Raw genomic sequence first — 144,179 nt, forward strand, 5'->3', positions numbered from 1 at the left:
ATTCTCGATTTTTCGGTAACACCGAGTTTTGCCATTTTCTCGATTTATCATTTTTCTTTGTACTAATTAATTAATTTTTCTTTGATATTTCTAATGACATTTATACTTCAATAGATGTTTATTTAAGTCTTAAAAATATTTTCCAGGGTTCCCCATAGTCTAGGGCTAGTCAACGGTCCACGCCGCAACTTTCTGGTGCGGTCACCCATCGCTATGGTTCTCAGCTCGTTTTACTTGGTTACATTTCATTGCTATTATTTTTCCTTTATTTTTCTTGTATTTTCTTTTCTTGTATTTCATTATTTTATGTCTCCTTACCCATATCTAAGTGTAGTTCTAGGCATCCTAGTTGTCTGGACAACACTGGTCACAGGAACAGTAGAACGCACTACCGAACATAGGTGTTACAATTCTCCCCCCCTTAAAATAAATTTCGTCTCTAAATTTTACCTGGCATCAGTTTCTAAACAGTTGTGGGTGCTGTCTCCTTATATCCTTTTCACGTTCCCAAGTAGCTTCCTGGCTGAAAAGTTTATCAAATTTGCTTTCCAACGATTCAAACGGATCAAAAATCTGAGTTTCTGTCAAAAAGTTACACAATTCCGAAGCTTAAGTGCCATTTTGACACTTTCTGTCTAAAAAGCATTTAGGCAGCCGAAAGTGGGAAGTTTGGCTATCGAAATGCATTCTTGAATTGTGGTTTTTAACTGTTAAAAGCCATTTTGTCCAGAGAGGATTTTGGCAGCCAAAACTGGGCACTTCGGCAGCCGAAAGTGACTTTTTAAAAGCTTATTTTTCTCTTTCTCTTCTCATTGTCGTCACTTTCTTCCCATTCTTTCTCTCTCTTGACTCTAATTCCCTCTATTGAAGCTCCTTCCAAGCTTGCATAAACCCCAAATTAAACCATAAATCCCCTAAATTCCTTAACTAAAACTTATAAACAAGCCTTGGTAAGAAGATTGATGAAGGAAAAATTCAAGAAGAAGTAGGAAAAGTGAAGAGAGAAAAGCTACCCAAAAGGTTAGTGAAATTCTTTCATTTCTCTCTTTAGATTCATACTTGAACATTTAATTTAAGTTAGAATTGGTGAAAATTGAAACAAAATGAGATGATAAGGAACCATAGAGAATTCGGCTAGCCTGGAATTGATTAGGGTTTGATGGTTTTTGATGCAATTGAATATGTAGGTAAGTTGGATTGAATGTGTGGATGAAGATTATATGCTTTGATTTTATGAATTATGTAAATTGATGAATTAGGGTTCTTGAGCTTTAGAACTTTGAGGGAAATTGGTAATTTAATTTAATTAGACCTAATTGAGGTTTTAAGTGACCAATTGGTATGTTTGGGAGTGCATGGGAATGCATGAAATGGAATTGAAATTGTGCAGATGAAATAGCCAATTCTAGCAGTTGGACCTTGGTCAACTCAAATGGCCATAACTGAAAATTGGTTGCTCCAATAGGTGTGAGGCCAATTGGAGATGAAAACTAAGAGCCAAAACTACAATTTTCATGTAGAAACCCAACCCTAAAACTGAACACAAAGTGGTGAAAAAATTAGGTCAAATCCGGGTAATGTGCACTGCCACTGTACAAAAATGACCAAATGAACAGTGTTTGTTCATTTAGCCATAACATGGTCTAGGCAGGTCCAAATGACCTGAAGTTTGTGGCATTGGAAAGGTATGACATAGCACTACAACTTTCATGAAGAACACCAACCCAAATTTTGCCCCTTACCAAGTCAATTTGCCACCCAAAGTTAGTTGTCCAAAACTGCCAGAACCAAGAAAATGCCCAGAATTCTGGGTTTGAACTAATCCAGTTAGCCTTAGAAAAATGACCATATCTTAGGCTAAAAAACTCCAAATGGAGTGATTTGAAAAGAGAATTAAAGGTAAGATAATAAAGAATAACTTTAATGAGGGACACTTAGTCAAATTTCTACAGTAACCAGACTAATGGAACAGTGCATGACAGGGGATCAAAACTGAAAAATGGCAATTTCTCTTAGGAGAGTTAGAAATTGAAATGGCAACCAAGACCAAAAAATTTGACACTCAAAATGTGGTATGTGGGTGTAATTGGAATTCACATACCTATTAAGCATGAGAAAGTCAACATTTTGACTTGAGTAGTGCCATGAATAGTAACCCCGAAATGCAAATTTCAAAGAACATTAATTTAAGCATTTAGGGCTAGAATTTAGTAGACATGAATTTATTTACTGGATTTATTATAAGTTATAATACTGACACACTGCAAATTGTGTGTTTTAGTTGAAAAGGTTATTGAGAAAGGAAAGGAAACATCGAGTCAAGGCCAAGAGGCTGTCACACCCTACTCCCCTTAAGATGTAACATGCTCCCGTAGTACACTTAATGAATTACCGTACTTTGCCTACCGGTAACCCATTAAATATACTACAAGGGATTTTAAAACAATTTTCTTATTTTTGATAAGTGGTGAGCATTTTCTAATAGGTATTTAAAACATTTAATTAAAATTAAAACTAGTTAATATTTTTGGTCCATTTTATTTTTTCCGCAAATTTTATAAAAATTTTACTAGAGTTCCGTTTGTATTTTGAGAAAACAGTTCTTCAAATTCCTGTAAAAAGTACTTCCAATAATTTTTCTCAACAACTTCTTCAAAAGTCACAATCATCTCAATCAATTTCAACACATTTATCAACTTCCAAAATTCAAATTCACCATTTCCACTATCCAACAATTATCAAAATACCATTAATGAATTTCATTCAATTTAAAATAAAATACTACCAATCATATTTCATTAATGACAAAATAATTTATATATACATCATACTATAAATTTACATCATGAAAATCCAAACTAAATTTATTACAACTTTATACAAACTTTGTACAAGCTGCTCAAGACCGATTTTACATATCCATACAATTACGTGCAATACATATATCAAAATGAATATTTACAGTCAGGGTATAAATTATACCCGATAACTTCAAGCAGGTAGCTCCCCTTTCCTTAGCAGCTCAATCTGCTGCTCCTCTAGTCTCTATATCTGCGACAGCATACAAAGCTATCACTGAGTGGTGAACTCAGTGGTGCACAAACTAATAATTTAAAACTTAATACAAATTATTCTTAACAATTCATAATGAATAAAAATTTAAAATTTCTAAATTCTTCAAAATCCATGACATACAAAAATCATTATTTTCATTCATGCAAATTATTCATTTGAATAACATTTTGATCAATTAATAACTATTTATTTATATTTCTTTTAAATTCTGAAACAATACAAAAATATTTTGAATCACTAACAAATTATTTATTTCAATCACAATTTATCAAATTATGCACAATTTAAAGGGCGTTGCCAACAATTCACACAGTTGATCCCATGACCCAAAATTCAAATAAATGCCGTGTTGTACACCATGACATTTCACATTCTCCCAATAACCGAGACTAAAAGGGAGAAACAAAGACTAGCTAGTATATATAAGTACTCATTCAAATTCTTCCCCAACTGGCAAGCCAGAGAGGAAGTAACTCGCCCCATCTAGTGGAGGAGATATCTCACTAGACAAGCTAATGAGAATTCACAACAAATTTTGCCATGTCAACTGTGGTTTCAAATCATATTCAAAACAATTTCTATTCACAAAGTGTTTACAAACTATCAACATATTTAATCATCATAAATTCATGCTCAAGGTTGGCAACACATCAAACTTAAAATTTACAATCCTCAAAACAATGCAATAAATCCTTAAATGCATAAGAAAATTTATATTCAAATTATACAATTTCATTCAATAAGTTAAAATTCTCAACACAACAAAAATCATAAATCATATAATAAATTTATTTCAAATCAATTTGGAATTGAAAAATAACAAAAGAGTTAGTTGTGCACAAACCTTATACGAGTCGCCTCTTGGCCTTGACTCAATCCCTCGGGTTCCTTCCCGGTGTTCTTTTCCACTGAAACACATAGTTTCACAGTGTTTCAGTACCATAACTTAGCATAAATCTAAAAATAAATTTAATTTCACTTTTACCTAGCTCTAATGTGCTAAACTTGACGTTCTTTAAATTTTGTGTTTTGGGGTTACTATTCACTACACTATTCAAGTTAATTTGTTGACTTTCTAAGGCTCAATAGGTATGGGAATTCCAACTTCACCCACATACCACATTTTGGTCACTAAATTTGTTGGTTTTGGTTGTTTACTCAAATTTTAAGTGTTTTAGGCAATTTTGCAAATTTTCAGTTTGGTGTCTAAAGTTGCACTATTCTATTAGTCATTTTTCTGTTAGAATTTGGAAAAACTTCCGTCATAGAAAATGTTCCCTATTGTCTTAAGTTTATTCTCCTTTTTGAATCACTCCAATTGGAGTTTGTAGCTCAAGTTATAGCCATTTTAACCATGGCTGCCAGATTGGACTTAAACCAGATTTCTGGGCAAATTTTGGTTCTGGCAATTTTAGGCCACCAACTTTGGGTGGCCAAATGACTTGGTTAATGGCATAATTTGGGTTTGTGTTCTTCATGGAAGTTTTAGGTCTACATCTCAACTATCCACTGAAAAAATTTCAGGTCATTTAGACCTGCCTAGCTCAAGTTATGGCCAAATGAACAAATGCTATTCATTTGGTCAGTTTGTACAGGGAAGACTGAGAATTTTCGGATTTGGTCAATTTGTTCACTAGGTTTTGGTCACTTTTTGGGCATGCTTCCTAAATGAAAATTGTGTCATTTAGTGTCTATTTTCATTCCCAATTGGTCTCATACCAATTGGACTTGTAAATTTTCAATTTTGGTCCCTCAAAGGGACCTTGGTCATGCTGCCAGCAACATGACCACACTCAATCCGAATTTGATCTCAACTCCAACACTTCCAACACACTTCATTTTTGGTCTCTAAACCCTAAGTATCCAAACCTTAGTTCACAAACTCTTTGCATTTAGCTAGTTTAAGCCTTTAATTATAATCACTTAACAAATTGAGGTTTATATACCCATTTAAACCAATCAAACCATGCAATAATACCTCCAAACACATGCTGGCCAAAATTTCAGTTTGGTCCTTCAATAATTAATTTCATTTCATTTCTTTAATTTCTAAGTTACTTAGTCTATAAACACAACTAATAAACTAATTTTGCAACTTAAATCACAAACACAAACCTCAATCTTTGATGTCCAATTCTTCAATTCTCTTCTTTTTTCTTTTTCTTTGCTCTTTTAATCTTCTTCTTAGGTTGAGGTAACAAGCTTTGATGAAGTGTTTATGGAAAATCTTTAAGGTTAACTGAAGGAATTTAAGCTTGCGTGCAAGCTTCAATGGAGGACAATTCATGGAGATGAGAGGGAGAGGTGGACGGCAATGAAGATAAGGAAGAAGACCAACTTTTTTCTTTTCCCTTTTTGTCTTTTTAGTTGTCTTAGGAAGACTATAAATCAATTTAGTTAAATTATTAATTATAACATTTATGGCATCATGCATGATGTCATGCATGATGTCATCTCCCTTCACTTTTTCATTTTCTTCTTTTTTCTTTTCTATTATTTCTTTAATTTAATTCCCGACTCTGAATTTTTCTTTTCTCCAATTTTATTTGACAGTTAGGTCAGGAGTCAGCTCTCGGGGTCAATTGACCAAATTACCCCTCACCGGTTCAACCCGGTTTGCAAATAATTTAATATTTCTTCTGGCTCCCTGACCTAATTATTTGACTGACTTAACAATTCTTTTTCGTGATTTTCTCTTTTCCACTATGTTCATAATGGTCCTAAGGACCGCAGCGTCACATTTTATGGTTCGAAATTTGAGTTTAAATTGACTTCGCAGTTATTCCCGAGAAGGTCACCCATCGCTGTGACTCTCGGCTTGTTTAACTTCTTAAGTTCTGTTTTTCTTATTTATACTTAACTAATTGACAATTACTAATTATTTGTGTTTATGGCTTATCTAGTTGTCTTAAGTGTGGTTCTAATCCCCTTAATTATCTGGATCGACACTGATCACCGGAACAGTGAAATATACCAGGCTATGCAAATAGGGGTGTTACAGAGGTGACTCGTACGAGGTTTGTGCACAACATAAAAATTGTCATTAAATTTTCTTTTACAATTTGTGTGAAATGAATTGTGACTTAATTGTATTGAAAATTGTGATTCAAAGGAACAATATGCTTTTGACCTAAATTGTTAGAAAAATAAATTGTATGTGTATAATTGGCAATTTTTAATGTTTAGAAAATTATTTAAATAGTTTGAAACCACAGTGTCATAACCAAATGTCTGAATGCCTCGCTAGCTTGACTAGTGGGAGGAATTAGTTTTGTATTCCCTCTCTGGCTGAAGTGTTGAGGTGTGTGCCAGTAGAGGAAGAAATTTAAATGGGTACTCAAAGATTTGAGCTAGCTAGCCTTGGTATTCCTCATAAGCCTCTGGCTATTGAGATGAACAATATATTAATGGCATGATATGACTATGTGTTTTTATAAAAATTTGTTTTGTGACTTCTGAAGTGAAAAAAAAAATATTTGACTAAAATTTTAATTTATGTTTTGTATCTGTGTACCATATTCAGTACCATTTTTGGATAAGATTGATTTAATTTATGCACTCAGTGGTGCACAACATATTAGAAATACTAATTTATGCATAAATTAGTATTTCTAATATGTTGTGCACCACTGAGTCATTGTACTCAACGATGGCTTTTTTATTGCTATTGCAGGTATAGAGACTAGTAGAGCAGCCGAGTGAGCTGCTGAGGATTACAACACTGCCTTTGAGTTTTTGTCGGGTATTAATTTATACCCTTTTGTGCATATTTATTTTGATGTATATGACTGTATGTATGTTTTGTAATTGGTCTTGAGCAGTTGTACAGTAAATTGTAATAATATTATTTTGGGGGTTTATGTTGTAAATTAAACTTGTGAATGTGAAGTAAATATTTTAAGTGCAATGTGATGAGTTGATTTAATTGTTTTGAAATATTGTGAATTGTGAGAATTTGAGTTGTGTTGGTATATTGGAGGTTGGGGATGGTGATTGAAATTCATTTTGGAAGTGCTTTTTACATGTTAAAATTTTTTATTTTTCTCAATTACAGACGACACTCTGCCGAAATTTCTACAAAATTTGCGGAAAAATAAAAATGGTCTGTAACACCCCTGTGTTCGGTAGTGCATTCTACTGTTCCGGTGACCAGTGTTGTCCGGACGGCTAGGATGCCTAGAACTACACTTAGATATGGGTGAGGAGACATAAAATAATGAAATACAAGAAAAGAAAATACAAGAAAAACAAAGGAAAAATAATAGCAATGAAATGTAACCAAGTTAAACGAGCCGAGAACCATAGCGATGGGTGACCGCACCGGGAAGTTGCGGCATGGACCGTTGACTAGCCCTGGACCGCGGGGAACCTTGGAAAATATTTTTAAGACTTAAATAAACATCTATTGAAGTATAAATATCATTAGAAATATCAAAGAAAAATTAATTAATTAGTACAAAGAAAAACGAGAAATCGAGAAAACGACAAAACTCGGTGTTATCGAAAAATCAAGAATGCAACCCGAATAGGGGTATTGTGGTCATTTGACATCCCGAGTTGCCTTTTGACCTAAATGTCCATTAAAAATAAATGATATTATACTTTGGAAATGTCATGAAAAATTAAAATGGTGGGACATAATCTAAATAGTAAAAGATATGAGAAAAATATGGGAAATGGGAAACTTTGGATTAAACAAATCATAAACTCACCTTAGTGCTCCACTAACATCACCTAAGCGGACTTGTAATCAGCCTTTGGACAGAAAATTCTGTCATCTTTAACCTTGGGACATCCAGCCGAAATCAACATTGAGAGAAAACTCCATAGCTATCCATGGTGAGAGCTTCATGCAAGCATGTTCTAACCACTTTTTCCGCTACGTTCCTTCATTAACTTTGCTCCTCACCTTGCAAGGAAGAGTTTGATAGCAATTTTAAGAAGTTTAGTGAGGTTTGGATCAAGCTTCAAAAGTGGTAAATGAGTGTTTTCAATTCTTGTTTCATTAAAAGTGTAACCAAGCTTGTGGGTAGTTGATTTATGGAAGAATTTTTGATGTTTGATGATTGAATGGTGATACACCATTTTGGCAGCCATGGAAACTCATTATTGTAGCATGTTTTTACTTGTTTATGGTTGTTTAAGATGTTGGTATATGTCACACCCTAACCCTCTGTAAGGCATAACATGATCCCGTAGTATACCTAATGAATTACCAACTTCGTCTACTGATAACCCATTAAATACACTACAAGGGATTTTAAAACTTTTTTTACTTCTTTTTACAGTGGTGAGCACTATTTACAGGTGTTAAAAAAATTTTTGAACTTAAGTGAAAGCGTTAACACATTTGAATTATTATGAATTTCTGTAAAAATTTTGGCGGAGCGCCCTCTGTATTTTAAATAAAACAGTTCTTCAAAACCTGTAAAAAGCACTTCAAATATATTTCTCAATCTCAAATTCCAACATAATTCAACACAATATGTTTTTCAACTCAAATCCACAATAATTTTTCAAAGGCTGAGATAAAAGAAATACAATACAAATTTTACAAGCCAAAATAACTCATAATTTATTTTACAACTTCAATGTACAATTTTAATTTACAACTGCTCAAAACCAAGAACAATATATACATTACAGTACAAAATGCAAAATATGGTATACTCAATATACCCGACGATCTCTCGCTGAATGCACTAGCAGCTTAATCTGCGCCTATCGATCTGCCTACTGCGGCAAAGAATAAAAGCTATCGCTGAGACAATGTCTCAGTGGTGCACAACATTAACCAAATCCAACTTTAAATCACAAATCATAAGTTATATAAATAGTGGATACTTAAACCATAATTAAATTTAAGACAATGAATGTCATAAAGAATTTGAACTCCATTTCACAATTTATCAAAGCTCATAATAACACAATTTAGTCAAATAATTTAAGAACACAGTGTTGCCAATTCATACACAACTTAAGCCATGACACAATTTCCGATCAATGCCGCGTTGTACATCACGACAAAGCAATCTACAACCCCACTAATCGAAATCAATGAGGGAGGTGGCTAGCTAGCTAATGAGTACTCATTCGATCTACAACCTCAACTGGTAAATCAGAGAAGGAGAAAAATAAATGATCTCAACCCCATAAATGGAGGAGGAACAATGTGATACTATCATGCTAAGTATGAACACAAAATCAATTCCAAACATTTTATTCAAATGATTCGTGAGAATCCAATAAATTTTCAAAGTCATAATTTCATTCACAAAATGACAACACAATTCATAATTAACTTCAATTTTCACAAATCACACTAAATCAATTTTTCCACATTTTCAAACCATTTGCAATGCTTTTCAAGCAATAAGTATCCATTCAAACACATTTCCATAATTGAAAACAATAATATACAAATAGTCATAATTTATTTCAATTGAAAAATTCAAAAAAAATAACTGTTGTGCACAAACCTTGGATAACTGTCTCCTGGCCTTGACTCAGTGTTTCCTTCCCTTTCCCTGAGTCTTTGCTAACTGAGAAACACAATTTGAAGTGTTTAAGTACTCATTTAAACAGTCTCTAACGATAATGCTTAATAATTAATTCACTAAATTCTATTATTTGCTTAGTCAACCTAATATGTCGACCCTCGATGCATTCTAGTAAATTAGGTTTTAATGTTACTAATATGTCACATTCAATAGTCTTTTAGGGTTGGTACATATTACCAAATTTATTTCCATGTATTTTGCATTTTATTGCAACTTGTTGGATTCCGGGATACTAGTTTGACCTAGCCGGATGACCTAGTTCCCTCGGTTTTCGAGTTTCGGTCAAAACTACAAACATGTAGATCTATGTCTTATTGCACGCGGGGCAAAATTTCAGGTTATTCTGAGTTATGTAGACCAAGTTATGGTCATTTTACTATTTCTGGTCAAAATGCATCAAAATTGGTCACTTTAGGTCATTTTAGGTCATTTTAGGTTCGGCCAGTTTTTGGACCCGAAGTTGTGCAAGCTTTTTGACTTGCCTATGGTCATTTCTGGGCTTTGGTGTCTTCATAAGACTTGTAGATATAGGTCTTAGCTATTCATGGTCAAAATTTCAGGTCAATTGGACTTGTTTTGAGTGAGTTATGGCCTAAATACTAACTGCTGCCCAAATGGTCAATTTTCAGGCCTTAATTGCACTAATCCGGATTTGGTCATTTTTCAAGTTACCTTACAAGCAGAATTTTGGTAAGCTTCCTTTATGAAAGTTGGCACATTTTGTGCCTAGTTTCACCTCCAATTGGTCTCATACCAATTGGAGCCACACACTTAAGGTTCTAGGCCCAAAACATAAACTGTCCTATTGCATTTTTGTTCATTACTCATCAAAGGTCACTTTTAACACTTACCAAACTACACATTCATGCCAATTCTGGTTTGTACCCTTACCTAAACACATTTCACAACATATTGTTGGTCATTTTGACAGCTTATAATCACACTTAACATGCACCATATAGTGCAGAATTTTTCAAGCTCAATTACAACAATTCAATCACCTAACCATAACAAATAACTTCTCCACTATCTTAACATATAACTTCACCACTAACTTACATACACATTTGGAAAACTTTAGGACCACAATTCATCAAACAACTTCATGAATTTCAGCATTCTTCAAGAAGTTAACAAGCTGCTGAATTGTAAAGCCTCCCATAATTACTTTCAAGCTCAATTTTCCACTTGGTCCAACATCACATATACATGAAGTTAACTTACTAAAATCTTAAATCACATTAGTCAACATTAATTCTCCACAATACATGTAAGAATAGTTCATTTAGTATACAATTCTATGGCTGTCCATTTAGGCAATCACGCATAAAATTTCAAACTCAGCATAAATTTCCAACTCAAGTGCTCAACTTTAACATACACCAATAATTAACCTACTAAAACTTTTATTTACTTTAATCAACATCAATACCCATCAATTTCAAGTGAAAATAATTCAAGCTCTTTAATTACCATGGCTGCCTAAACTAGTACATAATAATAACTCACCAAAACCTCAAAATTTCTTCATCAATTTATTTATCTCAAGCTTCCCATAAACTTTACTTAAGAAAGAAAACAATTTAAACACTTACCTATTGTTGAGGCTTGTTAAATCTTCACCAAAATCTCTTGAATTTAGTATCAATTTCTTCCTTGTCATGTGGGGATCAAAATTAATGAAGTGACTTTGGTGTTTGAGTTGGAAATGGAGGAGGTTTAGGAAGCTTTCACAATTTCGGCTATGGAGGTTTTGAAGGATTTCATTTCGGCATGGAGGAGGTGAAGGTTGAAGATGAAGTGCTTAGTGGACATACACATGTCCCTTAGTGCTTTTATACCTCCACTCACTCTTAGTTTAATTAATTAAATAATCAAGTTTTCATTTTCCCACATTAAGCTTCTCATTTTTGTTATTTACATTAGGTACCACTAATTTAATTTTTTATGACATTTTTCAAGTGTAATATCATATATTTTTAGTGGACATTTAGGTCAAAAGACAACTCGGGGTGTCAAATGACCACAATGCCCCTGTTCGGGTTGCATTCCCAATTTTTCGGTAACACCGGATTTTGTCCGTTTTTCGATTTCTCACTTTTCTTTGTACTAATTAATTAATTTTTCTTTGATATTTCTAATGGCATTTATACTTCAATAGGGGTCTATTTAAGTCCTAAAAATATTTTCCAGGGTTCCTCGCAGTCCAGGGCTAGTCAACGGTCCACGCCGTGACTTCCTGGTGCAGTCACCCATCGCTAGGGTTCTCGGCTCGCTAAACTTGGTTACATTTCTTTGCTATTATTTTTCCTTTGTTTTTCTTGTATTTTCTTTTCTTGTCTTTCATTATTTTATGTCTTCTCACTCATATCGAAGTGTAGTTCTAGGCATCCTAGCTATCCGAACAACACTGGTCACCGGAACAGTAGAACGCACTACCAAACATAAGAGTGTTACAATTCTCCCCCCCTTAAAATAAATTTCGTCTCGAAATTTTACCTGGCATTAGTCTCTGAACAGCTGTGGGTGCTGTCTCCTCATATCCTCTTCACGTTCCCAAGTAGCTTCCTGGCCTGAATGATGGTTCCACAGCACTTTAACCAGGTGTATCTGTTTATTCCTCAGCTGCTTCACCTCATAAGCCAGAATTTCTATGGGTTCTTCCTCATAGGAGAGGTTTGGATTTACCTCAATCTCTTCAACTGATAGTACATGAGATGGGTCTGATCTGTACCTCCTTAACATGGACACATGGAAGACACTGTGTATCCTTACTAACTCCGGAGGTAATGCCAACCGATAAGCTAAAGGACTCACTCTTTCCAGAACCTCATATGGTCTGATGAAACGAGGACTCAGTTTCCCCTTTCTGCCAAATCTCATAATCCTCTTCCAAGGAGAAACTTTGAAGAATACCTTATCACCCACTGCATATTCAATATCTCTTCTCTTCAGATACATAGGACTTCTGACAGTCTGATGCAGCCTTGAGTTTATCTCTGATCAATCTGATCTTTTCCTCTGTCTGCTAAATAATTTCTGGCCCAATCATCTTCCTTTCACCTACTTCATCCCAACATAAGAGAGTTCTACACTTTCTGCCATACAAAGCTTCATATGGAGGCATCCCAATGCTTGATTGGTAGCTGTTGTTATAAGCAAACTCAATCAAAGGCAAGTGTGTATCCCAACTACCTTCAAACTCAATCACACAAGCCCGTAGCATATCCTCTAATATCTAAATAACCCTTTCAGACTGGCCATCTGTTTGTGGGTGGAATGCTGTGCTAAAATTCAATCTAGTTCCTAAGGCTCTCTGAAGACTACCCCAGAATCTAGAAGTGAACCTAGGATCTCTATCAGATACAATCGATACTGGCACTCCATGCAATTTTACAATCTCATATATGTACAATCTGGCCAATCTTTCCAGGCTATAGTCCATCCGAACTGGCAAAAAGTGAGCAGACTTGGTTAGTCTACCAACTTTAACCCATACTGCATCATGACTAGTCTATGTCCTCGGAAGTCCTGTAATAAAATCCATAGTTATTCGTTCCCATTTCCACTCTAGTACTGGCAAAGGATGTAACAAACCAGCTGGAACTTGATGTTCTGCCTTTACTTACTGACAAGTTAGGCATTTGGAAACAAATTCGGCTATATCCCTCTTCATACCCATCCACCAGTAATGCTCTTTCAGCCCTCTGTACATTTTAGTTCCACCAAGGTGCATAGCAAAAGGAGACACATGTGCTTCCTTCATAATGATCTGTCTCAATTTCACATCACTAGGAATGCACATTCTGCCCTGATGTAGCAATAAACCATCATCTTTCACAGAAAATTTAGGTTTCTTGCCCTGCTGGACTTCTTTCAGTAGCTTCTGATATTTATCATCACTCTGAGCAGCCATTCTGATCTGATCAATCAACACTGGCTGTACATGCCATGCAACTACTGTCTGTCCCTCATCATCAATCTCTAAACTGGCATGCTGTGCTTTCAATTCATATACCATGGACAAAGGAGAAACTCTGAGACTTGCCATAGTCTTGCGACTTAAGGCGTCAGCCACCACATTTACTTTCCCTGGCTGATAGCCTATTAAGCAATCATAGTCTTTAATCAGTTCTAACCATCTCCTCTGCCTCAAATTCAATTCCTTCTGGATGCCTAAGTATTTAAGCTCTTGTGATCCGTGTAAATGTAGCACTTCTCCCCATACAAATAGTGTCTCCAGATCTTCAGAGCAAAAACAATAGCTGCTAGCTCCAAATCATGTGTTGAGTAGTTCCTCTCATGCGGTTTCAGCTGGCGTGATGCAGAAGCAATGACATTCCGATCTTGCATCAGTACACAGCCTAACCAATTGTGAGAAGCATCATTATAAACTGTGTATTCTTTACCCGGTGTAGGTAAAGTGAGGACTGGAGCTTCAGTCAAACACCTCTTCAACTCATCAAAACTTTGCTTGCATTTATCTGTCCACTGAAATTTTACATCTTTCCGAAGTAGCTTGGTCAGTGGAGAAGATAACATAGAAAACCCCTTCACAAACCGACGGTAATATCCAGCTAAACCTAGAAAACTGTGAATTTCTGTGATGTTCCTGGGCTGCTTCCAATTAAGGATAGCTTCTACCTTGCTGGAATCTACCTTGTTCCCTTCAGCTAACACAACATGTCCCAGAAAGGAGATTTCTTTCAGCCAAAATTCACACTTCGATAATTTGGCGTATAGTTGTTTCTCCCTTAAAGTCTGCAATACAATCTGCAGATGTCTGTCATTATCCTCTGCATTCCTCGAATATATTAAAATGTCATCAATAAACACCACCACAAATTGGTCAAGATATGGTCTGAAGATAGTGTTCATAAGATCCATAAAAGCAGCTGGAGCATTTGTTAACCCAAATGGCATTATTAGAAACTCATAGTGGCCATACCGAGTTCTGAAAGTAGTTTTTGGAATACTCTGCTCTTGCACCTTCAACTGATAATAACCAGATCGCAAATCAATTTTGGAGAATACAACTGCACCCTTTAACTAATCAAACAGATCATCAATGCGAGGCAATGGATATCTGTTCTTTATTGTCACCTTATTCAACTGCCGATAGTCAATACATAAGCGAAGAGTGCCATCTTTCTTCTTAACAAACAATACTGGCGCTTCCCAAGGTGACACACTAGGGCAGATAAAGCCCTTTTCAAGTAGTTCTTGCAACTGTATCTTCAACTCCTTCAACTCTGCTGGTGCCATTCTGTATGGTGTTATGGAGATTGGATCCACACCAGGCATAACATTAATTTCAAACTGCACTTCTCTTTCTAGAGGTAATCCTGGCAATTCATCAGGAAACACATCTGAAAAGTCATATACTGTAGGGATGTCCCTCAATGCTGAGACTCCCCACTTGGGTGTCTACCACATGTGCCAAGTATGCTTCACACCCCTTTCTAATCATTTTTCTGGCTAGTGCAGCCGAAATGATATTTGATGGCAATAGCTGCCTCTCCCCATGTATTACCACATCACTGTACTGAGGGAGACCAAAAGTGATCTTTTCACCTCTGATCAATCATAGCATGATGCCTGGCTAACCAATCCATGCCCAAGATGATATCATAATCTCTGAAGGGCATTTCAATGAAATCAGACAGAAAAGTGTGTCCTTGGATCACCAAAGGACAATCTCTGTACATTCTATTAACCCTGACCTCCTGTCCTAGCGAACTTGTTGCTAGCACCTCAAAGTCCATTTTTGTACATGGAGCAGCAATGCAATCAATGATGCTAGCACTCACATAAGAATGCATAGAACCTGGATCAAATAACACAAACACATCTTGGTTAAAAGTTAAGAAGGTACCAGCCACAACATCAGATGTCTCGGCCTCTTCTCTCTGTCTCATTGCGTAGACTCTGACTGGAGCACTGTCTTGCTCTGATTGTTTCACTGTGCCTTGGCTGCCTGCTGGGCTACCTCTACCCCTGCCTCTACCTCTGCTAGGTGGTTGTGAACTTCTGGTGACAGAGCTCTGAACTGACCCTTCTGCAGTAGTAGGAGGTGGTCCAACTCTGCGAGTACTGGTGTTGTCCTTGGCAAAGTGTCCTGTGCCTCCACAGTTATAACAGGCTCCAATAGCCTTGTAGCATATCCCACTATGACATCTTCCACAAGTTTCATATTGGCGGGGAGGGTAGGAACCTCTGGTACTCTGCTGACCAGATAGAGGAGGTTTCTGTCCTGAATATCTTCCCCTACCAAACTTCTTGCCACCTCTGCTGTGTCCCCCATGATTCTTCCTCTTTCCAGTAGGACCATTGGAACTCTGTTCTACAGATTTTCCCTTTTTCTCTGTCTTCTCTGATTTCTTTTTCTCAGGAGCTGTTTCAGATTAAATTCTTTCTAACTCTAGGGCTTGAGAAATAAGTTCAGAGAAGTTAGTGTGTTTGAATCCGACTACTTGTAATCTGATACTGGGCTTCAAGCCGATTTCAAACCTCTTGCATCTCTCCCTGCTGGTAGAAAGTAGACTTACTGCATAATGGCATAGGCAGGAAAATTCCCTTTCATATTCAGCCACTGATCTACTCCCCTATTTCAGACTTAGAAATTCTTGCAGTTTCTAGTCTACATAAGCATTAGGGACATATTTTTGTCTGAATTCCCTAAGAAAGTCATTCCATGTTAGCACTGCAGGTTCTACCAGACTGTGGGGAATGGTTTTCCACCAGTCATAAGCATCCCCCTGTAGCAAAGATACTGAGTATTCAAATCTGAGCTCCTCTGTGCAGTGCAGTTTCTTAAATACCCTATCCATCCTCTCTAACCACTGTTCTGCCTCTAGAGGATCTACTTTCCCCTTGAACTCTGTAGCCCCATATTTCATCAATTTGTCATATTGTCTAGCAGAAGACTGTGGTTGTACCACTGGTGTCTGTATTAGGACTTAAGTAGGCACATTACCAGGCATTTGTTGGAACATTACAGCCATCTGCTGAGCAAGCGAGCGAAGCTGCAGATGCTGCGAGTGGTCTTCTTTGAACCACTGACATTGTGTAGGGCTGGGGCATCCCCTTGCACCTCAGCCTCTATCGATTGATCAACTGAACAATCACCCTCTTCCATAGTCAATGCGAGGATTTTAGACCTCCTGAACAAATAACACAAGGAGATTTCCTCCCGTTAGTGCATATTTATAATGTAATGTACTATATGTATCAAACAATGATATTGAGCAGTTGCACTATGAAGAAAGAATATTCAAGTTACAGGTGAAAACATAATTTAAAAACTAGCTCTGATACCACTAAAACATGTCACACCCTACCCCTTTGTAAGGCATAACATGATCCCGTAGTATACCTAATGAATTACCAACTTCGTCTACTGATAACCCATTAAATACAATACAAGGGATTTTAAAACTTTTCTTACTTCTTTTTACAGTGGTGAGCACTATTTACAGGTGTTAAAAATTTTTTTGAACTTAAGTGAAAGAGCTAATACATTTGAATTATTATGAATTTCTGTAAAAATTTTGGCGGAGTGCCCTCTGTATTTTAAATAAAACAGTTCTTCAAAACCTGTAAAAAGCACTTCAAATATATTTCTCAATATCAAACTCCAACATAATTCAACACAATATGTTTTTCAACTCAAATCCACAATAATTTTTCAAAGTTTGAGATAAAAGAAATACAGTACAAATTTTACAAGCCATTCCTATGTGAGTACTAGCATCATTGATTGCATTGTTGTTCCGTGTGTGAAAATGGACTTTGAGGTGCTAGTAACAAGTCTGCTAGGACAAGAGGTCACGGTTAATAAAATGTATAGGGATTGTCCTTTGGTGATCCAAGGACACACTTTTTTGTCTGATCTCATTGAAATGCCCTTTAGAGATTATGATATCATCTTGGGCATGCATTGGTTAGCTAGGCATCACGCCATGATTGACTGTAGACTGAAGACAGTCACTTTTGGTTTCCCTCAGTACAGCGAAGTGGTAATACATGGGGAGAGGCAGCTATTGCCATCAAATATAATTTCGGCTGCACTAGCCAGAAAAATGATCAGAAAGGGGTGTAAAGCCTACTTGGCACATGTGGTAGACACCCAAGTGGGGAGTCCAGCATTGAGGGACATACCTATAGTATATGACTTTCCATATGTGTTTCCTGATGAATTGCCAGGATTACCTCTAGGAAGAGAGGTGCAGTTTGAAATTAATGTTATGCCTGGTGTGGTTCCAATCTCCATAATACCATACAGAATGGCACTAGCAAAGTTGAAGGAGTTGAAGGTACAGTTGCAAGAACTACTTGAAAAGGGCTTCATCCGCCCTAGTGTGTCACCTTGGGGAGCGCCAGTATTGTTTGTTAAGAAGAAAGATGGCACTCTCCGCTTATGTATCGACTACCGATAATTGAATAAGGTGACAATAAAGAACAGATATCCATTGCCTCGTATTGATGATCTATTTGATCAGTTGAAGGGTGCAGCTGTATTCTCCAAAATAGATTTGCGATTTGGTTATTATCAGTTGAAAGTGCAAGAGTTGAGTATTCCAAAAACTGCTTTCAGAACTCAATATGGCCACTATGAGTTTCTGGTAATGCCATTCGAGTTAACTAATGCTCTAGCTGCTTTTATGGATCTGATGAACACTATCTTCAGACGATATCTCGACCAGTTTGTGGTGGTGTTTATTGATGATATTTTAATATATTTGAGGAATGCAGAGGAGCATGACAGACATTTGCTGATTGTACTGCAGACTTTGAGAAAGAAACAGCTATATGCCAAATTGTCAAAATGTGAATTTTGGCTGAAAGAAATCTCTTTCTTGGGACATGTTGTGTCAGCTGAAGGGATCAAGGTAGATTCCAGCAAGGTAGAAGCTATCCTTAATTGGAAGCCACCCAAGAATATCACAAAAATTCGCAGTTTTTCTGGGTTTAGCTGGATATTACCGCCAGTTTGTGAAAGGGTTTTCTATGTTAGCTTCTCCACTGACTAAGCTGCTTCTAAAAGATGTAAAATTTCAGTGGACGAATAAATGTCAGCAGAGTTTTGATGAGTTGAAGAGGTGTTTGACTGAAGCTCCAGTCCTTACTTTACCCAATCCGGGTAAAGAATACACATTTTATAGTAATGCTTCTCACAATGGGTTAGGCTATGTATTGATGCAATATCGAAATGTCATTGCTTATGCATCACGCCAGCTGAAACCGCATGAGAGGAACTATCCGACACATGATTTGGAGCTTACAACTATTGTTTTTGCACTGAAGATCTGGAGACACTATTTGTATGGGGAGAAATGCTACATTTACATAGATCACAAGAGCTTGAAGTACTTAGGCACCCAGAAGGAATTGAATTTAAGGTAGAGGAGATGGTTAGAACTGATTAAAGACTATGATTGCTTAATAGACTATCAGCCAGGGAAAGCAAATGTGGTAGTTGATGCCTTAAGTCGCAAGACTATGGCAAGTCTCAGAGTTTCTCCTTTGTCCATGGTACACAAGTTGAAAGCACAGCATGCCAGTTTGGAGATTGATGATGAAGGACAGATAGTAGTTGCATGGCATGTACAGCCAATGTTGATTGATCATATTAGAATGGCTGCTCAGAATGATGAAAAACATCAGAAGCTACTGAAAGAAGTCCAGCAGGACAAGAAACTTGAATTTTCTATAAGAGATGATGGTTTATTGCTACATCAGGGTAGAATGTGCCTTCCTAGTGATGTGGAATTGAGACGGATCATTATGAAGGAAGCACATGAGTCTCCTTTTGCTATGTAACCTAGTGGAACTAAAATGTACAGAGGTCTGAAAGAGCATTACTGGTGGATGGGTATGAAGAGGGATGTACCTGATTTTGTTTCCAAATGCCTAACTTGTCAGCAAGTAAAGGCAGAACATCAAGTTCTAGCTAGTTTATTACATCCATTGCCAGTACCAGAGCGGAAATGGGAATGAATAACTATGGATTTTGTGATGGGACTTCCAAGGACACAGAATAGTCATGATACAGTATGGGTTATAGTTGACAGATTAACCAAGTCTGCTCACTTTTTGCCAGTCCGGATGGACTATAGCCTGGAAAGATTGGCCAGATTGTACATAAATGAGATTGTAAAACTGCATGGAGTGCCAGTATCGATTGTATCTGATAGAGATCCTAGGTTCACTTTTAGATTCTAGGGTAGTCTTCAGAGAGCCCTAGGAACTAGATTGAACTTCAGCACAGCATTCCACCCACAGACAAATGGCCAGTCTGAGAGGGTAATTTAGATATTGGAGGATATGCTACGGGCTTGTGTGATTGAGTTTGAAGGTAGTTGGGATATACACTTGCCTTTGATTGAGTTTGCTTATAACAACAGCTACCAATCAAGCATTGGGATGCCTCCATATGAAGCTTTGTATGGCAGGAAGTGCAAAACTCGCTTATGTTGGGATGAAGTAGGTGAAAGAAAGATGATTGGGCCAGAAATTGTTCAATAAACAGAGGAAAAGATTAGATTGATCAGACATCGACTCAAGGCTGCATCAGACCGTCAGAAGTCCTATGTTGATCTGAAGAAAAGAGATATTGAATATGCAGTGGGTGATAAGGTATTCCTCAAAGTTTCTCCTTGGAAGAGGATTATGAGATTTGGCAGAAAGGGAAAACTGAGTCCTCCTTTCATCAGACCATATGAGATTCTAGAAAGAGTGGGTCCTTTGGCATATCAGCTAGCATTACCTCCAAAGCTAGAAAGGATACATAGTGTCTTCCATGTGTCCATGTTAAGGAGGTACAGATCTGACCCATCTCATGTACTATCAGTTGAAGAAATTGAGGTAAATCCAGACCTCTCATATGAGGAATAACCTATAGAAATTCTGGCATATGAGGTGAAGTAGCTGAGGAATAAACAGATACACCTGGTTAAAGTGCTGTTGAACCATTATTCAGGCCAGGAAGCTACTTGGGAACGTGAAGACGACATGAGGAGACAGCACCCATAGCTGTTCAGAGACTGATGCCAGGTAAAATTTCGAGACGAAATTTATTTTAAGGGGGGGAGAATTGTAACACCCGTATATTCGGTAGTGCATTCTACTGTTCCGGTGACCAGTGTTGTCCAGCCGGCTAGGATGCCTAGAACTACACTTAGATATGGGTGAGGAGACATAAAATAATGATATACAAGAAAAGAAAATACAAGAAAAACAAAGGAAAAATAATAGCAATGAAATGTAACCAAGTTAAACGAGCCGAGAACCATAGCGATGGGTGACCGCACCGGGAAGTTGCGGCGTGGACCGTTGACTAGCCCTGGACTGTGGGGAACCTTGAAAAATATTTTTAAGACTTAAATAAACATCTATTGAAGTATAAATATCATTAGAAATATCAAAGAAAAATTAATTAATTATTACAAAGAAAAAAGAGAAATCGAGAAAATAACAAAACTCGGTATTACCGAAAAATTGGGAATGCAACTCGAATAGGGGCATTGTGGTCATTTGACATCCCGAGTTGCCTTTTGACCTAAATGTCCATTAAAAATAAATGATATTACACTTTGAAAATGTCATGAAAAATTAAAATGGTGGTACATAATCTAAATAGTAAAAGATATGAGAAAAATGTGGGAAATGGGAAACTTTGGATTAGACAAATCATAAACTCACCTTAGTGCTCCTCTAACATCACCTAAGTGGACTTGTAATTAGCCTTTAGACAGAAAATTCTGTCATCTTCAACCTTGGGACATCCAGCCGAAATCAACATTGAGAGAAAACTCCATAGCCATCCATGGTGAGAGCTCCATGTAAGCATGTTCTAACCACTTTTTCCACTACGTTCCTTCACTAACTTTGCTCCTCACCTTGCAAGGAAGAGTTTGATAGCATTTTTAAGAAGTTTAGTAAGGTTTTGATCAAGCTTCAAAAGTGGTAAGTGAGTGTTTTTAATTCTTGTTTCATTAAAAGTGTAACCAAGGTTGTGGGTAGTTGATTTATAGAAGAATTTTTGATGTTTGATGATTGAATGGTGATACACCATTTTGGCAATAATGGAAACTCACTATTGTAACTTGTTTTTACTTGTTTATGGTTGTTTAAGATGTTGGTATAAGTGTTTATGTATATAGAAATAATTTGGATAATATATACTAAGTGCATGTGAAATAGTGCACTTGGTTTTGGAAGCTTGGAAGCTATTTAAAGGAGATGTGCAAATCGAAAACTTTAAAGTGTAGTTTAAAATGTGTTGTTTCATGGTTTGGTTTATTGAATTATGTTATTATTGATAGCAGCATGTATATGTGTATAATGGTTTGTAATTGAGTATGTAAATGGGGTATGTTCATGTGGTTAAATGGTGTAAATGGACTTTGGAAAATTCTGTGTTATAGTGTGCATATTGAGGATGGTTACAAGCTATCCAAAATGACCAAAATTTGTTGTTAAATGTGTTAATGGTAAGGTACAAACCAGAATTGGCATGAAGGAAGTAAATTATGTAAGATGTAAGATGTAAGATGATCAAAGTCAAGATTAAATATAGGTTTGACGATCAAAGTTAAGATTAAATATAGGTTTGACAATTGGCACAATGTGATTGGGTCAATTAAACCTAGAGCTAATCAAAAGGTGACATGTGGCAAGGGTTTTAAGAGGTGACCTAGCTATATAAGTGTAAGGATGAAAGAACAAAAATTATAAGCTACCATTCATCTCTTTGTGCCACCACCCTTAGCTGCCTCTCCTTCTCTTTTTCTTCATCTCTCATCAATTCAAAGAGATTAGACAACAATCTCTTGAATTAAAAATAATGGAAATCGTTTCTAGTGTCCTGTTTACATCTGTAATCTCTTAAAAGGCATAACTTGATTTTCTAATTCATAAAAAAAGTTTTAGAAGTTGTTCAAGGGCTGCCATAGGTGATCTTGGTGTGGACAAGCTAGAGGGACAACATCTGGTGTCCTAGACGCATCCCAAAGGTGTCAAACACACTATAGTGCATCAAGAGGTTAGTGCACTTGTTCTTGATCTAATCTAGGGTTCTAATGAATTAATCTGTTAATTCTAAAATCTTAAATGGAAAATGTAAATTTAAAAACATATTAAAAGAGTTTTAATATGTTGTTTATCATTGAAATCAAATAGATAAAAATGAATCATGCATGATGCATGTGACCCTAGGTGAAAAATTTTTGAATTCAATGATATAAACTTATGTTTTTCATGCTACCGCTCCTTCACTTAGTGCATGCTATGTGTTGGTACCCACTAAGTATTGATTCTAGATAATAAATGAAAGACTAAAAGGTAAATATTAATATTAGAAAATCAAGATTTTGAACTTAGGATTCTTGGTCTAGAGATATGCTGGAGTTTTATGTGGATCTAATAATTAATCAAAGAACATAATGGGTTTTAATCAATTTGATTGCCACAAAAGTAGGGTTTAGGTTATTTAAAATATACCTTGAGTGCCTTGAGAGAGGACTTAATATAACTTAGGATTAATTTCCTTCAAAGTAATAGTCTCTCATTTATTGAATGAATTAAATTGATTCTATAATTGATTGAAGTGTGAACCCTAGTTCTAGAATGTTTTAATTAATTAATATTCAAGTTTAGTTAATTATTTTAGATTTTATTTTTTTTAATTTAGATTTAATTACTATTTCTATACAATTTGGTCATCTAGATAATTAAAATCACTATAGTTTGGTACTCAATACGGTCCTTGTGAGAATGATACTCTACTCACTACTTTATTACTTGTTAATGATCCATGCACTTACAAGGTTGTAAACCAGCAAACAAATGCACATACATTCATCTCATAACATACAGCGACTCAATCCTATTAAATGTCACACCCTACTCCTCGTAAGATGTAACATGCTCCCGTAGTACACCTAATGAATTACCATACTTTACCTATCGGTAACCCATTAAATATACTACAAGGGATTTTGAAACAATTTTCGTTCATTTTTAAATTGGTGGGTAAAATTTTCTCAGATATTAAAAACCTTTATTCAAAGTCCAAACATAAATCAAATTTTTAGATATTTAAAATCTCCGCAATTTTTACAAAAATTTCAGCAGAGTGTCGTCTGTATTTTGAGAAAACAGTTCTTCAAAATCTGAAAATAAAGATACTCCCAATATTTTTTTCAATCACAACTCCATTATTCAATCTCATTTCACAAATCAACACAAGCAACTCAATACACAGTTTAAATTAAATCAAGCATTGAAACCTCTCATTAAGGTAACAAAATTAATATTTACATTCATGGGATCATAAAAAAAAATTTAGTAGTGCAAAACTTTATAAATATATAAAATCTCAAGATAACCTTATGATAATTTGTATTTCATTACAATCCAAAAATATATTACAAAAGAGTTAGTACAACTGCTCAAAGTAAATTTCATACATACAATTATAGAATTACATCAAAATCTAAAGTACAAGGGTATACCTATGTTATACCCGAAGATAGTCTCACTATGCCTTTTAGTAATCTTGCTTAGCTGCTTTAAATTTTCTTTCACCTGCGACAGCATACAAAGCTATCGCTAAGTGGTGAACTCAGTGGTGCACAAACTAATAATTTAAAACTTAATACAAGTTATGCTTGACAATTCATAACAAATAAAATTTAAAATTTCTACATTCTTCAAAATTCATAACATTCAGAAATCAATATTTTCATTCATGCAAATTATTCATTTGAATAACATTTTGATCAAATAGTATCTATTTATCTACATTTCTTTTAAATCCCAAAACAATACAAAAAATATTTTGAATCACTGACAAATTATTTATTTGAACCACAATTTATCAAACTATGCATAATTTAAAGGACGTTGCCAACAATTCACACAGTTGAACCCATGACCCAAAATTCAAATAGATGCCGTTTGTACAACACGACATTGCACTCTCCCAATAACCGAGGCTAAAAGGGAGGAACAAAGACTAGCTAGTATATATGAGTACTCATTCAAACTCTTCCCTAATTGGCAAGCCAGAGAGGAAAGAACTCGCCCCATCTAGTGGAGGAGATATCTCACTAGACAAGCTAATGAGAATTCACAACATATTTTGCCATGTCAACCATGGTTTCAAATCATATTCAAAACAATTTCTATTTACAAAGTGTTTACAAATCATTAACATATTTAATCATCATAAATTCATGCTCAAGGTTGGCAACACATCAAACTTAAAATTTACAATCCTCAAAACCATGCAATAAATCCTTAAATGCATAAGAAAATTTACATTTAATTTATACAATTTCATTCAACAAATTAAAATCCTCAACACAACAAAATTATTAATCATAAAATAAAATTGTTAAAATCAATTTAGAAGTGAAAAGTAACAAAATAGTTAGTTGTGCACAAACCTTATACGAGTCGCCTCTTGGCCTTTACTCGATGTCTCGGGTTCTTTCCCGGTATTCTTTTTCACTGAAACACATAGTTTCATAGTGTTTCAGTATCACCATTTATCATAACTCCATAAATAAATTCAAATCTACTTATACCTAGCTTTAATATGCTAAACTTGACGTTCTTTAAAATTTGTATTTTGGGGTTACTATTCATGACACTATTCAAGTCAATTTGTTGACTTTCTAATGCTTAATAGGTATGAAAATTCTAATTTCACTCACATACCACATTTTGGTTACCTAATTTGTTGGTTTTGGTTGTTTTCTCAAATTTTAAGTCTTTTTGGCAAAATTGCAAATTTTCAGTTTTGGTGTCCTATGTTGTACTGTTCCATTGGTCATGTTACTGTTAGAATTTGGCTAAGTTTTCTTAATAGAAATTGTTCCTTATTGTCTTAAATTTATTCTCCTTTTTAAATCACTCCAATTAGAGTTTTGTAGCTCAAGTTATAGCCATTTGAATCATGGCTACCGGATTGAACTTAACCCAGATTTCTGGGCAAATTCTGGTTCTGGCAGTTTTAGGTCACCAAATTTGGGTGGCCAAATGACTTGGTTAAGGGCATAATTTGGATTTGTTTTCTCCATAAAAGTTTTAGGTCTATATCTCAACTTTCCACTGGTAAAATTTCAGGTCATTTAGACCTGCCTAGCACAAGTTATGGCCAAATGAACAAACACTGTTCATTTGGTCATTTTTGTATAGGTCAGATTGCCAATTTCGGATTTGGTCAATTTGTTCACTAGGTTTTGGTCACTTTTTGGACATGATTCCTGAATGAAAAATGTTTAATTTTGTGTCTATTCTCATTCCCAATTGGCCTAACACCAATTGGACTTGTAAATTTTCAGTTTTGGTCCCTGAAAGGGACCTTGGCCATGCTGCCTGCATACTGCCCCCATTCAATCCGAATTTCCATTTGGTTCTAACACTTTCAACATACACCAATTGGTCACAAATGACCATTTTTCACCTCAAACAAGGTCAAAAACACCATTTGACCACTTCTCTAATTTTTGTCTTCCAAAACCCTAAGGTCAATAACCCTAACTTTTCCAAGTTTTTCAATTTATGCAATTAAGGTATCTAAACATTCTCTACACACTTAATTAGGCTTATATACATAATTCATTGAACTAAAATACTTCAACCTCTCCTAACAACATGGCTGCTGAATTTTCTACTCATCATGCATGCAAGATTATTTTCATTTTCTTTACAATTTTCATGCATCTCAACTAAATTTCAAGTAGTATTTAAAGATTTAAAACCAATTTATACATACCTTGATTTATGGATTCTCTAATTCCCCAAGTCTCCTTCTTTTCTTCTTCTTTTTTGTCACTAATCACTCCACCAAGGTCTAAAATCAAACTTTAATGTTGGTGGTTAGGGTTTTTATGGTGAGGAAGGGAGGAGAAATCAAGCTTTTAAGGGTTAAAAATGGTGGAATTGTGAGAGAATTAGAGAGAAAGAAAGAGTGACAGCAACTAGAAGAAGAAGACCACTTTTTCTTTTCATTTTTTTTGTCTTATTTATCCTCACTTTTTCATATTTTAAAATTATAATATTAATGAGGTCATGCTTGCATCACCATGATGATGTCATAAGTCTTTTTAATTTAATTTTTTTTCCTTTTGTTTTTCCCATACTTCTTTAATTTAATTCCATATTTCAAAATTTTCATTTCCCAGATTTTATTGGACAGTTAAGTCAGGAGTCAGCTCTAGGGGTGAATTGACCAAATTGCCCCTTGCTAGTTCGATCCGGTTTGCTAGTTATTTGATATTTCTTCCGGATCCCTAACCTAATTATTTAACTTGCTTAAAAAATTCTTTTCTGTGATTTTCTCTTTTCCATTGTGTTCGCAATAGTCCTAAGGACCACAGCGTCATATTTTCCGGTTCGAAATTTGAGTTTAGACTGACCTCGCAGTCACTTCCCTGGAAGGTCACCCATCGTTGTGACTCTCAGCTCATTTAACTTCTTATGTTCTGTTTTTTTTATTTATACTTAACTAATTGACAATTACTAATTATTTGTGTTCAGAGCTTAACTAGGTGTCTTAGGCGTGGTTCTAATTCTCTTAATTATCTGGACTGACACCGATCACCGGAATAGTGAAATATACTAGGCTATGCAAATAGGGGTGTTACATTAAACATGTATTTCCCTAACTGTGTTGGTCAACACACTTCCTATCACCTTTCTTCTATACTCTAACTAGCATCTAGGTCCACTCATCTAACCCAAAGCTCTAATACCAACTTTGTAACAACCCAAACCAAGAGCTATTAATTGCACTAGGGATCAGGTCAGCTTAAGGTTGCTGAAACTCGTAGCAAGCCTGAAACCTGTGGAACATACATACATTCATACATCTCACCATCTTAACATACATCAAACCATTAGACCTTAGTCTTTTCATCCATACATAAAAATTCATAACATAATAATGAAACATTCATAACATAATAATGGTTCATAATTTGAACCTTAACATATAAAAAATCTAAAGTGTAATGGTTTAACATACATAACCTCAAAATGGCTTATGCAATAAATATACACATTATTATACTAAAACAATATGACATATTTCCTTTAATCACCAGTACAGTTGTGACACCCCTTACCCGTCTACAGTATATCCGAGTAAGCTATGTCACACGGTGTACCGGAACACTCTATTTTATCTTAATCATTTTTATTCTTCCTTAATTAATTTTTATCATAGTTTTGAATATAACTTGTGAAATATAATTCATTTAAGTCATTTATTGAAATTATAATTTATTTGAGGTTCCGAAAATTTTATAGAAAATCCGGCAGAGTACCGGCTAAAAATGGAGAAAACAGTTCTTCAGAACCTGTGAAAAACACTTCCAATAATCATATTCAATCATTCTCAAACTCCAATATCAAAATCTCAATATGTTTTTCAACAACATTTCCATTTCTCAATCATTCATTTCTCATGGTACTCATATATAAGCAATAAGTAAATACTCAAATTTTCCATTCATAACCACAATTTTCATTATTTACATGAACATCAAAACACATTACATAAGTTCCATTTACACAAAAGAAAATAAAAGTTAGTTACAAAATACCAAAATGAAACCTAGTGTCCTACCAATGCACTGAAGATGGTGAAGTGACACGGACACTATGCAGAGCTGCAGGAGGTTTCACCCAGTCTGTGGTCTACCGGGCTCTCGGTCAGGATCTCAAGAACCTACGCGTGGCAAAAGCAACGCGCTAAGCAATAATGCTTAGTGGTGCCAATAATAAAATAAAAAGAAATAACAGAAATAAATATGCATTGAATGTATCGATGTCTTACTTGTTTTGTACTTGTTATATTCATTATTTCGTTAAATTTATCCACTTTCATTCTTTTGGTTGCCCAAGTAACCTATACTAGACGATCGGATCGATAAACGGTAACCGCACCGGGTATCTAGTACCTCGGCCGTCACACCATCGGTCACATATGCATCTCGGTCGCAATGTAATGCGACTAATGAGTCAGAATGACAATAAGCACAAGGCCAAATATCAACACAATGTCAGAATGGCTAAAAGCCATGAAATCACAGAATGGCATAATGCCATGTGCAGTACTGCTAACTGAACCCTATTGGCATGCCAAACTATCCAAACCAATCTTGTTAGGTATATTAGGGCATTTCATACTTTTGAATTTCGTAATTTTTGAATTTCAAGCTTTGGTGTTACTATTCACTTCATTAGTCAACAAAAATGTTGCCTTTTGCATAGAAAATGGGCACATTGGTTTTAACACTCCCAACATACCACATTTTGCATTCAAAACTTGTTGGCATTAATCACCAATACCATTTCTAAGCTTAAAACTAATGGAGCAGAATTTTCAGTTTTTATACCCTAACTTTACTATTCCATTAGTTACTGTTGCAGTGGGAATTTGAGAAAATGATAAACATGAAAGTTGTTCCTTATTTTGTCTAGTTGAATTTATTTTTTTGAATCACTCCATTTTGGAGTTTTTTAACTCAAGTTATGGTCCAAAAACCACAACTGGCCAGATTGAAAATTTTTAGGGCTGACCATATCTATAGTGCAGTGAACAGTGACTGCAACTGCCTTGTTGGATAGGTTCTGGCCATAATTTGGGGTAGGTTTCTTCATGAAAGTTGTTGGTCTATATCTTGACTTGTTGCTGTAAAAATTTCAGGTCAATTGGGCCATTCTACAATGAGTTATGGACAAATGAACTATCATTTGGTCATTCTGCAGAATCTGGTTGCAGGACATCCGGATTGGGGCAAGTTTTTGGTCCACTTGCTTTGGTCTTTTGGGCATGGTTTCTTCACCAAAATTGTGCCATTATGTGTCTAGTTTCATGTACAATTGGCCAAACACCAATTGAACCTCTACAATTTAAGTTATGGCAGTCCAAACAGACTCGACTCAGCTCCAAACCTGCAGGTCACTATGGGCAGCCCACCCATACACAAATGCCAAGCCTCAACTCACTTTATTCCCTCCTCACACACATTCAAATGGTCACTAATTGAACATTACAAGGTTAATAAATCATTACATGAGCAAACCCTATTGTTGTTAATTGTCCACATTTTCCATGTTCATACATGCCTAAACTTTGTATTTCACTTACACAATTAGGTTCAATTACTCATTTAATACCAAGGGCAGCCCATGAACCACTTTATTTCAAGCAAACTCATCAACCCTAATCAACCCTAAGCTGCCAAAACTATAGGTAATAAATACACATAATTTTCATTTTGTTTTTCTTACATTTTCTACTTATCTCATGGCATTAAGCATGAATTAAGTAAAAATAGTAAGAGTTTGGACACTAACCTCTTTTGACCACTTTCTTGGCTTGTTAAAAATTCAATCTCTCTTCAATTTTCTGCTACCTAAAGCTTCCTCAAGGTTTAGGGATAATTTTTTGTGAAGGAAGTTTAGGGTTTTGGGGTGGAAAGCTTAGGGAAAATAAAGCTTGAGCATGAGCTTTCATGGAGGTCTCTTTTTTTTTTCTTTCTCTTTCTCTCTTGTTTCAGCCCGTATGAAGAAGGAAGCTGCTGGTTTCTTTTGTTTTTTATCTCATTTTAAGTTCATTTTTATCTCTCTTTATTAGTTTGTCAAATGGTGATTGGGTGGGGGTATGTTAATGACATCATGTGATGTCGTAATTCCTAATTTCTTTCATTTTTTTTTCTTTTCTTTTCTACTCATTTTCAATTTATTTTTTAGCAATATTTATTCATATTTTAGATCATGATAATTATTTACTTAACTGGACAAGTCGGTCAAAAATCGTCTCTGAAGGCGAAATGACCAAAATGCCCTCCGTTTGGCTTAACGAGTCAAAATTGTCTGTACCGATTAAAAAATTTTTCTAAATATTTTCTTAGCATTCTAATGCCATAGGAACCTCAATGACCCTTCTCTGGAGTCCCAAAAATTATTTTATAAATTTTTCCCTGGGTTTAGGGCTCCTAGTTGCGAGAACCGCAACTTCTCACTAGGTTACCCATCGCTAGGGCACCGGCTCATTTAACTTGGTTGTATTTTATTTCTAAAATTTTTCCTAAATTTTTCTTATTAATATTTGAGTTAATTATGGTTCCTCACTTTAGTTTAAATATTTTTCCGAACGTTCTAGCTATCCGGACCAACACTGGTCACCGGAACAGTAGAATGTACGGAGTTGCTACAGGGAGGGTGTTACAACTCTTCCCCTCTAATTCAAATTTCGTCCTCGAAATTTACCTGATGCAAATAGTTGAGGGAACTGTTGCCTCATCGTCTTTTCACTTTCCCAAGTTGCCTCCTCGGTGTTGTGGTGCCTCCAAAGCACTTTCACCAATGGAATCTGCTTATTTTTCAACTCTTTCACTTCCCGAGCCAGAATCCGTATGGGTTCTTCTTCATATGTCAAATCTGGTTGTACTTCAATTTCTTTCCTGGAGATGACATGTGAAGGATCTGAGCGGTATCTTCTTAACATAGACACGTGGAACACATTATGGATCTTGTCCAGCTCTGGTGGTAAAGCTAGCCTGTAGGCTACTGGTCCCACACGTTCAATGACTTCATATGGGCCAATGAGCCTAGGGCTCAACTTATCTTTTCTTCCAAACCTCAGTACCTTCTTCCATGGTGACACCTTGAGGAACACTTTGTCGCCAACTGTGTATTCTATTTCTTTTCTCTTTAGGTCGGCATAAGATTTCTGTCTGTCTGAGGCAACCTTCAGATTGGCTTTGATTAGTTTTACTTTCTCCTCAGTCTGTTTCACCAGGTCTGGCCCTACCAGTTTGTCTTCATCCAATTTAGTCCAACACACTGGAGTTCTACATTTCCTCCCATATAGTGCTTCATACGGGGCCATTTGGATGCTAGCTTGGTAGCTATTGTTGTATGCAAATTCTACCAGTGGGAGGTATCTATTCCAACTTCCCTCAAACTCAATGACACAACTCCTCAGCATATCCTCAAGGACCTGACATATATTTCATGTTATTATTATCATTTTAATTCAATATTTGTATTAATTCAATTGATTCAATTGTTTACCTGGATTACTCTTTCTGATTGCCCATCCGTCTGAGGATGGAAAGCTGTGCTGAAGTGGAGTTTTGTTCCCAAGGACTCATGCAACTTCTTCCAAAATCTCGATGTAAACCTTGGGTCTCGATCAGATATGATGGAAAGTGGAATTCCATGCAATCTAACTATCTCACTGATATACAATTCTGCTAATTTCTCTAGTGAGTAGTCAGTCCTAACTGGCAGGAAGTGTGCTGACTTCGTCAATCTATCTACTATCACCCACACTGCATCATGTTTCTTCTGGGTGAGAGGTAGGCCACTTACAAAATCCATGGTGACCCAATGCCATTTCCATTCAGGTATGTGTATAGGCTATAGCAAACCTGATGGAACTTGATGTTCTGCCTTGACTTGCTGACATGTCAAGCACTTAGTCACATAGTCAGCTATGTCTTTCTTCATACTAAGCCACCAATACTGAAGTTTTAGATCATGATACATCTTTGTACTTCCTGGGTGCATAGCATAAACATTGGCATGTGCCTCTTTCAGAATACTGGCTTTCAATTACTCATTATCTGGTACACATACTCTTCCCTTGTAGTAGAGACACCCATCTGCTTTCACCTCATAGTCAGTTGCTTTTCCCTCTGAGATTTTGCTCATAATAGCCATTAATTTTTCATCTGCCTTTTGCCCATCTAAAATCTGCTGTAGCAGGTTTGGCCTCACTTACAACTCAGCCAAAATAGCTCCATCTCGAACCAAAGATAGACGGGCATTCAGTGATCTCAAAGCTGTGATGGACTTTCTGCTCAAAGCATCAGTAACTACATTTGCCTTCCTAGGATGGTAGTCGATTACACAATCATAGTCCTTCAGGAACTCAATCCATCTTCTATGTCTAAGGTTGAGCTCCTTCTGGGTTGGCAAGTATTTCAGGCTTTTGTGGTCTGTGTAAATGTAGCACTTTTCACCATACAAGTAATGCCTCCATATCTTCAGTGCGAAGATAATTGCTTCAAGCTCTAGATCATGGGTAGGGTAATTCTGTTCATGTGGCCTTAGCTGCTTGGAAGCATAAGCGACCACCTTCCCCTCTTGCATCAATACACACCCTAACCCATTATGAGAGGCATCACTATAGACCACAAAGTCCTTTCCTGACACTGGCTGTGTTAACACTGGTGCCTCTCTCAACATAGCCTTCAACTTCTCAAAACTGGTCTGACACTTGTCATTCCAGTCAAATCTGACATTCTTGTGTAACAACTTGGTCATTGGAGCAGCTATTAAGGAAAATCCCTTCACAAATCTCCTGTAATACCCAGCTAGCCCCAAGAAGCTTCTGACCTCAGTTGTATTTCTAGGAGGCTTCCATTCCATCACTGCTTCTATTTTCTTGGGATCCACTCTAATCCCATCAGCTGACACTATATGTCCAAGGAATGCAATCTCATTCAACCAGAAGTCACACTTTGACAACTTAGCATACAGCTTCTTTTCTCTCAGGGTTTGCAGAACAATCCTCAAATGTTCATCATGCTCTTCCCTGGTCTTGGAATACACCAAAATATCATCAATAAAGACCACTATGAACCGATCTAGGTATGGATGGAAGATACGGTTCATAAGGTCCATGAATGCCACTGGTGCATTTGTTAGGCCAAAGGGCATCACTAGAAACTCATAATGCCCATACCGAGTCCTGAATGCAGTCTTTGGCACATCTACATCCCTCACCCTCAACTGATGATACCCTGATCTGAGATCAATCTTAGAAAATACTCCTGCTCCCTTCAACTGATCAAATAGATCATCAATTCTAGGCAACGGATACTTATTCTTCACTGTCACTTTATTCAACTGCCGGTAATCAATGCATAACCTCAAAGTCCCATCTTTCTTCTTTACAAATAGCACTGGAGCTCCCCATGGTGACACACTAGGGCGTATGAACCCCTTATCCAGCAATTCCTGTAACTGGATTTTCAGTTCCTTCAATTCTGTGGGTGCCATCCTATAAGGAGCAATAGATATTGGTGCTGTACCCGGCAGTGTCTCAATAGCAAATTCAACTTCCCTTTCTAGTGGCAAACCAGGCAATTCTTCAAGGAACACATCTGGGAAGTCGTTTACTGTGGATATGTCACACAGATCTGGCTTAGCCTGCCTAGTATCCACCACATGTGCTAGGTAGGCTTCACAGCCTTTTCTCATCATTCTTCTTGCAGCTGTGGCTGAGATAACATTGGACAGAAAATCTGTCCTTTCACCCACAACAGTGATTTCATTACCCTCAGAAGTTTTCAGAGAAATTCTCTTCAATTTGCAATCAACTATTGCCTGATAACATGACAACCAATCCATTCCCAAAATCACGTCAAACTCGTGGAAGGGCAACTCAATTAGATCTGCCGAGAATTCATACCCCTGAATCCTTAATGGGCAACACTTGTACACTTTGTTCACCACTACACTGTGGCCCAATTGATTAGTGACCAGAATGTCTTGGTCACTCTCACCTACTAGTATCCCCCTTTCTACGGGTAGGTTGATGCAGATGTATGAATGAGTGGATCCTGGATCCACTAATGCATGCACAGATGTATTGTAGAGGGAGAATGTACCCCTGATGACATCCGGGGCATCTTGCTCCTCCTGAGCTCTAATGGCATAGGCTCTGGCAGGTGGTCTGCTCTCAGGCCTCTCTGTTGGCTCAGATGCAGGCCTCTGTGATGGTCCCACTGCCTCAGATTTGCCAGATTTCCTACCCCTTTGTGGTGCAGGAGTAGGTCTATCTGCTTGTGTTGGAGCAGCTGTAGTAGTTCTACGTGGACAGCTCCTCAACTGATGCTCTGTTGACCCACACCTTAAGCAGGCACCAGTCACTCTCCAACACTCTGTCACACCCTACCCCTCTGTAAGGCATAACATGATCCCGTAGTATACCTAATGAATTACCAACTCTGTCTACTGATAACCCATTAAATACACTACAAGGGATTTTCAAAACTTTTCTTACTTCTTTTACAGTGGTGAGCAATATTTACAGGTGTTAAAACCTTTTTGAACTGAAGTGATAGAATTGACACATTTGAATTATTTGGAATTTCTGTAAAAATTTTGGCAGAGTGCCCTCTGTATTTTGGATAAAACAGTTCTTCAGAAAACCTGTAAAAAGCACTTCAATATGTATTTGCAAATCTCAACTCCAACATATTTCTCAACACAACATTTTTCTCAACTCAAATCCGCAGTGATTTTTCAAAGACTGAGATACAAGAAATATAGTACAAAACTATTCAAGTAAATGAAATCTCAAATTTACATTTACAATAATTTACATTTAATTACATACCAAAATATTTTACAAGAGTTTCTATACAACTGCTCAAATAATTTACATACATATTATTACATGCATACATCAAAACCTATGTACATGGGTATACCTATGATATACCCGAGTCGATCCAATATATCTTCAAGGAAATTTACTTACTGCTCTATGCTCTTCTTACCTGCGACAGCATACAAAGCTATCGCTAAGTGGTGAACTCAGTGGTGCACAACTATAATTTAAAAAATAGTACAATATACATTGACGAATTTTACAGTAAATAAATTAGGAATCTGAATACTCATCAAATTTCAAAACTCAAAATATTCGTTGCCAATAATGTAAATCATTTGTATAAATGACTTTGATCACAAAATTCAATTTATCAAATCATGACTAACCATTTAAGTAATTCAACAAAATCAATTATACATAAACCATAATTGAAATCACAATTTCTTACCATTCAAAAGCCATTCTGTATCTCAAAAATCAATCTTTATCTCTCTAATATGCAAGACTAATCCGAAAGGGCCATATTCGATGTGATTCTAACTCCCTATGGTCGGGGAGGTCGAATCAGATTCTAACTCCCTATGGTCGAGGAGGTCGAATCATCGTGCACAGTACCATCATAATAATGAATCTTCCGCAAGGGCCATAACAATAAAATAAACTTAGATCTAACCTCAAATCAGAGGAAAATCTAAGCCTGTGCACGTACCATGGTAATCAAAACACAACTAACTCCATTGTCTTCTCAACAAATGAGAGAGACGGGTAATAACCTAGTCAAGCATCTATAGTGAGATATAAAAAAATATTACAATCCATTTAGTGAGCATAAATCACAATATAATTCGATTCAAAGTCAATTCTAATATCCAATAATTTTTATGCTCATCACAATTCAAATCATAAATTTGCATTTTTCCATGAAAATTACCTTCACAATTCAAAACATGTTCTATCACAATTTTCCAAAACATAATTTGTTCAATCCATAACAATGCTTAATACTTGTGGAAATACCATTTCACAAAGCTGAATTCATACATACTATAACAATTTTCAATAATCATTGAATTAAATCCAATGCTTGTTAAACATAATACATAAGAAAAATATGTCATTTAATCATATGAAATATTTAAAGTAAAATCAATTAAAAACTAGTTGTGCACAAACCTCTGATAATTGTCTCCTGGTCTGGACTCAGTATTTCCTTCCCTTTTCCTGAGTCTTTGGTAACTGAGAAACACAATTTGAAGTGTTTCAGTACTAAATTAAACTGTCTCTAACGATAATGTTCGATAAGTAATTCACTGAAGGCTATTATTTGCTCAATTACCTAATATACCGACCCTCGATGCGTTTAAGGTAATTTAGGTTTTGGTGTCCTTAAAATGTCACATTCGATAGGGTTTTAGAGTTGGTACGTTTTACCAAACTCATTTCCTTGTTTAGTGCATTTTCCTGCAATTTGCTGGATTCTGGGATACTAGTTTGACCTAACCGGACGACCTAGTTCCCTCGGTTTTCGGATTTCGGTCAAAACTACAAACTTGTAGATCTATGTCTTATTGCACGCGGGGAAAAATTTTAGGTCAATCTGAGTTAAGTAGACCAAGTTATGGTCATTATACTATTGCTGGTCAATTAATATCAAATTAGGTCAATTTTAGGTCAATTTGGTCAACTTTGGTTCGGCCAGTTTTTGGACCCGAAATTGTGCAAGCTTTTTGACTTGCTTATGGTCATTTCTGGGCTTTGGTGTCTTCATAAGACTTGTAGGTATGGGTCTTAACTATTCATAGTTAAAATTTCAGGTCAATTGGACCTATTTTGAGTGAGTTATGGCCTAAACACTCACTGCTGCCCAATTGGTCATTTTTCAGGTCCTAATTGCACCTAATCCGAATTGGTCATTTTCTTAGGTCACCTTGCAAGCAGAATTTTGGTATGTTTTCTCAATGAAAGTTGGCACATTTTGTGCCTAGTTCCACCTCCAATTGGTCTCATACCAATTGAGGTTACACATTTAAACTTATTGGCTAAAATGTACACTGCCCTTGGTTATTTTGCTTAACACACATCAATTACACACATTTACCTTGCAATATGTTTACTTCCCTACCAAATCTGTTTTGGTACATTACCAAAACTATATATTACTTTACATTAACATCACTTTGGGCAGATTACAATTATCCTCAATATACCAAATATAACTCTAATTCCCAAAGTTCAAATACCATTACACATACACATAAACATCACTAGTTTTTACATACACTTTACACAACAATTTCATGCACATATCCTTCAATCCTTAATGCCACAATTCTGCCCATATCTTCATGAACACATACACTTATCCAAGAGTTTCAAGGCTGCCAAAATTGTCCTTCAACACCAAAGTGTCCTACAATTCATTAAATCCCATTCCAAGTGCAAAATTCACCATATACATGTGAAGTAATTCACTAGGTTATTAAATCATCATGATCAACATCATTTCTCATCAAATATATGCACAATTATTTCATCAATTACATGACTCCATGGCTGTCCAAAATGAACACAACAATAACTCTTCAAACTCAAAAATTTTCTTCACAAATCCAACACCCATAACATGCACACAAAACTTAACAAAGCTATCTTCAAAAATACTAACTTACCTTATGGTTGAAACTTGCCAAACCTTGATTAAACTTCTTAAAATTGGTATCAAACTCTTCCTTGTGATGTGTAGACAATTTTTCATGAAGCTACTTAAGGGATTGGAGTTGAAATGAGAGAGTGGACCAAGCTTTAAGGAAACGTCAATGGAGGTTTCTCCTCCCCTTCAATTCGGCTAGGTTTAGTACAATGGAGAAGATGAAGTTTCTGCCTTGGATAATGGATGTACACCTGCCCCACTTAGTATATATTAATCCATTAATGGTCCACTAACTCCAAATAATCATATAATAAGCTAATTGTTCATTTATTCCACATTAACCCATGATTTTAGCTATTTACTTTAGGTACCACCAAATTAATTTTTCATTTTATTTTCTAAGTGTAATACTATTTATTTTTAATGGAAATTTAGGTCAAAAGACAATTCGGAATGTCAAATGACCATAATGCCCCTGTTCGGGTTGCATTCCCGATTTTTCGGTAACACCAGGTTTTGTCTGTTTTTCGATTTCTCACTTTTCTTTGTACTGATTATTTAATTTTTCTTTGATCTTTCTAATGATATTTATTCTTCTATAAGGGTCTATTTAAGTCCTAAAAATGTTTCGTGGTTCCCCGCAGTATTAGTCAACGGTCCACACCGTGACTTCCTGCAAATCACCATCGCTAGGTTTCCCGGCTCGCTTAACTTGATCACATTTCTTTGCTATTATTTTTCCTTTGTTTTTCTTGTATTTTCTTTTCTTGTATTTCATTATTTTATGTCTCCTCACTCATATTGGAGTGTAGTTCTAGGCATCCTAGCTGTCCGGATAGCACTGGTCACCGGAACAGCAGAACGCACTACTGAACTTAGGGGTGTTACACACTCCCCCTTATGCCACTTCAAGCAATGTGGACTTGCAGAAGTTGCTAGGGCTGGTCCCCTGAACCCCATCCCTGGAGAGCTGCCCACCGATGGTGTGGACTGACCTCTCCTAGGGGTAAACTGTGGCCTGGGCCCCTGAGACTGACTCTGACCTTGTGGCTGACCTGAACTCTGTGCAGGTGGACCCTTGAACTTCTTCCCAAATGCAGGAGATGAACTAGACTGACCTGGGCTCCTCTTCTGCTGTCTCTCTCTTCTGGTCTGCTCACTTATTCTAACCTTTTCAACCTTTATTGCAACTTCCACTAACTTGGTGAAGTCGGTGATTCTCAAGGCAGTGATCATGATCTTTATGTTGTCATTTAATCCTTCTTCAAATCTCTTACACCTTTCAGCTTCATTAGGGACTATCTCTCTTCCGTAGCGGCTCAATCTGACAAATTCCTTTTCATACTCGGCCACTGTCAGCTGTCTCTACCTCAGATTAATGAACTCCCTTCTTCTCTCTTCCAGGTATACACTACCCACATATTTCTTCTTAAATTTGGAGAGGAAGAAGTCCCAAGTTATTACTTCTGGCTGTACTTCACTGGACACAGTATCCCACCATTCATATGCATCATCTTGCAACAGAGATATGGCAGCTTCTAAGTTTTGCTCTGGAGTGCAGTGGAGTTGTTTTAAAACTCACTGCTCTGCTCAACCAATTTTCTACCGCAATGCATTATCTTCTCTCTTGCCAAAGAAGTCCACTGCTCCAAATTTTCTTAGCCTTTCCAGGTGTGATTTCTGCTGTGAAGGTGGTGGTGCTGGCATTACCCCAGCCATTTGTTTGAGAATTCAGCCATTTGCTGAAACATCGCCTGTGGAGGCTGAGCAGGCTCTGCTTGAGCTGGCGGAGCAGGTTCTCCCCTACCCCCAGTCTCAGCTGCTGCAGGTGGAGCATGACTCTCCACTTCCTCCTCAACTGCCCTCTGAGATGTAGGGTCCATATCCTATTTAAAATAAGAAAGACAAACAGATCTACATTAGTGTCACCTCGACTCTTACAAATGCAATGCATGGTATGGACTCAATCTAGGCCCAGAAACGCCTAAACCGTGCTCTGATACCACTAAATGTGACACCCCTTACCCGTCTACAGTATATCCGAGTAAGCTATGTCACACGGTGTACCAGAACACTCTATTTTATCTTAATCATTTTTATTCTTCCTTAATTAATTTTTATTATAGTTTTGAATATAACTTGTGAAATATAATTCATTTACGTCATTTATTGATATTATAATTTATTTGAGGTTGCGAAATTTTTATAGAAAATTCGGCAGAGTACCGGCTAAAAATGGAGAAAACAGTTCTTCGGAACCTGTGAAAAACACTTCCAATAATCATATTCAATCATTCTCAAACTCCAATATCAAAATCTCAATATGTTTTTCAACAACATTTCCATTTCTCAATCATTCATTTCTCATGGTACTCATATATAAGCAATAAGTAAATACTCAAATTTTCCATTCATAACCACAATTTTCATTATTTACATGAACATCAAAACACATTACATAATTTCCATTTACACAAAAGAAAATAAAAGTTAGTTACAAAATACCAAAATGAAATCTAGTGTCCTACCAATGCACTGAAGATGGTGAGGTGACACGGACACTATGCAGAGCTGCAGGTGGTCTACCGGGCTCTCGGTCAGGATCTCAAGAACCTACGCGTGGAAAAAGCAACGCGCTAAGCAATAATGCTTAGTGGTGCCAATAATATAATAAAAAGAAATAACAGAAATAAATATGCATTGAATGTATTGATGTCTTACTTGTTTTGTACTTGTTATATTTATTATTTCGTTAAATTTATCCACTTTAATTCTTTTGGTTGCCCAAGTAACCTATACTATACGACTAGACTGGATAAACGGGTAAACTGGCACTGGGTATCTAGTACCTCGGGCCATCACACCATCGGTCACATATGCATCTCCCGGTGTGCAACAGAACAGCTAATGAGCTGTAATGACAATAGGCACAAGGCCAAATATCAACACAATGTCAGAATGGCTAAAAGCCATGAAATCACAGAATGGCATAATGCCATGTGCAGTACTGCTAACTGAATCCTATTGGCATGCCAAACTATCCAAACCAATCTTGTTAGGTATACTAGGGCATTTGATACTTTTGAATTTTGTAATTTTTGAATTTCAAGCTTTGGTGTTACTATTCACTTCATTAGTTAACAAAAATGTTGACTTTTGCATAGAAAATAGGTACATTGGTTTAACACTCCCAACATACCATATTTTGCATTCAAAACTTGTTGGCATTAATCACCAATACCATTTCTAAGCTTAAAACTAATGGAGCAGAATTTTCAGTTTTTATACACTAACTTTACTATTCCATTAGTTACTATAGCAGTGGGAATTTGAGAAAATGATAAACATGAAAGTTGTTCCTTATTTTGTCTAGTTGAATTTCTTTTTTCGAATCACTCCATTTGGTGTTTTGTAGCTCAAGTTAAGGTCCAAAAACCACAACTGGCCGGATTGAAAATTTTCAGGGCTGACCATATCTACAGTGCAGTGAATAGTGATTGTAACTGCCTTGTTGGATAGGTTATGGTCATAATTTGGGATAGGTTTCTTCATGAAAGTTGTTGGTCTATATCTTAACTTGTTGCTGTAAAAATTTCAGGTCAATTGGGCCATTCTACAATGAGTTATGGCCAAATGAACAATCACTGTTCATTTGGTCATTCTGCAGAATCTGGTTGCAGGACATCCGGATTGGGGCAAGTTTTTGGTCCACTTGCTTTGGTCTTTTGGGCATGGTTTCTTCACCAAAATTGTGCCATTATGTGTCTATTTTCATTTCCAATTGGCCAAATACAAATTGAACCTCTACAATTTAAGTTATGGCAGTCCAAATAGGCTGGACTCAGCTCCAAACCTGCAGGTCACCATGGGTAGCCCACCCATACACAAATGCCAAGCCTCAACTCACTTTATTCCCTCCTCACACACATTCAAATGGTCACTAATTGACCATTACAAGGTTAATAAATCATTACATGAGCAAACCCTATTGTTGTTAATTGTCCACATTTTCCATGTTCATACATGCCTAAACTTTGTATTTCACTTACACAATTAGGTTCAATTACTCATTTAATACCAAGGGCAGCCCATGAACCACTTTATTTCAAGCAAACTCATCAACCCTAATCAACCCTAAGCTGCCAAAATTATAGGTAATAAATACACATAATTTTGTTTTTCTTACATTTTCTACTTATCTCATGGCATTAAGCATGAATTAAGTAAAAATAGTAAGAGTTTGGACACTAACCTCTTTTGACCACTTTCTTGTCTTGTTAAAAATTCAATCTCTCTTCAATTTTCTGCTACCTAAAGCTTCCTCAAGGTTTAGGGATAATTTTTTGTGAAGGAAGTTTAGGGTTTTGGGGTGGAAAGCTTAGGGAAAATAAAGCTTGAGCATGAGCTTTCATGGAGGTTTCTTTTTTTTTTTCTCTTTCTCTTTTTCTCTTGTTTCAGCCCGTATGAAGAAGGAAGCTGCTGGTTTCTTTCGTTTTTTTATCTCATTTTAAGTTCATTTTTATCTCTCTTTATTAGTTTGTCAAATGGTGATTGGGTGGGGGGTATGTTAATGACATCATGTGATGTCATAATTCCTAATTTCTTTCATTTTTCTTTTCTTTTATTTTCTACTCATTTTCAATTTAATTTTTAGCAATATTTATTCATATTTTAGATCATGATAATTATTTACTTAACTGGACAAGTCGGTCAAAAATCGTCTCTGAAGGCGAAATGACCAAAATGCCCTCCGTTTGGCTTAACAGGTCAAAATTGTCTGTACCGATTGAAAAAATTTTCTAAATATTTTCTTAGCATTCTAATGCCATAGGAACCTCAATGACCCTTCTCTGGAGTCCCAAAAATTATTTTATAAAGTTTTCCCCGGGTCTAGGGCTCCTAGTTGCGAGAACCGCAACTTCTCACTAGGTTACCCATCGCTAGGGCACCGGCTCATTTAACTTGGTTGTATTTTATTTCTAAAATTTTTCCTAAATTTTTTTTATTAATATTTGAGTTAATTATGGTTCCTCATTTTAGTTTAAATATTTTTCCGAACGTTCTAGCTGTCCGGACCAACACTAGTCACCGGAACAGTAGAATGTACGGAGTTGCTACAGGGAGGGTGTTACAACAGTACTATTCACTTATAAATTACATGTCCATCTACCCATACTATAAGTAGTATGCCCTAGAGCATATCATTTAGTATGTATCTTGTACATGTTTTATTAATAAAAAGGGCATTTTCACTTTTTCGTTTATATAATATATTTATGTGTAATAGAAAAGGTCCATTGATATTTTGTTAGAAATTCTATTCTTAAGTTGTTAAGAATATGAGTGACAGTATTTCTAGCACAAAGTATCATAAATTGGTTCACAATTGAGGATACTTCACGATAAAGACATGACTTGTCCAAAAAGATTGTAATCATGTTTGTTCCCAAGTTATTTATATGAGATGTAAATAAGATGGAATGGTGAGTCTCATGCCATATAACAAACATGATAGGCACTTATACATGATAAGTAGGCCAAACCAGTGACACTTATGACAAGCACGTGGAGTTTACTCTTGTCAATGCATTGTCATAAATCATGTAAGTGCATATAATCTTTAGATCTGAGATAGCACAGTTATCTTTTATATAGGTGGTTTGAGTTTGATACTGCTTTCATACTTGTACTGTGTATGGGTATATGGTCCTGAACCTTGAACATATAGGATATGTTATAGACTTAAATGTTCCTGGTCCCTTACCTCCAGAGGCCACTCAAGAGGAACATGAAACTTTAGACAAGTGGAAGGAGCATGATATGAGAGCCATGTGTTACATGCTTGCTTCTATGAGTAATGAGTTACAGAAGCAGCATGAGAACATGCAGAGTGCGAGTGAGATCCTCCTTCACCTACAAGAGTTTTATGGTGAGCATAGCAGGAATGCTAGGTATGAGATATCTAGATAGCTATTCCGCATGAGGATGTCTGAGGAACAGAATGTTGGGGATCATGTCCACAAGATGATTTGGCTGATTGAGCAGCTGGAACATCTTGACTTTAACATGGATTTCCAACTGCAAAAGGATTTGATCCTTCAGTCCCTTCCTGAGTCATTTGGGAATTTTATGACAAATTTCCATAATACTAAGCAGAAATGCACCTTGGCTGGTTTACTCCACATATTGGTTATTGCTCAAAAGAATATGCCGGGCAATAAAGGAAAAGAGGTAGCTTTGATTGCATCTTCTTCTGCTGGAAAGTCCAACAAGAAGAAGGGTAGTAAGAAAATGAAACCTCAAATTCCTGGTCCTTCCAAGAAGATAGCTAAACAGAAAGGGAAGACTAAAGTTGATGGAGGCAAAGGAAAGTGTTTCCACTGCTAGGAGGATGGTCACTGAAAAAGGAACTACCCAGAGTATCTTGCTTCTGTAAAGGACAAGAAGGATACACCTTAAGAAGGTATATCTATATCTTGTTATTTAGATTCTGATGATACTCATAGTTCATCTACAGCTTGGGTTTTAGATACTGGTGCCAGTTCTCACATTTCTTATGATATGCAGGAACTAGCAAAAAGTAGCAGCTTGCATTCTCGAGATGTTAGACTCCGGATTGATGATGGCTCAACTGTTGAAGCTTTAGCCATAGGACCTAAATCTTTTTATATGTCTGGATATTTTTTGTGTTTGAATAATATTTTATATGTACCTGATGCTTTTAAGAACATCATTTTGATATCTAGTTTGACTAGAGATGGTTATGAATTTTAATTCACAGAAGATGTTTACAATATTTATTTTAGAAATAAATATGTTGGCTCGGGTTATATGCATAATGGTCTTTATTATTTGGATAATAATGATAAACACAAATTGAATGCAAGTAATTTAAATGAATGCAATGCCATGATGAAAATCAACTCAAGTTTAAAATATATTTGGCACTTAAGGTTAGGTCATGTTGCAGAAGATAGGATTGCAAAACTGGAGAAAATGAGAATTCTATCCTCATTGGGTTTTGAACCTACTCTAACTTGTGAATCCTGCCTTCAAGGCAAAATGATCAAATCACCCTTTGTTGGACAAGGGCTAAGAGCTGAAAATATTTTGGAGCTAATACATAGTGATGTACGTGGCACATTTAGAGAAATGGCTAGAGGCGGTTTTCATTATTTTATTACCTTTACTGATGATGAATCAAGGTTTGGGTTTTTGTATTTAATGAAATAAAAACATGAATCCTTTAAAAAGTTCAAAGAATTTAAATCTAAAGTAGAAAATCAAACAGGAAAAAGTATTAAAGCTCTTCGATCAGATCGTGGAGGTGAATACTTGAGTACTGAATTTAATGAATACTTGAAAGAGCATGGCATTATTTCCTAGCTGACTCCTCCAGGAACACCACAGCTAAATGGTGTATCTGAAAGGAAAAATCGCACCCTATTAGATATGGTACGTAGTATGATGAGCTATACTGATATGCCAATCTCCTTTTGGGGATTTGCATTAGAATCAGCTTTGCATATTCTGAATAAGATTCCATCAAAATTAGTATATTCCACACCTTATGAGATATGGCATGGAAGAAAACCAAGTCTTAAGCATGTTAAGATTTGGGGTTATCTAGCTTATATCAAAAAGCTGAACACTGATAAATTGGAAACCAGATCTGAAAAGGGTCAATTTGTTGGATATCCAAAAGAGAGTTTTGGATAATATTTTATTTGCCTACATCACAAAAGGTTGTGGTAAGTAGAGATGCCACATTTCTTGAACAACAGTTTGCTCAAGAAGGAGGCAAAGGAAGGCAAATAGAGTTAGAAATGAAGAATTCTGACCAACCAACAGATCAGATAGATATAGATCCATCTAGTCAACCTACACCTATTGATGAAACATTTACAGTTATTCCTCATAGATCAACCAAGTTATCTCACCCACCAGTGAGATATGGTTTTCTTCATGAAGAAGAACAAGAGTTGTCCACTAATGAAGAAGTAGATCATGGAGATGATCCACTTACCTATGAAGAAGCTATATTAGATATTGACTCTTCAAAATGGATTGATGGTATGAAATCCGATATTAATTTCATGTATAAGAATCAAGTTTAGGATCTTGTTGACTCACCTGAACGTATTGTACCTATAGGGAACAAATGGGCTTTCAAGAAGAAAATTGGTTCTGATGGAAAGGTAGAGACCTATAAAGCAAGGCTAGTAGCGAAAGGGTTTCGCCAAAGGCAAGGAATCAACTATGAGCAGACTTTCTCGCCTGTTGCTATGCTTAAATCAATTAGGATTCTATTAGCAATAGCTGCATTCTATGAATATGAGATTTGGCAAATGGATGTCAAAACAGCTTTTCTCAATGGATACATTAAAGAAAACATTTTCATGGAATAACCTAGGGGTTTTGAATCCCAAGATGGTTCCAAAGTATACAAGCTAAAGCTATCCATTTATGGGTTGAAACAAGCTTCAAGGAGTTGGAACATTCGTTTTGATGAAGCCATTAAGTCATTTGGTTTTATAAAAATAAGGATGAAGCATGTGTATATAAGAAGGTTAGTGATAGTGCTATCACTTTCCTTGTCTTATATGTGGGTGATATTCTATTGATAGGTAATGACACAGGTATGTTGACAACTGTAAAGGTATGGTTGTCAAATACATTCTCCATGAAAGACTTAGGGGAGGCAACCTATATTCTTGGAATTCGCATTTATAAAGATAGAGTGAAAAGGAAAATTAGTTTATCCCAAAGTCTATACTTGGAAAAGGTATTAAAGAGGTTTAACATGCTTGATTCCAAGAGAGGATTGTTACTAGTGAGACATAATATCCACCTTTCTAAAGAGATGTCTCCAAAGACACCTGAAGAAAGAGATAAAATGGCTAGGATTCCATATGCTTCGACTATTGGAAGTTTGATGTATGCAATATTGTGTACTAGACTGGATATTACATATGCTGTTAGTTTAACTAGCAGGTATCAATCTAATCCAGGTTTGGAACACTGGATAGCTGTCAAGAATATCCTTAAGTACTTGAGAAGAACTAAGGATTTATTCTTGATATATAGAGGTGGTGACTTGCAATTGGATGGTTATACTGATTCTGATTTCCAATCAGATATCGATGAGAGAAAGTCTACCTCTGGATATATGTTCATTTGTAATGGAGGTGCAGTCAGTTGGAAGAGTTCCAAACAGAGTACGACTGTTGATTTCACTACAGAGGCTGAGTATATTGCTGCATCAAATGCTGTAAAGGAAGCTGTTTGGATAAAGAAGTTTGTGACAGAACTTGCAGTAGTTCCTTCCATTGAGTCAGCAGTTCCACTCTACTGTGACAATAATGGAGCAGCCATACAGGCTAAGGAACCTCTGTCTCACCAGAAGTCCAAACACATAGAAAGGCGCTACCGCATTATCAGAGAAATAGTTGGCCGAGGCGATTTAGCTATGCAGAAAATAGCATCAGCTGAAAATCCAGCTGATCCATTCACTAAGCCTATGTCACAAACTCAGCTAGACCGACATCTTGAGAAGATGGGTCTAAGATATTGTAATGAATGGTTCTAGTGCTAGTGGGAGATTGTTAGTAGTATGCCCTAGAGCATATTATTTAGTATGTATCTTGTACATGTTTTATTAATAAAAGGGTAATTTCACTTTTTGGTTTACATAATATATTTATGTGTAATAGAAAAGGTCCATTGATATTTTGTTAGAAATTATATTCTTAAGTTGTTAAGAATATTAGTGACAATATTTCTAGCACAAAGTATCATAAATTGGTTCACAATCGAGGATACTTCACAATAAGGACATGACTTATCTAGAAAGATTGCAATCATGTTTATTCCTAAGTTATTTATATGAGATGTAAATAAGATGGAATAGTGAGTCTCATGCCATATAACAAACATGATAGGCACTTATACATGATAAGTAGGCCGAACCAGTGACACTTATGACAAGCACGTGGAGTTTACTCTTGTCAATGCATTGTCATAAATCATATCAGTGCATATAATCTTTAGACCTGAGATAGCACAGTTATCTTGTATATAGGTGGTTTGAGTTTGATACTACTTTCATACTTGTACTGTGTACGGTATATGGGCATGTGTTGGCTCCTACTAGTTATATATGGAGGTAGGTGTTGATCAAGATGGAATCTGTTACCCTAAGTAAATAGGGGTAAAATCCTATGTTCATTTAATTATTCTTGATGTTACAAGTTCCTGGCCAGGACAGATAGATTTAATCAGAAAAGAGTTTTTGATGAGAAAATCTTTTTAATCAAGAACTATAATTAAAAGAGAACATGATATTCATAGCAAATGGGGTTTGACATAAACCATGACTCTAGCTCAAATTGGGATTTTGTAATAGAGAGATTCTAGTGCATGGTAACATATGATTAAAGGTTCATTTAAGATATTTCTTATTACTAATTGGGTAGCCATTGCTATGCTAGGTATTAACCATGGTCTATGAGGCGCATCAAATGATTTAGAAAAATCATTTATGGTAAGAAAGAGTTCTAATGATATTAAGAGTTAATATCATATCTCATTGCCAATTAGTGATGAGCCTAGTGAGTCACACACATACACAAGTAATCACCAAGTTAAATGTGATTTAATTAATTAGTTAAAGAGTTTAATTTATTAATTAAACAGGTTTGGTTTGCAATTAGAATGTAAAGTCCCTAGTATGGCTTGAAACCAAATCTAGGTTATTGGATGTATAGTATAAGTTAAATTTATATTTAAAGTGTTTAAATATGAATTTAATTATGAGAAATTAATTAATAGAGTTTAATTAATTAATTTATATTTGATATAAATTGATTAGTAGAAGAGAAATAATTATTTTGGGTTGAGAACTCAAAATTAAGACACAAGAGTAATTTGGTCATTTCACAGGGTGATATGTGGCACCATGAGATGGTGACACATGGCACTACACATAAGCTTGCCATTTGTCTTCCAATCATGTAAGATGATCAAAGTCAAGATTAAACCTACCTTTAACACTTGGCTTAATGTGAAGAAAAACAAGAAATAGAGAAAATGACAAAACTCGGTGTTACCGAAAAATTGGGAATGCAACCCGAATAAGGGCATTGTGGTCATTTGACATCCCGAATTTCCTTTTGACCTAAATGTCCATTAAAAATAAATGATATTACACTTGGAAAATGTCATGAAAAATTAAAATAGTGGTACATAATCTAAATAGCAAAAGATAGGAGGAAATTGTGGAAAATTGGAAAGTTAACATTAAAATATATTTTTATTCAATTAGTGCTCCACTAACACCACTTAAGTGGACCATTATGCATAATTGTGGCAGAATATGCCTTCATCTTCCTCACTTTGCAAAACCAGCCGAAACATCTTGAGAGGAAACTCCATGGCCGGCCACCCATGCAAGCTCCAATCCTCACTTTCAAGCCATAAATTCTTGTAAGTCCCTTCCTTAAAAGTGATCCTCACACCATGGGCAGTAGATAGGTAGCAAGAAAGTTAAGTTTTGGTGAGGTTTTGAAGAACTTCAAAAGTGGTAAGTGAGTGTTTTCAATTCTTATTTCATTAAAAGTGTAACCAAGATTGTGGGTAATTGATTTATGGAAGAATTTTTGAAGTTTGATGTTTTAATAGAGATGTACATTTTGGCAGCCATGGAAATTCTATATATATAGCTTGTTTTTACTTGTTTATGGTTGTCTAAGATGTTGTTATTGATGGCAGCATGGATATGTGTATAATGGTTTGAATTGGGACACGTAAATGAGGTATGTCATGTGGTTAATTGTTATAACTGGATTTGGAAAAATTCTGAGTTATAATGTGTTTGTTGAGAGTGGTTATAAGCTGCCAAAATGACAAAAAATGTGAAGTGAAGTGTGTTAATGTTATGGTACAAACTAGAATTGGCATGGAAGAATTAATTTGGTAAGTGTTGGATGTGTAATTGGTAAGGATAAACAATGTGTAATAGGACAGTGTACATTTTAGCTTAGAACCTTAAGTGTGTGACTCCAATTGGTATGAGACCAATTGGAGGTGAAACTAGGCACAAAATGTGCCAACTTTTATGAAGGAAGCTCACCAAAATTCTGCCTAGAAGGTGACTTGAAAAATGACCAAATCCGGATTAGTGACTTGAAAGCTTGAAAATTGACTATTTGGGCAACAATTAGTATTTTGACCATAACTCACTCAAAATAGGTCCAAATGACCTGAAATTTTTACCATGAATAGTTTAGACATATATCTACAATTATTATGAAGACACTAAAGCCCTAAAATGGCCAGAACCAAGCCAAATAGCTTGCAAACATTAAGGTACCAAAACTGGCCGAACCAAAAGTGACCTAAAAATGACCTAAAGTTACCATTTGGTACATTCTGTCTAGCATTGGTAAATTGACCATATCTTGCTCTACACAACTCAGAATGACCTGAAATTTTTCCCCGCGTGCAATAAGACATAGACTTACAAGTTTGTGTTTGGACCAAAACCCGAAAACCGAGAGAACTAGGTCGTCTGGCTAGGTCAAAATAGTACACCAAAATCCGGTAAATTGTAATGAAATGCAATACAGTTGAAAATGAATTTGGTAACATATACTGACACTAAAGGGCTCTAAAATGTGAGATATTGGTAACATTAAACCTAATTCACCTAGAATGCATCGAGGGTCAACATCTTAGGTTGACTAAGGAAATAATAGAATTCAATAAATTAATTATTAAGCCTTATTATTAGAGATGACTTAAATTAGTACTGAAACACTTCAAATTGTGTGTTTTAGTTAGTAAAGACTCAGGGAAGGGGAAGGAAACATTGAGTCAGAGCCAAGAGGCATTTATCAGAGGTTTGTGCACAACTAGTTTTAACTGATTTTGTTTTGAATATTTCATATGATTAAATGACATATTTTTCTTATGTATTATGTTTAACAAGCATTGGATTTAATTCAATGATTATTGAAATTGTTAAAGTGTGTATGAATTTAGCTTTGTAAAATGGTATTTCCACAAGTATTAAGCATTGTTGTGAATTGAATAAATTATATTTTGGAAAATTGTGATGGAACATGTTTTGAATTGTGATGGGCAATTTGCATGGAAAAATGCAAATTTATGATTTGAATTGTGATGAGCATAAAAATTATTGGATATTGGAATTGACTTTGAATCGAATTGTATTATGATTTATGCTCACTAAAAGGATTGTGATATTATTTTATATCTCACTATAGATGCTTGACTAGGTTATTACCCGTCTCTCTTATTTATTGAGAAGACAATGGAGTTGGTTGTGTTTTGATTACCATAGTACGTGCACAGGCTTAGATTCTCCTCTTATTAGAGGTTAGATCTAAGTTTTATGTTATGGCCCTTTTGGAAGATTCATTATTGTGATGTGTACTGTGCACGATGATTCGACCTCCCCGACCATAGGGAGTTAGAATCCGATTCGACCTCCCCGACCATAGGGAGTTAGAATCACCCCGAAGATGGCCCTTTCGGATTAGTCTTGCATAGTTAGTGAGATAAAGAATGGTTTTCGAGATAAAGAATGGTTTTCGAGATAAAGAATGGTTTTTGAGATAAATAATGGTTTTTGAATAGTAAAGAATTGTGATTTCAATTATGATTTATGTATAATTAATTTTATTGGAATAAATCTGTACTTCTAATAAATTGTTGGAATTACCTTAAATGGTTAGTTATGATTTGATAAATTGAATTTTGTGATCAAAGCCATTTTATGCAAATGATTTATATTATTGGTAATGAATATTTTGAGTTTTGGAACTTGATGACTATCCAGATTTCCAAATTATTTGCTGTAATTTTTGTTCAGGTATATTATACTATGTTTTAAATTATAGTTGTGCACCACTGAGTTCACTACTCAGCGATAGCTTTGTATGCTATCGCAGGTGAAAAGAGCATAGAGCAATTGAGTAAGCTTCTTTGAAGACACATTCAGATAAGCTCCAGGTATATCATAGGTATACCCATGTACATAGGTTTTGATGTATGCATGTGATAATATGTATGTAAAATATTTGAGCAGTTGTATAAAAACTCTTGTAAAATATTTTGGTATGTAATTAAATGTAAATTATTATAAATGTAAATTTGAGATTTTATTTACCTGAATAGTTTTGTAATATTAATTTTGAGTCTTGTAATCAATGAAATGTTTCTTTTATGATGAGATTGGTTTGAAAATGAATTGATTTGATTATTAGGATTTGAATTGTGAGTTGAAATGAAGTTATTGGAGTTGTATTTGAGAAAACATATTGAGAGTGTGTTTCTTTGCAGGTTTTGAAGAACTGTTTTCTCAAAATACAGCCGGCACTCTGCCGATATTTTGAAAAACTTTTATAACATCAGATTTTGATCGATGATTTAAATTTCACGAAAATTGATTTAAAATCCCTTGTAGTATATTTAATGGGTTACCGGTAGGCGAAGTACGGTAATTCATTAGGTGTACTACGGGATCATGTTACATCTTATGGAGGAGTAGGGTGTTACATATTTAGTGGTATCAGAGCAATGGTTTTAAAGTAAATTTCGAACTGTGAATTTGAAATCTTTTTGCCGGTAATTACAACTGCTCAAATGTTTGATACATATAGTACATTTACATCATAAATATGAATTAATGGAGAGAAATCTCCTTGTGTTGGTTGTACAGGAATAGAAAATCCTGTGCAAAGATATGGAAGAGAAAAATAAGACACTAGAACAGTCTGTGACAGCAGAAGTACAAGTTGAGGCCTCAGCTCCACAAAGTGTCGAAGGCCCGACTGTACCAATTTTACTGGTACAAATTACTGCACAAATGGCCACTTTCTTTCAACAAATGGCTGATACTCTGTCAGCTCAAGCTCAAGCACAAACCCAACCCCCACAAGGGCAGTGTGAAATAGAGAAGAGGGAGAAACCTATGGGTCAGAGCTCGAACAGTAATTTGGGAAAGAGAAAAGAATTTGAGGAACTCTGAGCTAAAGGATATGACAGAGGCGGATCATCAACGCAGAGAACACCAATATCTAGTCGTCGAACAACCAGAAGTTCCTATTCTGCCCGTTTCTGCCATGTTTGTGGTAAGCTACATGGAGGTATTTGTCGTAAGGCCTCTGGAGCCTACTACAATTGTGGAAAGCTTGGACACTTTGCTAGAGATTGTACTAGAACACCTCGATCTACTCTTCGGAGTTCACAGACAGTCAGTCAGAGTCGAGATAGAAATAGAGTTGGTACTCCTCACCACCATAACACAGTGAATCAACCCGAATATAGCAACGCACCAGTCAGAGCGTCCACTATGCGCCAAGGAGAAAGAACATAAACTTCGGATGTAGCTGCTGGTAAGTTCTTAATTTTTGAAAGAAACAATTAGTTATTATTTTATCCCAGCACTACTTAGCTGTGTGCTAGTGTTAGAACTATATGTTCTGTTGCTATTCCTTTACTGGGAATGAATTTTGATTGATTAGTGACTAGTCCTTTAGGATAAAAACTATAATAACAAGTACGATTGACATTAATTTTGAAAGAATTGTTAGCTAAAAGTATTTTCCAACACACCATAAATTATAAAGCTAATTGGTGAGCCTACTTAATGTAAGGCAAGAGGACCTAAAAGTAAGTTGCGGTAATGGAATTGCTCTAGATGAGGGCAAAGATGTTACTGTTAGTAACTGTCAAGGGATATTGTAATCAGAATCAGTTTAGTATATTAGTGGATTCGAGAAAGATAAGATATTAGAAAACCTAGTCCATGAGGTTATAACGTAGTGACTATGTAATGTTCTCAATCTTTGTGTTGTAAGCTGCAGATTATAGTACCGACACGAGATTATTGTGTAGAGCTACGTGCTTCCTCGTGGTACAATAAAATAAGAATATTTGCAAGTAATCTATAAATTGATACAGTTACGCCCGAATAGAGTGCTATTATTGGAAATAAATATGAAAATTTTAATCAGAAATTTAAAACTTCAGAACTAGCTTGTCGAAAGACTACACTTGTAAGGTAGCTAGAGTCAGTAACTCGGTTACAATAATGTGAACTACCTATAACACAGTAATTGCTATAAGTTTAGAGATATCAGTACGACTTATCATCCTCAGATGGATGGACAGTCGAAATAAGCAATTCAGGTAAACTTTGAAACTCATTGAGTTTCTGTAAATAATGAAATGAAATGATAATAATAACCTGTAAAATGTAATAAGCCCTCGAGAATATATTGAGAACTTGTGTCCTTGAATCCGAGGGTAGATGGGACAGATACCTCCCACTAACAGAATTTGTATACAATAATAAGTGTAAAGCTAGCATACAAACGACACCCTATGAAACATTGTAAGGGAACAGATAATTATGGATTTTGTGATGAGACTTCCAAGGACACAGAATAGTCATGATGTAGTATGGGTCATAGTTGATAGACTAACCAAGATTGGCCAGATTGTGCATAAATGAGATTGTAAAACTGCATGGAGTGCCAGCATCGATTGTATCAGACAGAGATCCTAGGTTCACTTCTAGATTCTGGGGTAGTCTTCAGAGAGCCCTAGGAGCTAGATTGAACTTCCGCACAGCATTCCACCCACAGACAGATGGCCAGTCTGATAAGGTAATTTAGATATTGGAGGATATGTTACGGGCTTGTGTGATTGAGTTTGAAGGTAGTTGGGATACACACTTGCCTTTGATTGAGTTTGCTTATAACAACAGCTACCAATCAAGCATTGGGATGCCTCCATATGAAGCTTTGTATGGTAGGAAGTGCAGAATTCCCCCATGTTGGGATGAAGTAGGTGAAAGGAAGATGATTGGGCAGGAAATTGTTCAGCAGAAGAGGAAAAGATCAGATTGGTCAGAGATAGACTCAAGGCTGGCTGCATCAGACCATCAGAAGTCCTATGTTGATATGAAGAGAAGAGATATTGAATATGCAATGGGTGATAAGGTATTCCTTAAAGTTTCTCCTTAGAAGAGGATTATGAGATTTGGCAGAAAGGGGTAACTGAGTCCTCATTTCATCGGACCATATGTGTGACACCCCTTACCCGACTACAGTGTAGCCGAGCAAGTTATGCCACTCAGTGTGCCGAACACTCTATTTTATCTTAATTCATTTTTTATTCTTCCTTTTGAATATAACTTATGAAATATAATTCATTTATTGAAATTGTAATTTATTTGAGGTTCCGAAAATTTTATGGAAAATCCGGCAGAGTACCGGCTAAAAATGGAGAAAACAGTTCTTCGGAACCTGTGAAAAACACTTCCAATATTCACATTCAATCATTTCCAAACTCCAATATCAAAATCTCATCAATATTTTTGAATTTCAGTTCTCAACATTTGTCAACCATTCATTTCTCAATCATTCATCCATCTCATATGATACCATGCATATATGATAGATAAACATTCACTTTTCCATTTACAACCACACTTTTCATTATTTACATGAATATCAAAATATATTACATAAGTTCAAATACATATGAGAAAATAAAATCAATTACAAAATACCAAAATGACATCTAGCGTCCTACCAATGCAATCGACAGGTGAGGTGACATGCACACTATGCAGAGTCGCAGGATGGACTTACTCAACTGTGGTATAATCGCCCTCGATCAAGATCTTCGCAGACCTACGCGTTGCAAAGCGACGCGCTAAGCATAAAGCTTAGTGGTGCAAATAATAAAATAGAAAGAAATAATATGCAAATAAAAATCATAATTTCCTTGCTATTATGCTCATGAGAAATGAATAATTACTCACTTAGTGTTTAGTCGAGGGCTAATTATGTTTTATGATATTAACTTCTTCATGAATTTTAAATTTCTTTGTATTCTATCGTAATCATTCCTGATATTTAGTTTTCGTATTTTCTTTAACAATCAGTTCAATTATAGTTATACTTTTCCATGCCCAAGTAACCTATACAAATTGACCGGATCGATAAACGGTAAACTAGCACCGGGTACCGTGTACCTCGGCCGTCACACCATCGGTCACAATGTGTCTCCGGTGTAAACAGAATGGCTAATAAGCCATATAAGCAATAAGGCATAAAGCCAAGTAAAACATCATAATCAGTATAGCCATAGGCTATCACATCAGAATGGCAATGAAGCCATATATCATACGCAGATCGCTATCGTAACCCTATTGGCATGCCAACCTATCCAAACCAATCACATTAGGCCTACTAGGGCATTTGAAACTTTTGAATTCTTCAATTTTTTTGAATTTCAAGTTTTTATGTCACTATTCACTTCAATAGTCAACAAAAAGTTGACTTTTGCATAGAACATAGGTGCATTGGTTTTAACACTCCCAATGTACCCCATTTTGCATTTAAAACTTGTTAGTTTTGGTCACTTTCTCAAAGCTTAGGTCATTTTGGCAAAATTGCCAATTTTTGGTTTTGATGTCACTATTCACCTCATTGGTCAACAAAAATGTTGACTTTTGGGTAGAAAATATGTACATTGACTTTGGCACTCCCAATATACCACATTTGGCATTCAAAACTTGTTGGCATTAAGTGTTAATACCATTTCTAAGTTTAAACCAACACAATCAGAATTTTCAGTTTTGCTGAGTCAACTTCACTGTTCTATTGGACACTGTTACTGTTGGAATTTGAAGAAATGTAAAACATAAAAGTTGTTCCTTATTTTGTCTAGTTGAATTTCCTTTTTTAAATCACTCCATTTGGAGTTTTGTAGCTCCAGATATGGCCCAAAAACCCAAGCTGTCCGGATATGCATTCTGCAGAAAATTACCATATCTATCAGACATGAACAAAGGATGGAACCACTTGTTTGGATGGGTTCTGGCCATAATTTGGGGTAGGTTCCTTCATGAAAGTTGTTTGTATATGTCTTAACTTGTTGCTGTAAAAATTTCAGGTCAATTGACCAAATCTACAGTGAGTTATGGCCAAATGAACAGTTTCATTTAGTCAATTCTGCAGAGGCAGTTTCAGGGTTTCGGATTGGGGCCAAGTTTTGGTCCTCTTGCTTTGGTCTTTTGGGCATGGTTTCTTCAGCAAAAATGTGCCATTATAAGCCTAGTTTCATGTCCAATTGGCCAAACATCAATTGGACTAACACAGCCCAAGTTATGGCAGTGCAAAGGGACTGAATTTTCATTCCCTATGTCAGCCCTAGGCAGATTTCACTTTCACTTTACCCTACCATTTTTCAGTTCTAATTATGGTCAACATATCCAAAATGGTCACTTATTGACCATTAGAGTGTTCTTTAATAGGTTGGTCAGCCAAGTCACTTTTTCATGCCTCAAAACCCTAGTGTCCAAGGCAATTTACCCATAAACCTCCTTTAGCACCCTAGTTAAACATCTAGGTAATTATATAACTTAAATACAATCTCCAACTCATGCTAAGTCCATTAAAAACATTCAAAACACTCCCTTATTGGTTCTTCTTAGGGCTGCCGAAATTGAAGTGTTCATACCCATAGGTTTTTTGTTCATTTAAACTACAAATCTTACTAAGTTCAAGTCCAAAATCATGGAATTAAAGAGTTTAATGGGTATAAGTGCACTAACCTTGTTTGGGCAGAATTTCCAAAGCCCTAAACCTCACTTTTCTTCCTTTCCTTGGCTGCCAAAAGCTTCTCCAAGTGATATGGTCAAGGTTTAATGAAAGGGGTTAGGGTTTAGTGGTGGAAACTCATGGGAAATGGAGGTAATGAAAGAAAATTTTCATGGAGGGAGGAAGAAGAGAGGATCACATTTTTAAGGAAGAAGAAGAAGAAGAAACAGCTGGTTTTTTAATTGTTTAGGTCTTCTTTTATCTCTTTATTAGTTAGTCAAATAATGGCTAAATTTTGATTGGTCATAGTTTTTCTTAATGACATCATAATTCCCATTTACTTACTTTTCTTCTTACTTTTGTTTTCTTATTTTCATTTCTCATTTTTAATAAATTTTTCATCAACATTAATTCATATTTTATGTCATATTAATTATTTACTCAACTGGACAAGTCGGCCAAAAATCACCTCGGAAGGCGAAATGACCAAAATGCCCTCCGTTTGGCTCAACGGGTCAAAATTGGCTGTACCGATTGAAAAATTTTTCTAAGTATTTTCTTGGCATTCTAATGCCATGGGAACCTCAATAACCCTTCTCTGGAGTCCCAAAAATTATTTTATAATTTTTCCCCCGGGTTTAGGGCTCCTCGTTGCGAGAACCGCAACTTCCCTCCGGTTACCCATCGCTTGGGTACCGGCTCATTTCACTTGGTTGTATTTTATTTCTAAAATTTTTTCTAAGTGTTTCTTATTAATATTTGAGTTAATTATGGTTCCTGACTTTAGTTTAAATATTTTTCTGGACGTTCTAGCTGTCCGGACCGACACCGGTCACCGGAACAGTAGAATGTACGGAGTTGCTACGGGGAGGGTGTTACAATATGAGGTTCTGGAAAGAGTGGGTCCTTTGGCATATCGGTTAACATTACCTCCAGAGCTAAAAAGGATACACAGTTTCTTCCATGTGTCCATGTTAAGGAGGTACAGATCTGACCCATCTCATGTACTATTATCAGTTGAAGATATTGAGGTAAATCCAGAGATTTCATATGACAAAGAACCTATAGAAATTCTGGCATATGAGGTGAAGCAGCTGAGGAACAAACAGATTCACCTGGTTAAAGTGCTGTGGAACCATCATTCAGGCCAGAAAGCTACTTGGGAACGTGAAGAGGACATGAGGAGACAACACCCACAGCTGTTCAGAAACTGATGCCAGGTAAAATTTCGAGACGAAATTTATTTTAAAGGGGGGAGAATTGTAATACCCCTATGTTCGGTAGTGCGCTCTACTGTTCCGATGACAGTGTCTGTCCGTGTAACACCCCTAAGTTCAGTAGTGCGTTCTACTGTTCCGGTGACCAGTGTTATCCAAACAGCTAGAATGCCTAGAACTACACTTCAATATGAGTGAGGAGACATAAAATAATGAAATACAAGAAAAACAAAGAAAAAATAATTGTAAAGAAATGCAATCAAGTTAAGTGAGCCGAGAACCCTAGCGATTGGTTACCACACCGGGAAGTCACGGCGTGGACCGTTGACTAGCCCTGGACAGCGGGGAACCCTGGAAAATATTTTTAGGACATAAAGAGACACCTATTGAAATACAAATACCATTAGAAATATTAAATAAAAATTAAATAATTAGTACAAAGAAAAGTGAGAAATTGAAAAACGAACAAAACCCGGTGTTACCGAAAAATCGGGAATGCAACCCGAACAGGGGCATTGTGGTCATTTGACACCCCGAGTTGTCTTTTGACCTAAATGTCCATTAAAAATAAATAATATTACACTTGGAAAATATAATGAAAAATTAAATTAGTGGTACCTAATATAAATAGCAAAAATGGAGAGTTAAATGTGGGAAAATGAAATTTATGAATAAACTAATATTAAAGGCCCTTAGTGCTCCACTCACCCACCAAAGTGGACCACTTATTCATCAATTTGGACCAGCAGATTGTCATCTTCCTCACTTCTCAAAATTTCAGCCGTGAACCTCCATTGAAGATACTCTATGGCCAAAGCTTAACCAAGCCATGCAACCATGATTTAGCCACATTTTTCACTAGCTTCCTTCACAAAAACTGTTCTACACCACTTAGGCAGTAGATAGGCAGCAAGAAGACCAAGTTTTGGAGAGATTTTGAAGAGTTTCCAAAGTGGTAAGTTTGTGTTTTTGGTTAGTGCTTCATTAAAGTTAGTAAGAATGTTATGGGTACTTTAATTATGGAGAGATTTTTGAGGTTTGATGTTTAAAGGGGGATGTGTACTTTTGGTAGCCATGGAAACACTTTGAAGGCAGTTTATTTTTGCTTGTAAATGGTGAATTAAATGATTGATTAAATGTATATTGTGTAGGAAATTGTTTGGGTGATGTATACTTGGTATATGTAAATGTGAATTGAAATTTGAAGCTTGGAAATTAATGGAATGTAAAGGTACCATTGCGGCAGTTTATTAACTCTTGAGGAATGTTGGAATTCATGCTTGGTTTATGGAATAATAGTGTTGAATTGTGATGGTTGTTATGGCAGTTTGGATAAGTGTGTGATAGTGTGAAGTTGGACATGTAATTGAGCATGAATAGGTGATTAAATTGTTGTAAATGAGTTTGACAAATTCTGCACTTAATGGTGTATGTTGAATGCGATTGTAAGCTGCCAAAATGATCAATAAAATGTTGTAAAATATGTTTAGGTTATGGTACAAACCAGATTGGGTAAGAATGTGTGAATTGGTAAATGCTAAAAGTGAGCTTTGATGAGTAATAAAGAAAGTGCAATAGGGCAGTATGCATTTTGGCCTAGAACCTTAAATGTGTGGCTCTAATTGGTATGAGACCAATTGGAGGTGAAACTAGGCACAAAATTTTCCAACTTTCATGAAGGAAGCTTGCCAAAATTCTACTTGTAAGGTAACTTGAAAAGTGACCAAATCCGGATTAGTGCAATTAAGGCCTAAAAACTGACCATTTGGGCAGCAGTTAGTCTTTTGGCCATAACTCACTGAAAACAGATCCAATTGACCTGAAATTTTGACCATGAATAGTCAAAACCCATATCTACAAGTCTTATGAAGACACCAAAGCCCAGAAATGACCATAAGTAAGTCAAACAGCTTGCACACGTTCGGGTCCAAAAACTGGCCGAACCAAAATTGACCTAAAATGACCTAAAGTGACCAATTTTAATGCACTTTGACCAGCAATAGTAAAATGACCATAACTTGGTCTACATAACTCAGAATGACCTGAAATTTTGCCCCGCATGCAATAAGACATAGATCTACAAGTTTGTAGTTTTAACCGAAACCCGAAATGTCACACCTTACCCCTCCGTAAGGCATAACATGATCCCGTAGAATACTTAATGAACTACCGAACTTCACCTACTGATAACTCATTAAGTACCCTACAAGGGATTTTAAAACAATTTTCTTACATTTTGGAAGTGGTGAGCATTTTGATGAGAATTAAAAATCATTTATTCAAACTTTAATACTAGTAAAAAGTTTATCCATTTTAAATTTTACCGCAAATGTTATTAAAATTTTGACAGAGTTCTGTTTGTTTTTGGAGAAAACCGTTCTTCAAATACCTGAGAAAAACACTCCCAAAAATGTTTCACAACTCTCAACCTCCAATAATTCACAATTCAACTCAAATTAATTCATTCCAAAACAGTTCCACAATCCAAATCAAATTTGTCAACTCAAAATATTTAATAATTCCATTCACGAAACATAAAGCAGGAAATTCATATGTACAAATATTAAATTTACGGAAGAAAATCCAAAATAATATTATTACAATTTATTTACAACTGCTCAACTACATTGATACATACAACATTTCCATATTTACATCAAAATTATCTACAAGGGTATAAAATAATACCCGTACAAACGCTCTATGTGATCTTCAACCCAAGAGTACCACTCACGCTTTTGCCTTGCTCTTATCTCATGATAAAGAAAATAAGCCATCGCTGAGTATAAAAATACTCAGTGGTGCACAATAAAAATTTAAAATTCCATAAATGAATCATTCATTGCCAAATATACTTTAAATATTTCTCAATCACATTTCACAAGTATCCAAGTTCATAATAACACCATTTTGTCAAATAATCTATTAAACACAGTTTAGTCAAACAATTTCATAAACACAGTGTTGCCAAAGTCATACACAACTTAAGCCATTACACAAAATTTCCGATCAATGCCGCGTTGTACACCACGACAAAGCAATCTCAACCCCATTAATCGAAACCAATGAGGGAGGTGGCTAGCTAGCTAATGAGTACTCATCCGATCTACAACCTCGACTGGCAAGCCAGAGAGGGAGGAAAATAAATGATCTCAACCCCATAAATGGAGGAGGAATAATAAGTAACTGTCATGCTAAGTGTGAATCAAAAATCTATTTCAAACATTTCATTCAAACATTGCATACAAAAAAAAAAATCAAATCAATTTCCAAAGTTACAATTTGATCACAAGGTGGCAATACAAAAGTTCATAAATTCATAATGCATACTAAATCAAATTTTCAAGGATAAAATGCTTAAATAGGGTTTATTGTGCACAAACCTCAAGCGAGTCGTCCCTTAGCCTCGACTCGGTTCCTCGGGTTCCTTCCCGATATTCTTTTCAACTGAAACACACAATTTTACAATGTTTCAGTGCTAGAACTTAACATAAATCCAAAATAAATTTAGCTTGACAATTACCTAGCTCTAACGTGCTAAATTCGACGTTCTTTAAATTTTGTGTTTCGGGTTACTATTCACTGCACTATTCAAGTCAAATAGTTGACTTTCTAAGGCTTAATAGGTATGGGAACTCCAACTTCACCCACATACCACATTTTGGTCATTAAACTTGTTGGTTTTGGTCATTTTCTCAAAGCTTAGGTCATTTTGGCAAAATTGCCAATTTTCAGTTTTGGTGCTCCGAAGTTGCACTGTTCCATTGGTCAATCTACTGTTGGAATTTGGCAAAACTTCCTTCATAGAAAATGTTCCTTATTGTCTTAAGTGTATTCTCATTTTTTGATCACCCCAATCGGAGTTTTGTAGCTCAAGTTATAGCCAAAATATAATTACTGTTCACGTGCACTGTTTATGCTGCAATTTTGGTTCTGGCAGATTTTTGGTCCAAATTCATTCAATAATTTGATCAAGTTAAGTCCATAATTTGGTCCAATTTCCTTCATACGAAATGTTCTACTATGTCTTAGGTTTCCATTGGTTCAAAAATCGCCTAATTCGGAGTTTTCTAGAGAGTTATAGCCATTGGAACTTTACTGCTCAATGGCAATTCTGCAGAGTTGCAGGTTCAATAATTCAACTTTGCTCAATAATTTGACTAGGTTAATGGCATAATTTGGGGTGGTGTTCTTCATGAAAGTTGTAGATCTATATCTTATTTAATTTCTGGTAAAATTTCAGGTCATTTTGACCTTCCTAGATCGAGTTATGACCAAATGAACAATTACTGTTCATTTGGTCAGTTTGGTGCAGTGGCAGCCTGCTCTCATTTCACTTTGGTCAATTGTTTCACTAAGTTTTGGTCAGTTTTTGGCCATGGTTCCTCAATGAAAATTGTGCAATTTTATGTCTATTTGCATCTCCAATTAGTGGCATATCAATTGGACTTGTAAAATTTCCGTTTTGGTCCTTCAAGTTGGTTTGGTCATGCTGCAATTGACCTACGAATTTGTCTTCCATTCTAACAATTCCCATACATTTCCTTTGGTCATTATTGACCATTTTTCAGTCCACAATTGGTCAAAGATATCATTTATGCATTTCTCCAAAATTTGGTTCACAAACCCTAACATTCAAACCCTAATCTCACTAATTCATTGTATTTAACTACATTAATGGTTTTAATGCTAATCATTCAACTAATCAAGGTTTCTACACTCATTCAAACTCATTAAATTCATGCAATTCATACTCCCTTCAACCAGACCAAAATTTCAGCAATGGTCCTTCCCCCATATTTGTTTCATTTAATCATGTTCTAAGCTCTCTTTCACAACTAATTATGCATTTCACGAAGTAAAATGGTAAGTTAGCACACTAACCTTTCTTAAATCCTTCAAACCCTATCTTTAACTCTTCTTTCTTCTTGTAATTCTTCTTCTCAAGTTGTAATAACAAGCTTTAATGAAGTTTTTAGGGGAGTTATGTTGATTGGGTGAAGCAAATTAAGCTTAAAAGTAAGCTTAAAGAAAAATCTTTCATGGAGGGTTTTTGGGAAGGAAGTGGGGCGGCAATTGGGAAGGAAGAAGAAAGGATTTTTGTTTTTTTTTTTCTTTTCTTTTCTTTATTTATTTAGGCTTATGGAAGACCACAAAAAGTCCAATTAAATATGTGACACCCCTTACCCGACTACAGTGTAGCCGAGCACTCTATTTTATCTTAATTCATTTTTTTATTCTTCCTTTTGAATATAACTTGTGAAATATAATTCATTTTAAGCCATTTATCGAAATTACTATTTATTTGAGGTTCCGAAAATTTTAAAGAAAATCCGGCGGAGTGCCGGCTAAAAATGGAGAAAACAGTTCTTCGGAACCTGTGAAAAACACTTCCTATATTCATTTTCCATCATCTCAACTCCATTTATCAAATTCTCAACAATGTTCAATCTCAGTTCTCATTCATCCATCTCATATGATACCATGCATAAATCATAGATAAACATTCACTTTTCCATTTACAACCACACTTTTCATTATTTACATGAATATCAAAATACATTACATAAGTTTCAAATACATATGAGAAAATAAAATCAATTACAAAATACCAAAATGACATCTAGCGTCCTACCAATGCATCACGATAAGTGAGGTGACATGCACACTATGCGTAATCGTGAACCGCCTTAACGAACTGTGGTCTCATCGCGCCTGTCCATATTCAGTACCTACGCGTTGCAAAAGCGACGCGCTAAGCATAAAGCTTAGTGGTGCAAATAATAAAATAGAAAGAAATAATATGCAAATAAAAATCATAATTTCTTAGCCATTGTGTTCATAAGAACTGAATAATTACCAACTTAATGTTTAGTCCAGGGCTAATTACGTTTTATGATATTAACTTCTTCATGCATTTTGTTAATTATTTTCTTCATGATCTTGAATTTCTTTGTATTCTATCATAATCATTCATGATATTTAATTTTCGTATTTTCTTTAACAATCAGTTCAATTACAGTTATACTTTTCCATGCCCAAGTAACCTATACCGACGATCGATCGATAACGGGTCGTTGGCACCGACACCGCGTGCCTCGGTCATCATACCATGGGACGCAGAACGCCAACCACGTGATAAATGCAGTATGGCTAAAAAGCCATGATATCACATAATCGGCATAAAAGCCATGAATACGGGCATAAAAGCCATGGATACGGGCATAAAGCCATGAATACAGGCATAAAAGCCTTTCCTTTCGCAGTACTGCTAAAATAATACCCTATTGGCATGCCAAACTATCCAAACCAATCACATTAGGCCTACTAGGGCATTTTGCATTTTTAAGTTTCACAATTTTTGAATTTCAAGTTTTCATGTCACTATTCATTTCATTAGTCAACTAAAATGTTGACTTTTGCATAAACAATAGGTACATTGGTTTTAATACTCCCAACATACCACATTTTGTATTCAAAACTTGTTAGTTTTGGTCACTTTCTCAAAGCTTAGGTCATTTTGGCAAAATTGTCAATTTTTTGGTTTTGGTGTCACTATTCACCTTATTGGTCAACAAAAATGTTGACTTTTAGAATAAAAATGTGTACTTTGACTTTGGCACTCCCAACATACCACATTTGGTGTTTAAAACTTGTTGGCATTAAGTGTTAATACCATTTCCAAGCATTAAACCAAAGGAGCAGATTTTTCAGTTTTGGTGAGTCAACTTCACTGTTCCATTGGACACTGTTACTGTTGGAATTTGAAGAAATGTAAAACATGAAAGTTGTTCCTTATTTTGTCTAGTTGAATTTCCTTTTTTGAATCACTCCATTTGGAGTTTTGTAGCTCCAGATATGGCTCAAAAACCCAAGCTGTCCGGATATGCATTCTGCAGAAATTTACCATATCTACAGTGCATGAACAGTAACTTGAGTCACTTGGTTGAATGGGTTCTGGCCTTAATTTGGGGTAGGTTCCTTCATGAAAGTTGTTTGTCTATGTCTTAACTTGTTGCTGTAAAAATTTCAGGTCAATTGACCAAATCTACAGTGAGTTATGACCAAATGAACAGTTACTGTTCATTTGGTCATTCTGCAGAGGCAGTTTCAGGGTATCCGGATTGGGGCCAAGTTTTGGTCCTCTTGCTTTGGTCTTTTGGGCATGGTTTCTTCAGCAAAAATGTGCCATTATAAGCCTAGTTTCATGTCCAATTGGCCAAACACCAATTGGACTAGCACAGCCCAAGTTATGGCAGTGCAAAGGGACTGAATTTTCAGTCACCATTCTGCACCCTCTAGGCAGTACACACCTTCCCTTTGCCATGCTTTATTCCAGTCCCAATTAAGGTCAAATTCCTTCAAATGGTCACTAATTGACCATTAGGATGTACTTTAACAATTTCATAAGCCAAGCTAATTTTTACTCCCCAAAACCCTAGTTTTCATATTCATTTCATGCAACCTATACTTTATCAACCCATCCATCACATATATACATATCTCATACCATCTCTAGGCAAGTTTAATATCAATTAAACTCATCATACCCTTATACATCAAAGCTGCCAAAATTCATGCACACTCCCACAGATATGTTTTGTTCAATTTTTTCATCAATTTCTCATTCAATTTAACTTCCTAACAAAATTTAAGAAAGGAAGATAAGTATATGCACTAACCTTTTTGAAACCAACCTTGAGCTTGTTATTCTTCAAGATTTCTCCTAGAACCATAATAATCATAATCAATTATAACTTCACTTTCCTAAATTAAATATCCAATAAAAATTCAATAGCATTTCCCCTTAAATTGGACTAAACTCCCATCATAAATCTTAAATCCACAACCCATTAATACCTAATCTGGCAGCTTGTGCATTTAAATTTATATATAATGATCTAACCGTTAGATAAATCCCAAATTTATACCATATATTCAAGACATCCCTATACAATATCAGTAAAACTTTCAGCATCAAATCATCTCTATATCATGAGATATCAAAACATTCATTCAACCCTTCACAATCTGAATTTTTGCAGAAATCAGTCTTACTCAGACAGCTCATGCAAAACAATTTATATCTCATAAACCACAAGTCTAAAATTCACCAAATTTTAACACAGCAGCCTCAACATCCCAAATATCATTTGTACCAAATTTCATAATTTTATAAGCATCCTAACTATTTATTTTTCTCAAATATCAGTAGCCAAAATTCAGAATTCAACCTACAGACAGCTTGTGTTCAACAATATGTTTCTCCAAATCCAACCGTTGAACAATCACAAAATTTTTACCATAACTTCCACACATACATAGCTTAAACATATCCAAAAATCAGCCTTAGATGTTGAGCCAAACTCACCTGGACGGAAAAGAAATATGCTGCCCTGCTGAACCCCTATTTCTGCTACTTCTCCTTCTCCTTCTTCCTTTCTTTCTTTCTTTCTTTTCCTTTTCTCTCTCTTTCTCTCTTATTCCAGCCCGTATGAAGAAGGAAACTGCTGGTTCTTTTGTTTTTTTATCTCATTTTAAGTTCATTTTATCTCTTTTTATTAGTTTTGTCAAGTGGTGATTGGGTGGGAGTAAGTGAGTGACATCATGTGATGTCATTATTTGCTTAATTTTTTATTTTTCTTTTCTTTTCTTTTCTACCACATTTCAATTTATTTTTTAGCAATATTTATTCATATTTAAGATCATAATAATTATTTACTTAACTGGACAAGTCGGCCAAAAATCACCTCTGAAGGCGAAATGACCAAAATGCCCTCCGTTTGGCTTAACGGGTCAAAATTGTCTGTACTGATTGAAAAATTTTTCTAAATATTTTCTTGGCATTCTAATGCCATAGGAACCTCAATGACCCTTCTCTGGAGTCCCAAAAATTATTTTATAATTTTTCCCCCTGGTCTAGGGCTCCTTGTTGCCAGAACCGCAACTTACCTCTGGTTACCCATCGCTTGGGCACCGGCTCTTTTGACTTAACTGTATTTTATTTCTAAAATTTTTACTAAATTTTTCTTATCAATATTTGAGTTAATTATGGTCCCTCACTTTAGTTTAAATATTTTTCCGGACGTTCTAGCTGTCCGGACCGACACCGGTCACCGGAACAGTAGACTGTGCGGAGTTGCTACGGGGAGGGTGTTACAAAATAATTCAACTAATTAATTTATTTTTGGCATCATGCATGGATCATGCATGATGTCATCACTTTTGACTTTTTCATTTTCCTCTCTCTTTTTATTTTTTTTATTTTTTTCTATTAGTTCTTTAATTTAATTCTCGATTCTGAAATTCCCTTTTCTCTGATTTTATTTAACAGTTAGGTCAGGAGTCAGCTCTCGGGGTCAATTGACCAAATTGCCCCTCGCCGGTTCATCCCGGTTTGCAAATAATTCCATATTTCTTCTGGCTCCCTGACCTAATTATTTGACTGGCTTAACAATTTTTTTTTCGTGATTTTCTTTTTTCCACTATGTTTATAAGGGTCCTAAGGACCGCAGCGACACTTTTTACGGTTCGGAATTTGAGTTTAAAATGACTTCGCAGTCGTTCCCTAGGAGGTCACCCATCGCTGTGACTCTCGGCTCGTTTAACTTCTTATGTTCTGTTTTTCTTATTTATACTTAACTAATTGAAAATCACTAATTATTAGTGTTTATGGTTTTTCTAGTTGTCTTAAGTATGGTTCTAATCCCCTTAATTGTCCGGACCGACACCGGTCACCGGAACAGTGAAATATACCAGGCTATACAAATAGGGGTGTTACAATTCTCCCCCCCTTAAAATAAATTTCGTCTCGAAATTTTACCTGGTATCAATCTTTGAACAGCTGTGGGTGCTCTCTCCTCATGTCCTCCTCTCGTTCCCAAGTAGCTTCTTGGCCCGAATGATAGTTCCACAGCACTTTTACCAATGGTATCTGCTTGTTTCTTAACTGCTTCACCTCATAAGCCAGAATCTTTATGGGTTCTTCTTCATATGTGAGGTTTGGATTCACTTCAATTTCTTCTACTGGTAGTACATGAGATGGGTCTGATCGATACCTCCTCAACATCGACACATGGAAGACGTTATGTATCTTCTCCAACTCTGGAGGTAGTGCCAACCGATATGCCAAAGGACCCACTCTTTCCAATACCTCATATGGCCCGATAAAACGAGGACTTAGTTTCCCCTTCCTGCCGAATCTCATAATTCTTTTCCAAGGAGAAACCTTGAGGAAAACTTTCTCACCCACTGCATACTCAATATCCCTTCTTTTCAAATCAACATAGGACTTCTGACGGTCTGATGCAGTTTTAAGTCGATCTCTGATCACCCTGATTTTCTCTTCAGTCTGTTGAACAATTTCGGGTCCAATCATTTTTCTTTCACCTACGTCATCCCAACACAATGGGGTTCTACATTTCCTGCCATACAAAGCTTCATATGGAGGCATCCCAATGCTTGATTGGTAGCTGTTGTTGTAAGCAAACTCAATCAAAGGCAAGTGTGTATCCCAACTACCCTCAAACTCAATCACACAAGCCCGTAGCATGTCCTCCAAGATCTGAATTACCCTCTCGGGTCGCCATCATGCGTGGGTGGAATGTAGTACTGAAGTTCAATCTAGTTCCTAGGGCTCTCTGAAGACTACCCCAGAATCTAGAAGTGAACCTAGGATCTCTGTCTGATACAATGGATACTGGCACTCCATGAAGTCTCACAATCTCATCGATGTATAACTTGGCCAATCTTTCTAAACTGTAGTCCATCCAAACTGGCAGAAAATGAGCAGACTTAGTTAGTCTGTCGATAATGACCCATACTGCATCATGACTCTTCTGTGTCCTCGGAAGTCCCATTACAAAATCCATCGTTATCCTTTCCCATTTCCATTCTAGCACTGACAGTGGATGTAACAACCCAGTTGGTACTTGATGCTTTGCCTTTACTTGCTGACAAGTTAGGCATTTGGATACAAACTCTGCCACATCTCTTTTTAAACCCATCCACCAGTAATGCTCCTTTAACCCTCTATACATTTTTGTACCACGAGGGTGCATAGCAAAAGGAGACTCATGTGCTTCCTTCAAAATGATCTGCCTCAAATTAACATCATTAGGAACACACATTCTGCCTTGGTGTAGCAGTAAACCATCATCTCTGATTGAGAACTCTGGTTTCTTGCCCTACTGAACTTCTTCCAACAGCTACTGATACTTTTCATCATTCTGAGCAGCCATTCTGATCTGATCAATTAACACTGGCTGTACATGCCATGCAATTGCTGTCTGCCCCTCATCATTAATCTCTAAACTGGCATGTAATGATCTCAACTCATGTATCAAAGACAAAGGAGTAACCTGTAGACTTGCCATAGTCTTGCGACTTAAGGCGTCAGCCACAACATTAGCTTTCCCTGGCTGATAGTCTATCAAACAATCATAATCTTTTATTAACTCTAACCATCTCCTCTGTCTCAAATTCAACTCTTTTTGGGTGCCCAAGTACTTCAAACTCTTATGATCTGTGTAGATGTAGCACTTCTCCCCATACAAATAATGTCTCCAAATCTTAAGAGCAAACAAGATAGCTGCAAGCTCCAAATCATGTGTCGGATAATTCCTCTCATGTGGTTTTAGCTGGCGTGATGCATAGGCAATGACATTTTGATCTTGCATCAACACACAACCTAACCCGTTGTGAGAAGCATCGCTGTAAACTGTATATTCTTTACCCGGTGTAGGTAAAGTCAGGACTGGAGCCTCTGTCAAACATCTTTTCAATTCATCAAAACTTTGCTGGCATTTGTCCATCCACTGAAATTTCACATCCTTTCTAAGCAGCTTGGTCAATGGATATGCCAACATGGAGAATCCCTTCACAAATCTACAGTAGTATCCAGCTAACCCCAGAAAACTGCGAATCTCTGTGACATTTCTGGGTGGCTTCCAATTAAGGACAACTTCAATCTTGCTAGGATCTACCTTAATACCCTCTGTTGATACTATGTGCCCCAAAAAGGATATCTCCTTCAGCCAAAATTCACATTTCGACAATTTGGCATATAGCTGTTTCTCCCTCAAAGTCTGCAGTACAATCCGCAGATGTCTATCATGCTCTTCTGCATTCCTCAAATAGACCAATATATCATCAATAAATACCACAACAAACTGGTCGAGGTATGGTCTGAAGATAGTGTTCATCAAATCCATAAAAGCAGCCGGAGCATTAGTTAACCCGAATGGCATGACCAAGAACTCATAATGGCCATAGCGGGTTCTAAAGGTAGTTTTAGCAATACTCTGCTCTTGAACTTTCAGCTGATAATAACTTGATCTCAGGTCAATTTTGGAGAACACAGCTGCACCCCTCAACTGATCAAACAAATCATCAATACGGGGCAATGGGTATCTGTTCTTTATTGTCACCTTATTCAACTGCCGATAGTCAATGCATAACCGGAGAGTGCCATCTTTCTTCTTTACAAACAATACTGGCGCTCCCCAAGGTGACACACTAGGGCGGACAAAGCCCTTATCAAGCAGCTCTTGCAACTGCACTTTCAATTCTTTTAGTTTTGCTGGTGCCATTCTGTATGGTGTTATGGAGATTGGGTCTACACCAGGCATAACATCAATTTCAAACTGCACTTCTCTTTCTGGAGGTAATCCTGGCAATTCATCAGGAAACACATCCGGAAAGTCACATCTGATAGGAATGTCCTCGCTTTGGACTCCCCACTTGGGTGTCTATCACATGTGCCAAGTACACCTCACACCCTTTTCTAATCATTTTCCTGGCCAGTGCAGCTGAAATGATGTTTGAAGGTAATAACTGTCTCTCCCCATGTATTACTACATCACCATACTGAGGAAGACCAAAAGTGACTCTTGATCTCTGATCAATCATGGCGTGATGCCTGGCTAACCAATCCATGCCCAAGATAATGTCATAATCTCTGAAGGGCATTTCAATTAAATCAGATAGAAAAGTATGTCCTTGGATCACCAAAGGACAGTCTCTATATAGCCTATTTACCCTGACCTCCTGGCCTAATGGACTAGTTACTAGCACATTATAGTCCATTGGTACACACTGAATAGCAGTAGCACACATCACACTAGCACTAACATACGAATGTGTGGAGCCAGGATCAAATAACACATGCACATCTTGGTCAAGGATGGAGAAATTACTAGCTACAACGTCTGATGTTTCAGCTTCTTCCCTCTAACGCATGGTATACACTCTAACTGGTGCGCCACTGGATGCTGGCTGGTTAACAGTGCTCTGACTTCCAGGGGTGTTACCAGGACCCCTACCTCTGCCTCTACCTCTAGCAGCTAATTGTGACCCTCTAGGTGCAGAAACTTGGGTTGATCCTTCAGATGTGGCAAAAGATCCAGACCAGCGTAGACTAGTGCAATCCTTAGCGAAATGTCCGCTTCCTCCACAGTTAAAACATGCACCAGTAGCCTTGAAACAAACCCCACCATGAGTTCTACCACAAGTCTCACACTGTCGTACTGATAGAGCTCCTCGGGGTGTCTGCTGGGTCTGCTGACCAAACCGGGGTGGTCTTTGGCCAGAAAATCTGCCTCTGCCAGATCTACGGGAGCTAGATCCCCCAAACTATTTTCTCTTTCCAGAACCACTCTCAGACGCTTGCCCCGCAGTCTTTTCAGTTTTCTCTTGAGGACCCTTCTTCACTGCCCCTTCTGATTCTATCCTTTCTAGTTCCAGGGCCTGTGAGATCAATTCAGCGAAATTCTGATGTCTGAAACCCACGACTTGCATCCTCAGACTTGGCCTTAGCCAGGACTCAAACCTCTTGCATCTGTCTCTGGGGGTGGAGACTAAGCTTCCAGCATAGTGGCTTTGTAACAGCCCTAAGTTCGGTAGTGCGTTCTGCTGCTCCAGTGACCAGTGTTGTCCGGACAGCTAGGATGCCTAGAACCACACTTCAATGAGAGTGAGGAGACATAAAATAATGAAATAAAAGAAAAGAAAGTACAAGAAAAACAAAGGAACAATGATTGCAAAGAAATGTGATCAAGTTAAACGAGCCGGGAAACCTAGCGATGGGTGACCGCACCGGGAAGTCACGGCGTGGACCGTTGGTACACTGCGGGGAACCACGGAAAACATTTTAGGACTTAAATAGACCCTTGTTGAAGAATAAATATCATTAGAAAGATCAAAGAAAAATTAAATAATTAGTACAAAGAAAAGTGAGAAATCGAAAAACAGACAAAATACGGTTATTCTGAAAAATCGAACGTAACTAACAGGGCATTATGGTCATTTGACACCGAATTGTCTTTTGACCTAAATGTCCATTAAAAATAAATAGTATTACACTTAGAAAATAAAATAAAAAATTAATTTGGTGGTACCTAAAGAAAATAGCTAAAATCATGGGTTAATTGTGGAATAAGTGAAAGTTTAACTTATAAAATGATTTAATTTTAAGTGGACCACTAAGGGGATTAATTAAATACTTAGTGGGACAAGTGTACACTTAAAATGCAGCTGAACTTCATCTTCCTCATTTTAGATTTCAACATTGCCGTGAGTGAAGGGAGAGGAAACTCCATGGACGTTTTGCATGAGCTCACTTAACCTCCCCATTTTCAACTCCAATCTCTTAGGTTCCTTCATGAAAAATGGTCTACACACCACAAGGAAGATATTGATACCAATTTTGGGAAGTTTAAGCAAGGTTTAACAAGCTCCAAGCATAAGGTAAGTTCATAATTTTGAGAATTTCTTTGTTAAAGTTTATGTGCATGTTATGGGTATTGGTTTGGTGAAGGAAAATTTTGAGTTTGAAGGGTTATTGTTGTTGTCATTTTGGACAGCCATGGTCACGTTTTTGATGAGGAAATTGTGCATATAATTGTTGAGAAATAATGTTGATCATGGTAAATTAATAACCTAGTGAATTATTTCATGTTTATATGGTGATTTATGCACTTGGATGGGAATTGGTAACTTGGACAGCACTTTGATGTTGAAGGACAAATTTGGGCAGCCTTGGGGACACTTGAATAAATGTGTATATTCATGGGAGTGTTGGCAGAATTGTGGCATTAAGGAATGAAGGATATGTGTATGAAATTATTGTGTAAAGTGTATGTGAGAATTAGTGGTGTTTAGGTGTGTATGTAATGGTATTGAGATATTGTAAATGTGAATTATATTTGGTGTGTTGAGGGTAATGGTAATCTGCCCAAAATAATGCTAAGGTAATGTAGAAAATGTGTTGGTAATGTGCCAAAACAGTTTGGTAGGGTATGGAAGTGAACCTTGCAAAGGTAAGTGTGTGTTTGAAGTTTGGGTGTGAAATGCATATTGAGGGCAGTGTATATTTTGGCCTATAACCTTGAATGTGTAACCTCAATTGGTATGAGACCAATTTGGGGTGAAACTAGGCACAAAATGTGTCAACTTTCATTGAGAAACCATGCCAAAATTCTGCTTGCAAGGTGACCTAAAAATTTGACCAATTCGGATTAGGTGCAATTAGGACCTGAAAAATGACCAATTGGGCAGCAGTGAGTGTTTAGGCCATAACTCACTCAAACCAGGTCCAATTGACCTGAAATTTTGACCAAGAATAGTTAAGACCCATACCTACAAGTCTTATGAAGACACCAAAACCCAGAAATGACCATAAGCAAGTCAAACAGCTTGCACAAGTTCGGGTCCAAAAACTGGCCGAACCAGAGTTGACCAAATTGACCTAAAATTGACCTAAAATGGTACCATTTGACCAGCAATAGTATAATGACCATAACTTGGTCTACTTAACTCGGATTGACCTTAAATTTTGCACCGCGGTCCATAAGACCTAGATCTACAAGTTTGTAGTTTTGACCGAGACCCGAAAACCGAGGGAACTAGATCGTCCGGTTAGGTCAAACCAGTGTTCCGAAATCCAGCAATTTGCATTAAAATGCACTAAACAAGGAAACGAGTTTGGCAAAACGTACCAAACCTAAAACTCTATCGAATGTGACATATTAATGACACTAAAACCTAATTTACCTAAAACGCAACGAGGGTCGGTATATTAGGTGATTAAGTGAATAATTGAGTTCAGTGCATTATTTACCAAACACCATCGATAGAGACAATTTAATTTGGTACTGAAACACTTCGAATTGTGTTTCTCGATTAACAAGGACTCAAAGAAAAGGGAAAGAAATACTGAGTCAGGACCAGGAGACAAATATCAGAGGTTTGTGCACAACTAGTTTTCAACTGATTTTACTCTGAATAAGATTTCATATGATTAATTATATGTTATTGATTTAAATTGTGTTTGTGCACAACAACTGTTTCTTTTGAATTATTTTCAATGGAAATAAATATTGACTATTTGCATATCATTGTTTTAAATTGTGGAAATGTGTTTGGTGGACACTTATTGATTGAAAAACATTGTGAATGGTTTGAAACTGTGAAAAATTGTTTGAATGGTATTTGATGGATACTTATTGATTGAAAAGCACTGTAAATGGTTTTTGTGGAAATTGAAGTGAATTACGAATTGTGTTGCCATTTTGTGAATGAAATTATAACTTTGGAAATTTATTGGATTCTTACGGATCATTTGAATAAAATGTTTGGAATTGTTTTGACTCACAATTGGCATGACACTGATAATATGTTCCTCCTCCATTAATGGGGTGAGTGTGATTATTCCTCCCTCTTCGACTTATCAGTCTGGGGTGAGTATGATTATGTTCCTCCCTCTTTGACTTCCCAGTCTGAGGTGAGTATGGATGAGTACTCATTAGATAGCTAGCTTCCTCCCTCATTGATTTCGATTATTGGGGTGAGTATGTCTTGTCGTGGTGTACAACACGGCATATATGGAAAAATGTGTGTCATGACCTAAATTGTGTTATTGAATGGCAACATTGTATTGTTCAATTATTTGATCGAATTGTGTTATTGATTTGCAAAACGATATTATTCAATTATTTGATCGAATTGTGTTATTGATTTGCAAAACGATATTATTCAGTTATTTGATCAATTGTGTTATTGATTTGCAAAAAGGTATTATTCAGTTATTTGAACAAATTGTGCATGAATTGGCAATACGGGATTCTTAAACTATTTGACTAAATTGTGTTATTATGAATTTTGATTATTTGTGAATTGGAGTTTAAATTCCTTATGACATTCATTGTCTTGAATTTAACTATGGTTTTAAGTATCCACTATTGATATGATTTATGAACTGTGATTTAAAAATTGTATTTGGTTAATGTTGTGCACCACTGAGACATTGTCTCAGCGATAGCTTTTTATTGCTGTCGCAGGTAGAGAGATAGACAGGGCAGCAGACTAGGCTGCTAGTATCGCCAGCGAGAGATTGTTGGGTATAGTGAGTATACCACATGTGGCATTTTATACTGTAATGTATATTCACTGTATGTATATTTTGTTCTTGGTTTTGAGCAGTTGTAAATTTAAGTTGTACAGTAAAGTTGTAAAATAATTATGAGTTATTTGGCTTGTAAAAATTGTGTTATATCTTTGTATCTTAGTCTTTGAAAATCACTGTGGATTTGACTTGAGAAATGTGTTGTGTTGATAAAAATGTTGGAGTTGAGATTTGAAAATATATTGAAGTGCTTTCTGAGTTTTACAAGAACTGTTTTGTCCAAAATACAAATGGCACCTTGCCAAAAATTTTACAGATATTTCAAATAAATCAAATGAGTTAGTTGTTTCACTTCAGTTCACCAAAGTCTTTCACACCTGTAAATAGTGCTCACCACTGTAAAAGAAGTAAGAAAAGTTTTTAAAATCCCTTGTAGTGTATTTAATGGGTTATCAGTAGACGGAGTTGGTAATTCATTAGGTATACTACGGGATCATGTTATGCCTTACAGAGTGGTAGGGTGTGACATGTTTTAGTGGTATCAGAGCAAAGTTTTTAAATTCTGTTTTCACTTGTTACTTGAATATTCTTTCTTCACAGTACAACTGCTCAATATCATTGTTTGATACATACAGTACATTACATTATAAATATGCACTAACGGGAGGAAATCTCCTTGTATCATTGTACAGGAGGTCTAAAATCCTCGAATTGATTATGGAAGAGGGTGATCGTTCAGTCGATCAATCGATAGAGGCTGAGGTGCAAGGGGAATAAATTTTTATGCATTAGTGATTAGTCCTTAAGATAAGGATTGTGATAAGAAGTGAAATTAGTTTTGAAAGAGTTTATTGGCGAAAAGTATTTGCTGACACACCATAAAATTATAAGCTAATTGGCGAGCCTACTTAATGTAAGGCAAGAGGACATAAAAGTAAGATGCAGTAATGGAATTGCTCTAGATGAGGGCAAGGAGGTTACTGTTAGAAATTGCTAATGGATATTGTAATCAAAATAAGATTCGAATATCAGTGAATTCGAAATGGATAAAAGATAGGAAAGTTTGATCTATTGGGATGTATCGTAGTAACTATGCAATGTTCTTGATGTTTATCTTTGTAAGATTCTGATTACTAACTTGAGATTATTGTGTAGAGCTATGTACTACCCGATAGTACACCTAGATAAGAATAGTTGCCAACGGCATCTGTTTTGGTATAGTTATGCCATGACAGAATTTAATTGTTAGAAATAAGTTTGAAAATCCTACGTAGGGATCTAAAACTCAAAAGTTAAAATATCGAAGGGTTATAGTTCAGTACAAAAGGAAGTAAGTTATAGAATATTGACAGATAAAAAGAGTTATGGAAGTAGAGACTTGAACAGTTGATTCATATGTAACAAAGAAATATTCCGAATGTGAGGAAGACTATGGACTAGAATGGTCAGAGGACCAATGCCTGATGAATGATTCTAATATGACCTCAAGGGTCATTCAAGAAGGAACGTGAGCTGAAATATTAGACAACATAATAGTAAGAGGAGATTGGTGTTATCCAAACAAAGTAAACATTGTATTAGATTGTTAAAAGTCTTACGATCATATAGAAAGGAGAAAATAAACGTATGACTATTGTAAGATGATTACTGGGTAAAATTTCGTGGACGAAATTTATTTAAGGGGGGGAGAATTGTAACACCCCTAAGTTCGGTAGTGCGTTCTGTGCTCCGGTGACCGGTGTTGTCTGACAACTAGGATGCCTAGAACCACACTTCAATGAGAGTGAGGAGACATAAAATAATGAAATAAAAGAAAAGAAAGTACAAGAAAAACAAAGGAACAATGATTGCAAAGAAATGTGATCAAGTTAAACGAGCCGGGAAACCTAGCGATGGGTGACCGCACCGGGAAGTCACGGCGTGGACCGTTGACTGGCCCTGGACTGCGGGGAACCCTGGAAAACATTTTTAGGACTTAAATAGACCCTTGTTGAAGAATAAATATCATTAGAAAGATCAAAGAAAAATTAAATAATTAGTACAAAGAAAAGTGAGAAATCGAAAAACAGACAAAATACGGTGTTACCGAAAAATCGGGAACGTAACCCGAACAGGGGCATTATGGTCATTTGACACCCCGAATTGTCTTTTGACCTAAATGTCCATTAAAAATAAATAGTATTACACTTAGAAAATAAAATAAAAAATTAATTTGGTGGTACCTAAAGAAAATAGCTAAAATCATGGGTTAATTGTGGAATAAGTGAAAGTTTAACTTATAAAATGATTTAATTTTAAGTGGACCACTAAGGGGATTAATTAAATACTTAGTGGGACAAGTGTACACTTAAAATGCAGCTGAACTTCATCTTCCTCATTTTAGATTTCAACATTGCCGTGAGTGAAGGGAGAGGAAACTCCATGGACGTTTTGCATGAGCTCACTTAACCTCCCCATTTTCAACTCCAATCTCTTAGGTTCCTTCATGAAAAATGGTCTACACACCACAAGGAAGATATTGATACCAATTTTGGGAAGTTTAAGCAAGGTTTAACAAGCTCCAAGCATAAGGTAAGTTCATAATTTTGAGAATTTCTTTGTTAAAGTTTATGTGCATGTTATGGGTATTGGTTTGGTGAAGGAAAATTTTGAGTTTGAAGGGTTATTGTTGTTGTCATTTTGGACAGCCATGGTCACGTTTTTGATGAGGAAATTGTGCATATAATTGTTGAGAAATAATGTTGATCATGGTAAATTAATAACCTAGTGAATTATTTCATGTTTATATGGTGATTTATGCACTTGGATGGGAATTGGTAACTTGGACAGCACTTTGATGTTGAAGGACAAATTTGGGCAGCCTTGGGGACACTTGAATAAATGTGTATATTCATGGGAGTGTTGGCAGAATTGTGGCATTAAGGAATGAAGGATATGTGTATGAAATTATTGTGTAAAGTGTATGTGAGAATTAGTGGTGTTTAGGTGTGTATGTAATGGTATTGAGATATTGTAAATGTGAATTATATTTGGTGTGTTGAGGGTAATGGTAATCTGCCCAAAATAATGCTAAGGTAATGTAGAAAATGTGTTGGTAATGTGCCAAAACAGTTTGGTAGGGTATGGAAGTGAACCTTGCAAAGGTAAGTGTGTGTTTGAAGTTTGGGTGTGAAATGCATATTGAGGGCAGTGTATATTTTGGCCTATAACCTTGAATGTGTAACCTCAATTGGTATGAGACCAATTTGGGGTGAAACTAGGCACAAAATGTGTCAACTTTCATTGAGAAACCATGCCAAAATTCTGCTTGCAAGGTGACCTAAAAATTTGACCAATTCGGATTAGGTGCAATTAGGACCTGAAAAATGACCAATTGGGCAGCAGTGAGTGTTTAGGCCATAACTCACTCAAACCAGGTCCAATTGACCTGAAATTTTGACCAAGAATAGTTAAGACCCATACCTACAAGTCTTATGAAGACACCAAAACCCAGAAATGACCATAAGCAAGTCAAACAGCTTGCACAAGTTCGGGTCCAAAAACTGGCCGAACCAGAGTTGACCAAATTGACCTAAAATTGACCTAAAATGGTACCATTTGACCAGCAATAGTATAATGACCATAACTTGGTCTACTTAACTCGGATTGACCTGAAATTTTGCACCGCGGTCCATAAGACCTAGATCTACAAGTTTGTAGTTTCGACCGAGACCCGAAAACCGAGGGAACTAGATCGTCCGGTTAGGTCAAACCAGTGTTCCGAAATCCAGCAATTTGCATTAAAATGCACTAAACAAGGAAACGAGTTTGGCAAAACGTACCAAACCTAAAACTCTATCGAATGTGACATATTAATGACACTAAAACCTAATTTACCTAAAACGCAACGAGGGTCGGTATATTAGGTGATTAAGTGAATAATTGAGTTCAGTGCATTATTTACCAAACACCATCGATAGAGACAATTTAATTTGGTACTGAAACACTTCGAATTGTGTTTCTCAGTTAACAAGGACTCAGCAAAAGGGAAAGAAATCTTGAGTCGGGACCGGAGACAAATATCAGAGGTTTGTGCACAACTAGTTTTCAACTGATTTTACTCTGAATAAGATTTCATATGATTAATTATATGTTATTGATTTAAATTGTGTTTGTGCACAACAACTGTTTCTTTTGAATTATTTTCAATGGAAATAAATATTGACTATTTGCATATCATTGTTTTAAATTGTGGAAATGTGTTTGGTGGACACTTATTGATTGAAAAACATTGTGAATGGTTTGAAACTGTGAAAAATTGTTTGAATGGTATTTGATGGATACTTATTGATTGAAAAGCAACGTAAATGGTTTTGTGGAAATTGAAGTGAATTACATTGTGTTGCCATTTTGTGAATGAAATTATAACTTTGGAAATTTATTGGATTCTTACGGATCATTTGAATAAAATGTTTGGAATTGTTTTGACTCACAATTGGCATGACACTGATAATATGTTCCTCCTCCATTAATGGGGTGAGTGTGATTATTCCTCCCTCTTCGACTTATCAGTCTGGGGTGAGTATGATTATGTTCCTCCCTCTTTGACTTCCCAGTCTGAGGTGAGTATGGATGAGTACTCATTAGATAGCTAGCTTCCTCCCTCATTGATTTCGATTATTGGGGTGAGTATGTCTTGTCGTGGTGTACAACACGGCATATATGGAAAAATGTGTGTCATGACCTAAATTGTGTTATTGAATGGCAACATTGTATTGTTCAATTATTTGATCGAATTGTGTTATTGATTTGCAAAAGCGATATTATTCAATTATTTGATCGAATTGTGTTATTGATTTGCAAAACGATATTATTCGATTATTTGATCAATTGTGTTATTGATTTGCAAAAGGTATTATTCATTATTTGAACAAATTGTGCATGAATTGGCAATACGGGATTCTTAAACTATTTGACTAAATTGTGTTATTATGAATTTTGATTATTTGTGAATTGGAGTTTAAATTCCTTATGACATTCATTGTCTTGAATTTAACTATGGTTTTAAGTATCCACTATTGATATGATTTATGAACTGTGATTTAAAAATTGTATTTGGTTAATGTTGTGCACCATCGAGACATTGTCTCAATGATAGCTTTATTCTTTATCGCAGTAGAGAGATAGGCAGGCGTGAGACTAGGTCGCTAGTATCGCCAGTGAGAGATTGTTGGGTATAGTGAGTATACCACATGTGGCATTTTATACTGTAATGTATATTCACTGTATGTATATTTTGTTCTTGGTTTTGAGCAGTTGTAAATTTAAGTTGTACAGTAAAGTTGTAAAATAATTATGAGTTATTTGGCTTGTAAAAATTGTGTTATATCTTTGTATCTTAGTCTTTGAAAATCACTGTGGATTTGACTTGAGAAATGTGTTGTGTTGATAAAAATGTTGGAGTTGAGATTTGAAAATATATTGAAGTGCTTTTTCTGAGTTTTACAAGAACTGTTTTGTCCAAAATACAAATGGCACCTTGCCAAAAATTTTACAGATATTTCAAATAAATCAAATGAGTTAGTTGTTTCACTTCAGTTCACCAAAGTCTTTCACACCTGTAAATAGTGCTCACCACTGTAAAAGAAGTAAGAAAAGTTTTTAAAATCCCTTGTAGTGTATTTAATGGGTTATCAGTAGACGGAGTTGGTAATTCATTAGGTATACTACGGGATCATGTTATGCCTTACAGAGGGGTAGGGTGTGACAGGCTTAGCCTTGAGAAGTCTCTCTCATACTCTGCTATGGTTCGGTCCCCTTGCTTCAAACTCAGGAATTCTTGCAATTTCTTGTCCACATATGCATCAGGAACCCATTTCTGTCTGAATTCCCTCAAGAAGTCTGACCAAGTTAACACAGGTGGCTCCACCAGGCTGTGGGGGATGGTCTTCCACTATTCATAGGCATCCCCTTGTAATAAGGAAATAGAATATTCGAACTTCATCTCTTCCATGCACTACAGCTTTCTGTAAACCCGTTCCATTCTTTCTAACCACTGTTCTGCCTCCAGTGGATCCACAGTGCCTTTAAACTCGGTGGCCCCAAATTTCATCAGTTTTTCATATTGCCTAGTTGAGGGCTGTGGTTGTGCTGCAGGTACTGGTGTTTGAGCTTGGGGTGGCACATTACCCGCCATTTGCTGAAGGAACGCAGCCATCTATTGTACAAATTGAGCAGGAAACTACGGTGCTGGAGCAGGAGCTGGAGTGGCTGACCCACTTATGTTCTGAAGTGCTGGGGCTTCCCCTTGAACCTCAGCCTCAACAGATTGTTCTTCGGAATGATCTCCTCCTTCCATTCCGTTTTCTCAAATTTTCTACTTCCTGAGATTAAACACAAGGAGGTTGACCTCCGTTAGTGCATATTCATGATGTAAATATGTCATATGTATCAATTAAAGACACTTGAGCAGTTGTACTTATCAATAAAATGTTCATACACATAGTCAAAATTTATTGACAAACCATGCTCTGATACCACTAAAACATGTCACACCTTACCCCTCCGTAAGGCATAACATGATCCCGTAGAATACTTAATGAACTACCGAACTTCACCTACCGATAACTCATTAAGTACCCTACAAGGGATTTTAAAACGATTTTCTTACATTTTGGAAGTGGTGAGCATTTTGATGAGAATTAAAAATCATTTATTCAAACTTTAATACTAGTAAAAATTTTGTCCATTTTAAATTTTACCACAAATTTTATTAAAATTTTGACAGAGTTCTGTTTGTTTTTGGAGAAAACCATTCTTCAAATACCTGAGAAAAACACTCCCAAAAATATTTCACAACTCTCAACCTCCAATAATTCACAATTCAACTCAAATTAATTCATTCCAAAATAGTTCCACAATCCAAATCAAATTTGTTAACTCAGAATATTTAATAATTCCATTCACGAAACATAAAGCAGGAAATTCATATGTACAAATATTAAATTTACGGAAGAAAATCCAAAATAATATTATTACAATTTATTTACAACTGCTCAACTACATTGATACATACAACATTTCCATATTTACATCAAAATTATCTACAAGGGTATAAAATAATACCCGTACAAACGCTTGATGTGATCTTCAATCCAGTAGCAGCTCACTCTGCTGCTTTTTCCTTGCTCTTATCTGCGACAGCAAAATAAGCCATCGCTGAGTATAAAAATACTCAGTGGTGCACAATAAAAATTTAAAATGCCATAAATGAATCATTCATTGCCAAACATACTTTAAATATTTCTCAATCACATTTCACAAGTATCCAAGTTCATAATAACACCATTTTGTCAAATAATCTATTAAACACAGTTTAGTCAAACAATTTCATAAACACAGTGTTGCCAAAGTCATACACAACTTAAGCCATTACACAAAATTTCCAATCAATGCCGCGTTGTACACCACGACAAAGCAATCTCAACCCCATTAATCGAAACCAATGAGGGAGGTGGCTAGCTAGCTACTGAGTACTCATCCGATCTACAACCTCGACTGGCAAGCCAGAGAGGGAGGAAAATAAACGATCTCAACCCCATAAATGGAGCAGGAATAATAAGTAATTGTCATGCTAAGTGTGAATCAAAAATCCATTTCAAACATTTCATTCAAACATTGCATACAAAAAAAAAAATCAAATCAATTTCCAAAGTTACAATTTGATCACAAGGTGGTAACACAAAAGTTCATAAATTCATAATGTGTACTAAATCAATTTTTCAAGGATAAAATGCTTAAATAGGGTTTATTGTGCACAAACCTCAAGCGAGTCGTCCCTTAGCCTCGACTCGGTTCCTCGGGTTCCTTCTCGATATTCTTTTCAACTGAAACATACAATTTTACAATGTTTCAGTACTAGAACTTATCATAAATCCAAAATAAATTTAGCTTCACAATTACCAGCTCTAACGTGCTAAATTCGACGTTCTTTAAATTTTGTGTTTCGGGTTACTATTCACTGCACTATTCAAGTCAAATAGTTGACTTTCTAAGGCTTAATAGGTATGGGAACTCCAACTTCACCCACATACCACATTTTGGTCATTAAACTTGTTTGTTTTGGTCATTTTCTCAAAGCTTAGGTCATTTTGGCAAAATTGCCAATTTTCGGTTTTGGTGCTCCGAAGTTGCACTGTTCCATTGGTCAATCTACTGTTGGAATTTGGCAAAACTTCCTTCATAGAAAATGTTCCTTATTGTCTTAAGTGTATTCTCATTTTTTGATCACCCCAATCGGAGTTTTTTAGCTCAAGTTATAGCCAAAATACAATTACTGTTCACGTGCACTGTTCATGCTGCAATTTTGGTTCTGGCAGATTTTTGGTCCAACTTCATTCAATAATTTGATCAAGTTAAGTCCATAATTTGGTCTAATTTCCTTCATACGAAATGTTCTACTATGTCTTAGGTTTCCATCGGTTCAAAAATCGCCTAAATTGGAGTTTTCTAGAGAGAGTTATAGCCATTGGAACTTTACTGCTCAATGGCAATTCTGCAGAGTTGCAGGTTCAATAATTCAACTTTGCTCAATAATTTGACTAGGTTAATGGCATAATTTGGGGTGGTGTTCTTCATGAAAGTTTTAGATCTATATCTTATTTAATTTCTGGTAAAATTTCAGGTCATTTTGACCTTCCTAGATCGAGTTATGACCAAATGAACAATTACTATTCATTTGGTCAGTTTGGTGCAGTGGCAGCCTGCTCTCATTTCACTTTGGTCAATTGTTTCACTAAGTTTTGGTCAGTTTTTGGCCATGGTTCCTTAATGAAAATTGTGCTATTTTATGTCTATTTTCATCTCCAATTAGTGGCATATCAATTGGACTTGTAAAATTTCCATTTTTGTCCTTCAAAGTTGGTTTGGTCATGCTGCAATTGACCTACGAATTTGTCTTCCATTCTAAAAATTCCCATACATTTCCTTTGGTCATTATTGACCATTTTTCAGTCCACAATTGGTCAAAGATATCATTTATGCATTTTTCCAAAATTTGGTTTACAAACCCTAACATTCAAACCCTAATCTCACTAATTCATTGTATTTAACTACAATAATGGTTTTAATGCCAATCATTCAACTAATCAAGGTTTCTACACTCATTCAAACTCATTAAATTCATGCAATTCATACTCCCTTCAACCAGACCAAAATTTCAGCAATGGTCCTTCCCCCATATTTGTTTCATTTAATCAAGTTCTAAGCTCTCTTTCACAACTAATTATGCATTTCAAGAAGTAAAATGGTAAGTTAGCACACTAACCTTTCTTAAATCCTTCAAACCCTATCTTTAACTCTTCTTTCTTCTTGTAATTCTTCTTCTCAAGTTGTAATAACAAGCTTTAATGAAGTTTTTAGGGAAGTTATGTTGATTGGGTGAAGCAAATTAAGCTTAAAAGTAAGCTTAAAGAAAAAGCTTCATGGAGGGTTTTTGGGAAGGAAGTGGGGCGGCAATTGGGAAGGAAGAAGAAAGGATTTTTGTTTTTTTTTTCTTTTCTTTTCTTTATTTATTTAGGCTTATGGAAGACCACAAAAAGTCCAATTAAATAATTCAACTAATTAATTTATTTTTGGCATCATGCATGGATCATGCATGATGTCATCACTTTTGACTTTTTCATTTTCCTCTCTTTTTTTTATTTTTTTCTATTAGTTCTTTAATTTAATTCTCGATTCCAAAATTCCCTTTTCTCTGATTTTATTTGACAGTTAGGTCAGGAGTCAGCTCTCGGGGTCAATTGACCAAATTGCCCCTCGCCGGTTCATCCCGGTTTGCAAATAATTCCATACTTCTTCCGGCTCCCTGACCTAATTATTTGACTGGCTTAACAGTTCTTTTTCGTGATTTTCTTTTTTCCACTATGTTTATAAGGGTTCTAAGGACCGCAGCGTCACTTTTTACGGTTCGGAATTTGAGTTTAAAACGACTTCGCAGTCGTTCCCGAGGAGGTCACCCATCGCTGTGACTCTTGGCTCGTTTAACTTCTTATGTTCTGTTTTTCTTATTTATACTTAACTAATTGGAAATCACTAATTATTAGTGTTTATGGTTTCTCTAGTTGTCTTAAGTATGCTTCTAATCCCCTTAATTGTCCGGACCGATACCGGTCACCAGAACAGTGAAATATACCAGGCTATACAAATATGGGTGTTACACGAAAATCGAGGGAACTAGGTCGTCCGGCTAGGTCAAACTAGTATCCCGGAATCCAGCAAGTCACAATAGAATGCAGTATACATGGAAAATGAACTTGGTAACATGTACCAACCCTAAAAGACTGCCGAAGGTGACATATTAGTAACGTTAAAACCTAATTTACCCAGAACGCAATGAGGGTCGACGTATTAGGTTGACTAAGCAAATAATAGCATTCAGTGAATTATTTATCAAACATTATCATTAGAGACAGTTTAATTAAGTATTGAAATACTTCAAATTGTGTTTCTCAGTTAGCAAAGACTCAGGGAAAGTAAAGGAAACACTGAGTCAAGGCCAACAGACAGTTATCAGAGGTTTGTGCACAATAACTATTTCTTTTGAATTATTTTCAATTGAAATAAATTATGGCTATTTGTATATTATTGTTTTAAATTGTGAAACTGTGAAAAATTGTTTGAATGATATTTGATGGATACTTATTGATTGAAAAGCATTGTAAATGGTTTGAGACTGTGGAAAAATTGATTTAGTGTGATTTGTGAAAATTTGAAGTTAATTATGAAATGTGTTGCCACATTGTGAATGAAATTATGACTTTGGGAATATTATTTTGAAATTATTGTGTTGCCTACTTTGTAAATGGAAATTTTGAGATAAATTGTGTTTAGATATATCAGAGCAAAGTAGGGACAGCGATACGTAACGCCTACGATTCTTGGGAACTCTCACGCGTGAACCCAGGAGCTTGCAGGGATGGCGATACGTAACGCCTACAAGTTCTCTGATAGGTACCACCCAAGGGCTTGCAGGGAAGGCGATACGTAACGCCTGCAGGTGCTTTGGTAAGTACCCTTAAATGCTAGCATTGATCGAAAAATTGTGTCATGGCTTAAGTTGTGAATGAATTGGCAACACTGTGTTCTTAAATTATTCGACTAAATTGTGTTATTATGAGCTTTGATAATTTGTGAAATGGAGTTTAAATTCTTATTGACATTCACTGTCTTTTGAATTTAACTACGTTTTGATTGCTGAGATTTATTGTGATAGTGTGTTAAATTCCTTATGACATTCATTGTCTTGAATTTAACTATGGTTTTACATATCCATCATTTATATGATTTATGAATTGTGATTTAAAGTTGTATTTGGTTAATGTTGTGCACCACTGAGACATTGTCTCAGCGATAGCTTTTCACTGCTGTCACAGGTAGACAAACGGACAGGGCAACAGACTAGGCTACTAGTACATTCAGCGAGAGATCATCGGGTATATTGAGTATACCACATTTTGCATATTGTACTGTAATGTATGTTCACTGTATGTATATATTGTTCTTGGTTTTGAGCAGTTGTAAATTAAAATTGTACATTGAAGTTGTAAAGTAAATTATGAGTATTTTGACTTGTAAAAATTGTATTATCTTTCTTTTATCTCAGTTTTTGAAAAATTATTGTGGATTTGAGTTGAAAAACATATTGTGTTGAATTATGTTGAAGTGCAGATTGAGAAAAATATTAAAGTGCTTTTTACAGGTTTTCTGAAGAACTGTTTTGTTCAAAATACAGATGGTACTCCGCCAAAATTTTTACAGAAATTATTAATTCTTAAAATGTGTTAGTTGTTTTACTTCAGTTCAAAATTTTTTTTAACACCTGTAAATAGTGCTCACCATTATAAAAAGAAGTAAGAAAAGTTTTAAAATCCCTTGTAGTGTGTTTAATGGGTTATCAGTAGACGAAGTTGGTAATTCATTAGGTATACTACGAGATCATGTTATGCCTTACAGGGGGGTAGGGTGTGACAGTCCGGACAACTAGGATGCCTAGAACTACACTTAGATATGGGTGAGGAGACATAAAATAATGAAATACAAGAAAAGAAAATACAAGAAAAACAAAGAAAAAATAATAGTAAAGAAATGTAACCAAGTTAAACGAGCCGAGAACCATAGCAATGGGTGTCCGCACTGGGAAGTTGCGGCGTGGACCGTTGATTACCCCTGGACCACAGGAAACCCTGGAAAATATTTTTAAGACTTAAATGAACATCTATTGAAGCATAAATGTCATTAGAAATATCAAAGAAAAATTAAATAATTAATACAAAGAAAAACGACAAATCGAGAAAACGACAAAACTTGGTGTTACCGAAAAATCAGGAATGCAATCGGAATAGGGGCATTGTAGTCATTTGACATCCCGAGTTGCCTTTTGACCTAAATGTCCATTAAAAATAAATGATATTACACTTGGAAAATGTCATGAAAAATTAAAATAGTGATACATAATCTAAATAGCAAAAGATAGGAGGAAATTGTGGAAAATTGGAAAGTTAACATTAAAATATATTTTTATTCAATTAGTGCTCCACTAACACCACTTAAGTGGACCATTAAGCATAATTGTGGTAGAATATGCCTTCATCTTCCTCACTTTGCAAAACCAACAGAAACATCTTAAGAGGAAACTCCATGGCCGGCCACCCATGCAAGCTCCAATCCTCACTTTCAAGCCATAAATTCTTGTAAGTCCCTCCCTTAAAAGTGATCCTCACACCATGGGCAGTAGATAGGCAGAAAGAAAGTTAAGTTTTGGTGAGGTTTTAAAGAACTTCAAAAGTGGTAAGTGAGTGTTTTCAATTCTTGTTTCATTAAAAGTGTAACCAAGGTTGTGGGTAATTAATTTATAGAAGAATTTTTGAAGTTTGATCTTTTAATAGAGATGTACATTTGGGCAGCCATGGAAATTCTGTATATGTAGCTTATTTTTACTTGCTTATGGTTGTTTAAGATGTTGTTATTGATGGCAGTATGGATATGTGTATAATGGTTTGAATTGGGACATGTAAATGAGGTATGTCATATGGTTAATTGTTGTAATTGGACTTGGAAAAATTCTGAGTTATAATGTGTTTGTTGAGAGTGGTTACAAGCTACCAAAATGACAAAAAATGTGAAGTGAAGTGTGTTAATGTTATGGTACAAACTAGAATTGACATGAAAGAACTAATTTGGTAAGTGTTGGATGTGTAATTAGTAAGGATAAACAATGTGTAATAGGGCAGTGTACATTTTAGCTTAGAACCTTAAGTGTGTGACTCCAATTGGTATAAGACCAATTGGAGGTGAAACTAGGCACAAAATGTGCCAACTTTCATGAAGGAAGCTCACCAAAATTCTACCTAGAAGGTGACTTGAAAAATGACCAAATCTGGATTAGTGACTTGAAAGCCTGAAAATTGACCATTTGGGCAGCAGTTAGTGTTTTGACCATAACTCAATCAAAACAAGTCTAAATGACCTAAAATTTTTACCATGAATAGTTTAGACATATATCTACAATTCTTATGAAGACACCAAAGCCTAGAAATGGTCAGAACCAAGCCAAATAGCTTGCAAAAGTTTAGGTACCAAAACTGGCCTGTGACACCCCTTACCCGACTACAGTGTAGCCGAGCAAGTTATGCCACTCAGTGTGTTGAGCACTCTATTTTATCTTAATTAATTTATATCATGCTTTTGAATATAATTTGTGAAATATAATTTATTTAAGCCATTTATCGAAATTATAATTTATTTGAGGTTCTGAGAATTTTATAGAAAATCCTAGTGATCTGGCTAAAAATAGAGAAAACAGTTCTTCGGAACCTGTGAAAAACACTTCCTATGATCATATTCAATCATCTCATCACTCTCAAACTTCAATATCAAAATCTCAACATTTTTTCAGTTCACATTCATTTCTCAATCATTCATTTCATGTGATAATCATATATATATCACAGATAAACATTCACTTTTTCATTTACAAACACAATTCTCATTATTTACATGAGCATCAAATTACATTTCATAAGTTCATTTACACATGAGAAAATAAGATCAATTACAAAATACCAAAATGACACCTAGTGTCCTACCAATGCATTGTAGCCTGTGAGGTGACACGGACACTATGCAGAACTGTAGGATGGACTTACCCAATCTGTGGTCTACTGGCTCTCGATCAGTATCTTCAGTACCTACGCGTTGCAAAAGCGACACGCTAAGCATAAAGCTTAGTGGTGCAAATAATAAAATAGAAAGAAATAATATGCAAATAAAAATCATAATTTCTTAGCCATTGTGTTCATAAGAACTGAATAATTACCAACTTAATGTTTAGTCGAGGGCTAATTACGTTTTATGATATTAACTTCTTCATGCATTTTGTTTATTTATTTTCTTCATGATCTTGAGTTTCTTTATATTCTATCGTAATCATTTCTAATATTTAATTTTCGTATTTTCTTTAACAATCAGTTCAATTACAGTTATACTTTTCCATGCCCAAGTAACCTATACAAATTGACCGGACTGGATAAACGGGTAAACTAGCACTGGGTACCAGGTACCTCGGGCCGTCACACCATCGGTCACAATGTGTCTCCCGGTGTGCAAACAGAATGGCTAATAAGCCATATAAGCAATAAGGCATAAAGCCAAGTAAAACATCATAATCAGTATAGCCATAGGCTATCACATCACAGAATGGCAATGAAGCCATACATCATATGCAGTACTGCTATCAGAACCCTATTGGCATGCCAACCTATCCAAACCAATCACATTAGGCCTACTAGGGCACTTGATACTTTTTAATTCTTCAATTTTTGAATTTCAAGTTTTTATGTCACTATTCACTTCAATAGTCAACAAAAAGTTGACTTTTGCATAGATCATAGGTGCATTGGTTTTAACACTCCCAATGTACCACATTTTGCATTTAAAACTTGTTGGTTTTGGTCACTTTCTCAGAGCTTAGGTCATTTTGGCAAAATTGCCAATTTTCGGTTTTGGTGCTCCAAAGTTGCACTGTTCTATTGGTCGATCTACTGTTGAAATTTGACAAAACTTCCTTCATAGAAAATGTTCCTTATTTTGTCTAGTTGAATTTCTTTTTTTGAATCACTCCATTTGGAGTTTTGTAGCTCAAGTTATGGCCAAAATAAGTTTCTCGCTCACGTGCATCGCTCATGCTTTGCACTTTTGGGTTTTGGCAGATTTTGGTCCAATTTTGGTCAGTAATTTGACCAAGTTAAGTTCATAATTTGGTCTAACTTAATTCATATGAAATGTTCTACTATGCCTTAGGTTTCCATCGGTTCAAGAATCGCCTAAATCCGAGTTTTCTAGAGAGAGTTATAGCCATCCAAACATTACTGCTCAAATAAAAATCTACAAAGTTGCAGGTTTGAACAGTGACTGTGACTGCCATTTGGGTTAGGTTATGGTCATAATTTGGGGTAGGTTTCTTCATGAAAGTTGTTTTTCTATGTCTTAGCTTGTTTCTGTAAAAATTTCAGGTCAATTGACCAAACCTACAGTGAGTTATGGCCAAATGAACAGTTACTATTCATTTGGTCATTCTGCAGGGGCTGTTTGCAGGGTATCCGGATTGGGGCCAAGTTTTGGTCCTCTTGCTTTGGTCTTTTGGACATGGTTTCTTCAGAAAAAATGTGCCATTATAAGCCTAGTTTCATGTCCAATTGGCCAAACACCAATTGGACCAACACAGCCAAGGATATGGCAGTCCAAGTGGACTGAAATCTCAGCCATCATGCTGCTGTCTTTAGGCAGCCTACCATTCCACTTTGCCATGCCATTTTTCAGTCCAATTTATGGTCAACATACCTCAAATGCTCACTAATTGACCATTAGAATGTTCTTTAACCAATTCACAAGCCAAGTCAAATTTTCATTCCTAAACCCTAGCTAAATTTCAAAGTTTTCACAATTTCCCTAATTTACTCTTTCATTCTATATATATATATATATATATATATATATGTATACACTTTAAACATAATCTCCAATTCACTCTAAGTCCATTAATACAATCAAACTCATTCCTTCCTAGGGCTGCTGAAAATTCATGTACACATACACATGGGTTTGGTTCATTTATTTCACAATTTCTTACCTATTACACATCTCTAACATGGAATTAATGAGTTTTAAATACATATGTGCACTAACCTTTAAGTGGCAGAATTTCTCCAAGCTTAACTTCACTTTCCTTGTACTCTCTTGGCTGCCAAACACTTCCTCTAGGTCCAAGGATTTATTTTAGTGTTGGGGTCTTGAGGAAATATAGTGAGGAAGCATGAGAAATGAAGCTTTTGTTTGAAAATCAATGGAGGGAGAAGAGGGAGAGATTCACGTCTTGAGGAAGAAGAAGACGAAGAGCAGCTGGTTTTTAATTCCTTTGGCCTTCATTTTGTCTCTTTTATTAGTTAGTCACTTGGTTGTTTGAATGCAATTGGTTATAGTTCTTAATGACATCATCAAGATGTCATAAATGAGCCTTTCTTTGATTTTTCTTTTCTTTTCATCACTACTCTATTTCAATTTAATTTTTAGTAATATTTATTCATATTTTAGATCATAATAATTATTTACTCAACTGGACAAGTCGGCCAAAAATCACCTCTGAAGGCGAAATGACCAAAATGCCCTCCGTTTGGCTTAACGGGTCAAAATTGTCTGTACCGATTGAAAAATTTTTCTAAATATTTTCTTGGCATTCTAATGCCATAGGAACCTCAATGACCCTTCTCTGGAGTCCCAAAAGTTATTTTATGAATTTTTCCCCGGGTCTAAGGCTCCTCGTTGCGAGAACCGCAACTTCCCTCTGGTTACCCATCGCTTGGGCACCGGCTCGTTTAACTTGGTTGTATTTTATTTCTAAAATTTTTCCTAAATTTTTCTTATTAATATTTGAGTTAATTATAGTTCCTCACTTTAGTTTAAATATTTTTCCGAACGTTCTAGCTGTCCGGACCGACACCGGTCACCGGAACAGTAGAATGTACGGAGTTGCTACCGGGAGGGTGTTACATGGCCGAACCAAAAGTGACCTAAAAATGACCTAAAGTTACCATTTTGGTACATTATGTCCAGCATTGATAAATTGACCATATCTTGCTCTACACAACTCAGAATGACCTGAAATTTTTCCCCGCGTGCAATAAGACATAGACTTACAAGTTTGTAGTTTGGACCAAAACCCAAAAACCGAGGGAACTAAGTCGTCCGACTAGGTTAAAATATTACACCAAAATCCGGTAAATTGCATTAAAATGCAATACACTTGAAAATAAATTTGGTAACATATACCAACACTAAAGGGCTCTAAAATGTGACATATTGGTAACATTAAACCTAATTCACCAAGAATGCATCGAGGGTCAACATATTAGGTTGACTTTGACTAAGGAAATAATAGAATTCAATAAATTAATTATTAAGCCTTATTGTTAGAGACGGTTTAAATGAGTACTGAAACACTTCAAATTGTGTGTTTCAGTTAGCAATGACTCGGGGAAGGGGAAGGAAACACTGAGTCAAAGCCAAGAGGCATTTATCAGAGGTTTGTGCACAACTAGTTTTAACTGATTTTGTTTTGAATATTTCATATGATTAAATGATATATTTTTTTATGTATTATGTTTAACAAGCATTAGATTTAATTCAATGATTATTGAAATTATTAAAGTGCGTATGAATTTAGCTTTGCGAAATGGTATTTCCACAAGTATTAAGCATTGTTGTGAATTGAATAAATTATATTTTGGAAAATTGTGATGGAACATGTTTTGAATTATGATGGGCAATTTGCATGGAAAAATGCAAATTTATGATTTGAATTGTGATGAGCATAAAAATTATTGGATATTGGAATTAACTTTGAATCGAATTGTATTGTGGTTTATGCTCACTAAAAGGATTGTGATATTGTTTTGTATCTCACTATAGATGCTTGACTAGGTTATTACCCGTCTATCTCATTTGTTGAGAAGACAATGGAGTTAGTTGTGTTTTGATTACCATGGTACGTGCATAGGCTTAGATTCTCCTCTTATTAGAGGTTAGATCTAAGTTTTATGTTATGGCCCTTTCAGAAGATTCATTATTGTGATGTGTACTGTACACGATGATTCGACCTCCTCGACCATAGGGAGTTAGAATCCGATTCGACCTCCCCGACCATAGGGAGTTAGAGTCACCCCAAGGATGGCCTTTTCGGATTAGTCTTGCATAGTTAGTGAGATAAAGAATGGTTTTTGAGATAAAGAATGGTTTTCGAGACAAAGAATGGTTTTTCGAGATAAATAATGGTTTTTGAATAGTAAAGAATTGTGATTTCAATTATGATTTATGTATAATTGATTTTATTGGAATAAATTTGTATTTCCAATAAATTGTTGGAATTACCTTAAATGGTTAGTTATGATTTGATAAATTGAATTTCGTGATCAAAGTCATTTTATACAAATGATTTATATTATCGGCAATGAATTTTTTGAGTTTTGGAACTTGATGAGTATCCAGATTTCTAAATTAATTGCTGTAATTTTTGTTAAGGTATATTGTACTATGTTTTAAATTATAGTTGTGCACCACTGAGTTCACCACTCAGCAATAGCTTTGTATGCTGTCGCAGGTGAAAAGAGCATAGAGCAATTGAGTAAGCTTCTTTGAAGACACATTCAGATCAGCTCCAGGTATATCATAGGTATACCCATGTACATAGGTTTTGATGTATGCATGTAATAATATGTATATAAATTATTTGAGCAGTTGTATAAAAACTCTTGTAAAATATTTTGATATGTAATTAAATGTAAATTATTGTAAATGTAAATTTGAGGTTTTATTTACCTGAATAGTTTTGTAATATTAATTTTGAGTCTTGTAATCAATGAAGTGTTTCTTTTATGATGAGATTGGTTTGAAAATGAATTGATTTGATTATTAGGATTTGAATTGTGAGTTGAAATGAAGTTGTTGGAGTTGTATTTGAGAAAACATATTAGGGAGTATATTTCTTTGCAGGTATTAAAGAACTATTCTCTCAAAATACAGCCGACACTCTGTCGATATTTTGAAAAACTTTTATAACACCAGATTTTGATCGATGATTTAAATTTTATGAAAATTGATTTAAAATCCCTTGTGGTATATTTAATGGGTTACCGGTAGGCGAAGTACGATAATTCATTAGGTGTACTACGGGATCATGTTACATCTTATGGAGGAGTAGGGTGTTACATGTAGCCTATCAATCTTCTTACTCAAATGGAAGCTTTCCTCGTATCCTTGCTCTTTTGAGTCCATCAAGCTCGATCCTATAAAATAGGACCCTAGAGTGTTATACAAGGCTCTATAAGTCTATACATAGCATAAACATCCTATTCTAGGCCTTTAGGAACTATGAAATTAGGTTTTGGAACCTTGGAATCAAAGGGGAAAACTAGTGGGTAGAACCAATTTCGCAGCCAAACTTTGGACTTCGACTGCCAAACCTTGGAACACCAAGTACCCAATTTTGGATAGTAGCCACTGCAGTTACCAAAGTCTGGGACTTCAATGGTCAAACCTAAAAAATTTCTAAATTTTGGCAGTCGAACCTGGGAATTTCCAAAATTCGCAAGTCGAAAACCTATAGATCCCTCCTTCCATCAACTCCTAAACTCATTTCAAAGTTCTAAAAGACAATCCCATCACATATACATATCTCTAGGGCCTAGAACAACTAGAAAACATGCTTAAAACCCACATACATTAATAAAAACTCAAATCCTAGGTTTTCCCCAAACTAACATAGCATCAACTTCCAAAAACTTAGCTTAAAACAAATTGTTATGAAATTAAAGCTTTAGAAACCTAATTCCTTATTAACTTTCTTAGATTTAACTATTAGATAAAAAAGAAAGGACGTTTACCTCTTTTCATGGAGCTTGGAGGCAGGAGAACCATAACTTTAAAACCTTAATCAACTCTTCCACACTTCTAAATAGAAGAATCCACCTCTAAATCTTTGAAAACTCAAAGGAATCTATTCAAAGAGCTCCTTGCATTCCCTAATAGTTGAGAAAGAGAGGAAAGAAGAAAACCCTAGGTGTTTTTGAATTAAAAATGAGCTGTGGTCCCTTTTATACCTTTGATAGTCGAGGGACTGTTAGCTGTCAAAGTTCACACTTCTAGCTACCTGAGTCAATTCTACCCAATTAGGCATCTAGACCAAAAAGGGACTTTAGCTATTGAAAATTTGTCTTTCAGCTGCCAAAGTTCCTTCCACCCAAAACACTTCTTTAAAACTTTTAAAGAACAAAACCCTTAAAATATTCTTTCATTCTTAAATACATTTTAAACATTTTAAACACACATACATAAACATATTCTTACCTCTTACCACTACTCTCTTGTCAGTGGAGTCTCATTTTTCACCAAAATATTCCGTCAAGGATATATATTTCGACATTGGAAAATGGCAAGTGTTACAAAAGACTATTCTATTACTGATGAAGTCAAATTATATAGATATTTAGGGTTAATATTCACTACATTTTGTTAGTGTTTAGTTCTTTTTATGTTTATTTTTATGTGTTTTTAGTAATAATTTAGAAAACTTATTAATCCAAGGACAAGTTTGGAAGAGATCCAGAGGTCCAAAAGTGAAGAATGGAAGGCTAAAAGAATTATATGAGCTATGTAACTTACCTGGTGTAACCTCCTAGACCCTGTGTAACCTTTGGAAAAAAGAAAACTAAAAAATTCAAGCTACAGAAAATTACATAGGGTCACCCAATGTAACATTACACAGCACGTGTACTGTCTCTAGACAATAATTTTAACCCGACTTTTCTTCCTCCTAACTCGATCTGGATGGACTTCTAATGCTTTTAAGACTCTAAAACAAGGGCTTTTACACTAGATATAAATATAATAAGTCAAGAATTGAGGAGGAGAGAACCAATTTATATTCAAAAGTGCACATTAACTTCAAGAAAGGTAAGGGAGAAACAAAATCTGTAAGATTGCTAGAAGGGATTGAAGCTTCAAAAGTCCAAGGTTGCAATTCTCTATCTGGGTATTTTCATTCTATTTCTTCTCATGTCTTTTCTTTATTTTATAAACTTGATTATAAAACTCACCATGTGTGAGTAGTTCTTTCATTCTAGAGTTAAGGATGTAGCACTCTCAATTTAATTATGGATCTAGTTTGAATTTATTTAATATATTGCGTATTTTGTTCTTTGATTCAATCTCTTATATTCTTAATACATGCTATGTGTTAATACCCAATTAGTATTGATTCTAGATATTAATTGAAAGATTGAAAGGTGATGATTAATATTAGAAAATCAAGATTTTGAACTTAAGATTCTTGATCTAGAGATAGGCTAGAATTCTATGTGGATCTAATAATTAATCAATGAACATAATAGATTTTAATTAATTTAATCACCATGAAAGTAAGGTTCAGTTTAATAAAAATACACCTTGAGAAAGGACTTAAGATAACTTAGGATTAATTGCCTTTAAAGTAATAATCTCCCATTTATTGAATGAATTAGATTGATTCTAAAATTAATTGAAGTGTGAACCCCTAGCTCTAGAATATTTTTATTAAATAATGTCGCACCTTATCCCTTGTAGGGCTTGACATGTTCCCGTAGTATACCTAATGAATTATCGAACTACACCTATTGATAATCCATTAAATATACCACGTGGGATTTTAAACAAAACATAGCATTTTATTTTATTTTCATTTTGTAGAAAACTGCATGGTGGTGGTGGTAAAACTTAAAATCCATATTTATAACCTGTTGAAATTATAAAGTAAACCAAGTAAAAGATTTTGCTCTAACCCATTCCACAAGCATAATAAATTCAATTACATATCAAGAAGACATTCATTAGAGGAAATAAACTTATTATTTGAAAAGGTACATTTTGCATAAGTCTCAAAATGAAGTTTAAATATGTACAACTCAAAATGCTAGACCAATGTAATGCTTTTTAATACAAACTACTCAATGTCCGTACATCTATACAAATAGGTACAAAATACATCAAAAGGAATTACAAGGGTATACCTAACGTAAATACCCACAATCAATACAAAAGCTGCTCCAAGTCTCTCACTCAGCAGCCTTCTCCTTTCCCTTACCCGCGACAGCATAAATAAGCTATCATTGAGTATATCACTTAGTGGTGCACAACTAATAACTTTAAAACTTAAGGTAAAACACAACTTGTCAAAATACAAGAAATCATATATTTGCATAATCATGATAGCATCACAAAACTTTCTGAGTCCATAAAATCATTTATTGAAATCACATTTTGAATAAAAAATCATACTTCACAAATCACAATTCACAAACATAAGTGTTGCCAACATCAATACAGTTTAGATCATGACACAAAATTTCACGATCACTATCGTATTGTACACCACGACAAAGCAATCTCAACCTCACTAACCGTTATTAATGAGGGAAGGGCTAGCTAGCTAATGAGTACTCATCTAGTCTCACCCCACTAACCGTTATTAATGGGGGACATAATCATAATCAAATATCAAACCCCAAGTAGCCGTTACTACTAGGGAGATCCAAAAGGGACTGTCATGCTAACTGTGGTTTCAAAACAATTTTCAAAAGTTTCCTACTCAACAATCATATTTGCAAACTAATAAACACATTCAATTTATCATAAAATCCATATAAAGGTGGCAACACCCAAATTTCTCAAATGTAAGAGAAAAACAATATTTCATTCAATGTAAAATCGTTCAAAGCAAACTCATTCAAATAACCTCATTCCAAACAATTTACAAGTTTAAAAACAAAGAAAATAGTTAGTTGTGTACAAACCTTCAATAATTCTCCTTTCTCATTACTTACTTCTCCTTGTCCGTTCCAATCTCTTTTTCTACTAAAAATATACAAATAGAATACCTTAATACTCATCTCAATTGCTACCAAGTACTCATTACATGAATGTTTAATGCATCCCAAGTTAGCTTTGTAAATTTTAAAGACTTTTGGATTTTGGACAGCTTGGTGCCCTAATCTTTAAACCCAATTTTTACCTAGTTCCAATCATAATTTGGTGAGGTATTCTTCATTGAAATTATCCCTCTAGGTCTCATCTTTATTTCTTTTTTTGAATCACCTCATTTGGAGTTGTGTAACCCAAGCTATAGTGAAATTAATTTTACTGTTCATGTAAATAGATTCTAGCAGATTTAGTGACTTAATTTTGCCCAGTAATTTAATTGAGTTAAGTCCATAATTTGGCCTTAAGTTCTTCATATGAAATGTTCTACTATGTTTAAAATTTCCATCGGTTTAAGAATCACCTAATTTAGATTTTTCTAGAGTGAGTTATAATAATTCAAAATTTACTGTTTACGTGCCTAATTTCTACAGCTTCCAGGTTCTGGCAGATTTGTTGACCCAATTTTGCTCAGCAATTTGGTTGGGTTAAGTTCATCATTTGGCTTTAAGTTCTTCATATGAAATGTTCTACTATGTTTTAAGTTTCCATCAGTTTGAGAATCACCTAAATTGGAGTTTTTTAGAGAGAGTTATGACTATGCAAATTTTACTGTTCATATGGTCAATTTGCAGATTTCTAGATTTTAGCAGATTTGGTGATTCAACTTTGCTTAACAATTTGATTGGTTAAGTTCATAATTTGACCTTCATTTCTTCATATGAAATGTTCTACTATGTTTTAGGTTTCCATCAGTTCAAGAATCACCCAAATTAGAGTTTTCTAGAGAGAGTTATGACTATGCAAAATTTACTGTTCACGTGGTTCAATTCTGCAGATTCAAAATTTCACTTCCAATTTCAAGGTTCATTTAGGGCAGTTTATGGTCATTTTCTAGGTAGGGTATCTTGATGAAAATTCTAGCCCTATGTCTTAAGTTTCATTTCTAATTAATTTCACACCAATTGGAGTTGTATAGCTCAACTTATGAGCTATCAAACACACTATACTCAGTGTGTACAATTCTGCCCTAGGTTCAATTGTTAATAACTTCAATTACTCTCACTAACCAACATCAATTCATATTTAACTCATCCCAAATGACTATAATTTAACATTAATACATCCATAGCACTTCATAACATAAAACCCCCTAATTTTTCAAATCTTTAGTTTGCAATTTCCCCACTTCCTACCATTTCATCACTTCCATTCATTATATATATGTCAATTCAAACTAAAGGAACCTCAAATGACCATAATTAGGTTTTACAATCCTCAATTGCATAACACAACACAAAAGCCCTAATTTCTCATGAACTCTAATTTTCAATTTTTTTCATTTTATGCAATTCCCATGTAATTCTACTACCCTAAACATGTATACACTTCAATTAAACTTGAATTTACCATTAATTTAACTAAAACACATCAAAATCCTAATTTTCTCCAAGTTAGTCAAAAATCACACCTCTTTATACATGCATGTTTTCTTTCAATTTCTCATGAAATTTCATCATAATCTAACTTAATTCAAGGTTTGTATAACTAATTGAGCATTAAAGAACTTACCTCTTGATGATTTCTTTCCAACTTCCAATTTCTCCCAATTTCTTATTCTTCTTGCTTTTAATCTTTTAATCAATGTTTGCTTTGGTGCTTACTACAATTTAGATGGGAAAACTCATGGAAGAAAAATGAGGAATTGAATTTGGAGAGGGGTGTTAATGGAAGAAGAAGGAAGAAGAAGAAAGAAAGAAAGAGAGAGGGAGAGGAGGAGTACGGGGCAGCGCAAATGGGGGGAGAGAGAAGGGAGTCTTTCCTTTTTATATTTACCCCAATTTTAATTTATTTAATAAAATTTAATTGAGTTGTCCAAAGCCCATTGGTCCTAAAATTTTAATTGGGTCAAAATGGAATTAAAATTCTAAATTTTTATTTCTTTTATTTTCTTTCCACTTTATATTTGAATTCTTTTCCTAAAAAAACAATTATTTCATAATTCAATTCATTAATTTCATTTAATTTAATTGAAATTTTGATCAAAAGTCAACTCTTGAAGTCAATTGACCAAAATGCCCTTCATTGGGTTTTAATCCCTCTTTTTCATAATCTCCGATGAGTCCTTAGGTTTTTGGTTCACATGAATTTTTATTGTATCTATCTCAATTAATTTTTCTTTTATTTTTGGTCCTCAAGGTGTTTTTGAATAGTATTAGTCACAGACAAAAAATGATATTTTTCAGAGCTCAGAGGTTCGGGGTATTACAAATAATATTTAGGTTTTGTTATTTTTTTATATTTTATTTCTTTTAATTTAGATTGAATCACTATTTTTATATAATTCGATCGTCTAGATTATTAAAATCACTATAATTTGGTACTCAACACAGTCCTTGTGGGAGCAGTACTTGTGGGAATGATACTCATTACTTTATTACTTATTAATGATATGTGCACTTGTGGAGTTGTAAACTAAAAAACAATTACAAGGCCTTTAGCCTATTAACCTCATGCAAAAGGCCTTGAATCTCTGAAGTGGTGTCACATCCTACTCCTCTGTAAGGCATAACATGATCCCGTAGTATACCTAATGAATTACCAACTTCGTCTACTGATAACCCATTAAATACACTACAAGGGATTTTAAACATTTTCTTACTTCCTTTTAGAGTGGTGAGCACTATTCACAAGTGTTAAAAAAAAAATTTTTTTAACTGAAGCAAAACCAGAGAACACATTTGAAGAATTAATAATTTCTGTAAAAATTTTGGCAGAGTGCCATCTGTATTTTGAATAAAGCAGTTCTTCAAAAACCTGTAAAAAAGTACTTCCTATATTTTGTTCAATCCCCAAACTCCAATATTCAATCAACACAATATGTTTCTCAACAATTGTCAACTTAAATCCACAATAATTTTCCAGTGTTTTCAAAAGCTGAGATAAAAGAAATAAGTCACAATATTTTTACAAGCCAAAATAATTTACAAATTTAGTTTACAACTTCAATGTACAATTTTAATTTACAACTGCTCAAAACTAAGAACACTATATACATACAGTGAACATACATTACAATACAAAATGCAAAATATGGTATACTCAATATACCCGATGATCTCTCAGTGTAGTACTAGCAGCCTAGTCTGCTGCCCTGTCAGTCTGTCTACCTGCGACAGTAATGAAAAGCTATCGCGGAGCCAATGTCTCAGTGGTGCACAACATTAACACAATGTAACTTTAAATCACAAATCATAAGTCATATAAATAGTGGATACTTAAAACTATAGTTAAATTCAAAAGACAGTGAATGTCATAAAGAATTTAAACTCCATTTCACAATATCACAATAATTATCAATAAATCACACACACAGAGCTTAATCATGTTGCCAAAGTTCAATTCATCCCAAAAGCCGATGGCTAGTGAGGAATAACATAGCTAGCTAGCAAAAATATGAGTACTCATTCCATCGTCCTCAATAGGCACACACCTCAACACTTCAGCCAGAGAGGGAATTCAAAGTCAATTCATCCCACTAAACAAGCTAGTGAGGAATTCAATCAATATACATGATAGTTGTGGTTTCAAGCCATTTACAATGCTTTTCAATCAATAAGTATCCATCAAATTTTCATTCAAACAAATTTTCACAATTCAAAACAATAACATACAAAATTCTCATAATTTATTTCAATTGAAAAGTCAAAAGAAATAACTGTTGTGCACAAACCTCTGATAACTATCTCTTGGCCCTGACTCAGAATTTTCTTCCCTTTCCCTGAGTCTTTGCTAACTGAAACATATAATTTAAAGTGTTTCAGTACTCATTTAAACTGTCTCTAAGAATAAAGCTTAATAATTAACTTATTGAATTCTATTATTTCCTTAGTCAACCTAAGATGTTGACCCTCGATGCACTCTAGGTGAATTAAGTTTTAATGTTACCAATGTGTCATATTTAATAGCCTTTTAGTGTTGGTATATGTTACCAAATTCATTTCCAAGTATATTACATTTTATTGCAATTTGCTAGATTTCGGTATACTAATTTGACCTAGCCGGATGACCTAGTTCCCTCAGTTTTTGGGTTTTGGTCCAAACTACAAACTTGTAGGTCTATGTCTTATTGCACGAGGGGCAAAATTTCAGGTCATTCTGAGTTGTGTAGACCAAGTTATGGTCAATTTACCAATGCTGGACAGAATGTACCAAAATGGTAACTTTAGGTCATTTTTAGGTCACTTTTGGTTCGGCCAGTTTTTGGACCTGAAATTATTCAAGCCATTTGGCTTGGTTTTGGCCATTTCTGGGCTTGGGTGTCCTCATAAGAATTGTAGATATATGTCTCAACTATTCATGGTAAAAATTTCAGGTTAATTGGACCTATTTTGAGTAAGTTATGGTCAAAATACTTACTACTGCCCAAATGGTCAATTTTCAGGTTTTCAAAGCACTAATCCAGATTTGGTCATTTTTCAAGTCACCTTGTAAGCAGAATTTTGGTAAGCTTCCTTCATGAAATTTGGCACATTTTGTGCCTAGTTTCACCTCCAATTGGTCTCATACCAATTGGAGCTACACACTTAAGGTTCTAAGCCAAAACATACACTGCCCTATTATAATTTGTTCATCCTTTACGAATTACACATCCTATGCTTACCAAGTTCACTTTTTCATGCCAATTATGGTTTGTACCATAACATTAACACATTTAGAAACACATTTTTGGTCATTTTGGCAGCTTGTAACCACTCTCAACAAACACACTATAATACAGAATTTTCCAAAGTCCCATTTACAACAATTCAACCACATGAACATACCTCATTTCCATGTCCAATTTCAAACAATTATTTATATACACATGCTGCCATCAATGACAACATAATTCAACAATATTTCATGAACTCAAACACTTTAATTATCTTCATGAGGCTACCACAAATTTACACATACCCATCAATTGCCATTTTCACTTTTTAAGCTTCCAAATCATATCTTGCACATGGAATTCAAGTACAATACAATCAAACATTTAAATCATCATTCAAACCACTATTTACATGCAAGAATAAGCTGTTCTTATTGAGGTTCCATGGCTGCCAAAATGTACATTTCCACTAATTCATCAAACTTCAAAAATCCTTCCATAAATCAACTACCCACAACACCCATTCAAAGTTTAATGAAACAAGAATTAAAAATACATACTTACCACTTTTGAAATTCTTCAAAACCTCATCAAAACTTAACTTTCTTGCTCCTAATAGCTTCTCCAAGTTGAGTATGCAAGGTTTAATGAAGGAAACTAGTGTGAAAAGTGGTTAGAATTGAGGTTATGAAGCTTCGGCCATGGTCTTTCAATGGAGGCTCACTTTGGCTTGGTGTTGGGAGGTTGAAGATGAAGAAATAATTCTGTCCACAAGGCTTATATAGGTCCCATAATTCATGGTTAGTGGAGCACTAACCTTAGATTAGGATTAAATAAATTCCCAAGTTTCACAATTTGTAATTTATGCCCCAAACTTCCACTATTTTTGTTGGTAGTAGTATGCCCTAGAGCATATCATTTAGTATGTATCTTGTACATGCTTTTATTAATAAAAGGCATTTCCACTTTTTCATTTACATAAGATATTTATGTGTAATAGAAAAGGTCCATTGATATTTTGTTAGAAATTCTATTCTTAAGTTGTTAAGAATACGAGTGACAATATTTCTAGTACAAAGTATCATAAATAGGTTCATAATCGAGGATACTTCATAATAAGGACATGACTTATCCAGAAAGATTGTATTCATGTTTGTTCCCAAGTTATATATGAGATATAAATAAGATGGAATGGTGAGTCTCATGCCATATAACAAACATGATAGGCACTTATAAATGATAGGTAGGCCGAACCAGTGACACTTATGACAAGCACATGGAGTTTACTCTTGTCAATGTTTTGTCATAAATCATATCAGTGCATATAATCTTTAGACCTGAAATAGCACAGTTATCTTGTATATAGGTAGTTTGAGTTTGATAATGCTTTCATACTTGTACTGTGTATGGGTATATGGGCATGTGTTGGCTCCTGCTAGTTATATATGGAGGTAGGTATTGATCAAGATGGAATCTATTCCTCTAAGTAAATAGAGATAAAATCCTATGTTCATTTAATTGTTATTAATGTTTCAAGTTCCTGGCCAAGACAAATAGATTTAATCAGAAAAGAGATTCTTATGAGAAAATCTTTTCCTAATCAAGAACTAGAGTTAAAAGAGAACATAATAATCATAGCAAATGGAGTTTGACATAAACCATGACTCCAGCTTGAGTTGGGATTTTGTAACAGAGAGATTCTAGTGCATGGTAACATATGATCATAAGTTTAGTTAAGGTAAACCTTATTACAAATTGGGTGGCTACGGCATGCAATGCTAGGTGTTAATCATGGTCTATGAGGTTCATAAAATGATTTAGAGAAATCATTTATGGTAAGAAAGAGTTCTGATGATATTAAGAGTTGATATCATATCTCTTTGCCAATTAGTGATGAGCCTAGTAAGTCACACACATACACAAGTTATCACCTAATCACATATGTTTTAATTAATTAATTAAAGAGTTTAATTGATTAATTAAATAGGTTTGGTTTGCAATTAGGTTACAAAGTCCCTAGCATGACTTGAAACCAAATCTAGATTATTAGATGTAAAGTATAAGTTAAATTTATATTTAAAGTGTTTAAATATAAATTTAATTAATGAGAAATTAATTAATAGAGATTAATTAATTAATTTATATTTGATATAAATTGATTAGAAAAAGAGAAATAATTATTTTGGATTAAAAACTCAAAATTAAGACACAGGGGCATTTTGGTCATTTCACAGAGTGACATGTGGCACCATGAGATGGTGACACATGGCATAACACATAAGCTTGCCAAATGTCTTTTAATCATGTAAGATGATTAAATTAAGATTAAATATAGGTTTGACACTTGGCACAATTAAACCTAGAACCAATCAAAGGGTGACATGTGGCAAGGGTTTAAGTGGTGACCTTGTTAGTAGTATGCCCTAGAGCATATCATTTAGTATGTATCTTGTACATATTTTATTAATAAAAGGCATTTCTACTTTTCCATTTACATAATATATTTATGCGTAATAGAAAAGGTCCATTGATATTTTGTTCGAAATATTATTCTTAAGTTGTTAAGAATATGAGTGATAATATTTCTAGCACGAAGTATCATAACTAGGTTCACAATCGAGGATACTTCATAATAAGGACATGACTTATCTAGAAAGATTGTATTCATGTTTGTTCCCTAGTTATTTATATGAGATATAAATAAGATGGAATGGTGAGTCTCATGCCATATAACAAACATGATAGGCACTTATAAATGATAAGTAGGCCGAACCAGTGACACTTATGACAAGCACATGGAGTTTACTCTTGTCAATATTTTGTCATAAATCATATCAGTGCATATAATCTTTAGACCTGAGATAGCACAGTTATCTTGTATATAGGTAGTTTGAGTTTGATACTACTTTCATACTTGTACTGTGTATGGGTATATGGGCATGTGTTGGCTCCTACTAGTTATATATGGAGGTAGGTGTTGATCAAGATGGAATCTGTTCCTCTAAGTAAATAGAGATAAAATCCTATGTTCATTTAATTGTTCTTGATGTTTCAAGTTCTGGCAGACAGATAGATTTATTCGTAAAAGAGTTTACGATGAGAAAATCTTTTAATCAAGAACTGGAATTAAAAGAAAACATAATATTCATAGCAAATGGAGTTTGACATAAACCATGACTCCAGCTTGAGTTGGGATTTTGTAACAGAGAGATTCTAGTGCATGGTAACATATGATTATAGGTTCATTTAAGGTAAACCTTATTACTAATTGGGTGGCCATGGCATGCTATGCTAGGTGTTAACCATGGTCTATGAGGTTCATAAAATGATTTAGAGAAATCATTTATGGTAAGAAAGAGTTCTGATGATATTAAGAGTTGATATCATGTCTCATTGCCAATTAGTGATGAGCCTAGTAAGTCACACACATACACAAGTTATCATCTATTTAAATATGATTTAATTAATTAATTAAAGAGTTTAATTGATTAATTAAATATGTTTGGTTTGCAATTAGTTTGCAAAGTCCCTAGCATGACTTGAAACCAAATCTAGATTGTTGGATGTATAATATAAGTTAAATTTATATTTAAAGTCTTTAAATATGAATTTAATTAACGAGAAATTAATTAATAGAGATTAATTAATTAATTTATATTTGATATAAATTAATTAGAAGAAGAAAAAATAATTATTTTGGGTTGAGAACTCAAAATTAAGAAACAGGGGCATTTTGGTCATTTTGCAGTGTGACACGTGGCACCATGAGATGGTGGCACATGGCATAACACATAAGCTTGCCAAATGTTTTTTTTTTTTAATCATGTAAGATGATTAAAATCAAGATTAAATATAGGTTTGACACTTGGCACAATGTGATTGGGTCATTTAAACCTAGAGCTAATCAAAGGGTGACATGTGGCAAGGGTTTAATGTGTTAACCTAGTTATTTAAGTGTTGTTATGAGAAAATAAAATACAACCAGCAGCCACACTCCTTTGTCACGCCATTTTGCAGCCCTCCCTCTATTCTTCATCTCTCATCAATTCAAAGAGATTAGCCATCAATCTCTTGAATTAAGAACACTAGAAATTATTTCTAGTGTCCTGTTTACATCTCTAATCTCTTAAAAGGCAGAACTTGAATTTCTAATTAATAGAAAGGGTTTTAGAAGCTGTTCAAGGGCTGCCATAGGTGTTCTTGGTGTGGACAAGCTAGAGGGACAACATCTGGTGTCCTGAAGATGAATCTCAAAGGCGCAGACACGCTGCAGTGCATCAAGAGGTTAGTGTAATCGTTCTTGATTTAATCTAGGGTTCTAAAATTAATCTGATTAATTTTAAAATCTTAAATGGCAAATACAAATCCAAAAACATATTAAAAGAGTTTTAATATGTTGTTTATCATTGAAATCAAATAGATAAAAATAAATCTTGCATGATGCATGTGACCCTAGGTGAAAATTTTTTAATTCAATGGTATAAACTTGTATTTTTCACACTTCCGTTCCTTCAGACCTAGCTATATAAGTGTTATTATGAAAAAAAAAAAAAACAAGCTGCTGCTCCCAAAGGTGCCGCCACTCCTTGGCTGCCTCTTCTTTCATTTCTTCTTCATCTCTCATTCATTCCAAGAGATTAAAAACAACCTCTTGAATTAAAAATTCTAGAAATTGTTTCTAGTGTCCTGTTTACATCTTTAATCTCTTAAAAGGTAGAACTTGATTTTCTAAATAATAGAAAAATCTTTAGAAGCTATTCAATGGCTGCCATAGGTGTTCTTGGTGTGGACAAGCTAGAGGGACAACATCTGGTGTCCTAAAGATGAATCTCAAAGGTGCAAATACACTGCAGTGCATCAAGAGGCTAGTGTGTTTATTTTTAATTTAATCTAGGGTTCTAAAATTAATCTGATTAATTTTAAAATCTTAAATGGCAAATACAGATCCCAAAAACATATTAAAAGAGTTTTAATATGTTGTTTATCATTGAAATCAAATAGATAAAAATAAATCTTACATGATGCATGTGACCCTAGGTGAAAATTTTTGAATTCAATGGTATAAACTTGTGTTTTTCACGCTTTTGTTCCTTCATTTATAATGTGTCACATTTTAATTTTTCATGAAATTTCCCAAGTGTAATATCATTTATTTTTAATGGGCATTTAGGTCAAAAGACAACTCGGGGTGTAATACCCCTATTTGTATAGCCTGGTACATTTTACTATTCCGGTGACCGGAGTCGGTCTGGATAATTAAGGGGATTAGAACCACACTTAAGACAACTAGATAAGCTATAAACACAAATAATTAGTAATTGCCAATTAGTTAAGTATAAATAAGAAAAACAGAACATAAGAAGTTAAACGAGCCGAGAGTTACAGCGATGAGTGACCTTCTCGGGAAGGGTTGCGAAGTCAATTTAAACTCAAATTTCGAACTGTAAAATGTGACGCTGCGGTCCTTAGGACCATTACAAACACAGTGGAAAAGAGAATCACGGAAAAAGGTTGTTAAGCCAGTCAAATAATTAGGTAAGGGATCCGGAAGAAATATTGAATTATTTACAAACCAGGTTGAACCGGCGAGGGGCAATTTGGTCATTTGACCCCGAGAGCTGACTCCTGACCTAACTGTCAAATAAAATCGGAGAAAAGAAAATTTCAGAATTGGAAATTAAATTAAAAAGTAATGGAAAAATAAATGAAAAAAAAAAAGAAAAAGAAAAGTTAAAAAGGTAATGACATCATGTGGTGACATAAGCATGATGCAATAAATTTTTATTTTTAAAAATTAAAATTTTGGGATAATTTCTAACAATTAAAAAGACAAAGAGAAAAAAAAAATTTAGTCTTCTTCTTCTTCTTCAATGCCGTCCACCCTCTCTCTCTCTCTCTAAACTCCATAGTTCCACCATTGATGAGTTATTCAAGCTTGAATAACTTGAATCTCTCCCATAAATTTTAGTCTTGAACCCTAGAAAACTTCTAAATTACCCTAGAAAGGAAGAATTGAGGAAAGAAAAAGTGAAAAATTGGAGGAAAAAGGGAAGATCAAAGACTTCACTTAAGGTTAGTATTCTAACTTTAAATTATCTATTTAAATGCATGTTTAGTTACTCAAATGAACTTAGAAACTAAAGAAATGAAATAAAAACAATTATGAGGGATCAAGCCTTAATTTCGATCAACTAGGGTTTTGATATATGTATGCATGAATTTGGTGGATTTAAAGGTGTATGAGAGCTTGATTGTGTTGAATGATTATGATTAAATGCCTTGAATTAGTTAAGTGCAATGAATTGGTGAACTAAGGTTTTGGACACTTAGGGTTTAGGAGACAAAATTTGGAGAAAAGGTGAAAATATGTGTTTGACCTAGTTTGAAGTGAGAAATGGTCATTTGTGACCAAACATGTGTTGGAAGTGTTTGAATTGAGGTTCAATTCGGATTCAATGTGGTCATGCTGCAGGCAGAAGGACCAAGGTCCCTTTGAGGGACCAAAACTAAAAATTTACAAGTCCAATTGGTATGAGACCAATTGGGAATGAAAATAGACACAAAATGACACAATTTCCATTTAGGAAGCATGCCCAAAAGGTGACCAAAACCTAGTGAACAAATTGACCAAATCCGGAAATTCTCAGTCTGCCCTGTACAAACTGACCAAATGAATAATGTTTGTTCATTTGGCCATAACTTGAGCTAGGAAGGTCTAAATGACCTGAAATTTTACCAGTAGACAGATGAGATATAGACCTAAAACTTTCATGAAGAACAAAAACCCAAATTATTCCATTAACCAAGTCATTTGGCCACCCAAAGTTGGTGACCTAAAACTGCTAGAACCAAAATTTGCCCAGAAATCTGGGTTAAGTCCAATCCGGCAGCCATGGTTCAAATGGCTATAACTTGAGCTACAAAACTATAATTGGAGTGATTCAAAAAGGAGAATAAACTTAAGATAATAGGGAACATTTTCTATGAAGGAAGTTTTTCCAAATTCTAACAGAAAAATGACTAATGAAACAGTGCAACTTAATACACCACAATTGAAAATTTGTAAATTTGCCTAAAAGACTTAGAATTTGAGTAAACAACCAAAACCAACAAATTTAGTGATCAAAATGTGGTATGTGGGTGAAGTTGGAATTCCCATACCTATTAAGCCTTCGAAAGTCAATAATTTGACTTAAATAGTATAGTAAATAGTAATCCCGAAACACAAAATTTAAAGAACGTCAAGTTTGGCATATTAAAGCTAGGTATAAGTGAATTTAAATTTATTTTTGGATTTATGCTAAGTTATGATACTGAAACACTGTGAAACTATGTGTTTCAGTAGAAAAGAACATCGGGAAAGAACCTGAGGAATCGAGTCAAGGCCAAGAGGCAACTCACTTAAGGTTTGTGCACAACGTATAATTTTTGTAAATTATCTTCTGCATATTGTTTTGAAGAATTTGAAATATTAAATTATGACATTATTATGATGCTTTTGATTTAAATTGTTGAAAGTTATTTGTGTATATTTGAAATGGCAATGTTTAGTAAATTGTTAAGATAAGTTTTGAAACCACAGTGTCATGACCATATATTTGAACACCTCACTAGCATGACTAGTGGGGGTAATTAGTTTCGAATTTTGATTCCTTCTCTGGCTGAAGTGTTGAGGTGTGTGCCAGTGGAAGAAGAAATTGAATGAATATCCATATATTTGAGCTAGCTAGCCTTGTGATGTGACTTCTCCTTAGCCTCTGGCTATTGAGATTATATTTGTTTCGAATGGCATGACATAACTGTGGGTTTTATGAAATGTATTTTGACACTTCGAAATGAACTTGTTTGGATTAAAATCTCATAATTCATGTTTCGTATTTAATTCTCATATTCAATCCAATTTTTTGAATAAATGTAATTTAAATTCTGCATAAAGTTTATTTCAGTATGTTGTGTACCACTGAGTCCTAGTACTCAGCGATGGCTGTTATTGCTGTCGCAGATTTAGAGACTAGAGGAGCAGCAGACTGAGCTGCTGAGGATTTGAGGAGCTACCTGCTTGAAGTTATATCGGGTATATTTTATACCCTGATTGTAGAAATTTATTTTGATGTATGTAATGTACGTAATTGTATGGATATGTAAAATTGGTCTTGAGCAGCTTGTACAAAGTTTGTATAAAGTTGTAATAAATTTTAGTTTGGATTTTCCTAATGTAAATTTTTAGTATGATGTATATAGATTGTCTATCTTTAATGAAATATGAGTGAATGAAATTGATTGATAGTATTTTTATGATTATTGGAATTTTTGGAAATTGAGAAATGAGGATTGTTGAATTTTGAAATTTGAGAAATTGGTTGAGATTGATTGTGAAATTGAAGAAGTGGTTGAAATAAATAATTGGAAGTGCTTTTTACAAGTATTTGAAGAACTGTTTTTTCAAAATATAGACGGCACTCTGTCGAAATTTTTATAAAATTTGCGACAAAATAAAATGGGCCAAAAATTTTAACTAGTTTTCAACTTTAATTAAATATTTTAATATCTATTTAGAAATGCTCACCACTTATAAAAAGTAAGAAAATTGTTTTAAAATCTCTTGTAGGGTACTTAATGAGTTATTAGTAGGTGAAGTGTGGTAGTTCATTAGGTATTCTACGGGATCATGTTATGCCTTATAGAGGGGTAAGGTGTGACATGTTTTAATGGTATCAGAGCAAATTTTTGAAGTATGTTTTAACTTGAGAATTTGTGTCTTTCCTTGTTAAGTACAACTGCTCAATGTCCACATTTGTTACATGCAGTGCATTACATCATAAATATGAACTAACGGAGGGAAATCTCCATGTGTTACTTATTCAGGAGATACCTTAACTTTAGACTGAAATGGAAGAAGGGGATCGCTCAGTCGAGTAATCTGTTGAAGCTGAGGCACAAGGGGAAGCCCCAGCCCTACAAAATGTCAGTGGGTCAGTAGCACTAGCCCCACAAATGCCACAGTTTCCTGCACAGTTTGCACAGTAGATGGCTGCGATGTTTCAACAAATGGCTGGGGGTATACCTGCTCAAGCTCCACCCCAAACACCTGTAGCACAACCATTGCCTCCAGCCAGAGAGTATGATAAGTTATTGAAGTATGGGGCTACAGAATTTAAGGGTACAGTGGACCCTTTAGAGGCAGAGCAATGGCTTAAAAGGATGGATAGAGTATTTAAGAAGCTACACTGCCAAGATGAATTGAAGTTTGAATATTCTGTGTCACTACTGCAAGGGGATGCGTATGATTGGTGGAAGACCATCCCCCACAGCTTAGCTGAACCACCAGTACTGACCTGGGATGACTTCATCAGAGAATTCAAACAAAAATACGTCCCAGACGCATATGTTGATCAGAAATTGCAAGAATTTTTGAGTTTGAAACAAGGGAACCGATCAGTGGCAGAGTATAAGAGGGAGTTCTCCCGCTTAAGTCATTATGCTGGGAGTCTCCTTTCTACCAGCAAGGTAAGATGCAAGAGATTTGAGACTGGTTTGAAGCCCAGTTTGAGAATGCAAGTAATGGGATTCAGACACAGTAATTTTTCAGAACTCATATCTCAAGCACTCGAATTAGAAAGGATTGAATCAGAAGTGACCTCAACAAAAGAAAAATCAGAAAAAGTTGAAAAATCAGAGAAATAAAAGGGGGAAAAATTAGTTGAACAAAGTTCTGGTGGTACCTCTGGAAAGAAAAAGAAATTTGGTGGACCTAGTAGAGGTCGCGGTGGAAGATTTGGAAGGGGCCGATTCTCTGGACAGAGACCCCCTAGGTCTAGTCAGCAGTCTAGCAGGGGTTCATATCCTGCCCGCCCCTGTGAGACTTGTGGCAAGATTCATGGGGGAGAATGCTATTGGGCCACTGGAGCCTGCTTTAACTGTGGAGGCAAGGGCCATTTAGCTAAAGACTGCACTAGTGCTCCTAAATATGGTCCAGCTCCTACTACTACCGAAAGATCTATTTAGAGTCCTCCTCCCAGAGGTTCACAATCAGTTGGCAGAGGAAGAGGCAGAGATAGAGGCACTGCTTCTGGTAGTCAGGGTACGGTTGATCAGTCAGCTCAAGGAAGTGCTTCAGCCAGAGTTTACACGATGAGACAGCGAGAAGAGGCTGAGACTTCTGATGTTGTAGCTGGTACATTTTCTATCTCTGATCAATAAGTATTTGTGTTATTTGATCCGGGTTCAACCCACTCATATGTTAGTGCTAGCATAGTCAGTTCACTTGCTGTTCCATGTGTCCAAATGGGTTTTGAAGTGCTAGTAACTAGTCCGTTAGGACAAGAGGTCCGGGTCAATAGAATTTATAGGGACTGTCCTTTGGTGATCCAAGGACATGTTTTCCTATCAGATTTGATTGAAATGCCCTACAGAGATTATGATATTATCTTGGGCATGGATTGGTTAGCCAGGCATCACGCCATGATTGACTGTAGACTGAAGATAGTCACTTTTGGTCTCCCTCTGTACGGTGATGTGGTAATACATGGGGAGAGGCATTTACAGCCATCAAACATCGTTTCGACTGTACTAGCTAGAAAAATGATCAGAAAGGGGTGTGAAGCATACTTGGCACATGTGATAGACACCCAAGTGGGGAGTCCAGCACTAAGGGACATCCCTACTGTATGTGACTTTTCGAATGTGTTTCCTGATGAACTGCCAGGATTACCTCCAAAAAGAGAGGTGCAATTTGAAATTGATGTTATGCCTGGTGTGGACCCCATCTCCATAACACTGTATAGAATGGCACCTGCAAAATTGAAAGAGTTGAAAGTGCAGTTGCAAGAATTACTTGACAAGGGCTTTATCTACCCTAGTGTGTCACCTTGGGGAGCACCAGTGTTGTTTGTAAAGAAGAAGGATGGCACTCTCCGGTTATGCATTGACTATTGGCAGTTGAATAAGGTGACAATAAAGAACAGATATCCATTGCCCCGTATTGATGACTTGTTTGATCAGTTGAGGGGTGCAACTGTGTTCTCCAAAATTGACATGAGATCAGGTTATTATCAGCTGAAAGTATAAGAGCAGAGTATTCCTAAAATTGCCTTTAGAACCCGCTATGGCCATTATGAGTTCTTGGTTATGCCATTCGGGTTAACTAATGCTCCGGCTGCTTTTATGGATCTGATGAACACTATCTTCAGACCATACCTCGACCAGTTTGTTGTGGTATTCATAGATGATATATTGGTCTATTCGAGGAATGCAGAAGAGCATGATAGACATCTGCGAATTGTACTACAGACTTTGAGGGAGAAACAGTTATATGCCAAATTGTCAAAGTGTGAATTTTGGCTAAAGGAAATATCTTTCTTGGGGCATGTAGTATCAGTAGAGGGTATCAAGGTAGATCCAAGTAAGATAGAAGCTGTCCTTAATTGGAGGCCACCCAGAAATATCACGGAGATTCGCAGCTTTTTGGGTTTAGTTGGATACTACCGTCGATTTGTGAAGGGATTCTTCATGTTGGCATCTCCACTGACCAAGCTGCTTAGGAAAGATGTAAAATTTCAGTGGACAGATAAATGCCAACAGAGTTTTAATGAATTAAAGAGATATTTGACTGAAGCTCTAGTCCTGACTTTACCTACTTCGGGTAAAGAATACACAGTTTATAGTGATGCTTCTGACAATGGGTTAGGCTGTGTATTGATGCAAGATCGAAATGTCATTGCCTATGCATCACGCTAGCTAAAACCGCATGAGAGGAATTATCCGACACATGACTTGGAGCTTGCAGCTATTGTGTTTGCTCTTAAGATCCGGAGACACTATTTGTATGGGGAAAAGTGTTACATCTACATAGATCATAAGAGTTCGAAGTATTTGGGTACCTAGAAAGAGCTAAATTTGAGACAGAGGGGATGGTTAAAGTTAATAAAAGACTATGATTGTCTGATAGACTATCAGCCAGGGAAAGCTAACGTTGTGGCTGATGCCTTAAGTCGCAAGAATATGGCAAGTCTACGGTTACTCCTTTGTCTATGGTACATGAGTTAAGATCATTACATGCCAGCTTAGAGATTAATGATGATGGGCAGACAGCAGTTGCATAGCATGTACAGCCAGTGTTGATTGATCGATCGTAATGGTGCTCGGTAATGACCGAAGTATCAGAAATTATTAAAGGAAGTCCGGCAGGGCAAGAAACCAGAATTCTCAATCAGAGATGATGGTCTACTGCTACATCAGGACAGAATGTGTGTTCTTAATGATGTCGATTTGAGGCAAATTATTTTGAAGGAAGCACATGAGTCTCCTTTTGCCATGCACCCTGGTGGCACAAAAATGTATAGAGGGCTAAAGGAGCATTACTGGTGGATAGGTATGAAAAGAGATGTGGCAGAGTTTGTTTCTAAATTCCTAACTTGTCAGCAAGTAAAGGCAGAGCATCAAGTACCCGCTGGGTTGTTACATCCACCACCAGTACCGGAATGGAAATGGGAGAGAATAACGATGGATTTTGTGATGGGACTTTCGAGGACACAGAAGAGTCATGATGCAGTTTGGGTCATTGTTGACAGAATGACTAAGTCTGCTCATTTTCTGCTAGTTTGGATGGACTACAGTTTAGAAAGATTGGCCAGGTTGTACATTGATGAAATTGTGAGACTGCATGGAGTGCCAGTATCCATTGTATCAGACAGAGATCCTAGGTTCACTTCTAGATTTTAGGGTAGTCTTCAGAAAGCCCTAGAAACTAGATTGAACTTCAGTACGACATTCCACCCACAGATAGATGGCCAGTCCGAGACGGTAATTCAGATCTTAGAGGACATGCTACGGGCTTGTGTGATTGAATTTAAGGGCAGTTGGGATACACACTTGCCTTTGATTGAGTTTGCTTATAACAACAGCTACCAATCAAGCATTGGGATGCCTCCATATGAAGCTTTGTATGGCAGAAAATATAGAACTCCCCTATGTTGGGATGAGGTAGGTGAAAGGAAGTTGATTAGACCCGAAATTATTCAGCAAACTGAGGAGAAGATCAGATTGATCAGAGATCGACTTAAGACTGCATCAGACCGTCAGAAGTCCTACATTGATATGAAGAGAAGGGATATTGAGTATGCAGTGGGTGAGAAAGTATTCCTTAAGGTTTCCCCTTGGAAGAGAATTATGAGATTCGGCAGGAAGGGGAAACTGAGTCCTCGTTTCATTGGGCCTTATGAGGTTCTAGAAAGAGTGGGTCCTTTGGCATATCGATTGGCACTACCTCCAAAGTTGGAGAAGATACATAATGTCTTCCATGTGTCTATGTTGAGGAGGTATCGATCAGACCCATCTCATGTACTACCAGTAGAGGAAATTGAAGTGAATCCAGACCTCATATATGAAGAAGAACCCATAGAGATTCTGGCTTATGAGGTGAAGCAGCTACGGAACAAGCAGATACCATTGGTAAAAGTGCTGTGGAACCATCATTCGGGCTAAGAAGCTACCTGGGAACGAGAGGAGGAAATGAGGAGACAGCACCCACAGCTGTTCAGAAATTGATACCAGGTAAAAATTTCGAGACGAAATTTATTTTAAGGCGGGGAGAATTGTAACACCCCTATTTGTATAGCTTGGTACATTTCGCTATTCCGGTGATCAGAGTCGGTCTGGACAATTAAGGGGATTAGAACCACACTTAAGACAACTAGATAAGCTGTCGACACCATATTTTGGCCGATCCCCAAAATCAACAAGACTTTGACTCCAGCACTAGGTCTCCCTGGGCCAGCCAATGACATTTCCGACTTCCCTTCATTTTTCTTTACCAGATGACCATATTTCCGAACTCTCCTTAAAAGGAATTGAATCAATGCTAAGTCCTAACATTCGTTAAAGCCCTGCCGATCTCTCAAATCATTTACCGATCTCTCAAACCCGCTGTCGAATTTCCGGACCCGTCGGGTATATCCCTGATCTCTGTTGATAAATGAAGTGAACTAGCATTAGATCTTTTCTTACCAGTTTTAGTGCCGATCTCCTTTTCGGAAGATTAAGAGCTAAGGTTTTGGCTCGGTTTAACGAGGGTTCCGATCTTAAGTTTTCAAGTTAAATTTTCAATTTTAATCAAGTCCCGTTCAGCATTTCTTCCCCACCGATCTAATGCTTATTGTGCTTTCCGATCTCTTATACTTAAATTAATAATTGCATTTTTGTCTTGCTGTGCTCATACAATCAAATACTCAGACAAACAATGGTTTAAAATTTTCCGATCACAACCCTTCATTGAACAAAGAAGCATTCCATTTCATTTCATAATTTGTACAAGTTATTCGGCTGGGGGATCACCCCCAGCCTGATTTACATTCTGCTCACTCTCTCTCTCACCCTCGGCTTCCTCCCCACTGTCCTCATCGTCGCCCTCAGGAGCCAGGTCGGCCATCCAGGAGAAGTCCTCTTCAGGGTAGCGCTTCTGGAGTTCGGCCAAGAGGTCCTTGTGAGCATTCACATAGGCTCCGGCTATCCCTGTCACCATCTCTTCATCCTTCTCTTTAAGCTCCTCATCCTTCGCCTTAAGCTCCTCGTCTTTTTCCTTAAGCTCCTCGATGAGTTGGGCGACCTGAGCAGCTTCGTTGGCGTGAAGCGCCTGGACTTCCCCAAGAGCACGGTCCCTCTCAGCCAAAATATGATTCTGTTCGGCCAGCCTGTCTTCATGGAACTTTGCCCGTCCCTCGACTTGAGATATATAATCCCGAGCGGATGAGAGTTGGGATCGGAGGGAAGCCAATTCCTGATTTTTCTTCCCGATCTCCTTACCCAGACGCTGGACCTTTTCCCAAACCATGGTCTGATTCACCAGGCACTCCACATTCAGACTCATGGAGTGAGTCAAGATGTCATCAAGGCTGCTCGAGGATAGCCTGTCCCGATCCACCCGAAGAAAGATGGAAGACCCCAAGACTTGGGCAAAACCGGGGTTCTCCCGTACAGTCCGGTTATTCTTCAAAGACTCCATTAACTTCTGGGCGCCACGAGAGGAGGTCCTCCCAGAAGATTGAGAAGGCCCCCTTTCCGTGCTTGGGACAACTGAAAGAGTCGGAGGCTACTCTTCCGTTCTAGGAGGAGATTGGACAGCTTCTGAGGTCGGCGGACCAGAAGGTTGAGGCGGGTCTCTTTGTATCTCCCCAGGCTCATGACCGGGTGTTTGAAGTCGTTCCGAACGCTTCATCTCCTTTATCTTCCGGGAGATCTCTCTTTCCTTCTTCCGCTTCCTAGAACCCTCACCACCCGCCATACCTGCACAAAGAAAAGGTTAGTGAGATCGCTAAGGTCGTGAGAACCGAGATATAGAAAATACCAATGCCGAGGTCAGAGAGCGGAAGTTCGCGGTCTTGGCCAGTGAGCAATTGAATAGTCCAATGGTGCAGCTCGGCAGTCACCGCATCCAAACAAGAATACTTTTGAGTGGCGGCCTGACTCTTCAGATCCATCACTATTAAACTTTCCTCCTGACTCAGGGTAATGTGCCTCGGAAGCAAGGGCCCCTGGTACCACCAGCTACGAGGGAAGTCCTCAAAGCAGCTCGGATCTTTGCTCCTCAGAATGAAGAAACGGTTCTTCCAATTCTTAAGGGATGAGGGCAAATCGGAAAAGAGCCCGCAATTAGGCTTCGCCTGAAAGAACCAGTGTTCGTCATCCTTTCGGCGAGTTAGTCTGTGCAGCTCGGCGAACACCTTAGCCGTAGGACTGATTCCCTTAGCACGGCATAGACCTCGGAAGGCTACCAAGATCCGCCACGAGTTGGGGTGAATTTGAACAATGCATGCTCGGTGAAGTTTTAAGACCTCCTTGTAGAAATCGTCTAGAGGGAACCTCAGACCGGCCTTTAATCGTTCCTCGTACACCATAACCATGTCATTCTCTTCAAAGGAGTGATCGACACGAAGATCGCCGTGGCACTTGATTAGCTCGTTTAATCGGGCCGAATATTATATTCTTGGTGAACGATTGCGCATCGGTTCTCGAAGAACCGACGGTAGCTCGTCTATAGGGAGAGTCTCTCTCCCTGAAGAAGGTGCGAGCCTCGATGGTATGACCGCCCCGAGTTGGAGCGGAGGCCACAGGAGGTTCTTGTTGAACGCTTGGCCGAGCCTCTTCTTCATCAGACGATGACCACGAGAACTGAATCGAAGGAGGGCTCGCCGCTCTCTGACCTTCGGCACCGTTCATTTTCAAAAGAAACAAAGAATTTAAATTAAAAAGAGGATCAAAGCCCTTACCGGAGTCTGATCGGCGTCGGAAGAACTTGAGAAAACGAGAGAACTTCGAAGTTGTTAGCACGGGATTGAAAATGGAATGAGAGAACAAGCGCTAACCCTCCCACCCCTATTTATACTAGTTCGAGCATTTAATGCTCGCGAGGTTCTAAGCGGCGCATCGATTGGTGGAACTCGGCGGTACATTACGATACTTCTCTCAAATATCCGAATGTTCAGGGATGGGTTAATTGGAGATCGGCATAATAAGTTAAATATTTTGAATAAAGGATCAGTTAAGTATCATTCAGGTAAAGAACCAGATCGGATAACCACATTAGAGATCGGAAAAATAGTCAATAAGATGATAACCGATAAAATAAAGTCTTTATTTTCAAAAGATCGGATTACATCATTTGGGCGATCTCTAGGGATCGGATTACACTAACATTGGATCACATCATTTCTGTGATCTCTAGAGATCGGATTGCATTGAAAATAAAATACATCATTTGGGCGATCTCTAGGGATCGGACTACAATAAAGGTCTAACTACATCATTTGGGCGATCTCTAGAGATCTGATTACATTTTAGGATTATAACATTTGGGCGATCTCTAGAGACCGGTGGAACATCCTATCTAAAAGGCCTATGTCAAAGCCTAGTCTTGTGGCTGAATCAAAAGATGTGTTTGACCAGGAGACCGGCTGTTGGCATCGGATAGATGTGCAGCTCAGATGGGGTGACTATGACTCCCATGAAGATGAGAGACATCGTCACCGATGTTACCACCCGAAACCGACCCGCTGTCGGAACACCCAATGTGGAGGAAAACCGCTGTCGGAACATTCAATGTGATGAGAAACCGAATGAACTCAGTTGAGCGACTCGAGATCGCTACAACCAAGGTCCGCAATACAGATCGGTCAAATCCAGTCCTCTCACCATCGTCAGTTAAGGTCATTCGATCACCGGGATCGTGAATTTTCAGTCGGTGAGTAAAGAAGTTCATCGGAAAAAGATCAAAGCCACGATTATAGCCGAACTTCCTGGGCGGCTAGAAACAGGAAAGTAAGAAAGGAAGAGAGGAAAATCAGATGAAAGAAATGTCTCATCGACGGGAGTATATATAGGGGAAAATGAGCATTTATTGTCGAAGCGTAAAACGGCTTAACGCCGAATCGAGGACAATTAATACTTTGACCAGACCGGACCTGAAGAAGGGAAAAGATCGGAATAATAGATCGGAAGGTGGGAGACCAGCATGAAAGGTCGGAAAGAACATGTGAAAGAGATCAGAAAGAGGAGGGATCGGTAGGCAAAAAGAATAAGACAAATTCCAATAACCGTCGTCAGAATCAGAGCCGAGGTAGTTAAGGCGTTGCAGACGAGATCTCCACCGCACGCCTAAGAATCGCCCGCAATGCTGACAGGTGCCAGGGTATGTCATGACAGTCCTGTACATCCCAATCTCCACCGTTGATCCCACTTGTAAGGACAAACCCGGAACCCTTAGATCAAGAGAGAAGACGACAATACCAGCGTCTTTCGCTCTTAGCCCTCAGATCGTTCCAGACAAGGAAATTTGGACCGTCAGATGGAAAGAAGAAAAGGACAAATATTATGAAGAGTGATGTCAACCATTCATTTTGATTCTCTTTAATTCCTGAACCTCCGATCATGTCCTTCGAGATCTCGACCCTCCATCTCCCTCAAATAAATCCTGACCCTTCACGAAGAGCACCCGATTCCTATAAATACCTGCATAAAAACTGTTCAAGGGACGGACGGGCAAGAAAAATAGACAAGAGGCTGTTATTATAGCAGAGGAACTCTGAAATTTCATTTAGTTTACTACTCTGCTACTTAGAAGTGTCAATCAAAAAGACTTTTGAAACAAGTTTTCTGAAGTGTTTTTCTTGAAAAGATTCTGAATACTGGAACTCTACATTTCGAGTTTGTTCATTATCTGGTCACACTCTCACTTTCTGCCTTTTATCATTTCTGTCCAAGCTCAACTTCATTCTATTCGGTTCTTTTTTTATCTTGATCTGATCGTATTTTAGCTAATCACCCTCCAGTTCACGAGGAACACCACCCCTCAGGCCAATCAATCCTTGCCTTATCACTATTTGGCACCCCATAGTTATTTTAGTAGCTTTGGCTCCTTACAGGTAAGAGCTCATACTACTGTTTTATTAAGTGCTTACATTTACTTTCTGCATTTTCCTTGTTCTTCTCACATCTGTGACTTCCTACTTTTGTACAAACGATCCCCAAAGAATGTTACTGTAAGAGCTCATATCACTGTTTTATCGAGTGTCTACATTTACTTTCCGCATTTTCCTGTGTTCTTCTTACATCTGCAACTTTCTTCAAGACTATCTTTGCACAAACAATGACACTCTCAAATCATCTATTTAGTGTTCAGTTCATTTTTATTAATCTTCATTTTTTTGAAAGCAAGTTTTCTAACTCCTAGTAGTATATAAGTGGTTGGGTAAACGTTGGTAACTGCAACTTAGGGGTCTCTTTTAAAAGAGAGAACATGAATAACACGTCAGGAAGATAGCCAAACTATTAGGCTGACGTAAACAGCAATTCGGCAAGATGTCATAAAGCGAAATAGAACCAAAGTAAACATAACAGAATAGATCGGATGTTAATAGATATTGGTAAAATGACTACATGAAAAGGTCAGTGAATCAAGTCTAGTGTTCCTCGTTCAGCCACAGGGTATCCAGAAACCTTATCCCCAGCATTTTTTTGAATGCCAGAATTCTTAGTTTTAGGTTCTTAGGACCCGTAGCTGTGGTTAAATTTTTAAAGGTCGGAAAAGTCTTTGTCCGAGTCCCGTCAAAATAGAAGAGGTCGGAAGAGTCCTTATCCTATCCTTGCCTAAAAGTTTTAAATCAACAGTTAAAGGAGATCAGAGGAGAGTTCTTATCTGGTCTCCAACCCGAAATCCCAATAAAAGAAGATCGGAGGAGAGTTCTTATCCGGTCTCCAATCCAAAAATCTCAATACTCTTAAAGGAGATCGGAGGAGGGTTCTTATCCGGTCTCCCTTCAAAATTTTAATAAACATTAAATAGGGATCGGAGGAGAGTTCTTATCCGATCTCCCCTCAAAATTTTAATAAATAACTTAAAAGAGATCGGAGGAGGGTTCTTATCAGATCTCCCCTCAAAATTTTAATAAATAACTTAAAAGAGATCGGAGGAGGGTTCTTATCCGGTCTCCCCTCAAAATTTTAATAAATAACTTAAAAGAGATCGGAGGAGAGTTCTTATCCGATTCTCACACCCGTTCACTGAGGTTGTCTCATTTACTTATGTATCTGGGTGATCCAAATTTAGTGAAAAATCAAATATTCCTTCTACCAAAAGGATTAACATTGCCGCCTAAGCCCTCCTAACTAATTTATAAAGGACGCAGAATTAAATCTACTTACCCTTATTAAGGGACGAGGTGGGGTGCCTAACACCTTCCCCACCCGTTTACGGACCCCGAACTTAGAATCTCTGTTTTGAAGTGGTTTCATTTTTAATTTAACTTCTCAAATGGTTTTCTTTAGTTTCCCTCAAAACTAAGGTGGCGACTCCTCACTTTTTCCCACTTCGGTGAGTGATCGTCCAGGCGACCGCAAAATCTATTGCGACAGCTTGGCGACTCCGCTGGGGATTATACCCGGTCTAGTGGTCCAAAAGTAGATTTAATCTTGTCTGATCAAATTATAGTTAGATAGGCTCACTCGACGATGTCTTATATGTTAATTATTATTACTGCTAACTATTTTGTTTTGCCTGTTCTATCTCTTACAGTGCTCTTCATTTCCAAAAAGGAAAAAAAGGAAAAAAATGGAAAAATAAAATCCCCCTAAATTGGGAAGAGGTAAAGGTGTCCCTTCACACACCGAACACTCACACAATGTCCTCACACACTATGGTCCTAACCCGGGCTTTCTTACCCTTTTAGGAAAAGTAGGAGGGAGTCATGTAGCGGTACCCGTGGGTTTTACCCCGTTAGTATCCGTGAAGGCTTCTGCTCAAATTGAAACTCACTCTATCCACTATGATACTCGTGGAATTTTCCCGATAACATCATGGGGGTAGAATGGGGCTCTACTGTTTACAGTAGGGGCAATTTGGGAACCTGTGGCTTTTAGAAAATTAGTTCCTGAGCTAAACTATCACAATAGTTGAAGGCCGTAGTAAACTACCTCATAAGATAGAACTATCCAGGTAGGTAGCACTCACCCGGTGTTAGGAGTCTCCCTACTATAGGACAAAAGGGGCATACTTTCTCTTACCCTATTCTGCTTTAATTTCCTTTTGTTCATTTCTTTTGAGGGTAATCTTGAATCCTACTAGAACACCTATACATTTTCCTACTTTGATAAATGTGTACGTGTCACTCTGTCAACAGTATGATTCAAAATTACCCTAATTTGTCTTACTAACGAATTTTCTCACAGGCATTACCAAGCCAAGAGTCTGTAAAAGGATAGGCATCATTTTTATCATGGCATCCTCGAGTCAGTCGGCAGAAAAGGTTCAGAATGCTAAGTTTCGGTCCAAATCAGCTCATAGTCCGGTACCCTCGCAAAATGATGCTTCCGAGGCACCTGCTAGCTCGCTACCTTCGCTAGATCTGAATAAAATAGAGGTCAGAATGAACAGCCTAGAGGGTCTGTCTAACGGATGGAGGTCGCTTCCCGATCAGGCCAAGGTGCGTTTTGAAGAGAAGTACGGGAAGATTGCAACCTTAATGCAAGTCAAGGTCCAAATCCCGGCATTAAAAGCCATGTTGTCGGTTTGGAATCCTAAGTACGGGGTATTCTCTTTCAATGACAATGATACGGTCCCCACTATGGAAGAATATCAGGCATTGCTGGGGATCCCATACTCATTGCAGAACCGGATCTACTTACACCTCGAGCATAGGCAAACCTGGAAATGGTTGGCACATATGTTGGGTTCTCCCCCAGAAGAAGTAAAGTCCAAAGAAACTGCCAAGGGAAAAACACATGGTTGGTATTGGACATACCTCCAGAAATGTTTAGATCAATGCCTCCATGAGAAACAGTGGGACCGGGTTTCAGTAGCTCTCGCTTTGGGAATCTACGGTCTGATTCTGTTCCCGGGACCATTAGGAATCATAACTTGCAACGCGGTGGAAGTGTTCTGGACGGTGGAAAGGCAGCAGATTAATCCAATACCTGCAATCCTTGTGGAGACTTTATTAACCCTTACCTACTGCAGACAACAGGGCAGAGGATCCCTTAAGTGTTGTTCTCAACTGTTATACCTCTGGATTATCAGTCACATGTGTCCTGTGGAGACAAAAGGATTGACTTGGTACCTTGACCAGCCTCCCATTGAGAAGATGATCCGGTTAGTGATCAGCCCGAAGAATGAAAAAACAATGGTGGGAACGGATTTTGAGTTTCAATAGCCATGCTTACTGTTGGAGGAAGCTGTGGACGTCAAGCCAACCCGTTTTGATCGGTACAGGGGGTATTCAGTCGGTTTCCCTGATCGGAGTAACCGGATACACAAGTTACACTCCGGCATTGGTAATGAGGCAGTTCGGCTCAACACAGTCTGTGATCAACATTGAAGAATACCACCAAGGTTGCTTCTACCACGAGCTCAAAGGAGAAGAAGGGTTGAAAAAGGCTCGCAAATCTTGGGAAAACGTCACTCTGATGGAGAAATCACCTAAGGGCCCAAGCACCTCGAGCGATTATCTTAAATGGAGAGCTGACAGGGATCGAGAACATTCAACTGTGAAATTCGAAGACAGTAACCCGCTCCGAGATGTCCTATTAGAAGAAACGAATGGCCATCTGGATGACTCACTACGAGAGGCTAATACTGAGAACTCACAACTGCAGGAACAAATAAAACAGCTGAAGGACCAACAGCAGAAACTTAAAAGGAGAGTAAAAAGACTTAAGGAAGAGGTAAGGGCCGAAAGGAGGGGGTTCGAGGAGCAAGAGGTACAGTGGGAAAGGGAGAGAGACTCTCTCCAAGCTGAGGTAAAAGAAGCGAAAGTACAGAATAGCAAGTTTCAGGAAAAGATGAAATACCAAGAGGTACTCGCCGAAGAATATAAGCAAGAAAGTAAGAAGAAGAAGCTCGAATTGAAAGAACAAGCACTACTCATCAACGATATCTTGAAAGAGTGTGCTAAAGAAAGGAAAGCTCTCTATCAAGGACTGAAAGAGAATGTTGACCAGCTGGAGAGAACAATAGCACGGGGAAAACAAGAATTATTACCGGAATCCGAGTACGCTCTGAAAGCATTCGACCCCGCCAAGCAAGAAGAAAGGTTATATGAGTATCTCAGAAAATGTCATCTTATTATAAAGAACCTTCCAGAGCCTAGGCCAATGTAAAAGATACGATGTACAAATTACTCAGTTAATGAAGTGATTTTTGGACCATTGTTTAGCAAAATTTGTGAATGAATAGTATGACTCCCATAGGAACTTCCTCGCTAGGGTTATGTGAAAAATTGAAATGCGCTATATGGACAGGTATCATAAATGCGCATTCAATCCCGTCATTCACGGTCAGACTATCGAACGATGCCATGATAAAGCTGAGGCGATTATCCTTTTTACAGATTTCAACCTGGCTCTCAAATGCCACTGTATCCTTCGTCCAGACCAGGACTTTTAGTTTCTTTTCAAAATTTGAAGTTTATTTAAAATTTTCTTTTTTTTACCCCTTACAGGAAATCAATATTGCTTCTAACAACGCAAGTCTGACCAAGCACACGGTTCAACCCCAGCGAGTGTACTTAACAAGATCTCGAACAAGAAGACTAATGGAAGACCAGGAACAAGTACAGAACCTACAGGGGCAAGTGTCTGAACTAAAAGACCAGGTTTCAGAACTTATGAAGATGATGAGGGAGATGTCCCAAAATAAGCCCACTTCAGACCCTAACCTACCATTACCTCCCCTACCTCCTACAACGGTTGATTCTCACTACGCTTCAACCTCCTTCACTTTCCGGCCATCAATACCGGATCCGACAACATCACAATCCGGTGACCATAAATAATGACCTACCTTTTTCCTATTACCCGGCTATCTCAAATGCCGAGCCACACCCTTCAATCCCGATCCCTCCAGTTTACTCCACCCCTCAGCTCCCAGTTGGAGGAGCGCATCATACGGTGGAAGGAGAACATAGGGCGAAAGAAAATGAGAAACTGTCTGCTCTAGAGGAAAGATTGAGAGCAATTGAAGGGCTGAATATGTATGGCTCTGTGGATGTGGCATCACTAAGACTGGTGCCAGATGTGGTGGTGCCACCCAAATTCAAGGTTCCGGATTTTGACAAGTACACCGGGAACTCAGATCCCCGTATTCACCTGGTAACCTATATTGCCAAAATGTCTGCCCTAACAGAAGATGACAGGCTTCTCATTCACTTCTTTCACGAGAGCCTCTCCGGAGCAGCCCTGAGGTGGTGCATTCAGTTGGACAAGAGCAAATTGCGCTCTTGGAAGGATTTGGCTGACGCTTTCCTAAAACAATACAAGTTCAACTGCGACGTGGCCCCTACAAGGAGAGATCTCCAAAACTTAGTACAGAGGGACAGGGAAAGCTTTAAAGAATATGCTCAGAGATGGAGAGAGAAAGTAGCGGAGATATACCCTCCAGTTATTTACAATGAGCTTTGCTCTCTCTTCATTGAGACCTTGAAAGCTCCTTATTTCTATTTGATGATCGGGAACACTTCCAACAACTTTGTTAACATTATACAGACTGGGGAGAGAATTGAGGCAAATTTGAGACTAGGGGAGGTGCACAATGTGATCAACCATGCCCCCCACAAAACACCTACCGTTCTCGATTTCCTTCCCAAAACCTAATGGTAGCCAATTTTCCACCACAAGTAGGTCCCATAACCAATTGCTTACACTTCACGTCTGCCGACTCAAACAAACTAGTTCATCTAAATCACCCACTCCCCAATCCCGACCCACCACTGCCTATACCCTTAAGCGAGATTTATTGCTACCTTTTAAGCATAAACCAGATAGCCCCCATACCACTTGACCTTTTACAATCCCCATATCCAATGAGGTGTGATCCAAATGCTCATTGTGACTACTATAGGGGGGGCAATTGGTCACTCAACACACAATTGTGGAGCTTTCAAAGGTAAAGTACAGTCCCTTATCAGAAATGGGTGGTTGGAGATGGAAAGTGAAAGTGCAATTCCTAATGTTGCCTAACCACGAAACTGGTAAAAGAGAATGTGCACATGAAAGAATGCATAGGGGATGCGTTGGAACCAGAAATGCTGATTGTGCAAATAAAAGGAAATCAAGAGCTTGATACTTGGGGGGCAAAGGATATCCTTATACTTTTCTCTGAGTAATGAATATTTGGTTACCAACACTTGACTACTTTGTCCATGGTGTCAAGTGAATTGTGAATGGACCTTCTCTCATGATTAAGTATTAGTAAGTTAATAGCGCATTTTTCCAAATTTTCATATCCGATTACTTCTTTTGTTTAGCCTTTTCTTTGCTTAATAAAACCACTTAATTCTCCTCTTGTAACCGCCCCATTTCCATTTTCTTCAAGAATAATAATCAACCAATACATAATGATTCAATCAACTATGATATTCATGAAGTTAACTTTGAAGGACCAATAATTGCCCTGAATAATAGTGATTCTGATGAAGGGGAACTATGCCACGCAAGCTAACGAACACATGATGGCTAAGAAAATCTTACGATAGAGATACTATTAGATTACTTTGGAAGGAGAAACTATATTGAATATGTTTGAAAATGTCATAAGTCTTTGTACATACGCTTAGTGGATAAACGTCCCATGATCGATTGCAATGCGGGGGATCGATGTCATTGGAAGCCTCCGGGGTGATTCATCTTAATTCATCACCTTATCGGCCCCAAATGAACAAAGCCATGGAAACTGTAAACAAGAATCTCAAATGAATGATCGAAAAGATGACTGATTAGGGCAACTCCATATATGCAAGCAGTTTTGCCAATCAAGATGGAAATTCCTTCACTGTGAATCTTAATGAAGAACAGAGCTAGATGAAATCGAATAGGTCAAAACAAGATTCGAAATCTACCATGGACGATATACCAAAGAAGAAAGGCCAGGGCGCTTGAATAAGAATGAACAATCTCAGGAGCTCCAACCAAGAAATCTTATATCGAAGGAAAATACTACAAAATGTGGGACTTGAACTTTTAAAAAAAAAAAAAAAAGAAAAAAAAAAAAATGTAGGAGTGAAAACCCGAAAGGGCGCTCCTAGCAAAATGTGTGAAAGAGGGTGAAAACCTGAGAGGGCGCCTTCTGCAAAATTATTTAAGGTTGAAAACCCTAATGGGCATCCTTAAAAAGTGAGTTATCAAAAAAAAAAAAAAAAAAAAAAAAAAGTAGGGGTGAAAACCCGAAAGGGCGCTTCTAGTCAAAAGGGCGAAAGGAAAGAGGGTGAAAACCCGAGAAGGCGCCTTCTGCAAAATGAGTGAAGGATGAAAAATCGAGAGGGCATCCTGAAAAAGTGGGTTATCGGGATTGAAAATCTCAAAGGATGCGCCTAGCAACATGAAACCTTATTGAGAACGTAAAATGGAGTCAAAAGGTAGCAAGTGACCATGGCACAAGGATTCTTCTCAGACTATTAGTATTTGGGGCAGTAAAGGGTCTAGAAAAGTTAATGAAGGAATTCGTGAGATTTCTCTTTCTTCCAAATTCATATTCTTATTCTTTGCTATTAAAAACCATATTTTTCTCATATTCCATTAGCCCATTTACCTTGGAACATGCGCTGTTAACTTGTTAATGCTTTATTGTGAATTAAGAATTTAAACACAGGTAACTTTATATACATTGCATTGAGAATTATAGGGAATGACTAAGCAGTGAACACAACCTATTGATATGGGAAGTTGGGACTATAAAAAAAAAATAATAAAAAAAAAAAAAAAAAACTAGAGGTGAAAACCCGAAAGGGCGCTTCTGGTTAAATGGACGGAAAGAAAGTGAAAACCCACGAGGGCGCTTTCCATAGAATAAGAAGAAAATCGGGTACAGAAGAGGGGCATTGGAAGAAATGGGGTTATAGGTCAAGTCTTGCAACCTCTTTTCCGTTAATCATCGGCCTTCGGTATCTTGTTAAGTACACTTCGTCAGGGAAAGAACTTCATGCGTCAGGGTTAGACTTGCCTTCTAAGTTGATTTTAATTTCATGCAATTTAAATTTTCTGTCATCAACCTCTGGTTCCTTGATCTAGGTTGATTTTAATTTCTTGCAATTCACATTTCCACCATCAACCTCTGGTTCCTTGATCTAAGTTGATTTTAATTTCCTGCAATTTACATTTTCTGTCATCAACCTCTGGTTCCTTGATCTAAGTTGATTTTAAATTTCATGCAATTTAAATTTCCTGCTATCAACCTCTGGTTCCTTGATCTAAGTTGATTTTAATTTCTTGCAATTCACATTTCCACCATCAACCTCTGGTTCCTTGATCTAAGTTGATTTTAATTTCCTGCAATTTACATTTTCTGTCATCAACCTCTGGTTCCTTGATCTAAGTTGATTTTAATTTCATGCAATTTAAATTTTCTGTCATCAACCTCTGGTTCCTTGATCTAAGTTGATTTTAATTTCTTGCAATTCACATTTCCACCATCAACCTCTGGTTCCTTGATCTAAGTTGATTTTAATTTCCTGCAATTTACATTTCTGCTATCAACCTCTGGTTCCTTGATCTAAGTTGATTTTAATTTCTTGCAATTCACATTTCCACCATCAACCTCTGGTTCCTTGATCTAAGTTGATTTTAATTTCCTGCAATTTACATTTCTGCTATCAACCTCTGGTTCCTTGATCTAAGTTGATTTTAATTTCACGCAATTTAAGTTTCCTGCTATCAACCTCTGGTTCCTTGATCTAAGTTGATTTTAATTTCATGCAATCTACATTATCTGGTTTTAATTTCATGCAATTTACATTTCTTGCTATCAACCTCTGGTTCCTTGATCTAAGTTGATTTTAAATTTCATGCAATTTAAGTTTCCTGCTATCAACCTCTGGTTCCTTGATCTAAGTTGATTTTAATTTTCTGGTACTTCAACTTCTGTTAACAATTTCTAGGTCATTAGTTCCCTAATTTCAACACTTAATCGTCCAAAATATGAGTATGAATCTTTACATAATTCCTACACGGAAATTTCTTTCCTTTAATAGAAATTATGTAAAGAGGGGCAGCTGTCGACACCATATTTTGGCCGATCCCCAAAATCAACAAGACTTTGAAACCGATCTCCAGCACTAGGTCTCCCTGGGCCAGCCAATGACATTTCCGACTTCCCTTCATTTTTCTTTACCAGATGACCATATTTCCGAACTCTCCTTAAAAGGAATTGAATCAATGCTAAGTCCTAACATTCGTTAAAGCCCTGCCGATCTCTCAAAATGACCATATTTCCGAACTCTCCTTAAAAGGAATTGAATCAATGCTAAGTCCTAACATTCGTTAAAGCCCTGTCGATCTCTCAAATCATTTACCGATCTCTCAAACCCGCTGTCGAATTTCCGGACCCGTCGGGTATATCCCTAATCTCTGTTGATAAATGAAGTGAACTAGCATTAGATCTTTTCTTACCAGTTTTAGTGCCGATCTCCTTTTCGGAAGATTAAGAGCTAAGGTTTTGGCTCGGTTTAACGAGGGTTCCGATCTTAAGTTTTCAAGTTAAATTTTCAATTTTAATCAAGTCCCGTTCAGCATTTCTTCCCCACCGATCTAATGCTTATTGTGCTTTCCGATCTCTTATACTTAGATTAATAATTGCATTTTTGTCTTGCTGTGCTCATACAATCAAATACTCAGACAAACAATGGTTTAAAATTTTCCGATCACAACCCTTCATTGAACAAAGAAGCATTCCATTTCATTTCATAATTTGTACAAGTTATTCGGCTAGGGGATCACCCCCAGCCTGATTTACATTCTGCTCACTCTCTCTCTCACCCTCGGCTTCCTCCCCACTGTCCTCATCATCGCCCTCAGGAGCCAGGTCGGCCATCCAGGAGAAGTCCTCTTCAGGGTAGCGCTTCTGGAGTTCGGCCAAGAGGTCCTTGTGAGCATTCACATAGGCTCCGGCTATCCCTGTCACCATCTCTTCATCCTTCTCTTTAAGCTCCTCATCCTTCGCCTTAAGCTCCTCGTCTTTTTCCTTAAGCTCCTCGATGAGTTGGGCGACCTGAGCAGCTTCGTTGGCGTGAAGCGCCTGGACTTCCCCAAGAGCACGGTCCCTCTCAGCCAAAATATGATTCTGTTCGGCCAGCCTGTCTTCATGGAACTTTGCCCGTCCCTCGACTTGAGATATATAATCCCGAGCGGATGAGAGTTGGGATCGGAGGGAAGCCAATTCCTGATATTTCTTCCCGATCTCCTTACCCAGACGCTGGACCTTTTCCCAAACCATGGTCTGATTCACCAGGCACTCCACATTCACACTCATGGAGTGAGTCAAGATGTCATCAAGGCTGCTCGAGGATAGCCTGTCCCGATCCTCCCGAAGAAAGATGGAAGACCCCAAGACTTGGGCAAAACCGGGGTTCTCCCGTACAGTCCGGTTATTCTTCAAAGACTCCATTAACTTCTGGGCGCCACGAGAGGAGGTCCTCCCAGAAGATTGAGAAGGCCCCCTTTCCGTGCTTGGGACAACTGAAAGAGTCGGAGGCTGCTCTTCCGTTCTAGGAGGAGATCGGACAGCTTCTGAGGTCGGCGGACCCGAAGGTTGAGGCGGGTCTCTTTGTATCTCCCCAGGCTCATGACCGGGTGTTTGAAGTCGTTCCGAACGCTTCATCTCCTTTATCTTCCGGGAGATCTCTCTTTCCTTCTTCCGCTTCCTAGAACCCTCACCACCCGCCATACCTGCACAAAGAAAAGGTTAGTGAGATCGCTAAGGTCGTGAGAACCGAGATATAGAAAATACCAATGCCGAGGTCAGAGAGCGGAAGTTCGCGGTCTTGGCCAGTGAGCAATTGAATAGTCCAATGGTGCAGCTCGGCAGTCACCGCATCCAAACAAGAATACTTTTGAGTGGCGGCCTGACTCTTCAGATCCATCACTATTAAACTTTCCTCCTGACTCAGGGTAATGTGCCTCGGAAGCAAGGGCCCTGGTACCACCAACCACGAGGGAAGTCCTCAAAGCATCTCTGATCTTTGCTCCTCATAATGAAGAAACGGTTCTTCCAATTCTTAAGGGATGAGGGCAAATCTAAAAAGATCCCGCAATTAGGCTTCGCCTGAAAGAACCAGTGTTCGTCATCCTTTCGGCGAGTTAGTCTGTGCAGCTCGGCGAACACCTTAGCCGTAGGACTGATTCCCTTAGCACGGCATAGACCTCGGAAGGCTACCAAGATCCGCCACGAGTTGGGGTGAATTTGAACAATGCATGCTCGGTGAAGTTTTAAGACCTCCTTGTAGAAATCGCTCAGAGGGAACCTCGCACCGCCTTTAACTGCTCGTACACCATAACCATGTCATTCTCTTCAAAGGAGTGATCGACACGAAGATCGCCGTGGCACTTGATTAGCTCGCATTTAATCAGCCGAATATTATATTCTTGGTCGAACGATTGCATCGGATTCTCGAAGAATCGACGGTAGCTCGTCTATAGGGAGAGTCTCTCTCCCTGAAGAAGGTGCGAGCCTCAATGGTATGACCCGCCCCCGAGTTGGAGCGGAGGCCCTGGGAGGTTCTTGTTGAACGCTTGGCCCGACTGCCTCTTCTTCATCAGACGATGACCACGAATCGAATCAAGGAGGGCTCGCCACTCTCTGACCTTCGGCACCGTTCATTTTCAAAAGAAACAAAGAATTTAAATTTAAAAGAGGATCAAAGCCCTTACCGGAGTCTGATCGGCGTCGGTAGAACTTGAGAAAACGAGAGAACTTCAAGTTGTGAGCGAGGATTGAAAATGGAATGAGAGAACAAGCGGCTAACCTCCCACCCCTATTTATACTAGTCCGAGCATTTAATGCTCGCGAGGTTCTAGGCAGCGCATCGATTGGTGGAACTCGACAGCTGTTCTAACACTTCTCTCAAATATCCGAATGTTCAGGGATGGGTTAATTGGAGATCGGCATAATAAGTTAAATATTTTGAATAAAGGATCAGTTAAGTATCATTCAGGTAAAGAACCAGATCGGATAAACAGATTATAGATCGGAAATATAGTCAATAAGATGATAACCGTTAAAATAAAGTCTTTATTTTCAAAAGATCGGATTACCTCATTTGGTCGATCTCTATTGATCTGATTACACTAACATTGAATCACATCATTTCGTGATCTCTAGAGATCGGATTGCATTGAAAATAAAATACATCATTTGGGCGATCTCTAGGATCGGACTACAATAAAGGTCTAACTACATCATTTGGGCGATCTCTAGAGATCTGATTACATTTAGGATTACATCATTTGGGCGATCTCTAGAGACCGGTGGAACATCCTATCTAAAAGGCCTATGTCAAAGCCTAGTCTTGTGGTGAATCAAAAGATGTGTTTGACCAGAGACCACTGTTGGCATCGGATAGATGTGCGGCTCGGATGGGGTGACTATGACTCCCATGAAGATGAGAGACATCGTCACCGATGTTACCACCCGAAACCGACCCGCTGTCGGAACACCCAATGTGGAGGAAAACCGCTGTCGGAACATTCAATGTGATGAGAAACCGAATGAACTCAGTTGAGCGACTCGAGATCGCTACAACCAAGGTCCAATACAGATCGGTCAAATCCGGTCCTCTCACCATCGTCGATTAAGGTCATTCGATCACCGGATCGTGAATTTTCATCGGTGAGTAAAGAAGTTCATCGGAAAAGATCAAAGCCACGATTATAGCGAACTTCCACCGAGCGGCTAGAAACAGGAAAGTAAGAAAGGAAGAGAGGAAAATCAGATGAAAGAAATGTCTGCATCGACGGGAGTATATATAGGGAAAATGAGCATTTATTCTTTGAAGCGCAAACGGCTTAACGCGGGAATCGAGGGACAATTAATACTTTGACCAGACCGGACCTGAAGAAGGGAAAAGATCGGAATAATAGATCGGAAGGTGGGAGACCAGCATGAAAGATCGGAAAGAACATGTGAAAGAGATCAGAAGGGGAGGATCGGTAGGCAAAAGAATAAGACAAATTCCAATAACCGTCGTCGAATCGAGCGAGGTAATTAAGGCGTTGCGACGAGATCTCCACCGCACGCCTAAGAATCGCGCACAATCTTGACAGTGCGTGGTATGTCATGACAGTCCTGTACATCCCAATCTCCACCGTTGATCCCACTTGTAAGGACAAACCCGGAACCCTTAGATCAAGAGAGAAGACGACAATACCAGCGTCTTTCGCTCTTAGCCCTCGGATCGTTCCGGACAAGGAAATTTGGACCGTCAGATGGAAAGAAGAAAAGGACAAATGTTATGAAGAGTGATCTCAACCATTCATTTTGATTCTCTTTAATTCCTGAACCTCCCATCATGTCCTTCGAAATCTCGACCCTCCATCTCCCTCAAATAAATCCTGACCCTTCACGAAGAGCACCCCATTCCTATAAATACCTGAATAAAAACTGTTCAAGGGACGGACGGGCAAGAAAAATAGACAAGAGGTCATTATTATAGCAGAGGAACTCAAATTTCATTTAGTTTACTACTCTGCTACTTAGAAGTGTCAATCAAAAGACTTTTGAAACAAGTTTTCAAGTGTTTTTCTTGAAAAGATTCTGAATACTGGAACTCTACATTTCGAGTTTGTTCATTATCTGGTCACTCTCTCACTGTCTGCCTTTTATCATTTGTGTCCAAGCTAAAGTTCATTCTATTCGGTTCTTTTTTTATCTTGATCGATCGTATTTTAGCTAATCACCCTCCAGTTCACGAGGAACACCACCCTCGTGCCAATCAATCCTTGCCTTATCACTATTTGGCACCCCATAGTTATTTTAGTAGCTTTGGCTCCTTACAGTAAGAGCTCATACTCTGCTTTATTAAGTGCTTACATTTACTTTCTGCATTTTCTTTGTTCTTCTCACATCTGTGACTTCCTACTTTTGTACAAACGATCCCCAAAGAATGTTACTGTAAGAGCTCATATCACTGTTTTATCGAGTGTCTACATTTACTTTCCGCATTTTCCTGTGTTCTTCTTACATCTGCAACTTTCTTCAAGACTATCTTTGCACAAACAATGACACTCTCAAATCATCTATTTAGTGTTCAGTTCATTTTTATTAATCTTCATTTTTTTGAAAGCAAGTTTTCTAACTCCTAGTAGTATATAAGTGGTTGGGTAAACGTTGGTAACTGCAACTTAGGGGTCTCTTTTAAAAGAGAGAACATGAATAACACGTCAGGAAGATAGCCAAACTATTAGGCTGACGTAAACAGCAATTCGGCAAGATGTCATAAAGCGAAATAGAACCAAAGTAAACATAACAGAATAGATCGGATGTTAATAGATATTGGTAAAATGACTACATGAAAAGGTCGAATCAAGTCTAGTGTTCCCCGTTCAGCCACAGGGTATCCAGAAACCTTATCCCCAACATTTTTTTGAATGCCAGAATTCTTAGTTTTAGGTTCTTAGGACCCGTAGCTGTGGTTAAATTTTTAAAGGTCGGAAAAGTCTTTGTTCGAGTCCCGTCAAAATAGAAGAGGTCGGAAGAGTCCTTATCCTATCCTTGCCTAAAAGTTTTAAATCAACAGTTAAAGGAGATCAGAGGAGAGTTCTTATCTGGTCTCCAACCCGAAATCCCAATAAAAGAAGATCGGAGGAGAGTTCTTATCCGGTCTCCAATCCAAAAATCTCAATACTCTTAAAGGAGATCGGAGGAGGGTTCTTATCCGGTCTCCCTTCAAAATTTTAATAAACATTAAATAGGGATCGGAGGAGAGTTCTTATCCGATCTCCCCTCAAAATTTTAATAAATAACTTAAAAGAGATCGGAGGAGGGTTCTTATCCGATCTCCCCTCAAAATTTTAATAAATAACTTAAAAGAGATCGGAGGAGGGTTCTTATCCGGTCTCCCCTCAAAATTTTAATAAATAACTTAAAAGAGATCGGAGGAGAGTTCTTATCCGATTCTCACACCCGTTCACTGAGGTTGTCTCATTTACTTATGTATCTGGGTGATCCAAATTTAGTGAAAAAATCAAATATTCCTTCTACCAAAAGGATTAACATTGTCGCCTAAGCCCTCCTAACTAATTTATAAAGGACGCAGAATTAAATCTACTTACCCTTATTAAGGGACGAGGTGGGGTGCCTAACACCTTCCCCACCCGTTTACGGACCCCGAACTTAGAATCTCTGTTTTGAAGTGGTTTCATTTTTAATTTAACTTCTCAAATGGTTTTCTTTAGTTTCCCTCAAAACTAAGGTGGCGACTCCTCACTTTTTCCCACTTCGGTGAGTGATCGTCCAGGCGACCGTAAAATCTATTGCGACATAAGCTATAAACACAAATAATTAGCAATTGCCAATTAGTTAAGTATAAATAAGAAAAACAGAACATAAGAAGTTAAACGAGCCGAGAGTCACAGCGATGGGTGACCTTCTCGGAAAGGGTTGCGACGTCAATTTAAACACAAATTTCGAACCTTAAAATGTGACGCTGCGGTCCTTAGGACCATTACAAACACAGTGGAAAAGAGAAAATCACGGAAAAAGGTTGTTAAGACAGTCAAATAATTAGGTAAGAGATCTGGAAGAAATATTGAATTATTTGCAAACCGGGTTGAACCGACGAGGGGCAATTGGGTCATTTGACCCCGAGACCTGACTCCTGACCTAACTGTCAAATAAATCGAAGAAAAGAAAATTTCAGAATCGGAAATTAAATTAAAGAACTAATGGAAAAATAAATGAAAAAAAAAAGAAAAAGAAAAGTTAAAAAGGTAATGACATCATGTGGTGACATAAGCATGATGCAACAAATTTTTATTTTTAAAAATTAAAATTTTGGGATAATTTCTAACAATTAAAAAGACAAAAAGAGAAAAAAAAATTTAGTCTTCTTCTTCTTCTTCAATGCCGTCCACCCTCTCTCTCTCTAAACTCCATAGTTCCACCATTGATGAGTTATTCAAGCTTGAATAACTTGAATCTCTCCCATAAATTTTAGTCTTGAACCCTAGAAAACTTCTAAATTACCCTAGAAAGGAAGAATTGAGGAAAGAAAAAGTGAAAATTTGGAGGAAAAAGGGAAGATCAAAGACTTCACTTAAGGTTAGTATTCTAACTTTCAATTATCTATTTAAATGCATGTTTAGTTACTCAAATGAACTTAGAAACTAAAGAAATGAAATAAAAACAATTATGAGGGATCAAGCCTTAATTTTGGTCAACTAGGGTTTTGATATATGTATGCATGAATTTGGTGGATTTAAAGGTGTATGAGAGCTTGATTGTGTTGAATGATTATGATTAAATGCCTTGAATTAGTTAAGTGCAATGAATTGGTGAACTATGATTTTGGACACTTAGGGTTTAGGAGACAAAATTTGAAGAAATGGTGAAATGATGTGTTTGACATAGTTTGAGATTGATTGTGAAATTGAAGAAGTGGTTGAAATAAATAATTGAAAGTGCTTTTTACAGGTATTTGAGGAACTTTTTTCTCAAAATACAGACGGCACTCTGCCGAAATTTTTATAAAATTTGTGAAAAAATAAAATGGGCCAAAAATTTTAACTAATTTTCAACTTTAATTAAATATTTTAATATCTATTTAGAAATGCTCACCACTTATAAAAAGTAAAAAAATTGTTTTAAAATTCCTTGTAGGGTACTTAATGAGTTATCGGTAGGTGAACTGCGGTAGTTTATTAGGTATTCTACGGGATCATGTTATGTCTTACAGAGGGATAAGGTGTGACACGGGGTGTCAAATGACCACAATGCCCCTGTTCGGGTTGCATATCCAATTTTTCAGTAACACCGAGTTTTGTCGTTTTCTCGATTTCTCGTTTTTCTTTGTACTAATTATTTTTTTTTCTTTGATATTTCTAATGACATTTATACTTCAATAGATGTTTATTTAAGTCCTAAAAATATTTTCCAGGGTTCTCCGCGGTCCAGGGCTAGTCAACGGTCCACGCTGCAACTTCCCGGTGTGATCACCCATTGCTATAGTTCTCGGCTCGTTTAACTTGGTTACATTTCATTGTTAGTATTTTTCCTTTGTTTTTCTTGTATTTTCTTTTCTTGTATTTCATTATTTTATGTCTCCTCACCCATATCTAAGTGTAGTTCTAGGCATCCTAGCTGTCCGGACAACACTGGTGACAGGAACAGTAGAATGCACTACCAAGCATAGGGGTGTTACAATTCTCCCCCCCCCTTAAAATAAATTTCATCTCGAAATTTTACGTGGCATTAGTCTCTGAACAGTTGTGGGTGCTATCTCCTCATATCCTCTTCACGTTCCCAAGTAGCTTCTTGGCCTGAATGATGGTGCCACAGCACTTTAACCAGGTGTATCTATTTATTTCTTAGTTGCTTCACCTCATATGCCAGAATTTCTATGAGTTCTTCCTAATATGAGAGGTCTGGATTTACCTCAATTTCTTCAACTGATAGTACATGAGATGGGTTAGATCTGTACCTCCTTAACATGGACACATGAAAGACACTGTGTATCCTTTCTAGCTCTGGAGGCAATGCTAGCCGATATGCCAAAGGACCCACTCTTTCCAGAACCTCATATGGTCCGATGAAACGAGGACTCAGTTTCCCCTTTCTGCCAAATCTCATAACCTCTTCCAAGGAGAAACTTTGAGGAATACCTTATCACCTATTGCATATTCAATATCTCTTCTCTTCATATCAACATAGGACTTTTGACGGTCTGATGCAGCCTTGAGTCGATCTCTAATCAATCTGATCTTTTCCTCTGTCTGCTGAACAATTTCTGGCCCCATCATCTTCCTTTCACCTACTTCATCCCAATAAAGGGTAGTTATGCACTTTCTGCTATGCAATGCTTCATATGGAGGCATCCCAATGCTTGATTGGTAGCTGTTGTTATAAGCAAACTCAATCAAAGGCAAGGGTATATCCCAACTACCTTCAAACTCAATCACACAAGCCTGTAGCATATCCTCTAATATCTGAATTACCCTCTCAGACTGGCCATTTGTCTGTGGGTGGAATGCTATGCTGAAGTTCAATCTAGTTCCTATGGCTCTCTGAAGACTACCCCAGAATCTAGAAGTGAACCTAGGATCTCTATCAGATACAATAGATACTGGCACTCCATGCAGTTTTACAATTTCATATATGTACAATCTGGCCAATCTTTCCAGGCTATAGTTCATCTGAACTGGCAAAAAGTGAGCAGACTTGGTCAGTTTGTCAACTATAACCCATTGTAACATTCTCATTTTAGCTAGTCCGTACAGTCTACTGTTTTGGTGACCAGTGTCGGTCCGGACAGCTAGAACATTCGGAAAAATATTTAAACTAAAGTGAGGAACCAAAAATTAACTCAAATAATTAATAAGAAAAAAAATTTAGGAAAAATTATAAAATAATTTTTGGAACTCCAGAGAAGGGTCATAGAGATTCTTATGGCATTAGAATGCCAAGAAAATACTTAGAAAAATTTTTCAATCGGTACAGACAATTTTGGCCCGTTAAGCCAAATGAAGGGCATTTTGGTCATTTCATCTTCAGAGATGATTTTTGGGCCAACTTATCCAGTTAAATAAATAATTTATATAACATAAAATATGAATAAATATTATTAAAAATTTAATTACAATTAAATAGACAAAATGGAGTGAAAATGAAAGAAAATGGATTTATGACATCACCATGATGTCATTAAAAACTCTCCCAACCAACCCAATATTGAAACATGGCATAAACATATATAAAAGAGGCCAAATGGGCTGGAAAACAACAAAAAAAAATCAGAACCTCTTCCTTCTTCTTCTCCTTGACGTCAACTCTCCTTCCCTAACCCTCCATGAACAAGCTTTTTCAAGCTTGATTTTCCCTAGCTTTCTTCCACCAAAAACCCCAATTGTCAATACAAAAACTTACTCTTTCATCTTGGTGAAGCTTTGGGCAGCAAAATTTTTAAGAAAAACTTAAGTTTTGCAAGACCCAATCTTAGTTCCAAAGAGGTTAGTGATCAATCCTTGCTTTCTTTTTGAAATGCATGTTTAGGGACAAAAATTGAGCTAGAAAATGAGAGAAACTTAAATGAAATTGATAATTATGTAAACCCCCATTTTCAGTAGCTATGTGAAGGGTAGGGTTTTGATTGTTTTCCTTGAATAAATTTGGTATTGTGGCTGCCCATAACACTAACCTATTGTTTAGAATGGTGAAAGGTAAGTGAATGCATGAATTGAGATGGAATGGGTTAGGGTTTGGGTATAAAATGGAGACTTTGATCATGTAATGGTTAAAGTGAGTTTTAATGATCAATTAGTGACCATTTGGATATGTGTAAACAAGAAATGAAGTGGTTTGTGTAGTGGGAATTGAGATTAGTGTGGCTGCCCATGGTGACCTGCAGAATTGGACATGAGTCCAGCAGGTTTGGGCAGCCATAACTTGAATTGTAGAGGTTCAATTGGTGCAAGGCCAATTGTACATGAAACTAGACACATAATGGCACAACTTTTGTGAAGAAACCATGCCCATACAACCAAACCAAGTGGACCAAAAGCTTGCCCTAATCCGGGTGAACTGCATTCTGTTTCTGCAGAATGATCAAATGAACATTGTTTGGTCATTTGGCCATAACTCAGTGTAGAATGGTCCAATTGACCTGAAATTTTACCACCAATAAGTTGAGATATAGACCAACAACATTCATGAAGGAACCTAACCCAAATTATGACCACAACCTATCCAACAAGTGAGTTTCATTCACTGTTCACTGTACTATAGATATGGTCAGTCTAGAAAAATTTCAATCCGGCCAGTTTTGGTTTTTGGACCATAACTTGAGCTACAAGACTCCAAATGGAGTGATTCAAAAAATGAAATTCAACTAGACAAAATAAGGAACAACTTTCATGTTGATCATTTTGCCAAATTCCCACTGCAAAAATGACTAATGGAACAGTAAAATGAAGCATGAAAACTAAAAATTTTGCTTAATTAACATTAAGCTTAGAAATGGTATTGGCAACCAATACCAACAAATTTTGAATGCAAAATGTGGTATGTTGGGAATATTAAAACCAATGTACCTATTGTCTATGCAAAAGTCAATATTTTGGTTGACTAATGAAGTGAATAGTAACACCAAAACTTGAAATTCAAAAATTGTAAAACTCAAAAGTGTAAAATGCCCTAGTATACCTAACAAGATTGGTTTGGATAGCTTGGCATGCCAATAGGGTTCTGTTAGCAGTACTGCATATGGCTTCATGCCATTCTGTGTTTCATGGCTTTCCATGCCATTCTGTGACATAATAGCCTTTGGCTATGTTATTTAAGTTGTTGCACTTGGGTTTTCACCCTGATGATTATTACAGCTTATTAGCTGTTCTGTTGCACACCGGGAGACACAATGTGACCGATGGTGTGATGGTCCGAGGTACTTAGTACCCAGTGCCAGTTTACCCATTTATCTAGTCCAATCAACTAGTATGGGCTACTCGGGAAATGATAATAAACTTTACCAAAGTTTAATCAAATAATAATGAAATTAATATCAGAAGTTAAGTCTACCAAAAATGTAAACACACATTCTGTATATTCGTTTCATTTTATGTTATTTTATATTATTTTATATTGTCACCACTAAGCAGAATTGCTTAGCGCGTCGCTTTTGCCACGTGCAGGTATTGGAGACCTAGTTGGGGAGCCCAGCAAACATCAGACGGGGTGAGTCTTTAGAGCTGCATCCGGGGTCCAGAGTCACCTCACATCTGCACTGCATATGGTAGGACATTAGGACTATAGGTGGCCTTTTTGTATTTTTACATTTTTTATTAGTTTGGATTGTAACTATAAACTCCTGTAATTATGTATTAATGTAAATATATGAAATTTCATATTATTGAGATTTTCTGCATAATGTATGTTGATAAATGAAATGTTGAGAATCATTTGTGAATATGCTTCAAGTGATGAAGTGAACAGAAAAGTTTTGAAAATAGTATTGTGATTTGAGATTGAGATTTTGAGATTGACTTGAATGTGTATAATGGAGTTTGGATTTGGAAATTATTTTGGAAGTGTTTTTAAACAGGTTCAGAAGAACTGTTTTTCTAATTTACAGTCAGCACTCTGCCGGATTTTCTATAAAATTTGCGGATGAATTCAGATTTATCAAAATTGAAAATAAATGAATTAAAAGGGATAAATTGTAATAGAAAAATAAATTGGTGCTTCGGCATACTGAGTGGCATAACTTGGTCGGCTACACTGTAAAGGGATAAGGGGTGTCACACCCATACCGCATAATGACTATTCTGTGTCCTTGGAAATCCCATCACAAAATCCATAGTTATCCATTCCCATTTCCACTATGGTACTGGCAATGGATGTAACAAACCAGCTGGAACTTGATGTTCTGCCTTTACTTGCTGACAAGTTAGGCATTTGGAAATAAATTCAGCTATATCCCTCTTCATACCCATCCACCAATAATGCTCTTTCAGCCCTCTGTACATTTTAGTTCCACCAGGGTGCATAGCAAAAGGAGACTCATGTGCTTCCTTCATAATGATCTGTCTCAAGTCAACATCACTAGGAATGCACATTCTGCCCTGATGTAGTAGTAAACCATCATCTCTCACAAAGAATTTAGGTTTCTTGCCTTGTTGGACTTCTTTCAGTAGCTTCTGATATTTTTCATCACTCTGAGCAATCATTCTGATCTGATCAATCAACACTGGCTGTACATGTCATGCAACTACTGTCTGTCCCTCATCATCAATCTCCAAACTAGCATGTTGTGCTTTCAATTCATATACCATGGACAAAGGAGAAACTCTGAGACTTGCCATAGTCTTGCAACTTAAGGCGTCAGCCACCACATTTGCTTTCCCTGGCTGATAGTCTATTAAGCAATCATAGTCTTTAATCAGTTTTAACCATCTCCTCTGCTTCAAGTTCAATTCCTTCTGGGTACCTCAGTACTTCAATCTCTTATGATCTGTGTAAATGTAGCATTTCTCCCCATACAAGTAGTGTCTCCAGATCTTT

This window comes from Hevea brasiliensis, chromosome 11, assembly GCF_030052815.1.
Source record: "Hevea brasiliensis isolate MT/VB/25A 57/8 chromosome 11, ASM3005281v1, whole genome shotgun sequence".
Lineage (NCBI taxonomy): Eukaryota > Viridiplantae > Streptophyta > Magnoliopsida > Malpighiales > Euphorbiaceae > Hevea > Hevea brasiliensis.